This window comes from Pinus tabuliformis, chromosome 8, assembly GCF_031772625.1.
Source record: "Pinus tabuliformis cultivar Carrire ecotype Pingquan chromosome 8, CPIR1, whole genome shotgun sequence".
NCBI lineage: Eukaryota > Viridiplantae > Streptophyta > Pinopsida > Pinales > Pinaceae > Pinus > Pinus tabuliformis.
Window position 1 is genome coordinate 1,370,818,109 of NC_142294.1, and position 144,179 is coordinate 1,370,962,287.

Sequence of the window (144,179 nt, forward strand, 5' to 3'; positions counted from 1 at the left end):
TAATGGTTTGGAACCTTGTTGTTGTATGGCCTTAACCCTAAAGAATGTTGGATGGTGGGGTTCTTTGTTACTTGAGAGAGAGAGAGAGATGTTATTTATGGCCCACTTCGATTTTTTTTCATCATTAATATTTTTTTATTAAATTCCATGATTCAACCATGTTGTGAACTCTATATTAAGCATTGAAGGAATTACATGTTTTTCTCATATTGGGAAGTAGAATGCACCTATCATTCGAGTAAGTTTTTTTTTTTTTTAAGTAATTGAAAGTAAAAAAAAAATTACTCGAATGATAGGTGCATTCTACTTCCCAATATGAGAAAAACATGTAATTCCTTCAATGCTTAATATAGAGTTCACAACATGGTTGAATCGTGGAATTTAATAAAAAATTATTAATGATGAAAAAAAATCAAAGTGGGCCATAAATAACATCTCTCTCTCTCTCACAAGTAACAAAGAACCCCACCATCCAACATTCTTTAGGGTTAAGGCCATACAACAACAAGGTTCCAAACCATTACAACAACATACTTGATATGAGCTCAAAAGGTTACGTGCAAAGATTGAACCTGGGTGGGGAGGATAACAATCGTTACTCCCAAAAACTCTAGACAAACACAATCATGTCACCTCAGGTATTTGGGAGGAATAATTGTTATCCTTCCCACCCAGGGTAAATTCCTGCAAGTGACAAATGAGATTCAGTGTAACGAATTTGAGCCTTGTTGTTGGGTTTAAGCAGTATTTAAGGACCAAATCTTGTATATTTCTCATATGGAATGTAAAGATATTTCTCATGGAATGTGTGTGTGTGTGTTTGTGTGTGTGTGTGTGAATTACATATATCTTTCATACTAGAAAACACACCATTGTATACCATTAAACATGTTTCGTTATCCTTCTAGATTGATAATGATATTTTGTAGTGTGGAATCCACTTAGTACTATGGTAGTTAAAGCTTATGTTAACCTTTTGAAGGCATAACTTTCTCATCTATACTCCCTTTTGAGACTTCTTTAACTTATTGGAAAGACTATTACAAGGTATTCAATGTTAGATTTAATGACTCAAAATTGTTGAAATTTGGGCAACTTCAAGATGAATTTCCCTAAAGGGAAACCCTCTTGCCCCCAATGAAGCCTATGCATCCCAAAGAAGATTTCAAATTATATAAAGGAAATATTACATATTTGAAGCAAGTTCAAATTTCATGTTTTCCTCCAATAAAATTAAAAGTCAGCCTCACAAAAAGGAAACCCCATTGATTTATATAAATTAATTCTTGAAGAATAATGCACATATCAATGAATGATTGTATGGTTCATATACTTTATCCGAGGCTTGTGTATTTTATTGTATAGTTTTCATATCACAGTGTGGCACATAGGTTCTATTCCAAGGTTCGATTTCTCTACAGAGGCCCGTGTCATAGTGCCTCACTTTTCGATTAAGAACCATATTTATATATCTGTGGCATTGCTTGACTCTATGTCATTTCTCTATGTCTCGGTAGTTCAGGTATATTTTGTGTGGTCCATGTATATATATATATATAGTGGCTCACTATGACCGAAGCAATATATAAAGTGGCTCATTATGACCAAAGCGATACAACAGTGACTCCATACAAGGATCATTCTATGGTTCATTATATATATATATATATATATATATATATGTATACACACACACACACATATACATATACATATATATATGTATATGTACATATAGATATACATGTATACATATACATATATATACATATACATATGTATGCATATATATATATATATAGATATATATATATATATATATAGATATATATATATATATATATATATATATATATATATATATATATATATATATATATATATATATATATATATATATATGGGTTGTTATATTAAAATGTGGTAGACAACATTTCTTATGGGAGATATGTATGGTAATATATATTAGTGATAGTCATCCTATTGTATGGCCATAATAATAGGAATCTTGAATGGTACAAATTGTGTGGCAATGCCCTAGTATTATAGTGAATGTTAACATGGAAGTAACCTAATCTTGAATTGGAATCCCGATAATAACCCTAATATAACAGTAACCCCAAACATATGCCAATATACTTTTGACAGTAATATTGACAAGATGTAGTGATCTACACATATGGTAGAGACCTCATGATATGACAGTAACCTTTATATATGTTATGGCTAATGTTATTGACTTGACATTAAATCTGAACTATAGTTGGTTGTTACCTAATGTGACAGTAATCTTGTCCTTATAATACATATGATATAGCGACCTGGCTCCATGATGATTGTGACCATGCTTATGATACAATGATGACAGTGCTCCTATGACAATAATGGCAGTGTTGTTATGATAGTAATGACAGTGCTTCTATGATATATGTGGCAAAGTCTCTAAAGCTGATGTGATATTGTGATATGATACTAACTTTGTTGGATATGTTTCAGTCAGTTCACAAACGAAGTTGTGAACTGACTCGGATTGGCCCTAGGAGGCCCATTGTATTTGATGATGATGTCTCATGATTTATTACTTTGTATCTCATCTTCACTTTTTATGAATATCTAAGAGAAGAATAATTGGGTTAGGTTCCCCCCCTTGTGGGGTTTTTCCCTGGTCTCTGACCTAAATTCTGGTGTCTCTATTTGTGCATGATTTTCTTTTGTTGTTCTTTTATATTATGCTACATTGTTGATCTTTATTGTTCTCTCTACATAATTTCCATTAATGATATGATATGAGGTGAATGATATATGGAAAAGGATACCATAAACCAAAGTTTTGTGTTCCTTTAAGATATTTGAAAATCCTTTTGACTGCCTGAAGGTGTGATTCCTTTGGATTTACTTGGAATCTTCCAACTATTCCTACTGCATGCATGATGTCAGGTCGGGTAACTGTTAGATAAAGCAGACTGCCAATCATAGATCTATAAGTTGGTTGATGTACTGCTGCTGATTCATCATTTGAGCTGAGACTGCATCCTGTTACCATTGGGGTACATACAGGTTTAGAATCTTCCATGTCGTACCTTTTCAAGATCTGTTTGAGATATTTGGTTTGTGAAAGAAAAATACCATCTTTATTTTGTTGAACTTGTAGACCAAGAAAATAGGTAAGTTCACCAAGTAAGGACATTTCAAATTCTTGCTGCATTACTGAAGCAAAATTCTGACTCATGGATTCTTCATTATTACCAAAAATGATATCATCAACATAAACAACAATTATTAGCAATTTATCAGTGTCAATCTTTGTATATAGATTGCTATCTACTAACCCTTTTGAAAAAACCTGTTGGTGTAGATATTTGTCAAGGCAGTAATACTAGGCCCTTGGAGCCTGTTTTAGACCATAGAGAGCCTTTTTGAGTCTGCATACAAGTTTTGCATCATTTCCAAGAATGAATCCTTCTGGTTGTTCAATATAGACTTCTTCTTCTAAATCTCCATTAAGGAAGGCAGATTTTACATCCATTTGGTATACTTTGAATTTCTGAAAGCTAGAAAGAGCAAGAAACATCCTTATGGCTTCAAGTCTAGCAACAGGTGAAAAAGTTTCTTCAAAATATATACCTTTTTGTTGAGCATACCCTTTACAAACAAGTCTGGCCTTGTTTCTAATAACTTCTCCATTTTCATTCAGCTTGTTTTTGAATATCCATTTAGTTCCTATAATATTTTTATCATGAGGTCTAGGAACTAATTCCCAAGTATTATTCTTTTCAATTTGCTCAAGTTCTTCATTCATGTCCTTGACCCAACATTCATCTTTGCATGCTTCATTTACATTTTGAGGCTCGGTGGAGGATAGTAATGCTAAATAGCTTGAGGTTTCTGTAATAGTTCTTCTTGTTTGTACGCCTGCCTCTTTTTCCCCTAAAATTTGAGTTTCTGGATGATTTTTCTGAACATACCTGGACGGAGACTTTTCTTCTACCATTATCTCTTATTCTAGTGCTTCATTGGTTTCTTCTTCAAAATCATTGTGATTTGATGTGGGAAAATAATCCCCATCTTCTTCATTGTCATAATCTTCGGTTTTTATCTGTTTTGGATTTTTGCATGCTTCATCAACTACAACATCAATACTTTCAACAATTTTCCCAAGTCTTTTATTATAACATTTATATCCTTTACTTCGGGAAGAGTAACCAAGAAGAATACCTTCATTTGCTCTGGGCTCAAACTTACCAAGTTTTTCATCAATCCTTTTGATATAACATTTTCTTCCAAAAACTTTAAAGTATTTTACAGTAGGAGTCTTACCATACCAAAGTTCATGTGGAGTTTGAGTGTTGTTTACCCGAACATTTGCTTGGTTGAGAATAGTTACGGTGGCGAATGCAACTTCACCCCAGAAGGTTGCAGGAGTTCCAGATTCATCTAGCATAGCTCAAGCCATTTGTTGAACAGTTATGTTCATTCTTTCTACCACTCCATTTTGCCAAGGAGTCCTTGCGGTGGAGAACTACCTTTTTATTCCATGTTGTTCACAAAATTCAAAGAATTCAGCCGAGGTAAATTCCCCTCCTCGATCAGATCTGAGGCATTTGATTTCGCGATATGATTCATTTTCAACCAAAGCTTTGAAGGCTTTGAACTTTTCAAATGCTTCATCTTTATGCTTTAGAAGACCTATCTAACACATTTTGGAAAAATCATCAATGAACAAAATAAAGTATTCTTCTCCACGAGGTGACTTTTTCCTTGATGGTCCACTTAAATCAGTATGGACAAGTTCAAGAGGCTTACTAGCTGACCCTTCTTTTTCAATAAAGTGAGATCTGGTTTGCTTACCAAATTGACATGGTTTGCATATTGTATTTTCAGGGATGCTGATATCTAGAAGATCATGAACAGCCTGGAAGCTGCATGCTTTTCTTATTTGAGAAAAGCTTAGATGTCCCAATCTTCTATGCCACAGCCAGTTTTCATCATTTTTGCTTAGATAGCACTGTTGTTGTCCTCCCTTGAGTATGTATAAGTTGTTTGGAGTTCTCGTACCTTTGATCATGGTTTCTCCTGTATCAAGCTCACGGATAACACATCCGTTTGATCGAAACACCACTTCATTTGCTTGATCACACATTTGATTGACACTCAACATGTTATGCTTTAGACCGTCTACATACATAACATTCCCAGCTTTAACCTTTTCTTTCAAGAAAACAGAGCCTTTACCTTTTATGACAACATGAATGTTATTTCCAAATGAGACATTCTTTTCCTTTTCTAAGGCATTATATGAGTGAAGTTTTTCTTTGTCACATGTCATGTGTTTTGAGCATCCATTGTTGATGTACCATTGGTTTTCTTGTTCTTTTTCATACAAGGCTATACCACATCTTTCTGTTTGAGGTTATTTCCTTCTCCATATCTTGGGATTTAATGGAGTTTGCTCCTTTTGAGATGTTTGCCAAAATTTGCTCCTGCATTCAAATTCTTCATGGCCAAAGTTGTTACAGATTGAGCATTTTATTTCATTTTCAAGAAGAGAAAAATTACTATAGGAATTTTTCTTGATCCCTATCACATTCCTCTGAATTCATGCTTCTCTAGTCATGATGGTTTTGTAAGCAACACATTGAGTAGATTTTTGTCCAAAATTAGGACATGAGAAACATTGTCCATTAAAGAAGTTCCTGCGATTATCAAATCTATTGACCTGGTGATTGTAGTTTCTATTGATATTCATCTTTGGAGCAAATTGAGTATGATTTACATGAGGTTGGTTGTGGCTTCTGTTCATCCTTGAAGCAAATTGAGTTTGATTTACTTGGTGATCTGCTTTATGCCTTCACTGACGATTGTCATACTGTTCATTGTTCTTTGCTGCATCAAGATAGCTTTTAGTGGAGGTTGACAACTTTTATGATTGAGATGCTTCTTCAGTATATCCAAGACCTATCTTTATCAGAGGAGAACGCTGCACTTTGATAATTTCATTTAAGATTTCTGATCCTTTAGTAAATCTAAGATTGAGAGATTTCATTTTCTTAAGATCCTTTCTTAGACCCACAATTTCACATTTTAGTTTTTCATTGTGTTTTTCTTTTTCAACAAGTTGGTATGTCAAGGTATCTATAATCATATTCTTTTCTTCTAAATAGAGTTTAGATATTTCTTCATGAAGGTCACATTCTTCTAAAGCATCCCAAAAATTATCATTGTCATAAGCCATTAGAAGTCTATAGTCATTACTATTTTCATCTTCATCACTATTTGATAAACCATCATTATCTTCATGAGTATAGTAACTCTTTTTATTTACAACTTGTTTTCTATTCAATTTTGCATATTCCTTCCCTTTTTCATATTTATCTTTATGAGGACATTTGGCAGCATAATGATCAACTCTACCACAGGCAAAGCATTCTAAGGGTAGTTTACCTCTAAATCTTTCGGAACCCCGTTGAAGCTTCTTAACAAAGTTTACTTCATCTTCTTCTTCTGAAATATGTCCTGATTCATTGAGTTCTTCCTTTCCTTTTGCTGAGGCTTTAAATGTGGCTTCTCTCATATCCGATGGACCTCCTTTTCTCATCTCAAAGGCAGTTAAGGTTCCGTGAAGCTGTGTCATAGTGATAGTGTGCAGATCCTATTTTTCTTCTATGGTAGACACTTTTTGTTCAAATTTAGCAGACAAGGATATTAAAACTTTGTCAACTAAGGTAAATTCCTTTATATCTTCACCCATATTATTCATACAATTGACAACCTCATCTATGCGTAAGAAGTAACTAGCTACACTGTCATCACTGTGCATCTTAAGAGTTTCATATTGAATTATGAGAGTTTGAAGTTTAGCAGGTTTTACTTGAGAGTCTCCTACGTAGCTCAAAACGATTTTGTCCCATATTTCTTTGGCTGATTTGAGCTACATAACTTTGACAAACTCTAATTGGACAGACTTCCCAATAATGTATTGACAGCCCTGGCATTGGTTTCATATTGCTTTTTACCTGCCATATCTGTAGGAATTGTTGTTGGAAATGTATATCCTCCTTCCACAATTTCCCAGACATCTGTTCCAAGTGATTGTAGATAAGTTGTGGTTCTTATTTTCCAATAAACAAAATTTCTCCCATCAAAGATTGGCGGTCTGATGGATCTCACGCTTTCTTGATTACTCATGATGATGGATCTCCCTTTAAGCGATCAAGCTTCTTCTGAAGAACCTGCTTTGATACCAATTGTTGGAAAGAATACTGAGAGGGGGGGTGAATCAATATTATTAAATCAATAATTTTATTTCCCAAACAGATTTGTATAGGTTACTTCAGCTAAGTGAACTATTGCGTACACGCGACTGTACTTGAAGCAACCATCGTATATGCAGAGAACCTATGATTTAGCCAATTTATCATGCATTAAACTTTAACCAGTATATCAAAGATTTATTAGACAGTGCAGTAAAAGCAGAATAAAGCATCACACATAAGCAACACACATGAACACCAAGATATAAGGTGGAAACCCAATGTGGGTAAAAACCACCTGTTGATGTCGTCTCTGTCTTCTTTTAATAATAAGAAAATCTGTTTACAATCTTGTACTGGTGCAAACTCATACCAGTACACAGGCTTCTACCTGCAAAAGGTTACAACCTTCTCTCGTTCTCCAACTTCTACTGGAAGGGAGCTACAACCCCCTAACTCTTGTACTAGTCGATATGTTTACTAGTACGTAGGCAATGACCTACAAAAGGCTATGACCATCTTTCTTCCTCCAAGGACCACGTTTCATAAATTTTCAGACTGGATCCATCAACAACATCATAACTGCAATTCAATCATCAAATACATATGCATCAACCAATCACTGAAACTTAATCATCACTTTCTAAATCAACCACAACTGAATTAATCAATCACTTTGACAACCCATCGTCAAATCACAATCAATCTAATCATTCAAAATATTGTTACGAAAATACAGTAACCAAAACCCAAACTAGAACCCAGAACTCTGCAACAACAAACAAAAACAACTGAAACATACTTTATAAGGTATATGCTACTTTCATGTGTCGATCTTGCGTGTATACGCGCTTTTATCAAAGCCAACCAATGTACACATCTGCAAATATCGATTCATAATTCTGCAGCTATTTCGAATCTCAGTTATACCCAGATCATAATATTTACAGAATAACACATGCGTCAGTATTCAGATCTAGACTATACATGATCAAACCACATAATGATAATTCATTTCAAGCCTTAAGGTCCCGATCCATCATTAGATCTTATACTTCATCAACCGCTATGGTTCATCCTTGGTTCAGATCAAGCACAACACCATAAGCCAATAACCTGCTTACTATATCTCACACTTCATCAGATATTCGATACTTGCACCCTTGGCCTAATGATCTTCTCCTCCTTATATAGTTTTAGGCCTTTCTCAATACCATGGACCAAAACCACTTAGGACTAATACCTTGGACCAAATACCTAGGGTCAATACCTTAGACCAAATACCTTGGATCAAAATACCTTGGACCAAATACCTCGGACCAAAAACTTAGTTTTCCAAGACATACACGCTTTTCCTTCTATGAAAGTGCGTGTGTAAATATACGCTACTTGTGTTTAGTGAACCTGCATGTATACGCAACTTGGTCAAGGTGAACCTGCATATACCTCTCTTTCTTCATTGTTTGTAGTCTGATCTGTAATTCTTTATTGTTGACACGCTGTATTGTGATCTTTTATCTGAGTGAGTTGCCATCAAGGACAACACTTGTACCATAATGCCAACAGTTTTGAGTTTGAATTCACTAGCCTCTTAAGACATAACATCTGCATATGCTTATCAAAACTTAGTCATAAATAAGTTTAAATCCTCGTGTACAATTAGATTGGTTTCTTTGAATTTAAATTAGATATCCTAGCACATATAGTGCTCGTATACTTCGCAAGTTTACGGAACCCCGGGTTTAATAATTAATGACAAGTAATTTAAGAATCAATTAAATTACCCAACACCTATGTACAATGGGGAAGTACATGCTGAGAAGTTGGATAATTGGGTTCATCAACTTGATGTCTATTGTAGGATTCAACAAATTGATGATGATTCCACTAAAATTCAGCTTGCTTCTCTAAGGTTTGAAAGTGCAACACTCATTTGGTGAGAGGCCAAAACTCAAGAGGATCTCAAGAAAAGTGGTAAGATTATTTCCTCTTGGAATGATTTTGTAGCTACACTAAGAAGACAATTTTATCCATTAGAATACATGTAGAAGCAATAATGGACTAACAAAATTTTAGACAAGCAAAAGGTATGAGTGTTCAAAGGTATACCCAAGGGTTTAGAAGAAGAGTTCTCATTTTGGGTGTAGATTTATCCTCTTGAGACACTCTCCTTAAATACATAGGTGGTTTACATAGTTACTTAAGGCATATAATTCTTATGTTTAACCCTACAAAGCTAGATGGAGTTTGTGTATAGGAAACACATTTAGATGCAAGAGGGAACAATGTTTTTGAAGAGACTAGCGAGAAGCCATTTAAGTCTGGAGACAAAGGAAAGGGGAAGTTCAAAGGCAAGGATAAAAATAATGCTTCAATTAAGAAATAGGGAGAAAAAATCACATGTAAACATTGATCAAAAGAAGGCCATGATGAAGACCGTTGTTGGAAACTTCATCCTGAGTTGAGACTTAAAAAGTTTAAGAACAAGGAGAAAGAAAAGACTATTGCAACAACTCAACAAGATCTAGGATTTGATTCCGGAGATGAGACCAAAATCACAGCCATGGGATTGAAAGGTAAGGATTATATTGCAAGTACTGGATCTTCTAGCAAGCCCATTGAAACTCAAAATTAAAAAGAAAGAATTGAGCGTTTCTATATTAGGGTCATAACAAAACATAACAAAGTAGATACTTTGTTTGATAGTGGATCACAAGCAAACCTTATTTCAATAGACGTTGCCAAGAAACTAAATTTGGAAACCATTCTTCATCTTAAACCTTATCCTTTGGGTTGGGTATGTGACAATGCCAAATTGCAAGTGACAAGAAAATGCATACTTAAGTTCGCCATCACTGCAAATTTTATTGATGAGGTAGAACTTGATGTAGTACCACTTGACATATGCATGATTGTTTTGGGAAGCCCGTGCTTATATGATGGGGAAACCATCTTTCATTTCCATGAGAACAAGTATCAGTTGTTTAAAAATGGGATTGAGTATATTGTTAGAGCACATCGCAAGAAGTTGAATTTGTCTCTTTTGAATGTTGGACAAATGAAGAGACTCATAAATGCTAGTCAGAATTTTGCATTGTTAATGATCAAACACAAAGATATTGAGGAACCTGAAGCTTTCCAAGGATGTGATATAAAACTCAAATATGATTTAGTTGAGGTTGTTAACACATGTGATAAGATGTTTTAGGAGTCTGACATGTTGCCTCCTAAAAGAGGAAAACAACCTGAAGTTCAATTGCAGCAGGATGCATCACTTTTGAACATTGGTATGAACAAGATGCCAATGTTAGAGAGTGAAAGGATCAAGAAGTAGATGCAAGAGCTACTTGACAAAGGGGACATTAGGTCTAGTATATCTCCTTGTGGGTCTCCTAATGTTTTGGATTTGAAGAAGGATGGTAAATGGTGATGGCGCTCACGGTGTGTGGATTTTGGAGCTTTGAACAAATTCACGATGGTACAAGAAAATTTGGTGAAGAGTTAAGCCAACTACACGGCTAGACATAATAAGCATCATGTTGACCACATTTTTCACGTTGGAGATGAAGTTTGGCTTTACATTAGCAAGGAGAGGCTTCAAGGAGAAGGTAAAAAAATAAAACCAATAAGATATGGACCTTTTAAGATTTTAGAAAAGATTGGTAATAATGCCTTCTGGTTGGATTTGCCTCCATATATGCAAGTTTATGCAATTGTTAATGTTGAGAACTTGAGATTATATGAGCCTCCTTTGATTGAAGATCAAGGAGAGAATGTTTAGATTCCTTCAATAGAAGATTTCTCTCCTGAATATCTTGAAGAATTGCAGCAAGATATTATCCTTGATAGAAAAATAAGAACTTCAAGAAGAGGGAACGTGGAGTACCTCCATTTGGGGTCAAGAGAACAAATCCAAGCAAGGCCAAATGGATTGAGATTAGAAGGGCGAGGGAATTGTACCCTCATCTCTCTTTTGATTGAAAATAGTCTTTTGGAGGTCCAAAAGCTTCTAGTGGGGAGGAGTGATCCAAGGGATCAGTAAAGTGCTAAAAAATCAAGGTGTTCAAAAGTGTTAGAAACCGACGACAAAACATAGATCTCGTCGCCCTGAATCCAAAACAACTTGAATCGCTCAAAACTTATATCGTATGCTCCAAATATTGTGTTCTGATCATTTTCCTAAACAGGTAAAATTTTGTAGGTTGAAGTGCAGGACCGCTGACTGGGTAGGTTGACTAGGCAATCTGACTGTGTTTCTTGGGGCAATGGCAGGCTGCCAAGTGGCCTCACTGGATTGGTTTGAATTGATAGTTTATGATTGGTTGATTGAATGTTTTGTTGGCCCAATCACAAGCTTCCATGTGGCACCCTAGGGTTGATTAAAATTTTGTTATGGCCCAAATTGGCCTCCATGGAGATTGAACATGAGCCCTGAGGCAAGATAGTACAACTCTCTACCATTGCGCTACGGATGTTACTTAACCATTATGGAAGCCAAGTTGTATTTAAAGTTTCGTTGTTATTCGTTTGGGGAACAGGGTCAAGGCTAAGCCCTGGCCCTCAGTCACCTTACACCCATGTTGGGTCCCTATAATACTAGTGATTACCCCATTACTATTGTAGTTATGCCCCTTATTTATATTGTTGTGCCCCTATTACCCCCATATTTTTATTTCTGTGCCCCATAGAATCCCTCTATTGTTATTTTTGTGGCTTTATATTATTATTGTTAGGTCGGCTGGATTATATTGTGACTCCTTAGACTCCTATATATAGAAAGGAGGTTTTGTCATTTGAATCATCCAAGAATTGTTCATTTATGTAATGTAAAGGAGGTTGCCCCTCGAAGAGGCTGAATTCTAAGGCGTTGATCTATATTTTCTATCTTTTCTTGAGCTGGTTTCATAACATTTGGTATCAGAGCTTTGGATTCTAGGGTTTCGCTGCTCCAAACAGGTCAGCGTGGCATTTTCGCTATAAATTTATTTATTTATTTATTTATTTATTTTTTTTTTTTTGTGACGTTTCAGAAGTCGCAAAAAAAACCCATTTGAGAAGAAATCGCGTTGAACCTTGGGTCCAAATTTCAGAGCTTTTCGTGCGATATTTGCGGAGATATGATCTGAGGAAGTTGGTCTTTTTGCAGACTCCTGAATTACATTCAAAACAGGTGACCTGGGGAAAATCGTCATAACTTTCTCTCTGGGAATCAGATTGAAATTTCGTAAGAAGGTACAAAAAGAGGACGGACTGTAGTTTCTTGTATATCTTTTTCAGAACCAAAGATCGAAAATTGTACACGTGGCACTTCATACAAGTTCTCTCTTCTGGAAAGGTCTATAATCAGGTCATCTTGGGAGATTGTGCATAACTCTTTCTTGGAGAATCCAATTTGGATCAGACTGGTGGCATTGGAAAGAGGACACAGAGAGCTACTACAGGTCACAAATTCAGAACTAGATGATTGGAAAGTACAGAGATACATCAGAGGCAATATCGAGCTCCTAAAAGTGAAAAAAGGTGTGTAGATTTTTTTAAATTTTTGCTTAAGCTTGGTTTGAAAATTTATTTTGAAGGAATTCAAAGGGCATAGTAGAGCATTATTATCGGTAACTGATGCCCTGAGGAAAGAAAATGCAAACACCTAGTAAGGAACCTGAAAGCTCTAGCATGACTCATGAAGAAGAGGAAGAAATGCTACATGATATATCAAAATTACAAGAACAAGTGCAACAAATGTCACGCTCACAAAAGTTAACAGAAGCTAAGATAAATGGCGTGGAAGCTAAGATGAATGGCATGGAAGCTAAGATGGACAATTTGAAAATAGATTTGAACACAAATTTGAAGACAGGCATGGCAAATTTGAAGACAGATTTGACAAATTTTATACAAGAAATACCTACTAATGGTGAAAAGGTAGTAAAGGAAACTCATGATGAGAACAAAAGAAATGTTAATCATGATTCCATAGACGCTAATGTTGGATCGAAGAATCACCATATTCCAAAAATCGATATGAGGAAGTTTGATGGCAAGGATCCCGCCACATGGATATTACAGATGGAGCAATTCTTCGATCTCAATAATGTGCAAAACGCACAAAAGGTACGTATGGCAACTGTATATTTGGAACCAAATCAGTTTGTATGGTATCAATGGCTTTGTTCTCGTAAACAATTTATCACTTGGGAAATTTTTACGGAAGAATTGATAGCACATTATGAGGATACAAAAAGCAACACTTTTTTTAGCCAATTGATAAGTCTCAAACAAAAGGGTTCAATAATGGAGCACATTGAGGAGTTCCAAAAATTGAACATAAGGGTAAAAGATATTCCAGAGGAGCATAGGATTGATGTGTTCATAGGGTCTTTAAAGGATAATATCCAACATGATGTTCGCCTTTGGGAACCTGATTCATTAGAGAAGGCATTCAGGTTAGCAAGAAAAATGGAAAGCAAAATTATGGCAACTAGGAAGCATACCACTCACAACTATAAAGACGGAAGTGTTGTTGCCCCTAGTCTTCCACAACCTACAAGGTTGACACCACAACAATTGGAAGAAAAAAGAGCAAAAGGGCTTTGTTACAATTGTGATAGCAAATACACAAAAGGTCATAAGTGTGCTGAGAAGAAATTATTCTACATAGATTGTGAAGAGGAAGAAGAAAAGGAGCAAGAAAGGTCAAAAGAAGAGGATATACTCCAGGAACAAAGCCTAGATGAAGAAAAAATAAATCCGACCATATCTTGTAATGCATTGGCGGGAATTACCACTCCTCAAACCATCAAGATAGAAGGACAAATCAAGAAGAAAAAGGTAATAGTGTTGATTGATTCAGGAAGCACCCACAATTTTATTCATTGTAGGGTAGCAAAAGAATTGAATTGCTTCCTATATCCAGCACCAGAGTGTCAAGTGATGATTGCAAATGGAGGAACAATAAATTGCTCTGGAAAGTGCCATAATATCAAGCTATCCATGGGAGAATATGTATTGACTAGCCCAATGCTTTCCATTCCAATGGGAGGTGCTGATGTTGTACTAGGAGTCCAATGGCTACAATCCTTGGGTACAATAGCTTTTAATTTTCAAGAACTTTTCATCAAATTTTCTACGGAAGGAAAGGAAGTTGAATTAAGGGGTATTGCAGGGAAACCAGGAAAGATAATCAGCTCTAATGGCATGACAAAGCTTCTAAAAAAGGAGCAAAGAGGTGTAATTGCACAATTATGTTCGCTAGATGTTTCCACATTGGAATCATCTATTTCTCCAGATCTCCAAAAAGTCCTGGACAATCATTCCAAGGTATTTGAGACTCCCAAAGGTCTCCCACCTATGCGTGATCATGATCATGCTATTCATCTGATTCCAGGAAGTGTTCCTCCAAACATCAGGCCGTACAGATATCCCTATGTCCAAAAAAGTGAAATTGAACGTATGGTTGCAGAAATGCTAGAGGCTGGTATAATTCAACCGAGTCAAAGTTCTTTCTTAGCTCCAGTAGTATTGGTGCACAAGAAGGATGGATCATGGCGCATGTGTCCGGATTATAGGGAGCTCAACAAGCTCACTATTAAAGATAAGTTCCCCATTCCTGTCATTGATGAATTACTGGATGAATTGCATGGATCAATTTACTTCACCAAGTTGGATCTTCGTTCGGGATATCATCAAATCAGAATGAAGATTGAAGACATTCCGAAAACGACATTTAGAACTCATGAGGGTCATTATGAATTTTTGGTCATGCCTTTTGGCCTTACCAATGCACCTTCAACATTTCAAGGTTTGATGAATTCAATTTTCAAACCATTCCTTAGAAAATTTGTGTTAGTATTTTTTGATGATATACTAATCTACAACAAGTCTTGGAAGGATCATGTTGAACATGTTGACAGGGTGCTACAACTATTGGAGGAGAAACAATTATATGCAAAAAGATCCAAATGTTTCTTTGGAGTCCAGGAGGTGGAATATTTGGGTCATATTGTATCTCATGAAGGAGTTAAGGTAGACCCTAGCAAAATTAAAGCCATTAAGGAATGGAAAATCCCCACATCCATAAAGCATCTGCGAGGATTTCTTGGGTTGACAGGGTATTATCGCAAGTTTGTTAAGAATTATGGGAGAATAGCAGCACCTCTAACAACATTATTGAAGAAAGATTCATTTTCATGGACTCCGGAAGCAACAAAGGCCTTTGAACATCTTAAAGAGGCAATGTGCCAAGCACCGGTCTTAGCTACACCGGACTTCACAAAAACCTTTATTGTGGAATGTGATGCTTCAGGAAATGGAATTGGTGTTGTTCTAATGCAAGATGAAAGACCCATTGCTTTTGAAAGTCGTCCAATCAAGGGAAAGTTTTTAAGCAAAGCTATTTATGAGAAGGAAATGTTGGCAATACTCCATGCACTTAAGAAATGGCGACCCTACCTAATGGGAAGACACTTCAAGGTAAAAACGGATCATGATAGCCTTAAATACTTTTTAGAACAAAGATTATCCTCTGAAGAGCAACAAAAGTGGGTCACAAAGATGTTGGGTTATGACTTTGAAATCATCTACAAAAAAGGGAAGCAAAATGTGGTGGCAGATGCACTCTCAAGAAAGGATGAGGATGTGGAAGCATTGTTGTGTGCCATTTCTATTATCCAACCAGATTGGATAAACGAAGCAAGGGAGGAATGGAAGAATGACGAAGAAGTGTGGGCACTTATTCGAAAGCTACAACAAGATTCCAGTACTTCTGATACATTTAGCTGGAAAAATGATTCGTTATGGTACAAAGATCGCTTATACCTCTGTAAGAATTCCCAGCTAAAACAAAAGATTCTTATGGAATTGCACACTTCTCCCTTAGGAGGGCACTCAGGATTTTTAAAAACTTACCACAGGGTTAAGAAGGAATTTTTTTGGGATGGCCTTAAATCAGATATTCAAAAGTTTGTGGCGGAATGTTTGGTTTGCCAACAAAATAAAGTTGAAACAATTAAGACACCGGGTCTATTACAACCTTTATCCATTCCAAGCCAACGTTGGGAGGAGGTTTCAATGGATTTTATCACAGGTTTACCCAAGTCTGAGGGAAAGAGTGTCATCATGGTGGTAGTTGACAGACTTACCAAGTATGCACACTTTTGTGCATTATCACATCCATTTAAAGCCAGTACAGTTTCTACTGCATTTATGGAAACAGTTCAAAAGCTACATGGAAACCCAAAGATTATTGTAAGTGACAGAGATCCCATTTTCACTGGAAATTTTTGGACAAAATTATTTTCTTGTCTTGGTACTCAGTTAGCTCATAGCTCATCTTATCATCCTCAATCTGATGGGCAAACTGAGATAGTAAACAAATGTTTGGAAGGATATCTTCGTTGCTTTGTATCTGATAAACAGACACAATGGGTCAAATGGTTGCCTCTGGCTGAATGGTGGTATAACACTTCCTTCCATACAGCAACAAAAATGACCCCATTTATGGCACTTTATGGGTATCAACCACCATCCATCACATCATATTTAAGAGAAAATTCTAAGGTTCAGGCAGTGGAACATCACATCGAACATCAACAACAAGTCCTCCAACTCTTAAAGGATAACCTCGTGTTGGCACAAAATAGAATGAAACAACAGGCAGATCAACATCGCAGTGAAAGAAGTTTTGATGTAGGTGATTGGGTATTCCTACGGCTACAACCATATAAGCAAATGTCCCTAAAGCAAGCTAAGAAGGATAATAAATTATCACCAAAGTATTATGGTCCGTACAAGGTGTTGCAAAAGATTGGTACTATGGCATACAAATTGGAGCTTCCTGCAGCTTCTCGATTGCACCCAGTTTTCCATGTTTCATGTTTAAAGAAGGTTATAGGCGACAAGCTCCCAATTCAAACAATATTGCCAGAACTTGACGAGGAAGGAAAAATTATATTGGAACCGGAAGCAGTCACAGAAACAAGAACTCGACAGCTACGAAATCGATCAATTTCAGAGTATCTTATCAAGTGGAAGAACTTATCCGCTGAAGATTCCACATGGGAGGATGAGAATTTTATGCAGAAGTATCCAGAACTACTCAAGCGTTGAGGACAACACTTTTTTGAAGGAGAGGGGCATGTTGGGTCCCTATAATACTAGTGATTACCCCATTACTATTGTAGTTATACCCCTTATTTATATTGTTGTGCCCCTATTACCCCCATATTGTTATTTCTGTGCCCCATAGAATCCCTCTATTGTTATTTTTGTGGCTTTATATTATTATTGTTAGGTCGGCTGGATTATATTGTGACTCCTTAGACTCCTATATATAGAAAGGAGGTTTTGTCATTTGAATCATCCAAGAATTGTTCATTTATGTAATGTAAAGGAGGTTGCCCCCTCGAAGAGGCTGAATTCTAAGGCGTTGATCTATCTTTTCTATTTTTTCTTGAGCTAGTTTCATAACATCAAAAGTGTTAGAAACCGACGACAAAACATAGATCTTGTCGCCCTGAATCCAAAGCAACTTGAATCGCTCAAAACTTATATCGTATGCTCCAAATATTGTGTTCTGATCGTTTTCCTAAACAGGTAAAATTTTGTAGGTTGAAGTGCAGGACCGCTGACTGGGTAGGTTGACTAGGCAATCTGACTGTGTTTCTTGGGGCAATGGCAGGCTGCCAAGTGGCCTCACCGGATTGGTTTGAATTGTTAGTTTATGATTGGTTGATTGAATGTTTTGTTGGCCCAATCACAAGCTGCCATGTGGCACCCTAGGGTTGATTAAAATTTTGTTATGGCCCAAATTGGCCTCCATGGAGATTGAACATGAGCCCTGAGGCAAGATAGTACAACTCTCTACCGTTGCGCTACAGATGTTACTTAACCATTATGGAAGCCAAGTTGTATTTAAAGTTTCGTTGTTATTCGTTTGGGGAACAGGGTCAGGGCTAAGCCCTGGCCCTCAGTCACCTTACACCCATGAGATCGCAGGCGGAAAGGAGTTGAGGGCTCAGGCTTAGCCTCGGCCCAAGGTTTTAGAACCCTCATATAACCACAATGTAGTGCAGAGGGAAATGGTGTAACGAAGGGTGCCTATGGGTAAGGCCCTAGGGAGGGCACATGCATTGCCACAAGACCTAGCTTGACTGATTGAAGCACTTGCGGCAAGGGGCTAAAGGTGTAACCCAGGCCCAAGTCATATGGGGTTGATGGAACCACGGGTGCGTGAACAGATAAGGTGCTCGATAGCCAGGTGTGGAGTTCGGGGGGGGGGGGGGGAGGGGGGGCAGCCCCAGGTTATGTGGAACCATAAAACCAACGATATGGGGTACGTGGGGCCTATGTCGACGGGGGCGAGCAATCATCCCCAGCCCCCGGGTGTATGGCCCATGTGGCCCAAATTTTCCACCCATAGGGGTCATTGGGCTTTTAAAGCGTTCAACAATTTGCACCCGAAATGACGTGAATCTCATCAGCACTAGGCCAAAATGTCACTTGGCGGTTCCTGGAAAGGCAGAATTCGTAGAACAGTTAGCAGGGAAGTCCATTTTGTAGAGTAGTTAGTAGCAAAACTTCTCTAGAGCATAACTTTCTTAGTTTTTGGCCAAATTGAGCCCAACAAGAGCCCAACTTGGGGTTTTTGACTGTTCTGGAGCCATTGGAGACATTATTTTTATATTCTAAGCATTGTAAATCCATGAAATCATAGATTTGAGCACTTAATGAAAGAGGCCCAACATTGGAAGCTGGACTAGGAGATGTAGCCTAAGAGGGGTGAACTCCTTTATCATTTTGTTGTCTTGTGTTGTTGTGTATGATATATTTGTCTTTGTTTTTATGCTGCAAACTGAGTTTAAAAACCATTAATTTATGTACTTTTGCAAATTGATCCATTGCCTAAAAGACATAAAAAATTACTTGCAAATTTTCAATAAACCTTCAAATTTGTAATACAGATAAATAGATTAGATTGTATTTCATGGTACTTCAAGGCTTGTCTCTCTTTGACTCTTTTTAAGCTTCTTGCATCGGTGCTGCTACACATACTCACTCCCCGAATGCAAAAGGAAAAGGGTTGAGCAACTGTAAATGGGTTGACAATTCGAATAAGTAGTTACACTGACCATCGTGGAGGATGCAACAATCCCAATACAACCTCATGGAGTACGGGTGGCTACAAGCTAAATTCGATCACCCATTTAAGGCCAACGAGATTGCCAGTGCTGTAAAGCATCTATTTTAGAATCCTCTAAAGAGGAGAAACATGCAACAACTGATAATGGGAACATGCGCTATGACATTCGTTTTGGCAGTGGAAGCACAAGGGTTTATAGTGGCTATTGTGGAGAATGCCTGTAGTGGAGGTCCTCACAAGGATTTTGATGGCTGATAATGAGAACACACAATCCAATGTTCATTTTGGTAGTGGAGGCACAGGGGTTTGTAGTGGATATTGTGGAGAACACTGACAGTGGAGGCCCTAACAAGGGTTTTGATGGTAGTTGCATAGATAAGATTTTGAGCGGGTCCTGAACAAAGACTATAAAAAATGTGTGTACCTAAGTGGTGTTTTATTGTAAGAGGGTTGCAATAAGGCCTTCAATATGTTATCCCATCGTTTACTTAAAAAATGAATTTTAAATTATATATATCTACTTTGTATTACATTTTACATTGACAATCAACTTGCTACAACCAAAATAACCAATTAATTTACTTCAATGAAAATAATTAAAGAATTTCCAAATAAATTAATTCTTTAAACTTCCTACAATAAAAACAATAATAATTAAAAACAATAATTTTCTAATAAATTAGTTCTTTACAAATTCCTTAAACCAACCTTCTTTCTCTCACAAAGCTCTATTTGGTCACAAGTTAACATCACCACTTCCAAACGTATGCTTACTAAGGAAGGCATCCACATGGGAGATTTGACCTTTTAAAATCTAACTATTTGGTCACAAGTTAACATTACCAACATTACCGCTTCTCGAGATACAGCAGGGTCATTCCAACAACACAACAGGGTAACCAAAAAAACATTACTGCCATCAACTAGACGGTTAAGTTTGCATCCTGCTAGAGACTTTTGTCTTAAAATTACCTTGTTGCGTTGAGGTTTTCTATCTTTTTGGATTCCAAATGCTAATAAATCATATTTCACTGCGTCGGATGTTATTTGTGCGCGCGAGATATGGTAAAATTTCTTTCACTGGTGTCGATTAGTCTGGATACTATCTGCTCCTTTTCGAGGTACAGGAGGACATGTGGGCACTCCGAACATCTCGAGCACTCGTCTTAACGGCCACGAAAATCCTGTTTCAGTCTTCAATTCCACTTGTAGATCGTCTTTTCCTTCTTTAGGTATGTACAGGTTATTTATTTGACTCGGGTTTATGCACAGATTTTTCATGTTGGTTGAATTTTTTCCGCAGTCTTCTTCCGGATCTATAAACTTTTTATCTAGGTTTCAACTCAATTCTTCAAATGGGCCGTGTCAGTCTGTTGTTTAATGCATAATTGGTTAGTTTTTAATGAGGATTTGCTTTAGTTCTTCAATGGGGATTGATATCTTTATATAGCTTCGAGGTAAATTAGGACATCTGCAATTGTTTTTCAATTTCCTGATTCAAATGTTTGATGGGATTCACAGGACGGCAACAATTCATCAGTGCTTACCGTGATTTTAGTGAAACCTATACTCCCATTATGAGATTTAGATACCCAAAAAATTCACTGCTTGCCAATTCTTATCTTCTATAACCAAGCTGCCCTGTAATCCCTCTTTCGGTGTTGATATTTTTTCATAAGAGACTCCCCACAGATCATTCAAAATGTCAGAAAGTGACACAATTCCCCTGCACCAGGGATCTTCACAGTCAGACATAGACGAGATTGAGAACCTCATATATGTGAGCGTGCAACCTGCAAGACTACCACCATCATCTGCCCCTGTGCTTCCTGCAAGGCCTCCCAGCCCTCCCAGAGCATCTATCCCCGTCTCTTCTTCGCCCTTTCCGCCGCCCAAGGTCACGCCGGTATCGACTGGTGCTTCATCGAATGCTGGTTCAAACATTGCGGCTGCTGCATTTGGTTCGACTTCAACTACATTGACAGAGCCTGTTTGGGAAACAGTTAAAAGAGATCTGATGAGAATAGTCAGCAATCTGAAGCTAGTTGTCTTCCCTAATCCCTATCGTGAAGATCCGGGCAAAGCGTTGCGGGATTGGGATCTTTGGGGACCCTTTTTCTTCATCATCTTCCTGGGCCTTGCTCTCTCCTGGTCCGCAACTATTGATAAAGTTAGTGAACCATTCTTTTAATCCCATTCCTTCTTTGTTTTCTTTTACTGCTTCCAAAATTTGTATAGAGGGACAAATGTGGCTGAATTTGATATTAGTTTACAGTTATATATCAAGTGCTTATATGTTTTTGATTATAGGATTTGGACATTTCGTTGCTTGTCCATGATAGATCAATATGATCCGATCAAATTATGTGTTTACATGTAACAGTAATTGCATTCATCAGATTCCTGTAGCTTAACTGAAATTTGTTTATGATATTGAGCACAAGCTTGCCATTTTTCTTAGTTGACATGAAAAATAAAATTTAAATGCTTAATGTGTCTTATATCTATTTTTTCCTCTCATGTAATGCATTTCCCAGGGAAACCCACTGGGCACTTGCCCTCATTCTGAGGATGGTCCCACGGTAAACTGAATTATGTAGAAGCTTGAAACTTTGCCATGTTACTTACAGGAACAAGACTTGGGTGGGGAGGATAATATTCCATCACACAACCACTTGGGCTAGGCCCAGTTGACAATTTTGCCTATATCTATTGTAATGAAAGTACTGCATTTTGGGTGCAGTTGTTTTGCAACTGGGAAAATCACATGTAAGAATTGTGCAATCAGGATTAATGCTAAGGATCCTAATCTACAATTTGAATGGACATGAGAAAACATGTAGTATAGTGATGCAGTGGCATGCTTTCTATTCTTTATAATAATATAAAAACAGGCTGGCTTTTAAAAGCTATCATTAGAGACGATTTAAGACAAGAATAAAAAATTATGTTTAGAAAGTGGCCTTTTGGGTGTGCTATTTGTAGTGGATAGTAGATAAAAACGGATCAAAAATCCCTAGTTACTAGCCAGATTAATACCCTTGCATTCCATCTCCTCGAATCATCCTGGAACTAAAATGGAATTATATTGTATAAATCGAAAACTTTTGTTAAAGAACAGAGGAAAATATAGGAAAGAAAAGAACGAAAGTTTTGAGGACCTTATTGTGTAAACGAGTTTTGATGGCACACTCGTAACAATTATGATCTAAATGCATGTTCTTTTATATGTAATTTGAGTTTTAATCCTAAAAGACGTTCTTCGTTAATTTTCTTTGCCTATTACAGTTATTTGGGATTGCAAATTTAGGTTTGTTGCAATGCTTAATTGCTGTAGAAATTACAGGTCGCAAGAAGGTGGTTGTGGTTACAATGATGACACATTTACTTATGGGAAGAAAATGGTGCCTGTTTGCTGCTCTATGAAGAGAAATTACAGGTCGCAAGAGGGTGGTTGTGGTTACAATGATGACACATTTACTTATGGGAAGAAAATGGTGCCTGTTTGCTGCTCTGTGAAGAGAAATTACCTTTGATTGAGGAAGAAGATCAAGGAACATATCATTGATACCTTTCATAAACATCACAAAATATGGAATCACCAAACTCTCTCATAACACTAAATACCTAATTTGCTTTGATCAAACCAAAATATTGGCTTCTAACCTTCGATACTATCAGCCACCAAAAGTGGGGAACCTATAGGAGAAATTTTTTTCCTCATTTGACAGCCAATTGACTAACCCCCTATGATGGCCCACAGATAGCTTTACATCAAAGCTCGCCACTTATGCCTTGGTTAATGCTCTCTCCCATCTGACATGCTTCTTAAGGAAGGAGGGTCATCTATTAGAAGTACATTAACCATTCTTGTAATCATGTGCTTTCATTTAATGTTTTGGGGCATACTAATATGGATCGCATGCCAAGTTGGAGGATTGATTGCTCTTGATTGTACCCTAGTTCCCATGTTTCACTTGGGAGGTTATCCTTTTCCCCTAGTCCAGCATGACCTCCCCCGAGGTCCTTCCTTTAGGAGGGGCACTGATTGAAGTAGCTTGCCCAAGGTAATTCGTACACACCACATTCCATGTTTCCTTTATTATCCACATCCATTTTTTGGGTTGATTGTCATTTTCATTGGGATTGACATCTTTTATCCTTATCTTTGAGTTAGGGCTCGAAAATTTGCCCTAAGACGTTGATGCAATTGAAAGAATGATAAAAGAATATAAAGCCACAACTAAAGAAAAGAAAATGGCTGGGACTAAGTAAGCAAGTGGGCAAATGCGTAGCATGAGTTCTACCCCCCCTCATTAGCCATCACCTAATTCCCCAACATTCCATGCTACATCTAAAAGGAACTCTTGAATGTCCCAACCCCGATGAGCGATACGTTGCTAAAATTTCAAGGGGTATTGGAAAGCGAGCTTGGTTTTCTAAGCTATGCACCAAAGAAAGATAAATTTTTAAGGTAAATGGTGCAACAGAGGGGTGCAAAAAACAAGTCGAGGAAAGGGGTAACCCATACCTCAATGATTGTTCCTTCTGCTCACTATAACACTTGGAGATGTTGAACCCTCTCTAGCTGGAACTATGGCTATGACCATCTTCCTTTAAGTCTTGCCCACTTCATTACCATCATTATCATATTTATGGATTGATGGGTCTATTTGTGACATGTCCTTCCCCTTCGGCGCTAGAAGCACATAATAGTTCTAGAGGTATAACCATCCATAACACGAGTGTGGTAACTTGCCTACAAATCCTGAGCTAGAAAGACGTTGGAAGGCAAGGTTTGTGAACACTATTTTTGGTGCCCCTAACATTGAATATGGCTCACAATAAATACTTTAATGGTTTTTGTGCTTGATGATGTTGATCTCGCTTGATCTTAAGGGTATGTTTTAGGTGGCTCATCCTTAAGGAAACAAAAATCCTTTGAAGGAAGACTATACACATATCCAACACCTTTCAAAAGACATTTTTCCCATTGTTGAGAGTAGACATGACCTTGTAGCCCCAATGTTGCCCTCAGGAGATGGACATTGAGCCTTGATGAGACTCCACATGATTGTTTTCCCCTTGCTACACCTCCATATGTTAAAACATTGTACGAAGAAGCCAACATGCTGGCTTGTTTGAGATGTACCTGGGTTGCCCGCACGCCGGCCTTGATCTTGTTTGTTGGATGTTGCCTTGTTCTAGAGCTCAAATGAGGTGGTTATCACTGAGATGACTTGGGAGGCCTGCCGCCTAGTACATCATGCCCATGTGCCAACACTTGCCTCAAAGCTTGCCATGTCACCCCCATGTGCGCTAGAAGGGTGACAAAGGCCTTCTTGGAGATGATGTCATGGTGGAAGAGGAGTTGTTTGCAGAGCATTTATTCCCACATACGTGGGCTATTTTGGTGAATTTATCATATTTTGAAGCTATTTTAAGGTCAACTTATGACCTTTGGGCCTAGTTGAATGCTCAAGTAAACTTTTTAGGGCTTTTACTTGTAAATTAATGAAAATTGACTTGGTCACTCTCATATAATTAGAGGGGAGTTACTTTCATTTTGAATCATCACACGACACAACACTTCTCTCTCTTTTTAAGACGCGTGCTGCGTTAGCTCTCTTGTTCTGTTCTCTTGGGTGCAATGTGATCTTGGTGGAGCAAATTGTCTTGGGAGGGATACTTTTGCACGAGGAGACTTGTTTTGGATTGATGACGCTGTTTTTGATTGAATGGTGTAAGTTTATTATTGATTTTCTTCTATTTTGTATGCAAATTTATGAAATTAGGGTTTCTTTGTACCATATTAAAAAGTCAATATCTTTCATGAAATCTTGTTTGTTTATGCTTTGCAAAATTAGTTTTTCAATAATCGATCAAGGAAACTTTGTTCATGCATCCCTTGACTAAATCTCCACTTAGAGAAAGTTGCTAGGGTTTTTAAGAGAGGCATTTTTGTCCTCCACTCACCTCATCCAGGTTCCTCTATCAGACCTTGCTGTCATTGACTCTGTTGCCCAATCGAGAGGAGGCACTAGACTAACTTGTGGTGGTCATTTTAAATACTACTTTTTCTCTTAAGTTTATGGTAACTACGGTTAGGGTTAGCTTAAATTTTCTTTTGATAGTGATTTAGTCCATTTGTTGTTTCGCTATTGAAAGATATTGCATTGAATAAATATAAAAAGCAAAATCTAGCATTAATTGCATGTTTGTATCCCGAGATTAGGGCTGATGTCTTGATTTTGATTGCTGTCATATGTATTTTCAGCTATTAAAATCCATTGTTTACTTAACCCTAGCTTTCATAGCTTTGGCTTCTTTGTTGATCTTATCACCTATAGGCTTTTTCCTAACGCTGCTATATGCCATTTGGTGCCCTAAATCTGCATACCATACAAACTCTAACTTATAACAGCCTTCTTAATTACAAAGGTCTTAGAAAAGTGTACTTGAATTCTAGGCAACTCTTATATCAACCTTTCAAGGTTTGGCCAATACCTTTTCCCTTAATTATTAGATTTAACATCACCATTGAGCCCTTGTTAGTTGAATTTTTTGTTGGTGATCTCGGTAGGGAAACCCCCCTTGTGGGGATAATATCCACCACTAAACAGTTGGGGAGAAGCCATTGAGGTGACAATGGTGGTTGATCTTTTGTTGCCATAAGACCTAGGTTGCCTAGTGAGAATTTGCACCAGGCCTATTAGATTTTGTGGTAACAAGTGCTTTTGTCCCATCATTAGAGAAGCCCTAGTAATAGATAAACATCCCAATAGTTTTAATTGGGAGGATGGCTATAACGCTGAGCTAATCCTGGAAACGTCTAATCCATCATCTTCATTAATAAATTTCTTCCTTGCTTCTTATTTCTCTGCTTTTAGTTCTATCCTCATTAATATTCAACCTTTAAAACCTTAATCTTCCTATTTAATACCTAATTTCTCTTTTCTTTTCTTATGGTTTAATGCTTTAATTTATATCTATTCTCCACCTTTTAGTTTCTTGTGTTAATCTCCAACATTTGATGAAATTTGAATTTTTACTATTTATATTTATTTCTTATCGCGTTCTTCATTATATATTCTTTTCTTTTTCAAAGAAAAAAAATCCTAGTATTGATATTTCAAGAAGAAATCAAATACACATAAGTTGGCCTCTCGGTCCTAAAACCAATCACCCTAGATTATAAGAAACTACTTCTATGTGCAAACCTGCCTTACAATTCACCTTTTAACAACCCTTCTGAGTGATGAAAACATTCCAACAAAATGACTAAGACAAGCTGAAACCTTCGTGGATCATTCTATAGGTAGTATACAAGACTAATACAAAAGAAACAATCATTTTTTCCATCAAAAACGAACTTTATGTACTTCACCTGAGGAGAGTTATCTTCAAACTCTTTTTCAATTAGCGGACCCTCTTGAACAATCAAAGTTTCCTTTGAAAGAGTATCTGCTCTATGGTTGAATTTCCTGTAAACATGAAGAAAGTAAATTTCTTCAAAATCACGTCTCAATACCTTAGCTTTGTTCATAATAGTCCTCAAGACCAGAATAGTGATATTGCTCTTTGTTAATTTTAGATAACAATGGTATGTTCTATGCTTAAGAGCAATTTTACTTCAATTTTATTACTAGCCCAATATCAATATCCAGATTAGCAATCACATCAACATGATATTAAAATGCAGATAGAACATAAATAATAACAGTAGAAGACAAGCAAGACAAAGGGACACAAGATATGGTGCCAACCAGGGACAAACCCCAATGTGGGGAAACCCTTTGATCAATTCTTCTTATTATTCTTCAAAAGTTCAACAGAGAGAGAGAGAGTACAATATGCAATATTCACTTGCCCAATCACAGTGAAATCTGTCCCAACAAACAACAACTACAGAAAGCCCTAACCAGAAAGTCAATGCTGGTCAATAGGGCAAAATTTGACCTCCAAAACAGCTCAGTCAAACTTGGTCAACTTGGCCTCCAACAACAAATCAAATCAGCCCAAAAACAATCTGAAAATATCCAGTCAAACTTGGTCAACAAAAGTCAACGCTGTAGTCAAACCCTTTTGCAGTCAACGCTGGTCAAACATTACAATTTGCTTCATTTTCTGTGCCCAGAAATGCGGCCTGCCTAAACAAAGATAACCCTCACAAGACCGCAGTCAAACAGGTCAACGTAGGAACAAAACTGCCCTTCTTCGCATGTGTGGAGAGCTGCCTCAGAAATCCGTACCCAATCAATGAAGGAGAGAGAGATATGTGAGTGAGTGAAGTGTCTAAATGAGGAGGAGGCACCTTGTATTTATATGCAAACGTTGAGGATGAATAGACGTGATTGTTGGGCTTTTGAGCCTACATTAGTTTGCTGACCAACCTTGACAATTTGTCCATAAACAAAATAAATTCATAATTCCATTTGTACATGTCAAAATGAGATGATCTTTAGATCAATCCTACACCTCTCGGAGAGAGGAATCCAATAAAAATATCAGCTGCCTCATATGAGCTGTCCAAGGTGAAGTTTGGCCCTAGTTGCCAAATTTAACACTTCTGCGATTCAACCAGTCAATTACGACCTCCCATCTCACAGACACCAAACACCCCAACTGGTCTATTGGTTAGATGCGACTTGTGGAGACTCTTTATGTATGTTTGCAAATCCTAAGATATGGAAACTTAGACACAACCCATCAAACAATGGACTGTAGATGCAAGACCTCAGATGTGGATCCTCCCATATTGCATTCCTTGGACGCCCTCCCATCTTGTAGACCTCAGATGTCTCAATTGTCTATTGGTTTGTGTTCCTTGGACGACCTCCCATCTCATAGACCTCAGACACCTCAATTATCTACTGGTTAGAATCATGCTTCTATATGAAACAATGCTTTCTTGGTATCCCAAAGTACACCTAGACCTTTCCAAAGAATAAGTTTGCAACTTCTTTCCCACTAATGGTCTTTTTATAGGGCATTAGAACACACATCTTGCCCAATTTGTCAACTACCATGAATAGGTAGTCATGTCCCTTTTTGGTTGTTGGTAAACCTCCCATAGAGTCCATGGAAATGCTTTCCCAAGGATGAGTGGGTATAGGTAAAGGATGGTATAGACCTCATTTCCTGTTACTAGGCTTTGCTAGTACAACAAAGCATGCATCCTCTTATGAATCTAGCTACTTGCTCTTGCATCTTGGGCCAATACACATACCTCTGCAAGTTGTCCACTATCTTCCTTACATTAAAATGCCCTGCACCCTTAGAGTTGTGAGCCTCTCTAACTAGTTGCAATTGCTCACCTTGAACATCTTTGTTTTGTGCTAATCATACCTAGCCTTATATTTTTCTTGTGACTTCTGCAGTGTCTCTTGTGCCTGTTTATGGATTTGCCTAATCTTTTCTGCAAATATTTTTGCCCTTAAGGCATCCCTTGCAAATCCTCCCTCACTCCCCTTACTACCCATATGCAATATTCAAAGGTGAAGGTGGCACATATTCAAAACAAGTTTCAAATGGGGACTTACCAATAGAAATGTGGATTGCTTGGTTACAAGAGTGTTGTATATATACCATATTCTCATCCCAAGTCTCTGGATGCTTTTGATTGTATCCCCTCAAAAGCTATGCCAAAGTCCTATTGACCACTTTTGTCTGCTCATCTATATGTGGATGGAATGGTGTAGACTTCTTTAGCTTTGTGTCCATCTCCTACAATTTAGTCCAAGATTCACTGAGCAATCTTGTGTCCCTGTCTAAAACAATGCCCCTTGGTATCCCAAAGTGCACCTAGACTTGTCCAAAGAACAAGTTCTCTGCTTCTTTCCCACTGATGGTCTTTTTACAAGGCATTAGAACACACATCTTGCCAAACCTGTCAACTACCATGAATAGGTAGTCCTGCCCCTTTCTGGTTGTTGGTAAACCTCCCACAAAGTCCATGGAAATGCTTTCCCAAGGATGAGTGGGTATAGGTAAAGGATGGTATAGACTCTGTTTCATGTTGCTAGGCTTGCTGGTACAACAAAGCATGCATCCTCTTATGAATCTAACTACTTTCTTTTGCATCTTGGGCCAATACACAGACCTTTGCAAGTTGGCCACTATCTTCCTTACATTAAAATATCCTGCAACCTTGGAGGTGTGAGCCTCTCTTACCAGTTGCAAGTGCTGACCTTTAGGAACACATAAACTTACCTAGCCTGTAGAGTAACTTGTCCTAGAGATGGTACTCAACAATGTTGTCACCATCTTGCGCATGACTCTAGCTCTGCCATTGCTTAAACACCTCCTTGAAGTCCTCATCCTCTGAATATGCCTCTTTGTATGCATCATGGGTGAATGGCTCCATATGTATTAGAGATCCCAAAGTTGTGATCTTTGATGTGGGTGGCCTTGAAAGCATGTTGGTTAACCTGTTTGTGCTATCACTAAATGAAATGGCTGTAAAAACCCATCCATTTGTAATGCTTGTTTTGATATCGCTTACTCTGTGCTGGTAGGTACTATAGTGGCTGGTGATTTGTGTGTATTATTGTCTCCTTTTCCATCGAATAACGTTTCCACTTCTTCACTTCTTGCACCAGGGTGTAGAGCTCCTTGTCGTATGTAGGGTAGTTAAGAACTGACCCATAAAATACTTTAGAATTGTAGCATACATGACTTCCTCCCTACATCAAGACAATTCCCACAACATACCCACTCGCATCTGTCTCCACTTCGAAGGGTTGTTGCAAGTTCAATAATGCCAAAACTAGTGCTTGATTGATATTTTTAATTAGCTCCTCAAAGGCCCTCTACTGGCCCTTTCCCCACTGAAAACCCTTGCCACTTGCTGTTATGGCGTGGAGTGGTGCTGCTACCGTTGAAAACAAGGCTATGAATTTCCTTAGGTATTGTGCTGCCCCAATGAACCTCCTAACCTCTTAAAAATTAGTAGGAACCAACCACTCCATGATGGGTTCCATCTTGGCAGGATCTATTTTTAGCTCTCCTCCACTTATCACATACCCTATATACACCAAAGATTGTTGGGCAAACTCGCATTTCTTGAGATTTGCTAGCAATTGGTGCTTCTTTAATGTCTTCAACACTTGCATCAAATGTGAGATGTGCTTCTCCCACATAACACCACATACTAGTATATCATCTAAATAGACCAGCAAATGAATCTATAAAAGGAAGAAATATATCATTCATTAGCCCCTCATAAATATAGTTGGTGCATTGCATAGGCCAAATGGCATGACTAACCACTCATACAAACCTTGCTTGGTTTTGAAGGCAATCTTCAAGGTATCTTCTCTTTGACTCAAACTTGCTGATATCCAAACTTTAAGTCCAAGTTGGTGAAGTATTTTGCTTGCTGCAACTAATGCAACATATCATCTATTTTGGGAAGGGGGTATTGTTCTTGGGCATAATTTTGTTCAACGCCCTGTAATCTGTACACATTTGCCAAGTCCCATCCTTCTTTGGCACAATGACGATGGGTGACCCACATGGTGATGTACTCGGTCGAATGACACCTTGTTCCAATAGTTGCTGCAACTGTTTCTTCATCTCACTTGCTTTTGTAACAGTGTGCATGTACATCACTATGTTTGGCAATTGGGAGTTCGACAAAGCTGGATCTTCACTATAGTTGCTATCCTTGATAAGGTGGTATTGGTTGACTCTCCATATGAAGATTGCATCCTGCTTGTACATATAGGAACTTCTAAACACCACTCAACATACATTAAGGGGAACTACATCTAGTACTATTTCATAAAAAAAAATCAACACTGATAACAAATCTCATTTTGCTGTTTTGTTACCTTTATTTCTGTATCTTTATTTACCCATCCCAATGGATATGGACTTGGATGATCACGAACTTCCAATCCCAATTTATTGACCAACTCTATTGCAATGATATTTGCTTGTGATCCTGAGTCGAATAGAGCATCAATCTTGGTCTTTTTAACCTGTATCTTTATATGGAAGAGCCTAGTCTTTTTGTTCTCTTCTTGTTTCAGAAGGCTACTTAGGTTCACTTCTTTTTGCATTGATGTACAAATGATCTTCTCATCCATGTATGCATTGCTTTCAACCTGGTTGCTTGAACTAATGGCCATGAGATTCTTCTTCTTATTATCTTAAATTTTGTTCTTTGGGTTAAGCTTTGGATGCAACTTCCAACACTTCTGCTTTGTATGAATGTTAATGTTATAGTGGCTGTAGTGGTTGCAGTGTTGTTTTGATCTTTGCACTGGTGTGTTGTGGCCACCATCATTTTATCTTTCCCCATTTCTACTTCTTCTTCCCCTCCTTAGAAGCGTCCTGGTGCTCCTTTTGTTTTGATCCACCTGATTTCCCTTTCTTCTGGCGTATGTTCTTTAGGTATTATGCTTGTACACAAGCTTCCTCCATTGATCTGGGCTTGTACATAATTACTTGCTTCCATAGATGGCTATGTAGACCCCCCAAATACTTGAGGAGTACACTTGGGTTCTTTGGAGAGATACCCAACATTATGTTCATCTTTCAAATTTTTGTGATGTACTTCTGTACACTCTGGCCCTTGCTTCTACCAAAAGTAGTGCCATCGGATCCACTAGTTCTCTGCATATTCGATAGGGTGAAATTGTGACTTTATGAGGGTTTTAAAGTCCTCCTACTTAGTCACTGGAGGATCTCTCTCCAACCTCAAGGTTTTCATGTGGATTTCCCACCAGGATAGGGCATGGCCCTCTAATTTCAGCCATGCAAATGGAATCTTTTGTTCTTACTGTATATGATGAACATTGAAATAAACTTCTGATTTTTACAACCAGTGATTTAGCTTTAGTGCATAGATTTCACCTTGATACAACTTGATATCGACTTTTGGTTCCATTTTGAACAAGGATTGTGAATGGGTTACAACATTCGAACTTAGGTTGATCCGTTTTGGGTTCTTTCTTTGGCTTCTCAGTTGCTTTCCAATCTCTTGATCTCCCCTTTGATTGGACCTTTGTGTTAGAATCCCCATCTTCTCCGAATAGGCCGAGCTTATTGCTCAAGGTTGCCATGAGGAGATTCATGTTACAGTTTAAATTTTTCTACTTGTGTTTCCAACCGTGAAAACCTATCCTCTGCAAGATCAAAAGGGTTATCCACAGATTCCTTGACTGTGGCTGGTGTTTTATGACTTTCGACTTAGCCATTCTAGATCGCCTGCAGATCTCCACAATATACCCAAAGAAACTTGTTTTGAAACCAATATGATTTGTAAATTGCCATTGATATTCCATTGGACAATTCGTCACAATAAATTTGATAAATTATACTTAAAATTCTAAAATCTACACAAAGAGGGTTTATTTCTTTTAAGATTTTTGGATTTGTGAATTATTGTTTATTGCATATGTATGGAAATTTGTTAGGTCCCTTTAATACTAGTGATTACCCCATTACTATTGTATTTGTATTCCTTATTAATATTGTTGTGCCCCTATTGTTCCCATATTGTTATTACTGTGCCCCATAGAATCTCTCTATTGTTATTTTTGTGCCTTTATATTATTATTGTTAGGTCGGCTGGGTTATATTGTGACTCTTTAGACTCCTATATATAGAAAGGAGGTTTTGTCACTTGAATCATCCAAGAATTGTTCTTTTGTGTAATGTAAAGGAGGTTGCCCCCTCGAAGAGTCTGAATTCTAAGGCGTTCAACTATCTTTTGTATCTTTTTGTGAGTTGGTTTCATAACAAAATTATAATTATACGGAAAATAGAGAACAACGAAATAAAAACTTACAAACCATGATTGACACAAAATATCTTGGGAAACCATTTTGAGAGAAAAACCAATTGGAAGGTGAGGCCGCTTTTCTCTTTTTCTTTGAATAGAAAATGGATGCAAGCACAAGGAAGAAGGGCTGTTGCCCGTGGGCTACTACATTGCGCAACTCTTTTTTTGTGTGCTCTCTCCCTAACCCTCTCACCTACTCTACTTGTTTATTGAACAAGATGCACTCGAAAAGAATGTAACCTCTTTTCCTTCTAGTGGTCTGGTTATAACACCATCCGATAGCCTACTAGTGGTTAGGTTTGACTCCTCCAACTCTTAAATAGAGTTACAATATTGACTTTCTTAGAGTCTTCTTCATCATGATCATGTGGCTAACCCGTTTTCCATGAGTAATGGGGGTTGACTTGGCATTCTCTTGAATTATGGTGGTGAAAACAAGAAGGTCAAATTCTGAGTGGCATAAATTTTGCATACAAACTTCGACTGAGGTGATTCTTGCACCGTTAGAAAGGTCTTTGTGTGTAGAATAAGAGAGAAAAGTGCGACGCTAAAGTTGCAAAGTTTTACCCCCCAAAAATGTTAATTTTTCGGGATAAATAGATCTCTGCTGTAGATAATTGCATTTATAAATATTTTCAACATTTTCACATCACAGTCACCCCATAACAACATATCATCATTAGCAATTATGTAGAAAGAATAATAAACGTCAAAAATGCAGCAAAACAGTGAGGAACAACAAAAGAAAAGCATACACAATAAAGACACCATGATTTATGTCAGAGACTAGCCTCCAGGGAAAAACCCCACAAGGGGGAAAACCCAACCAAATTCTTCTTCTTATATATTCATCAAATGTTCAACAAATATACAATGTACAAAATATCATGAGGCATATGTCTTTCAATATCCAATACATTAGTCCTTTTAGGACAATCCAACAACAGGCACATCACTCTGTCATAAGACATCACGAACTTCACTGTAACTGTCATAAAGATTCTGCCATCACTGTGATATCATCATCATAGAGATGTACTATACATCAGTGTCATATCATTATCAATAATCACTACTACCATTTATCACTTTCGTAGGAATGACTATCACATGTCACTGTCATGTAAATCATGACAGTGACATATAACTGTTTCGTTCTCATATTGATCACTATCCAGGGTTATTGTCCATACATCACTGTAATGTCATATCAAATGTCACTATCATAGTCATTCATCAACAAGGTCATTTTTACTACCACTGTCATTCATCAAGGTCACTATCATGACATTCATCAACGCCAGAACCAAGACATTCAACAAGGTTACTGTTATATCCTTGCCTTATAACAAGGTCTCTGCCATATTGTTATCATACAACAAGATCATAGTCATATCATGGTACTGCCATGACAAGGTCAAGGTCTTACATCAAGGTTATAACCATACCTCAAGGTTACTGCCATATATATATATTGTCATACCAAGATCACTGATGTATAAATCATTGTCTCACATCAAGTTGCTAGCCACAGAGATACAGTTGTGAACCTAAGAGACATACTTGTGAGCCATAGAAATGCTACAAGGATAAGTATGAATGACAAGAGAATTGCAAGCCATAGAGAAATAAAGCGAGCCACAAATATTTAACACAAGCCTCAAAGAGATAAGTGCTAGTCACTGTCATTTTATTTGAACCTAAGAGCATATTGATGCCACCACAGAGTATAGCGTTGCCTTTGTAATGTCACTATGTGAGTCTTAGAGTCATTGCGAGCCACAACGATGTAATGTCATTGTAATGTGATACTGTGATGTTATGTCAATGCCATTGTGATGATGTCGAGCCTTAGAGCGATGCTACTACAAATCAAAGCCACAATACAAAAAACAATGCTACAGAGATCGAGCCATAAAACAAAAGCGATGCCATTGTGTAGCGATGCCACTGTAGTGATGCCAAATACATTTCCATGGAAGTTATGCCAAATAGGATGCCGCAGGGCATATGCCAAATAGGATGCCGCAAAGGTTATGCCAAATATGGTGCCTCAGAGGTTATGCCAAATATGATGCCACAAAGGTTATGCCAAATATGATGTTGCATAGGTTATGCCAAGTACGATGCCGCAGAGGTTATGATGCATGCCATAGAGATTAGATAGGAGTCACAATAAAAAATTGAGCCACAGATAGTTGAGCGAGTCTCCATAAAGAATGTGAAACGCAACACGTGAGTCATGTGGTGAACCGAATCTCATGTTTTCGAGAGAAGTATTGATATCTTTTTATAGCCTTCTTCAAGAACGAATGGGTCACAATAGAAGTCAAGCTGATTTGTCATATCCGAAGGGAAAAACCATAAATTCAAATTTTGCTCATAATAATATATCTGTCCTTAATGATTTCTTTGCCCAAATTTTGTGCCATATTAAATAATATTATTTCTTTCTTCCAATTGAATTTGGGCTTCCTTTTGGAGTAGAGGGGGATTCGTACCATAACTATCCCAATTTTCAACAAAAAGTGCCATTTAATGCCTCAAAGTGCTCTTGGATGGTTTTAGACCCCAATCTGCTAAACTAAGTCTTGCCTGTAAAAGTGGTCTTGTGAGTTGATTCCTCCACTTTTCCCTCTCTAATAGCATTGAGATGGATGATAAGCAATATGATGATCCAATCCGAATCAAGACCTTGATCCTTGGTCTTCATGAAGAAGATCCACGTTTTCTTGGAGTATTCATCAATGAATGTGATAGTACTGTGCTCCCAACATTGATCCTACTGACATTGGTCCACATACATATGAATGGATAAGATCCAAGATCCCCTTGGACTTGCTCTTGCTGCTTGGAAAAAAAACCTTTGCATTATTGCCAAGTGCACACCCTCTGCATATGCCCTGCTATTTAATGCTACAATCTAGGAGACTAGTGAAAATCTCCCTTAGGATCGGCAACATCCTGTAGTGTAGGTGTCCCATCCTCCCGTGCCATAACTCGCACAGATTTTCAATATCATGTACCAATTGCTAAACATGTTTTCCCTTCAATCTATAGAAGTTTCTCTCTCTAACATCAATGGTCACTATAGTGTCTACGCTAGATTTTCTTGGCTTGACAAGAACATGCCCATCTTGAAAATAGACTACATAGCCCTTGTCCTCCATCATTGATATTGGGAGCAAGTTTTTCTTCAGTCCTGATACATATAACGTGTCCTTTACTTCCAATCGACCTTTGCACTCGAGTTGGAACTTGGTGGTTCCAATGCCCTTCACTACATACTTGGCATCATTATCAAGCTCCACAGACAAATCTAAGTCACTCTTTGTCAGACTGCTAAATAGCTTTTGTGCCTCTTTCATATGGCATGATGCACCACAATTTAGGTGACAATCACTTCTTCTGATGGTATTGGTGCATAAATAGGAGATATATGAGAAGTCCTTTTCAAACTTCACCGCAAACTCATCAATCTCTATTGTCATTGCTATTTGTTGCGGCTTCCCCTTCCCCTTCTTCCTCTGTGAATGTTGTGATGCATAATGCCTATTCTAGTGGCATGCAAAGCATTTTACTTTGCTCAAATCATTCTTTTTTCCTTCATGTGAACTGTCACCGGTACCCTCTCCTTTGACCTTCGGTGCTTGAGTAGCAAGGGCTAGGTTGTCAACATCACCCTTTTGTTGTCTCTTGATAGAGATTCCTCTCAAATCTCTTCTTGAATGAAATCATCCCACTGTCTGTCCCAATCAGGAAGTTTCTCTCGTGTAACAATGCCCTTGATGGAAGGAGCCCATGGCTTTGTGAAGCCATTTAGGGCTATCCTCACCATCTCTGCATGTGTCACAACCTCCCCAAATGCAACCAACTCATCATGGACTTGTGTGATTTTGGTGAGATAGGTGGTTACTGTATCTGATTTGGTCATCTTGGTGTTCTTAAGCTTCTCTCTCAACACAATATTCCTGTTGATGTTGTGACTTTGGTATAGCTTAGTTAAAGAATCTCCCATTTCCCTTGTTGTATTCTTCTTGGATAAGTCAGGAATCACATGATTCTTCTCCACATCCAAGATAATTTTTTTGGCTTTCATGTCCTTCTGATTGTGGTTGACTAGATCTACATCATCTATATGTAGAGTGATTTTGGTGTTGGCAAACTCCCATATGCCATTTTCCATGAGAATCAATGAAAGTCTCACCTTCAAACTTGTCCTTTAACCCCCCAACTTGTCCTTAAACCTTAAACTAGTTGTGACCCTCCCCCAAATCAGAAACCCAAAGGAAAACCTGTTATTGGAAAACTAAAAATCTGTTGTAACTGTGCATTATGCTATGCCTCGCAACACCTTTTGCTGCTTGTGCTAACTACGAGTCTAGTACATGACGTTGTCTTGGCTACTGACTTATTGCTCATGGTAGCCTTTGGCTTTGTCCTTCATGACTTGTGTCTTCCCACCCTATTGTTTGTCGTTGTCGACCTGTCTTTGGCCTCAATGACACTACCTATTGGCAGCTAGCTCTCGTGCTTTGCTACTTGACCTGTCTTCTTTGTACTAACAGACCCCTAACCCCAAACTTGTCGACTACAACTCCTGTGACTTGTCACATTTCAACTAGATCATGATGGCATTTATGTCTCCCACTATGGTTGTAGTCCTCATACTGTTGGCTACATCGTGCCTCGACCTATGATGTCTTTCCACACTCTTCGTTGAAAGATCTGTTTGCTATTGCTAGTAGCTATCTCCTTGCCCCATGACCTTGACACCTCTTGCTATACTAATGGTTTCTTCGACGGTGGCTCGTCCGTTGTTGAACACGTCATGTTACCGACTCACATCCTTGGTGGCTAGTTGACCCATCTACACTCTATCGCATTATGCGGCCTATTTTCCCTATGTGACAGTTGCTCCCTGCTTTTGATGAACTTTGTTGCTTCAAACCTCCTGATGGTTAGTGGGTCTATCTCATGCATAACCAGACTAGCAGCTGGCCTCTACTAGTTATTGACTACAATGCTTACCGACGGTTGGTTTGATAGCTCTTGCCGCTGTTGGCCACACACAACCACATCTATATGTTAGTATCCTATAGTCATAGTAGTTAGAAAACAAGTTTTGTCTTTCAAATTATTTGGCAAATGTGTAAAAGGTTAGGCTTTGATCTTCTAGAGATCAAGCTATTGGTTTTATTATAGAATAAAGTTTCATTATTGAATGTAATTGTGTCAAAGTGTGTGAAGGGTCATGAAAATAGTCATTGATATCTTGAGAGGTTGAGTTAAGTGGGTCTAGGGTCATGTTTCATCAAAAGATCATGAGTGAGGTCATGTTGTCATGCCTTATCATCATTGGCACAAATTTGTAGGGTCCCTTGGGTAAGTTAGAATGTCAAATCTCAATCAACCATGACATCACTCTGGTACAACAGTTAGGAGGACAACATTGCGCTTCTGACAAGTGTTGCGCATTCATCATTCAAGTTCAAAATTGTAATCATCGCCCATCAAATTCGCATGCAACCACCTTGGGAGTTCAAATGCATGGTTAGTCTTCAGAAATACCTCAGAGCCCTTTCATTTCTCCATCAGAAGCTTGCTATATGGTGATTGGAGTTCGCTATGCAAAGGAGGCAGGGGAAGCACTACGCTTGCAGACAGGTGTTGCGCTCACACACAGGCACTGCTTTTTTTCAAATCGGTGGCCAAATTGTTTATCCAGGTGCAATTTCTTCATTTTATTGAAGCCTTTTGTTCTGCATGTTATTGAGATTACTCCCATATGCTGAGGAAATGCATTGAAACCCTCTAAATCTCTAAATTTCTAGCTCGCTGCGTTTCCTAGAAAATTCACTGCATTTTCCCTCTGCGCTTTGTTTTTATGTTTTTACCCTCCTCAAACGCCCAAAATCTTGTCTGCCACCTTGATATTGAAGTTTGCCATGTCATTCAAGTGATTTAAAGCTTCTTACTTGGTCATTGTTTTCCTCAGAGGTCAAGAAACATCTTCTTCCTTCATGCGCTGCGCTTCTGGCACTGCGCCTGTGTTTCTAATTCTGTCATTGAGACCAAGCAGACACTAGTTGTTGTTTTAAGTTTTGAGAGGTGATTTGTGTTGATTGAGTGTGTTTTATAGAGTTTTTCATCTTCAATTGTCACAAAACCCTAATTTATAGCTCCATTTCATCACTACCATCCAATTTGCTGAACTAGATAAGTCTACACTGAGATTGTATTCAAGAAACCCTAGAGCATACCTCTGTTGTGAAAAATCATGTCAACCCCAGACAGAAAGAGACATAAGGGAGGTGTCATTGTCAGGTTTGAACCCCAAGACCTCACATTGATCAATTCAGACCCAACAATCAAAGTTGCCTTTGAGCAAGTTGGATGTATTAGATTCTGTGAAAAAATTCAGGGATACAATGTACAACTCACTAAGGAGTTTGCTATGAATTTTAATGGGTTGGAGGTTAAGATTGGAGAGCTCACCTTTCTAGTTTCAGATGTCACAATATCAACTGCAACAGAGATTCCCCTTCAGGGAGAGCAGTGGTTCAAGGGCATGCCTCTTGACATTGCCAACTATAAAGATTTTCTAAAGCTTGAGTATAGAGATAAAGGGTATGGATCCATTGTCCCTAAGGAGTATTTACTTGAGCACCACAACAAGCTTTTGCAAGCAATTCAGAGATATTTTACCTGTGAGGGTAGGTTTGGGAGGATATATCAGTACCATTTTAGACTTTTGATGCATTTTACAAGGAAGAGCCCCTTGAATCTTCCCTTCTATCTGTTCAGGAGTCTTAGCAAGATGGCAGACAAAGTGCAGGGAAAACAAAGCCAAGTGGAACCTAGCCTTTTCCACTTCTCTTTAACTAAATTGCTGGTGTTGGAGGAACTAAATAAGAGAAATCAATCATGGCAGTCATTTGTAGATTCTTCAAACTTGGTAGCTGACTTACCAACCAATTCTTTGAGCAAGAAGGAGACACCATCATCAGTGGTTAAAGATATACAATCACCATCTAGAAGTTTTGTGAAAAGGCCCTTAGTTGCAGTTCATTCATCAGAGAAGAAGAAAGGTAAGAAGTTGCATTTTTCTCCTAAAGCAGTGGATGTCCCCAAAAAGCCCCTCACTAGATCTGTTGCAAAAAGGTTGCCCTTGGAGCAGACATTTGAAGCCTTGGAAACTATACAAGAAGATGATGTTCCTAATGACAAAGACAAGGAAATTGCACAATTACAAGAGCAGCTAAAGAAGGCACATATGGTTATTGCATAGTTGCAGCAGGACAACAGGGAATTGAAGAAGGTAGCTCTAGAAAGGACAGCTAAGCTTAATGAGGAAGAACCAGTGACAAAGGCTACACCATCTGTCACCAAATCCAAAGGCAAGGAGAAGATAGTGGGAGAGGACATTCAAAAGGTATAGGCACCAACAACTAGATGTTGAAACGTGTAACTAGGTTCGGTCTTCATAATGACATGTAATTGTGACTTTTGTAAATGATGTAGTGAAGAAAATAAAATTATTTTTGTAAGCCTTGCTTCGTGGGTTTCATGAGCAAGTAATTTTATTTTAGATGGCTCCCATTGAGAGCCTTAGGATTGGTCATTAAAAGTCAGAGTTTATGTCATGTATGAACTATGAAGAACCCTTCTTGGGGATATAACAATATATGAATCTATGAAAATGTCTAGAACCCCTCCAACGACAAGCACTAGTTTTGCTCTTGAAGTCGGCCTCAAAATAGAAAGGAAACTCATGTCGGCTACCCTTATATGGAGACATGTCTATTCAAAATGTCAAGTCGAATTATTTATGGACAAACCACTATAAATACGTAGGCAGACTCTTCGCATTTCAACAGTGAAAAATTCGGATCTGTCTTTGAGATTTTCGGATGATATCCACAGTCAAAATTTCACATACCTCTCTGTGGTTTCAGATGGATAACAACAGAATGAATTTCGGAAGTATCTCTCTGAGATTTTGGGTGAATAAGACAGAGAGAAGTTCAGATATATAGTACAGAAGCAAGTTCGAATGGAGTAGTGACGAAGGGACAACAAGGACCTTTTCTCCTGGGCTAATTATATACACAAAAGTTTGGATTAGTTCTGAGATGCGAAGAAGAGAAACACAATTCTGTTAGGAGACTTCAGATTACCCTTTGCAATTCAGATCAATATTATAGTGACAAGCATGTCACAAAAGGAACTCAGATAGGTCTTGCTGCCACAGTAAAAGACATCAATGTTGTTCCAAAAGGTCTCAGTGCTAACTCAGAGAAGAAGTCTCGGTGCCATCATAGAAGTAAGGTCTCTGACAACAAGGAGGTCTCATCAGTTAAAGGAGATCTCAATGTACAGACAAAGATAAGATCTCGATGGTAGCTATGTCTTGGTGCTAAGAAGGTCGAAGCAGAAATGGAGTCAAGAAGAAGAAAAGAGCAGAACTAGTGGCTTGGTCTTGGAGTGGCTAAATAGGTCAAGGGTCTTGGTCTTGGTATTCGTCAATTGGAATCTCTATAAGAAGAATTTGTGCAGGTTTTCCTCTCAAAGAGTGAGAGGTTTTGGCCTTGGCTGATAGCCTACATTCTGTGTCTCTTGTCTATTTATGTTCATGCATTGGTTACTATTTGATGAAGAACACTAATAATCTAAGAAGAAGAAGATCCTAATCTAAAGAAGTAAAATGCATTCACAAGCAATCACTAATAGAAGAGAAATCATCTAATACTAATGCCCTAGATTTCTCAACACTAGAGTCACTAGATCTTCGGATAGAAAATTGCAGATTCAGGAAGAGAAGACAGTGAAAGAAGATAAGAAAACATAGATGTAGGGGCAACATACTTTCAACAGGTTGAGGATGCAATTGAAGAAGGCCCACAGTGAGATTGTTGAGCTCAAGGAGCAGGATGAAATGGCTAGGAAAAAGATGAGTGACCTTTTGGACATGTATCAGCCAACAATGGAAAATGCTAAATATATGCTGAAGAGGTCTCTCCCACTACATAGGCAACTAAAAAACATATGTAGGCAGAACCTTTCCATGAGGAAGGAGTTGAGAGCTACCAAGCAATAGTTGAAGGAGATATAGGAGAAGGATAGAGGTAAGTTGGACCTGTTGGTTGAAGCAACCAAAGTTTGAATGCTGGAACAGTTAAAACAAAGTAGTTTTGATTTTTTTGGTTTTTTTTTACCCAAGTATGCTTGCTAAATGGGGTTGGGGTCAGGAGGTCATATTTTGCACAAAGTCTTTCTTGCAAATACAGTTAGTCAGAATTTGCAAGTGACTCTCCAAAAAAAGCAGCTCACACAATAGTTTTGTATCGTTGCCAAGCATTAGGGTTAGGGTTTTTGATGTAAAAGTGGAAGTTTTGTCATTTTTGGTGAAAGGGGGCTTGAATGGGATTTGAAACCTTATCAACATTATGTCAGCATCATCACCAAGAGGTGCATCTTGTTTAGAGACTTCACTGTTGGTTAAAACCATGAAGAACAGGTTGCGCCGTGCTTTCTCATTGGCGCCGTGCTTTTGCTGAAGGCGAAATTTTGAGAGTTGGGAGCTTTGTGTGATGAAAGTAAGTTTCTAAGGAGTAAGATGATGATGTTCAGGCCTTTTCAAACTTGCAAAAGTCATAAAGCAACTCAGGGAGTGATCAGAGATACTTCAACCATGGAGCGCTGTGCTTTTCTATTGAATTAGGAGGTTGCACAACGTCGACACTGTGCTTCCACACAATCATCTTTTTGACTGAGATTTTCATGCCAAAACTTTATGTAATTTGTTTTTATGCTCATGGTAAATGTTATGAGGCATCTAAGACTTATAAGCTCGAATTAGACTTAGTATTTAATGTAAATATGCTTGAAAAAGCTTTGGTCAAACAATTCCTATTTTTCTGAAAAAACAGTTCTATTTTCATTGCATTAGGTAGAAACAAAAATCCTATTAGGGAATTTGGTTCCTAGAGGTGGGAACTGATTTGTTTTCATCTATTTATGATGTAATTGTAATTGAGCAAAGGGTTGGTCAGGTTTGAGAAGGAAGAGTTGGTCAGGTTTGAGAAGGAAGAACATGTGTGCGTATTGTAGTTTCATGATTTTCTAGTGAATGAAAGGACAAAGGCCAAATTTTACAGGGATTGCTCGGTTAGTTGCTTTGGAGATGTGCTTCTTGGTTTTGTAAGTTATCTTCTGTTATCAATCATGCTTTGAAATGTGCCTTCTTGTTTAGTTGAACAAAGATTTGTCTCATAATTTGCTTCAAAAAGCGCTCTATTTCAGTCTGCTAAACATTTATGTTTTCTACTAAAATGAGATTTAGAATTCATCCTTTTTTTTGATGCTCTATATGTCATTTTCCATTTATCTTCTACTCAGACTCGTACAATGGATTTGACTAAAGACTCCAAAAAGACTACCTACCCTGCCCTTGTAGAAGATTCCTCTTTCTCTTCATCCTTTCATTGGAAAAGAATCAACTTTATTGACCGTATTGCCTAATGGATCTATCTTCTTTCTGACCAACAAGCCTTTAAAATTTATACCCCACTGAGCACCATACATAGCCTAAGATCTAAGTAACTGAAGATTAGACATAGAGAGTCCTCTCTGAAGATGGAAGGGCTAGATTCCAACTTTCCAAGTGGTTTGTGGTTACCTCTGAGTTTCTCTTTTCAACTTAGGGAAATTACGAAGTGCTAACACTATATATATATATATTTTCTTAATTAATTTTTGTGAGCCCACGTCACTTTGTTGTTGCGATGTGTGACATACGGTTTGCATCTATGTATTTCTGCCTTGTATGATCGTCGACTGGACTTGGTTGCTGCGATTCTTGTATGAACCTGGCACCTGTGCACAACTTTGAGATCATTTTTCAGAGTTTAAGTTCTGATATTATGTTAAATTCTAAACCTAACACTTGGCAATTTATTAACCTAGCAGATTATCTCAAATATATTGAATAAAAGCACGACTAAGATCTTAACATAAAAGAAAATATTCAGTGGAAGCAAATAAAGTTAACCAATCTCACACATGCACAAAACTTTTTCCCAATCAACAATTCTTTATTAAAATAATATTAGAATCTACTCAGGGTCCCTTCCTAGGAAAATGGCCCACCAAGGAAAATGCATGCAACAATAACTAGGATTTGATTAAGCTAATCAAATCCTTCTTAGCTAATTTGGATCTCCCTTGCTACTACTTGCACTTTCCTCTAACCTAACACACTTGAATGGAAGTCCTTTTCCACTCAATCACTGAGATCTACTCTCAAGTCTTGTGCCCGCTCATTACTGTGTCTTTTTATCCCTTAGCCTAACACTTTTTTTAAAAGCTTGAGTTATGACCAAATCCCTAACCCTAAGATTGATGGTATCTCACCTCACTTGAGATCAACGGTTGAGATTCATCTAATTTGCTAATGCAAAGAACCTTTGCATTTCATTAGATTAAACTCACTTTTGTCTTTAAAAAAGAAATTACTTTAATTACTAAAGTAATTGCTAAGTGTGTATTAGGCGACTTTTGCACGCCCAGACACTTAGACTTGTGCAAAAGTACGTGCCCGAGCTACAAACATCAACAGTGAATCCAACCTTTTAGAGTGTCATAAATTATAATAATTATAATTGTTTAGTTGAAGTTCTAACTTCTTGTGCTCCTTTGAGTGTAATTTTTCAAATGCACTCCAATCGCACTCACATCCTAAAGTGTTACAAGTTTGGCTGGGGATTGGAATGGTGAAGTTTCGTAAAAGTGGCGGTTTTGCACCATAATTTGGCCACCATAATTACACTACATTTTATTACAATTGAAAGTTGGAGGTAAAGAAAACATAATTTAACTTTCAAATAGAACACATAATTAGAATTCCAAATTGTTATGGTTTAATGGCATTAGTTGTTTCTTGGAGAACATTGGGAAAGCCAAATAGTCTGCTAACATCTAGATACATCTCCATCTTGTAATTGATTGTTCTTTGACATTGGCATTAGGTACCGTTCTTTGGAGACAAGGAAGGAACACTCCCATAACCTCACCATTGAAATTAAAGTTACATGAGTAAGCCTAGGCAGGGTTGAGGAGAAGTGTTGCAACATGAATGGGACGATGGAGCATCCCGATCCATTGAATATCAATCCAATTTTAGATCTTTATGTATTTTTCATACCTAAGGGTAGCCTTGCACACATAAAAAGATCATATAGTTTCTTTGACCTTATCCATGGTGTCATATTGGTAACCCATTTGGGGCCAATCCCCATTAACCAAGTGGATAACCTTTTCCAAAGGTTTACTAATTATGCATACTTCTTGCACCCCTTCCTAAATGGAATAGTTGTACACTCCTTTAGTGATTAATCTCCTATTTTGTCTTGTGCTAATTGCACATTTGTGGCACTCATCACAAACAAACATCTATGTCAAGTCAAAAAGACATTTGAGCATAGATTGAAGAGAAATGAAGCCTTTGGTAAAATGCGTGATTGTAGGACACAACAAATTCTAGTTTATTGCGATTTTTTTCATGAGGTTAATAAAAAAAATGCATGGTTATATATGAATTTTGTGATGCTTTTAGCGTAATCAATGACCACCTTTGATGAAGGATATTTTTCCTCTATCCTTTGGCATCAAATTGATATTATGGGTAGCACATGGAATGGGGTACCTCTCCATTAATAACTTGTTAGCAGTCAAATAATTAGTTACATTATTTGTTATTATTTGCACAACATGTTGCAAGCCAATCTCAGCCAATCTCTTGGATAAATTCATATAACAATGTCGCATCTTTAACATTCATTGATGATTCAATGGATTTAATAAACATTGTATCCCTAAGACAATGTACCAAGAAATTACTAAGGGTCCTACACTTTCCATTTGCCGAACCATCAGAGATCATTGTGCATCCAATGTCGTCCCATGATTTCTTTAGGTCCTCCATTCTAGTGTTGATGCCATTTTTTTCCGCTTGAAGAGTTGGTCCTTGCAACTCTTCATAGGTAGGTCAGTTATACCTTGGGCCAATAATAGTGATAGCATCACACATTAACATGAAAAATGGATTGGTCTTTGTAATGCTCAAAGGTATGTTGCTACAGAAATGACACCGCCTCACAACCCTGCTTGCTTCTTGTTTCTCCATTTTTTAACCATTGCATGGATGGAGGGTTGCGTCCCATCTTTGGTTCTTGGAACAAAGAAAGGTGAGGTCCTAATGGAAGGTCCATGAATCTCACTGCCTTGAGTCCTGAATATCCTTGTGATTCTTGAGGATCTAGCCATTTTGTCAGTAACAAGTTCAACTTTGGTAGTGGATGCCTCTTCCCTCTTTTTATCCTTTTCAACTTTGGTAGCAATTGGCATAATCTTTGGGGTTGATTCAATACAAATTCCAACCTTATGCCTTTTGAGTTTAGCAAAGTGATACTTCAACGTTTAACCAATCTTGTTGTGGGTTGCTCTCATAGTTTACAAGACAACCTTTGTTGGTTTGTCCCATCTTTAGGTTCGTCATACTGCAAAAATGGGTCCAAAGGATTCGACATATTGGCAAGGCAAAGGGAAATGAAACAAATTAATATTAAACACCGTTGAGGAAAAAGAAGACAAAAACAACACTAGCTTGTTGGTGAAAAAATAGGCCTACAAATTGTTCTATGAGCCATGGAAAATGGTAATAATAGGCAAGCAACATGCACTTTGAAAATCCTACAAAAATCTAGAAAAGCTAGTCAAGTGGGTGGAATTTGAAAAATACCTTGGATTTGAAAATACAAAAATTATAGGTAGATAGGAATTGATCCTTGCTTCAGTAATTTTTTTTTTGATGACAATGATTGCAATGTGTTATGAATAAAATTCATAACAAGTAAATAAATAAAATAAATGTAAATATTAAATAATCAAAAATTGATTATGTTAAATAGTCATTAAGTGAAAAGTTATGTCTAAAAGACATTCCTAATCATGAAAGGTCACCTGCTTAGGTATAAAAGCAGGGCATCATTGTAACATTCATATCACTGATACATTTTTATATATAATAAATTATTATTACAAAATACCTCTCGTGTATTTTCACATTCAAGTCAACAAGCTATCAGTTTTTATGCTTTAGTGGTATCAGAGCCATGGCACACAATATAATCATGTGGGTCTTTGAACGTTGTTCGCCGCACAATGTGCCATTACGTTCACATCCTAAATGCGTTGAACAATTTAGTAAAATTCAAGAAGCATTTCAGTGTTTAGAAAAATCATTTGCAGAAGTTAAAGCATGTCGAAAGGAAATTGATAATAAGGAAGATACTAGCGACAGTGAAGAAACAAAAAAAAAGATCAAGATGATGATCCAGATGAAGTTGATGTTGAAAGTGAAGGAGAAGGGGAGCACTCTAATTCTAATCAATCTGAAATGACCACATTACAATCATTTGAAAATTCCAATTTACCTACAAGTAGTTGCAACACTCACACTACCTATGACGGCTGTAACAATCACAATTCCACATAGAATAAAAATGAAAGAAAAAAACCAGTACTTGACTATGACTCTAAGATGGACGAGGATCCCTCACCAAATGAACGTGAAGACGAAGCCAACACTATATTAAATACAGAATCTTCTTGAAGTCACACAATCTTGATGCTAAATGTCAAAAGAGCGATGTATGAAAGGCAAGATAAAGAGTCAGCTCTGTCAAATGAGAATGCAAGGAATGCTAAGGCTTTGCAGAATGTTGAAGAAGAGCGGGATAGAATGGTCAGAGAAGCACATAATTGTGCCATCGAGGCACAAAATAAGACAAGAAAGTTAAACCCATCTGTGTCATTCGGTGAGCATCGCAGAACATCCATTCATAGTCCTTACAGAAAAAAAGAAATGGAACTGGAAGGAGGATGGACGACTGAAACCTCTCACCTGCAACAGGATGGTGATGCGACTGAACCAGTCTCACCTGTTAGAGAAGAAAATGCAGGCAACACAGATTCAGCCTCTGCTGATGGAGCTTTTATTATCCAACAAGAAGAGGGAGAAGGAAGAAGTCCCAGTATTGAACTTGTGGTTATATTGATACAGAAAACTATTGGAGAGGATCGGTTCTAGCAAATAGTGCCTCTGGGAGATTAATGGTATAGATGTGTGATCCATTATCAGGATTTTCCTACCACCTATGCAATCCTTACACTCAAACATCAATCAAATTCATCCCCATGCCATCCATAGAAAGAGTTTTTTCCAAAGTAATTGTGGAAGGTGAGGAAGCCATTAACGATAATAAAAATGGACTTGAAATCTTCAATGTGGTGGCCTTGCAGTTGGTTGCTGGTCGAATAACATGTATGGTTCAATTATATGATTCTTCTGTAAAATCATGGAGCTCTGTGGCACATGTTCCACAGAATCTCGATGCAAGGTATTAGATGATTTTCTCCAACGGTTACTTTTACTGTTTGGCTATCGAACGTCTAGTTGTTAGGGCACCTTGGATATTGATTTTCAGAATCCAAGATGGAGGAGAACTGAGAATGTGGGCATAACAAACGCCTGAGATTTTCTTGGACAATGACAGAAAAATGTTCAATTTCGTCACTTGTGGTTTGCATCTTCTAATGGTGTTGGTCGAGATCGAGGCGGATGGGTTGGTTATTATTTGGAAATTTAATAAAAACTTCTCAAACTCTTCGTGGCATTGGAAAGAGATAGTCCGGCTGCCTGCATCTCATAGGCTACAACTGAACAACCTCAAGTGCGAAGAAGTGGACTGTGTTTGTTTCATATCAGTGCATGGAACAGATGTAGTGAAGGGTTCTTCACACACGTCAGGGGTTTTTGAGGTCATGTTTGCGCACACGTTACAAGGGTTGCTATCCGCAGTCAAACGTCACACCCTTCCATCTTGTACCTTCCCATCTCCAATTACTATTTCCATCTTTCTTTCTGTTTTCCCTTCGACTGTCACTGTTGGATTCATTGCCACAATTATCTCGACTCTGTGGAAGATATCTCAACGCTATATAATACGTTATAAAACAGAGTTTAAAATAAATGTTCTATGGAAGATAGCTCAATGCTATATAACAGTAATGAGGATATGCGTGCTCAACTTCTTCGCTGTTTCCTCTGACAAACCATGTAACGCACCATCGTGCCCTCTCACTGTCGATAGTTGGACCACTGTAATTCCTCGTTGTGTGTCGGTCAAAGTCCAACAGGTTCGGCGTCAATTCGATGGGAGCATTGTGTATAATGATAGTCGATATATATATATATATATATATATATATATATATATATATATATATATATATATATAGATATATGAACTGCATCATACACCGTGGCCTTTATTATTTCGTGGTCAATATAGGTAATACAACGAAAAACGTAAACAATGTGTACAACGTGGTGGGCTACGTGGGCTCGGTATATATATAAAAATGGATACGCTGTGGGTGGGCTACGTATATACAACAAATCAACACCTATACATCGTTATCAGTTAATTAGTTGATTTATAATTTAATTAATTAAGGTATATATATGAAAAATTAAATATTATTATTTAAAAAAAATATTAAAAAAATGAGTTATTAAAAAAAATTGAGTTATTAAAATAAAATAAAAAATTGGAGTTATTAAAAAAGAAAAAAAAGTTATTAAAAAAAATAAAATTCCAAGGGAATATTAATGATGACCTATGAGACGAGAGGATGACCAGATTATACAAATCAACACGACAGACACTAAGTGAAGAAAATCCAGAGCATTAAAGCTTTGAGGACAAAGCTTCTGAAAGAAGGGGCTATGTTATGAATATAATTCATAACAAGTAAATAAATAAAATAAATGTAAATATTAAATAATAAAAAATTGACTATGTTAAATAGTCATTAAGTTAAGTGAAAAGGCATGTCTAAAAGACATGCTTAATCATGAACGGTCACCTGCTTAGGTATAAAAGTAGGGCATCATTGTAACATTCATATCAATTATATGGCTTGGCCCTTCTAAGATTGGTTGTTGATGATGGTAAATGCTTTCTTGCTCGTTTTCAACCACTGCAAAGACAAAAGAGCAAAATACCCCAAAATCGTCAGTTTAAGATGGTCAAAATCACCCTTGGCGTTTTTTTCCCATTGTGGCGTAGTATTTTGGCAATTTTTGCAGATTTTTTTAAACATTGCGATTTCTGATTTTTTAAAATTCACATGATTTTTTTAGGTTAATTTTTTGTTTTGGGGTTGGCGTCATGAAGAATTATGATATGGGTGTTTTTTCATTGATTTTTTCATCTAAGCAGGGCACTTTCCTCTACGAGGGGTTATGGGCCCACTATCAAATTTGACTAGGTTAGTCTTTTAGCCACAACATGTGTGTGTGTGTGTGTAATAAAAAAACAAAAAAAAACTTAGTAATATATTAAATGTAAACATGGCCTTAGCCATGATCACAAGTGCATTACTAATGCTTATGAATAGGGTATGACCACATGTACATATTAAACCAATATTTCCAACTCCTCTTAATATGAACACGAGGCCATATAAAGAATATGTAATCTCCTTTGGACACAATATCTCCCACACTAGTATGGTTCCACATGTTGGTGAAGATGATTTTTGGCAAGGTATAGTGAAGTCAGTGTTGGTAAAATGGGCTGTTGAAACTGGCCAAGGGTAGAGCATCCAAAAGAAGGCAACATCATAAAGAGAGATCCATTGTGACAAGTTTATCATTTGAAGGTACAAAGAGTGGTTGGAGCTATCTTTAAATGACATACTTTCAACAAAGATCGATGTGAAAAGTAGAGATCCACTGTAATAGATTGAGACCCATTTGTGGAAGAATCTATAAGAAGTAAGATAAAGGATCTTGTGGACTTGTGAGTAGAAGCTTCATCAAAGAAGTTGACTAAGCATGTAGCTCCCCCATGTGACCAAGTGGTAATAGGTCCACAAAACTCACTGTGAACTAAGTGTTGAGATGTAGCATTGCAATAAGCAGAAGTATCCACTATAAGACCAACAATTATATAGGAACTGTTACTCATCCATATGGGTAAACCCTAGGAGAAAAAAATCCTATTGTTTCATCTCGCAAGCCAGTAGCCCAATCAAGATTCACAGACGACTAGCCTTAGATGCCTCTCATTTGCTCTTCGATCAATGCTATCTTTCATCTAGCCTGCTCATTCAATGAAGGTGGATTATCTATTATGAGATACATCAACCATAATTGTATTCAAGTGCTTGCTTTCATTTAATGTTTAAGGGCATTTTAGCATGGATCATAGGTTGAATTGGATAATAGACTGCTTTTGGTTGTAGACTTGTTTCCATGCATCAGGTGGTTATCACTTGCCCTTATTCCAGTGTGACCTTCCTTGAGGCGTTTCTTTCATTGTCTAGGAGGGACACAAATAGGAGGCTTTGATTGATGTTGCATGTACATTGTAATCCATACTTGACACTTTCCATCTTCCCCATGTATCCACAACCCATCTTCGGGTTGACTGCTATTTGACATTAATATTTGTTTGTTGTTTTCCTAATCCTTGATTAGGGGCTTGGAAACTTTGCCCAAAGAGGTTGATGCAACGAAAAAAAAGGAAAGAGCATGAACCATATGTTAAAACGTAAAAGATTAGCAGGGATAAATGGAAGTGTGTGGACAAAATCCTAACCTGAGCTTTACCCCCCTCATTAGCCCTTGTCTAGTTCTTAGCTAAAGCATGATCTAGTGTTCCATGGAGACATGTCCTCCAGGGTGGGATGCACGCACCCCAGGTTTCCCATGCACTAGGTGTTCAATTTTGTAGATATGGTTGGTATTTATAATCAATATTTTAGCCCTTGATGTATATGTAATAACAAATATACGACATGTTCTTCATGTCTGTTTCAAAAGAAAAATTTTGAATTTTCAAATTTGAATTTTTGTCTCCAAATAAGGTCAATTTGGGACTCCTTCAAGTTAGGTTAGCGCTAGGCAAAGAGACACCCATCCGGTTGGCCAGATCTCTATGTATACTCCACTTGACCTCCTCATTCAAGCACAATTTAATCCCACACATAATAAGATATCTTCAGGGCATCCTAGCAAATGAGAAGAAGGACGAAGAAGTATGAAATCATCTAAAGCATCTCTCTCTATCTCTTTGACTTTGCATGTGTTGTTTCTCTCTTCTCCTGCAACTTTGCACGTGTGAAGTTTGGGCAGATTCTAGGTAGCAGGTCTGAAATTCTGGGAAATAGGATTGAGTTTTTAGGTAGTTTTTGGGAGGCTGATTTTCGGCGTAAGCAGATCAAGCAGGGCCAAGTTTGTTGAGTTGAGTAGAGACTTGACAAGAGGGCAATTTGACCAGGTTTGACCATTGTATTGTTGGTCAGTTTGACCATCATATTGACTAGAAGAATTATGTTCATCTGTTGTTGAATTGAAGAATTTATCTAAGGAAAAGGTTGTTGGATTTTTCACTTAAGTGGGTTTTGCTAGGGTAAATCTTGTGTTGTCTTTGTGTATTGTGGTCTCTATTGTCCTTGTGTATTTATGGTTGAATTTCTGAAGTGTAATTGCTTAATGATGAACTAGAAGTGCTAAAAGAATATCTACATCATTCGAAATTAGTGCTTGTATCTATTGCACTTGAAAAATCAACATGGTATCAGAGCTTTGGTGAAGGAAAGGGCATTGTGATCACCCTTGAAGAAGCCTACTTTTGCAATCTAATTGTTTATTTATAACCATGGGTTCCTCTATGAAGTTAGAGAACAAGTTGGAAGGAGCTACAAATTTCAGGGCTTGGAAGACAAGGATTGACCTCATTCTTGCAAAGAATGATGTTTTGGATATTGTGAAGGGCAATGTTACTGAACCTTCAGATAATGAAGGGAAAGCAAAATACAAGAAGGATGACATCATTGCCATGAGTATTATTGTGGATTCTATCAAAGATCATTTGATTCCATATTTATCAAATCTTGACACCTCAAAGATGTATGATGCCCTAGTTGGATTATATACCATCAATAACATTGGTCAAGCAATGAGTTTAAAGAATGAGCTTCGTGATGTTAAAATGACAAGAAATGATATTGTGGCCTCATATTTCATGAGTATCTCTCAACTAAGAGATCAACTTCAAGCAATTGATGAAATCATTTATGATAAAGAACTTGTGACTACAACACTTAATGGTTTGCCTGACTCATGGGACTCGTTTGCATCTAGTATTTGTGGTAGAGAAAAGATTCCAAGTTTTGAAGAACTATGGACCTCATGTACTCAAGAAGAATCTAGACTTATATCAAAAGGAAGGATTCAGAGATCTGAAGAAGGTGACTCTCAAGCATTTGTAGCACAATCCAAGAAGGCTGGAGGAAGAAAGAAGTTTGGCTTCCAAAGAAGAAATGAAGGTAGAAGACCTGCTCCTCAAGGGAAGAAAAATATGTTGAAGATTCAATGTTATCATTGTAACAAATTTGGTCATTATAGAAGCCAATGTCCTGAAAGATCGAATGATAGAAAGAGAAAGGGAAAGCATCATGCTACCACAACAAACATTGATGAACATCCAAAGAAACCCAAGAATGAAAATCCAGGTGACAAATATTTCTTCTATTTCTTTGCTCTTACAGGTTCTGTTGCAGATAACAATGACATGTGGTTGGTAGATAGTGGTGCCTCAAGACATATGACAAGAGATTGTGACAATCTCTCAAGTATGATGGAAAATAGATCATCACAAAAGGTAGAGCTTGGAGATAACAACAATTATGCAGTCAAAGGCGTTGGGACAACATCCATTGAGTTGGAATTAGGTGAAAATGTTCATCTTAGCAACATACTATATGTACTAGGTTTGAAAAAGAATTTGGTTTCTATTTCATGTTTGGAAGATAAAGGATCTAGAGTAGCATTTGTTGATGGTCAAGTCCTTGTATGGCCCAAGGGCTCAAGTATAAACTCTGCTAGAGTAATTGGAGTTCGTGAAGGAAGGTTGTATAGACTCTTGAAACAACCAACTCAAGCATTAGTGCATAATGATATCAATCCATGTGAACTATGGCATAGAAGATATGCTCACCTTCATTATAGAGCTTTGCCAACTTTAAATCAGATGGTTTCAGGTGTTCTAGAATTGTAGATGGAGCATGAAGGAGTATGTAAAGGTTGTGCACTTGGGAAGAATGTCAAGAAGTATTTTCCAAGCAGTGACAGTAGGTCCAAGGAAATCTTGGATCTAGTTCATTCTGATGTGTGCAGTCCAATGTCAGTGAAATCTCTAGGAGGCTCTCTGTACTATGTAACTTTTATTGATGAATTCTCTCGCAAGACATGGATTTACTTCATGAAGACCAAGGATGAAGTCTTCAATAAATTTCAAGAATTCAAGGTTGAAGTAGAGAACTTGATAGGAAAGAAAATCAAGATTCTGAGATTAGATAATGGAGGAGAATACACTTCCAAGGAACTCATTGCCTTTTGTAAAGAAGCTGGGATTAAGAGGGAGTTGATAATCCCTTACAATCCACAACAAAATGGAGTTGTTGAAAGAAAGAACAGGTCCATTGAAGAATCTGTTAAGGCAATGATGCATGATCAAGACTTGCCCATGTTCTTATGGGGAGAAGCATCCATGACAATAGTCTATATTCAAAATAGAAGTCCTCATCGAATCTTGGAAGATAAGACTCCTAAAGAAGCATTCACCAAACAAAAACCAAAGGTTGGACATTTGAGAATCTTTGGTTGTCCAGTTTACATACATGTACCCAAAGATAAGAGGAAGAAACTAGAGCCTTTAAGAAAGAAAGGAATATTTGTTGGATACAACGAGTCATCAAAGGCCTATAGAATTTATGTTCCAAGACAATGACAGGTTGAAGTCAGCAAGGACGTTACCTTTGATGAGAATGTTGCCTATTGGAAGTCTAAAGAAGCTCCCATGGACTTTGATGATGATGAAGAACATGAAGCTCCAAAGGAAGAGGTTCTGGTCCTTCAAATTCTACAAACATCCCGTAGATCATCAAGAAGAGCCAGAAGGGCCTAGTGAACCAATGGATCCAGTTGTTGTTCTTGAAATCAAGAAGAGGCCAGCTTGGCTTAGATCTACCTTGCAAGAAGCAGAAGGACATGCAACTCCACGTGGCACCTTCAAGGAAAGCAAGAGACCTAAGAAGTATTCTAGATATGCAACATTGATGACTAATCTCATTGATTTTGAACCTTCCAACTATGAGGAGGTAGTCAACTAACGAAGGATGATATGATGGAATAATATCAATTTATTATGAAGAATGATGTATGGGAGATTTTGCCAAGTCTTGAAGGAAAGTCAATGGTGACCTCCAAATGGATATACAAGACTAAGCATGCAGTGGATGGCAATATTGACAAATAAAATCCGAGATTTGTGGCTAGAGGATTCTCCCAAAAAGAGGGAGAGGATTATGATGAGACTTTTGCTCCAATTGCCAGGTACATTACTATTAGATCTATTATTTCTATTGCTTCTTCTATGGGTTGGAATTTACATCAAATGGATGTAAAGATTGCTTTCCTCAATGGTGTGATTGAGGAATAAGTGTACATAGAACAACCCCAAGGCTTCGAGGTTCATGGGAAGGAGACCCATGTTGCAAGTTGAAGAAAGCCTTGTATGGACTTAAGCAGGCACCTAGAGCCTGGTATTCTCGAATTGATGGCTACCTGACAAGACTTGGTTTCTCCAAAAGTGATGCTGATCCAAACCTATATATCAAGGTTGAGAAAAATGAACTTGTGATTTTATTGTTGTATGTTGATGACTTATTTCTGACAAGTGTAGAGCATCTCATTATTCAGTGTAAGAGGGAGTTGGCCTTTGAATTTGATATGAAGGATCTTGGCTTGATGCATTACTATTTGGGACTAGAAGTATGGCAGAAGCTTGGTGAAATATTCCTTGGTCAAGGAAAGTATATTATCAAGATCCTTTAGAAGTTTGGAATGATGGACTGTAAATCTATGACAACTCCCATGGTGACTAATCTAAGGAAGTTGAGAGACTCTGAGTTAGATTTGGTAGATCCATTTGTTGAAATTTGTAACTAGGTTCGGTCTTCATAATGTCTCATGTGATCATGATTTTATGTATTTGATATAAACAGGAAAAGAAAATTTATTATTATTATTTCTAGCATGGGTTTATTGCTCTAGGTCAAATTGTTTTTAGGTCAAACACCTATTATGTGCTTCTAGGGCTTTGTCATAGAATCAAAGAAGTCAGAGTCATTGTAATATGTAAAAGATCCTATTGGGCATTTTGTATCAAGTAAAAATAATTTATTTGAGTCATAAATTGTGTCAAAGTCCCTCGAAGATCAAGTTGGCCTGCAAGAGGACAAGTTAGCCTCATGATGACAGTTCGAGCTCCAGGGAAAGTGTATATATAAGATGGAACTTGACCTCACTTGAAGATCCTACTCACTCAAGTTCGATCACAAGTACAAGAAGGAGAAAAAGATGGACAAGTGAAGGAGAGAGGAACTACAGGAGGGAAAAACGTAATTTGTGTCAATTCCCTCACATGTGCGAAAGAATTAGGGCATCATCTTGTTGCAGCAAGACTGAATTACAGGAGCCGGAGTTTGGTGTGAAGAAAATAATTTTTGAAGCCAAAATTCTAAGGAGAAAGAAGCACCCTAAGCAAAGGAGAGAGAATGCGTAGTTCTACCCTAAAAACACTCACACATGTGAAATTGTAGAGATTGTAGGAGGGCCGAATAATGCATACCTGAAGTAGAAGCTGAAAATCTAAAGCGAGGCTGAAATCTGAAGTTTTGAAGTAAATTGACTTGGGTTGACTTTGTGAAGGACAAGTTCATTAAGGAGAAGTTTGACTCATTCTTTGAGGGGTCTTGGTTTAGAGTCTAAGTGTCTTGGAATTTGTCATTTGAAAATTCTATAAGAAGAGACGAATTCTTGTGGGTTTTCCTCTCGAGGGAGAGGTTTTGGCCCTGGCCAGCAGCCTATATCTTGTGTCCTCTTGTTCTATTGATCTTCATAGTTTGGTAGATGTTTGATTATACAAACACTATAATAATCAAGTAAAGAAGAAGCTAAATACAAGTACATCAAGTTTAAGTAAAAGAACATTACAAGCAGTTATCAAGAATGGAGAAATCACCCTAATCTAGCTGCCATAGATTTCTCAACATGGTATTAGAACTAAGGTGACAAGAAGGAGGCAACTTGAAATTGAAGAAGGATACACAAAGGCAAAAACACAAGAATAAGAGCACCAAGGAAGAATAATCAACACATCACAAAGACTCTATCATCTTGAAGGAAGAACTCTTGGAAGAAGTAGACGACCTCAAGGACCCTACCTCCGTTCAAGGAAAGGACTCTACACAATTGAATTATTCTTGGAAGCCTCCACATTCTGCATCCAAAGGTAGCAAGAAGAGCACTTCAACATCACCAAAGAAATTAAAGAGATCTCCCTCTTATTGAAGAAATGATCTCATCTCAAACATCTTTGAAGGAAGAGCAACATCTCTCCCTTATTGAAACAGAAACATTGTCATTCTTGAAGAAGGAAGATCATCATCAAGGAAGCATCTAGTGGAAGACACCATCAAGGAGGTATCTTCATTTGAAAAGTAAGTACTTTATATTTTATGTCTCAATCTACAAACCAAATGACTTCTTTCTGCAAGGAGAACAATAAACTTGTTGGGACATCGAACTACCTTGCATGGAAGAAGAGAATAGATTTAATTCTCATGGAAAATGAAGTTATTGAATATGTCAAGGCTCAATCACCAAACCTCCACAAGAGAAATCTCAAGCACTATCAAAATATATGAAAGGATAAGTAAGGGCTCAAAGAATCCTCATTGAATCAATCAAGGATTCTCTCATCCCTTATGTAGCAAAGTTGAAGACATCAAAAGAAATCTATGACAAGTTAGTGGAGTTGTTTTCTGTAAGCACTGCAAGGGAAACCATATTGTTAGGAATTGAATTATAAGATGAAAGTATCAAGAGAAGAAGGGGTAGCTTCATATCTCATGGAGGTATCTGAAATTAGAGATCACTACAAGAACTTGGAGAAACTATGTCCGATCCAAAGATGATCACTCTTGTACTTAATGCATTTCCAGATGAATGGGGCAACTTTATATCCAACATCTATGGAAAGAAGGAAGCCACTCCATTCAGTGATCTGTGGTCATTATGTAAGATTGAAGAAACCAACTTAAAGACAAAGTATGATGTTGGATCAAATGAGCAAACGCAAGCATATGCAGCTATGACAAGAAAAGGGAAGTTTGGAAAGTTTGAGCCTCGTAAGAAATTTCAAAAGAAAATTGACATGTCTAAAATTCAGTGCTATGAATGTAATGAATATGGCCACTTCAAAAGGAATTGTCTTAAACTCAAGAAGGGCAACAAGAAAAGGAAAGAAAGAAGTGAAGCCCATGTGACCGAAGAAGTAGAAGAGTCAGAAGAAAAGAAGTCAAAGAAGGAAGAAGTAAAAGAATTCTACTATTGAAATTCTCTCACACATTCTGTTTATTTTCAGTATATAGAAGTTAGCAAGTCATGGTAGGAAGCATTACAATCATGATAAGATGCAGTATAGAAGCATTGTGATGACATCATATTAGAAGCATGGAAGGATAGTCGAAGTAGCAATTTGTATGGTTGAAGCAAGTCATCTAGCAAATAAGAAGATAAGTGTTTGTCACACCTCATAATCATTAGAAAGAAGCATTTGCAGAATAAGGATCATCAAGATCCTCCATTGGAATCATTGTTAGAAGGTTCACTTTGTTAGAAAATCGGAAAGGCAGAAAGATTTTCTTATGTTGATAATTACTTGTGATATCTTTATGTTCTTATTAACTTTCTTATGTTCTTCTTTATCTTTGTTTCATCAAGAAATCATCAAACCAAAACACGAATATCAACGATGCCAGATGTAGGCACTCTGCCAGGGCTAAAACCCCTTTATAGGGGAAAAGCTAGTCAAACTCTTCCACTATCAAAATCAAGTTGAGTTAGACCAAGAACCTAGACCAAAAGAACTTACTCCTCCACCAGGTCAACCTTCCAATATGATTCAACAAACTTCAGTAGTGTCTTCTTGTCCAACAACTTCAGCCCAACGACAACCCAAAATTTCAGCCCCAACAAATCTAGGATTTCGGCCCAGCTACAATCCAGAACTTAAACATCAACAACTTCAAAATTTCGGCGCTTCTAGCAACTTAGCAACTTCACACATGTGAGAGAGAGAGAGAATTTTGACTTCTTGTGCTTGATAAAGATGTCCTTATCCTTCACTAGCCTTTTCCATTATCTTCCTTGAATTTCACACTTTTTACAACGCCCAACAATTGCAGATCGAATTTGATGAGTGGGTGCTCCAAATGAGGTTGAGTTGCTGCCTTTATATAGGAGATTCTGCCCCTCAATTAGGTCGACTTGTCCAGTTTGAGGCCGACTTGGTCGAGTAGGCCTAAAAGACCTAATTTACAGACAAATAATTTTATTTCTTGATAGATGAAGCCCAACAACGGTCTTTTACATTATGACTTGGATAAGGACACTTGACATAAACCCTAGAAGCCTACAATGAAGGCTTTGACCTATAAACAATTGACCAAAGCATCAAACCCATGATTTAATAAGTCAATTTCTATAATAATAAAATTACTTTTTCTTTCTTTTGACAAATACATTACATCATGACTCAAATACGATTATGAAGACTGACACTAGTTACATTCTTGAACACTCCCTCTTAACTAGGGAGGTAATCATACTTAAATATATGCAAAGATACATATAAGATCTCAAAATGATATGTTCTATGAAGAGTCACAATACACTCAATGCTATAGATTAGATACCTGACCAGGGTACTCTAATCTGGTGGGACTAAGATGGACTCAAGCTTTAGCCAATCTAGGTACCATTAGGCTTTTAAGCTCTACCACCAACCCAGGGATCTAGATACGTATCAAAGGTCAAAGCTCCATGACCAACGCCACCCTCCCTACTTTGGGATCTAGACATCAACACATAGGCCAACCGGATGTCCTCCCAAGCATCTTGCCATAAGACGCTTCATCTCTCATAATCAACTAAATCAGATATATCCATCAATCCAATTATCCAAGCATGCTTCAAACTTTCAATCTTTTATGAAGAGATCATGCACAATCACAACCCCAATCAGCAATAAACGTTTAAATACATATTCAAGTAAACATAAGTCTTTGGTGTCCGCAATCATTGAGATGCTGCTTATCATCTTCAAGTTATCCAAATACATCTTGTTGGAACTTTTTTCTTTCACTTCTTCAACAACACCAAATATAGCCTCAGTACTTCTGAAGTCTTTTGTTTGCAACTTCATGAGTCACGAACATTCATCTATAGTACTTTCATTCATTCAGTTTTATTCTTACTTCGGGGTCTTCATTATGATTGTCATAATATGTCGTCCCTCTCAACTGGAGAGATATACCCTTTCTTATATCCAAGCTCCCTCTCAACTTAGGGAGATCAATGTTTTCATAATATCGTTCAAGGATTTATTTCTTTCTTATGGCATCAATATTGTAAGACCCTAAATTACAAGAGATATATCCAAAGTTTGTAATTTACTCAGAGAGTTACTATTCCCATAATATGAAACTTATCTTAACAAATATACCAGAATTCAAAATTTTGCCCTAAATTTATCATTAATTAGATAATGAATTTGAAAATAAAATGTAGAAGAATACCTGGAAATTAGTTTGAAGATGTTTCTTGTTTGATGTTTCTCAATTTGCTCCCTTTACCAAAAGACCAAAACCACCCAACCAAACTAAGCACAACTTCAGTACTCAACTCCAAAGTACTTCAAATTCGAGGCACTCTCGCCCCCGTGCCCAAAATTTCAAGAACAATTGAGCTTAGACTTCTTTCTATCAGTGGCATGGAATTTCCTCCTTTATGTAATTTTTCTTCTCTGTAATTCTTCCTCTCTGTTCTTTCTCCCCTTCACTCCATCTTTGTGTGCTTGGATAAATAACCATTTTATAACCATTTTCTATAACCATCTTTGTGTGCTTGGATAAAAATGGTTAGATGGTTTTCTTTTAAAGGTTTTCTCGAGTTTAACCTTTAATTCATTTAATTAAATTATAACATTTAAACAAAATGAATCTTAATACATAACTTTAATTTATAATTTTAGATTAAATGAATAGTTGTCCATATAGATATGTCAAGTTCTTGATATATAAAATGAATATTTATATTTAAAAATGAATATTTGTACATATTTACCTTAAGGGGATTGAAAGTGTTAATTTTATTTAATAACTTTATAATTATGAAATATTTAATATGTATCTTTGAGAGTCAAATTTTAGGTAATACTTCCCTTAAATAATTTATGTATTTGAATAATTATTTAACAAGTATACTAGTGCAAGGCATGCAATGTATGCATATGTAACTATCATATGCATACATCGTATACATGCTAATACCCTTTTGCCTATAAACTGAAATGGGTCATTACAAAGGTGATCTTTATCACCTTCCTTCATTATGCTTACCAATATTGTCAAGTCTTCTTCACAAACTAACATTTTCAACATCTTGAAGATTATGTACCTGCAAAACTTTAATAGCAAGTACAACCAAAAACAAATATATAGAAGCATGAAGTTAACTATAATATGTTTATCATGTCATTACAATGGAAGCATCAAAACATTTAAACTTTAGGCATCAAATATGTAAACGTAGTTAGGTTTATAATCAATAAGAGACACATCTTTATATATAATAGACTTAAACTTCTTGCTAGGGATTTTGTCATAAACCCTAGACTCCCTCGAGACATAAAGCCTTAGATATCAACAATTCAATAACAATCCAATCATAGTACTATACATCTAAGGTTTCAACAATATGCTTTTATAATTCCATGTTAGACTCTTCTAGGGTTTGTTGTAAACCCTAGATTTTATTATCAAAGCTAAACAATATTATCATGTCCTAGAATATCAATCTCTACTAGGGTTTTGTTACAAACCTTAGATTTCACAAACTAAAACATGAGCGTCATCAATTAAGTTAGCATACTTGCATATACATATCTAGGCTGCATTTCATATTGATATCTAATAGGTAAACCCAAGACACAAACATTAATACGTCAAAGTTAGATATACAACAATTTTGATCAGTCTAGGTTTTGATCAAACAGATGAATATACACCTAGGGTTTCATTCTTAGGATCTTACTATAAAGGTTTTGTTCACGAACCCTAAATTGCCAAACCCTAAAAATATAGGGTTTCATTATATAACCTAAACAATAACAACAAACCCTAGAGGACTAGGGTTTTTATCATGATATTATCAAACCCCTAAACTTCAAAAGAATAGGATTTCTAGACTTTATCGACAACCCCTACTAGCAAGTTAGAATTCGAAGCCCTTAAATCTTTAAATAATAACCCCGACGTTGTTGTCGTTAAAGTGGATAAAGGAGGTGGCGTGATTCGAGATAGAGATGATTGCTAGAGGAATGCTGGATCCTTTGTGCAATAGTGGGAGCTATAGAAAACTCAATAAGAACTCTATTAAAAATGTTTCTAAAACTGTTGCCATGGCTATTAAATTCAATAATTTTGTGAGCTCCATAAGTCACAGGCTTAGAGAAAGTAACCCTCTCACCCCGAGGATCTACGGGCTTCATAAGATTCACAAGGAAGGGCCCCCCGTAGACCTATTATCAATACCATAGGTGGGCCTACATATCTCCATGCTAAATATTTCACTTGGAGGCTTAAACTTTTGGTTAGTAAGTCTAGCTCTTTTGTTAAGTATTTTTTCTCTTTTGTGAATGAGTTGAAAGAGGTGAAATTTGAGCCCGGCGATTTTATGGTTAGTTTTGATATTGTTTCTCTTTACACTAAAATCCCTATTAAGGAGGCTATTGATGTTATCAATCGCATAACAGATCCTGACACTGCCAAGCTTGTAGAGATTTGCCTTACCTCAACCTTCTTTAGTTTCGAAGGCGAATTCTATGAGCAAACATGTGGGGTAGCGATGGGTTCTCCCCTCTTCCCAGTGGTTGCAAACCTTTTTATGGAAGATCTCAAATCTAGACTTTAGCTTCAGCTCAATTGAAGCCGAAAGTTTGGAAACGATTTATGGAGGATACCTTCATCTTGTGGCCCCATGGTCAGGAGAAATTAGATTCTTTTTTCCAGCATCTCAACAATCAATCCAATTCCATCCAATTTACCATGGAATCTGAGGTTAATGGAAGCTTACCCTTCCTTGATGTGCTTATCTCCAAGAAAGATGATGGTTTTTTCTCCCACCAGGTCTTTCGAAAGCAAACCCACATGGAATAGTATCTTCATGCAAAATCTCATCACTTTCTAGCCCATAAACTTGGTGTTCTCAACACTCTAGCTACTAGGGCTTTAAGGGTTTCTGATGAAGACCATCTAATTGATGAGAAAACCCATCTCATGAATGTTTTTAAGAAGAATGGTTATAAAAAGTCCCAAGGTATCCATGCCTTTTTAAAAGCTAGCCAGGGACCTAAGACTAAGAAAAAGCCAATTGAGGTGGCCTCTAGTATTCAACTTCCCTTTATCCAAGGGACTACTAACAAGATTGCTAGGATTCTGAGGAAACAAAAGGTAGTCTCCACCTTTAGACCTTTAAAAACCATTCGTGGCTCTTTAAGATCCGTTAAAGACCCTGTGGATCCCAAAAACATGAAGGGTGTTTATTTGATTCCATGTTCTTGTGGAACCCCCTACATTGGAGAGACTGGTCATTCCATTTCTCAGAGAATTCAAGAGCACGTAGTGGACCTTAGACACTGTAGGACTCGATCCTTTGCTTTAGCGAAACATGCTAAATTGTCGAAACACCATATTTGTTTAGAGGATTCTAAGGTCCTCGCTAGAGTTGATCATTTCCATCACCATAAATTAAGAGAAGCCATCGAAATTGAGAAGAGAATTAGTACTCTTAATAGGGACGATGGATGGAAGTTAAGCAGTTTGTGGGTCCCTTCCCTTTTTTCCTAAGCCCCTTGGGTTTTTCCCCCCTTCGTTGTTTCCTCTTCGGTCCCTGTTTCTGTATGTTTTTTTTTTCAGTGAACTCCTTTCTTTTATTTGATTTGATTTTAGTTTATAATTTGAATTTTGTTATTGAAACTATCGATTTTATTAATATTAGTAATGTATTGTTTAATAATATTGAAGTATATATATTAATCAAACGTTATTAATATTAATATATTTTTTGGTCTTAATATATAGAGATATAGATATTTGATTCTTATTGTAATATAATAAAAGTTATGGTGAAGTATTAATTAATATCAAAGTCATATAAATATTTTTAGATAAATAAATAAAATATTATAAATAAATAAAATAAAATAAATTTATAAATTGCTTATTTCATTTGATCCCTTACTGTTTCATTTTATTTTATATTATTTTTCTTTTTGACTGTTCAATAGTTGCCGTTGCATCTCTGATATAAATTGGTGATCTGTTGATCTTGCTCTCCAACCTTGTCTTGATGATGAACCTTGATAGAGGTTCGAAACATGTCGACCCTATGATTTCTATGTGATTTCTCCAGAAGATCTTTGCTTAAACCCCCAAGTAGATTAGGGTTTCATTAATCAATATTGGCATACCATTAGCAATAAGAGGCTAGGCTTTTATAGTGAACCCTAAGGGTTGTTAGGGTTTCACAAGAATGATAGAATAATGAGGGTAGATTTAATCTAATTATTAATCACCCTAACAAGAATCTTTGTGATTCAAAACCCTAGACATAACGATGTTAGTATTGTAAAGCAAATTTCAAATGAGAATGAACATGCCTTATGGGGAGAACATTGTAACAAAATTTGTAGTTTAACACATACTTTGACTTGTTCTTTAACAAACCTTGTATGATATCAATACTTGAAGGGCTTCCTTTGTGTACTCTGCAATGTTTCCTACCAAGGAAAACATAAAAGGTTATTAGCATATAATACAAACGAATCTTGATATGAGTGGGAAACTAAACATAAAAGAGGAGACAATGGTGACGGCTCCCTCTTAATCCAATCCTTTTAAGGGATTCCTACAACTTATCGAAAGAATTATAAAGTGTTCTAACAAGATATGTTAGACCTCAAACTTTAGCAATCAAAGGATATGCGAGGGATAGTATTCCTTAAGAGTCTTTGGCAAATAGATCTTTGATTTCAGATTCTTCAGTTTTATTTCTCTTAGGTGGTGCAACATTTACATGTTCTCTTTCTCTCTTCTTATTCCTTGGATCACATCTGATCATCATTAGAAAGAAGCATTTGCAGAATAAGGATCATCAAGATCCTCCATTGGAATCTTTGTTAGAAGGTTCACCTTGTTAGAAAATCGGAAAGGCATAATTACTTGTGATATCTTTGTGTTTTTATTAACTTTCTTATGTTATTCTTTTATCTTTGTTTCATCAAGCAATCATCAAAACAACCCACGAAGATCAATGACACTAGATGTAGGCACTCTACCAGGGCCAAAACCCCTCAATAGGGGAAAACCCAGTCAAACGCTTCCACTAGCAAAATCAAGTTGAGATAGACCAAGACCCTAGACCAAAATACCTTTCTCCTCCACCAATCAACCCTCCAGTATGATTCAACAAATTTCAGTAGTCTCTTCTTGTCCAGGAGCTTCAGCCCAACAACAACCCATAAGTTTGGCCCAACTACAATCCAGAACTTTGCCCCGAACAACTTTAGAATTTCGATCCTTCCAACAACTTAACATCTTCACATGTGTGTGTGTGTGTGAGAGAGAGAGAGAGAGAGAGAGAGAGAGAGAGAGAGAATTTCGACTTCTTGTGCTTGATAGAGACCTCCTTCTTCGCTAGCCTTTTCCACCTTCTTCCTTGAATTTTGCACTTTTTACTGCCCCCAACAACTGTAGATCGAACTTGATGAGTGAGTGCTCCAAATGAGGTCGAGTTGTTGCCTTTATATAGGAGATTTTGCCCCTCAATTAGGCCGACTTGTCCAGTTTGAGGCCGACTTGGTGGAGGAGGCCTAGAAGACCTAATTTACATAAAAATAAATTTCTTTCTTGACAGATGAAGTCCAAGAAGGGGCTTTTACATTATGACATGGATAAGGACACTTGACATAAACCCTAGAAGCCTATAATGGAGGCTTTGACCAATGTGGAAAAAGTCGAAGTCGGGATTAAATTGGCAAGGGTCCAAAAGTTGAAAAACTCGTTAAAGTCGGGAGTTTTTTGAAAAAGTCGGCAAAATTAAAAAAACACAAAAATATTCATTTATTTTTATTTCTTTTAACATCTAGAGTATCCACAGTCCATTAGGGCTTGTAGTCTGCAACATCAGATCTGCAATCTAACCAATGAGAAATAGACAAGAACAAACATATAGCTTACTTGTGGAAGTAGCCCATCTAGATCACCCCTTTCTGCATTTTTTGTCCTTGACACCTAGCAGGTCCTTTGCCTCATTTGCCATCAATTGCTTACTAAGTATTTGCTGCTCCAAAATACACAATATACTCAGCCCTAACCAGATCTACTTCTCAAGTGGGTTTGACTACCAAATCACTGTACAATCAACATCAAAGTATATCATCAACTCACAATGGTTTGGCCCTTCCAAGATACTGAATACTAGTTGTCCAAAACCCTTATTGTTCAGCCTCCTCACAACAAATTTGCCTCGTCAAATTCATTGTATAACAGCTCTAACAGTAGTGGCAACTCATAGTAATTTTGCTTATAAAATCACTATATGATAGCCCTTAAACACCACTGTAATATCCCACATTTAGCAGAGATGGTTGACTTTTTCAGCCGACTCTCGATAAAATTGGGCATGTAATGAATAAATCGCGATTTTTTTGTTTCTGAAAAAGTTTGCAAAAAATCGGAGGATTAAATCGTTTTGTTGAAAAAATCACAATTTTAGGATTTAACCCCGATTTTTTGCAGACTTTTTCCACATTGGCTTTGACCTATAAACAATTGACCAAAGCATGAAACCCATACTTTAATAAGTCAATTCCTAGAATAATAAAATTTCTTTTTCTTTCTTTTGACAAATACATTACATCATAATTCAAATACAATTATGATGACTGACACTAGTTACATTCTTCAACACACCTCTACTTAGAAGAAGCAAGTGTGACATAGATAGTCCACATTCCACCTAGTGTGGAATCCACTGTTTAGAAGGGTGTTGTGGCGCTACATGGAAACCCCAAATTTTGAGCACCGAGGCACGACATGGAAACCCAAATTTCCCAGGCTTCGATGCCTTTTCCGTTGCGACGTGGAATCCATTGTTTAGAAGGATAAAGGTATGATGACAAAGAAGTGCAACATGTCAAGTTAGTTGAAGCATTGTTCATCTTAAAGCAAGGAAAGGGAAGCTGCTGAAGGAAGCCTAGATGATCACATGAAGGAAGAGGCATGTATATATTTGTTAACTTTGATAGATGGATAAACTCATGTCATCATAGTTGCAGTAGAATGGTTAGAATGCTCTATCTCATGAGCATGATTGAAGAAGAATGGACTCTTCCTTATGGATGACACATGAAGGCATAAATACAAAATGCCGAACTCTTCTACATGATGACAAGATAGAATCAACATTACATGAACTCATGAAGAATATGAGGTAGTGGACAACCTTTGTTCCAATAATGAAGGAACTATGTATTGAGATCCCGAGGAAGCAATATATGATAAAGCTGGAAGAAGAGTTTGTAAAGATGTATCTATAGTCATTTGAGATAAGATGAGTAATCAACATTTGATAACAGTTAGAAGGATTAGCTATGAAATCTCCATGGAGAAGGTATGAAGACCCTGATATGTACGATGATGAAGGGAAACGATGGTAGTAAATGTCTTGGAGATGGATTTGTACAATATGAAGGATGTTGATAGTGCAAAAGCTGATATTATGACGAAAGGCCATCATGAAGAGGTAACCTCAATTTGATGTTCATTTTTTATTTTTGAAAGCAAGCCTCTGGTTGGGTTGAACATGGTTACCAAAAGAAGGTTATAGAAATACACCTACAACTAGTAAACATAAATTTGGATGGAAATCTATAGAAGGAACATGACTTGGAAAAGGTAGCAATATGAAGGATAGCTAGATGATAATGAAGAAGTTCACTTTCCGATGAAGAGAAGGATGACATGACTATTGGTTCAACACTATGTTTCGCTGAAGGGAAGAGATGAAGAAGATGGCCGAAGCCCTATGAAGAAACCATGAAGAAGAAGTTGAAGTTCATCCATGACATGATGATGTAGAAAGGAGGAGCCCTACAAGCAACTGAAAGTACCATGATCTCCACCGAAGAACAAATAGCTGCTATTGGAAACAAGTCCCTCGTTAAGAGGGAGCTTGGGTATTTTATAGGAATGAGTAGATCATCCCTATTTGAGGGGGAGAGATGGACACATCATTCTTGTCTTCACTTTATGAAGAAAGAATGGAGGATTGGGTAAGCATTTGAGATTGATACCGATACCTTTTGAGGATGAGGTAGGGAATCCAATAGGTATGAGTAGTCAAAGAGGAAAATTCCTTGAGGATGTGTTAATCCAAGATGGGAATGGTCTTAAAAAAATATACCTTGTGAACTTCTGGATGGGGTATGTGCGTTGAGAGACACTAATGAAGGTGTCTATAAATCATTTGTCTCCCCAACATTGTGCTCTAATCTGGTGGAGAGATAGAGCTGTTAGTTAAGGCCTTGCTATATGACAATGCTGGTTGATATGATGAGATGCACTGATATAAGATGAAAAGATAGCTTATGAGATGGCTTACAAATCCGACTCTTCTTATGAGAATTCTTTAGTATGAGAATGTCCATGTACCTTGTATGTATTATGAATACCTCCCTAGTTAAGAGGGAGTGTTGAAATTTGTAACTATGTTTGGTCTTCATAATGTCTTATGTAATCATGATTTTATGTATTTGATGTAAAGAGAAAAAGAAAATTTATTATTATTATTCCTATCATGGGTTTCATGCTCTAGGTCAAATTGTTTTAGGTCAAGCACCCATTGTGTGCTTTTAGGGCTTTGTCATAAAATCAAAGATTCAAAGAGTCATTGTAATATGTAAAAGACCCTATTAGGCATTTTGTATCTAGTCAAAATAATTTATTTGAGTCATAAATTGTGTCAAAGTCTGTCCAAGATCAAGTCGGCTTCATGATGATAGTTCGAGCTCCAAGGAGAGTGTATATATAAGATGGAACTCAACCTCATTTGAAGATATCACTCAATTAAGTTTGATCACAAGGACAAGAAAGAGAAAGAGAAGGACAAGTGAAGGAGAGAAGAACTCAAGGAGGAAAAAACCAAAATTTGTCAATCTGAAATTTGTGTCAATTCTCTCATAGGCGTGAAATAATTAGGGAATCATCTTGTTGCAGTAAGACCGAATTGCAGGAGCCGAAGTTTGGTGTCAAGAAGATAATTTTTGAAGCCGAAATTTTCAAGAGAAAGAAGCACCCTAAGCGAAGGAGAGAGAAGGCCTAGTTTTGCCCTAAAAACACTCACAAGTGCGAAATTGTAAAGATTACAGGAGGGAAAATGCAAACCTGAAGTAGAAGTCGAAAATTTGAAGTGAGGCTGGAATCTAAAGTTTTGAAGCAGTTTGACTTGGGTTGAATTTGTGAAGGACAAGTTTATCAAGGAGAAGTTTGAGTTGGTCTTGGTCCAGAGTCTAAGTTTCTTGGAATTCGTCATTTGAAGATTCTATAAGAAGAGAAGAATTCTTGTGGGTTTTCCTCTCAAGGGAGAGGTTTTGGCCCTAGCTAGCAACCTATATCTTGTGTCCTCTTGTTCTGTTGATCTTCATAGTTTGGTAGCTGTTTGATGATAAGCACACTATAATAATCTAGTAAAGAAGAAGCTAAATACAAGTACATCAAGTGTAGGTAAAAGAACATCACAAACAATTATCAAGTATGGAGAAATTGCCCTAATCTAGCTGCCATAGATTTCTCAATACCATCCATGTACCAGAAGTTGATTGGCTCTTTGAAGTATTTGGTTAATACCAAGTTGGACATTTGCTTTGCAATGAACACTTTGAGCTAGTTCCAGGTGGAACCAAGACATGATCATTGGATTGCAACAAAGCATGTATTGAGATATCATGTGGTACAACTAAATATGGTTTGAGATATATCTCAAACGATGATATACAATGCAGGGATATATAGATTCTAATTGGGTAGGGAGTGCAGAAGACATAAACAATTTATTCGGAGGTTGCTTCAGTTTGGGCTTTGCTATGATTTCTTGGATGAGTAGGAAGCAAACATCTGTTGCACTCAACACTGTCAAGGCCGAGTATATTGCAGTCAGTTTAGTGAGTTGTGAAGTAGTGTGGCTTCGAAAGTTACTCGCAAGACTATTTGATTAGGTGTTGGAACCGACCGTGATATTTTGTGACAATCAAAGCTATGTGAAGCTTTCAAATAATCCAGTTTTCCACAACAGGTTAAAGCACATCGAGATAAAGTACCACTTCATTTGTTGCATGGTGCAGAAGGGAGCAATGGTGCTCTAATACATCTCTCTACTGATGAGCGGATAACTTATATTTTCACAAAGTCTCTGTCCAGTGCGAAGTTTGTATACTTCAGGGACAAGCTTGGACTTGTTGAGAATGCCTCCCTCAGTGAGAGGGAGTGTTGATGTGATAGCATCAAGGACAAACATTCTCCCTAGGTCAAGTATGTTGACCAGGATTAGGGAGAATGGTCTGATAGAGGACAATCATTCTTCCTGAGTCAAGTATGTTGACCAGGATTAGGAAGAATGGTCCTAGAGGCCCAAAATTACTCAACCATAGAGTTGAGTAGGTGCCTTTCAACATCAAGCTCAAATTACTCTCCAGATAGGTTGAGTGAGCTCATTTAACATCATGGCCTAGAGTGAGGCCTTTGGATTTGGGACCAGGATTACTCATTTAGTGTGTCCCTAGGGTTTCACCATGAGTCAAAGAGATTGACCAGGATGATGGTGAACCAGGACTAGTTTGTATACCATGGGTCAGAGGCGCCGACCAGAATCATGGTGACTAGTTGATGCTAATGATGTACCATGAGTTAGAGATGCTAACCAAAATTATGGTACCTAGTTGATGCTGTAGATTTTACCATAGGTCAAAGTTGTTAACCATGATTATGATAATCAAATGACACTGGTGCTAATGATGAATTGTTATAACCTTTTCTTAGAAAATTTTGTTAATAAGAGAACATCTAGATAGTCATTATGAATACCTCCCTAGCTAAGAGGGAGTGTTTAATTTTGTAGCTATGGTCGGTCTTCATAATTAATATTTTAGCCCTTGATATATATGTAATAACAAATATAATCCATGGTCTTCATGCTGGTTTTAAAAGAAAAATTTTGAATTTTCAAATTTGAATTTTTGGATCGAAATAAGGTCAATTCAACACCGCTTCAAGTCAAGTCGGCCCCAGGCAGAGAGACACCCATTTGACCAACCAGATCTATATATATACTCCACTCGACTTCCTCATTCAAGCACAATTTGATCTCACACACATGAAGATATCTTATGGGCATCTAAGTGAAGGAGAATAAGGATAAGAAGGACGAAATCATCTAAAGCATCTCTCTCTATCTCTTTGACTTCACATGTGTGGTTTCTCTCTCCTCCTGCAGCTTCGCACATGTGAATTATGGGTAGTAGTTTCTGGGCAGTAGGGCTGAGTTTGTTGGGCTGATTGGAGACTTGACAAGAGGGAAGTTTGACCAGGTTTGACCATTGTATTGTTGGTCAGTTTGACCATCATATTTGACTAGAAGAATTAGGTGTATCTCTTGTTGAATTGAAGAATTTCTCTAAGGAAAAGGTTGTTGGGTTTTCCCCCAAGTGGGTTTTCCCAGGGTAAATCTTGTGTTATCTTTGTGCATTGTGATCTCTACTGTCCTTGTGCATTTATGGTTGAATTTCTGAAGTGTAATTGCTTAATGATAAACTGGAAGTGCTAAAAGAATATCTACATCATTAGAAGTAATTATCAATTTTTAAAAATTAGTGCTTGTATCTATTGCACTTGAAAAATCAACACCAAGGACGGGGGGACGCGTGGGGAATTATTTCCCCACATCCCCCTTTTGGGGAAACTCGAGGAGATGCAAGAGGAAATATTTCCTCAACACAGGGGGGATGCGTTTCCCCAAAAGGGGTGCTTATGGGCGCCCCCCCTAGAAAGGGCTAGGCATCTCATTTTAATTTTTCTTAAAAACAATAATTTATGAGTATGAAAGCCTAATATTCAACCCTAGGGCCCTACTAATGCCATGTAATTAATGGTAACTTACTAATGCTATGTAATTAATGGTAATGTTAATGTCTTAAAGTAAAAGTGACATTCTCCTTTATCTTTCATTTTCATCGTTTTACTTCAATTTTTAGCATTACCATTAAATGACTCGGGATGTTTGAGAGTGGCTTCGACCTCGTTAGATTTCATATGTAGAAAGTAGATTTTTAGATCGCACTCAAAATTTAGTAGACCTAACAATTTTTGAGATTTCAGGATTGGGGGGATTACAATGTTTCTAGTGGATTCTGTCATGTATGAGGGTCTGGAACTAGCATTTAATCAAGAGCACCAAACTCTCTATGTGCCTCAATGTTGGTGGCATTGATTATTGAACTCCTCTGTTATGACCCTAGTTAAATTGCACCTATCACTCAAACAAAATCCAAACTTGAGATGTTAAGATTTTCTAATCTTATTTTAGTGCTTAGAGGATGATATTGATGATGAGGACCCCCGTATATGCAGTGATTTTGATGATATGTAGGCATTTGTTATAGCATGAATTTTTTGGACTATAGAGGCCATCTAGAGCCTCTTTGTTGATGTATTTTTGGTTCAAATATGAATTGCACTCGGTGCTATTTTGGTTATATCCATCCTTGCTATATATATATATGAGAAACTGTGCATAATTGTGTATAATGGTTTGTATTGATATGGATGTACATGAATATTTATGCATTTTTTTCAACATTTGGATATTTATATATTTTTTGGTTGACCCTTTTTTTGGTTCGACTTTTTTCCAGTTCCTAGTTTTGGGGTCAACCAATTTGATCACTGGTCTGGTTTGATAACATTGGTTTGTTGTCCATTTTTCATTTGTTGTAGCATGATTTTTTTGGACTATAGAGGCCATCTAGAGCCTCTTTGTTGATGTATTTTTGGTTCAAATATGAATTGCACACTGTGCTATTTTGGTTATATGTATCCTTGCTATATATATATATATATATATAAGAAACGTTGCATATTTTTGTATAATGGTTTGAACTTTGGATTCATATGGATGTACATGGATATTTATGTATTTTTTCAACATTTGGATATTTATGTATTTTTTAGTTGACCAATTTTTTGGTTCAATTTTTTTTTCTAGTTCCTAGTTTTGGGGTCAGCCGATTCGATCACTGGTTTGGTTTGATAACATTGGTTCGTTGTTCGTTCATTTTTAGTTTTAACTTTTGGGTCTTGACTCTAGATACTGATGACTTTAGACCAAGTCTTTAACTCATCACTTTTTATTATTTTTGAGTTTGAGTAATTTCAATTTACTATTCCAATTTTCGGACTTTAGTATCTACTATTTTGCTCAATACTAATCAAATTCCAGAATAACGAATGTTGAATTTAAATCAATATATACAATATTTTACTATTTTTCCTGAGGAAATATCTGGGCAGATCCACCTGAAGGGACATCCCATCAACTTATTAGCAAAGCCTAACCCCGAAGGTGTCAAGGTGAATTGACCCCATGACCTCCCATTAGCAAGGTGCTTTAGCAACGGGAACTCGACCAATTGAGCTAACCCTCAAGGCTATACAATATTTTAGTATTTCTATTTGATTGAATCATTTTTGATGGATGAATCAATTATTACATTATTGAATTTGAATTTGAATCATGTTTATATATATACCCCGATGTCCTCCCATCCTCCCTGAATTTCCTCACAATTTGGGGGTGCTCCCACATGTCCCTCTTGTGTGTCTCTTTGTTCTCATGTCCCCTTGTCCTGAAAACTTGGTGGAACATTGATGATCTATTTAAATGAAAAGAACTTTGAAATATCCCAACCCTAATGGGTAAGGAAAATGCTTCAGCGTGAAGGGGTTAATGATGAATCAATGGAAGCTTGTAATCCAAGCAATATATGAAAATTAATGATTAAAAAGGTGAACTAGAGGGGTGGTAAAAATAGGCCAAGGAAAGGGCTAACTCAGGTCCCACGATTGCTCCCTCTTCACATCATAATGCTCAAAGATGTTGTGAATTTCATAGTTAGTAGAGGATAATGGCATCACCCATGAAATAAACCCCTTGTCATGTCATTAACCACTTAGACCTACTGATTGATGGGTTGCCTTGGAACTGTTCCTCCCCTTTGGGATTGGAAGCCTTGTGATAACCCTCCCATACTTAAGCAAGGTAACTTGTTTACAAATCATAGCTAGAAAGACATTTGAGGATGATGCTTGTGTGAAGTACTTTCATGCCTTTTACATTAAATATGAGCCACTTTGATACCACTATGGTTCCTGCACCTATAATGTTGAGCTCACTTGATTCTAAGTATGTGTTAGATTTTTGCTTTATGGTACAACTGTCATCCCTTAAGGGATTGTATAATGCTTCAACAACACTTCGTAGAGGACATTTATCCCCACTTCATGAATGCACTAAACACTTTGATAGAGGGCGTTGCACACTTTTAGTGGAACGTTGACCTTTGGATGCTTGAGCACAATGGATGTTCCTCTCAACTTCATCTAGGACCTTGGATGCTGCACTCTTGAGCCAAGATGTTGTCTTGAGAGTAGATGTGCCCTAGAGATGATAGGATGCCTCGAGACTGACATTGCACCTCCTTGATGGATGTAGCCTTGTTTTTGAGGATTTATGATGATGATGATGACATGAGACACCTTTGCCAATGCTGGCACATTGTTCTGCACAATTATGTCATACTCTAGCACTATGACATCTCCTTCATGATGCTTGGATTGATAACATGGGTATATTTGAGGGTGACATGTTGGTGAGGGACCCTTGCTTGATGATTGGACATCCTTTTGATGAGATGTGACCTTTGGGATGAGATACACCCATTGGGGTCCATCCATTGCACCTTTGACAAAGAGAGATTTGGAGGGTGACATCACCCTCGAAAGATTTTAGCTCACACATGTGGGCTAATTGAGTCTAATTTTTATGTTTAACATTGATTTGGCTATATTTGGTGGTCGGTGTGTGACATGTCCAACTTGTAATCATAATTAAATATTATTTTAGGGCTTTTAGACTAAATCAAGAGAAACTTGACTTGGTTGCCTTTATATAAATATAGGGAGGTCGAATTCTGTTTGGATGATTGTCACACATTGGGAGATCAATTCACACTACTTGTCTATCTCCCTTGTGCACTATGGACCGCTAGTGCAGCAAACTTCTTGGGGAAGATAATTTGTTGGATGGTTATCTCTTGTGGATGGTTATGGGTGATTCTATGATGGTATGTGCTAAATTATTGTATATATTTTCTTCCATCTTGCAATTGTTCAAGGACTAGGGTTTAATGAAATTTTTATCAAAGTGTTCTTGATGTTTTACTGCTGTAACATCTCCCCGAACAAGATTTTCATCAAGTTTATTTTGAGAAACCTAGGTGTAGCTTCCTCTATTTTTAATTTCCTAAGAAGATAGAAGGATGCTAAGGCTCAAGGAATTGAGAAACACAAGTTTGTATTTCTCTCTCCTTGAATTGCTTCCACCCATTCTATTCCATAGATTTATTTTCTCCTAGACTCCATTAGTCCTTGATTGAAAAAGGCACTAGTCTTATATCTTGTTGCAAGCCTATAAATAAACAAAACAAAACCCTAAATTTTAACATTTTATGTTTTCTAGGGCTAATTAAGACTAGGTTACATCATAATCATCAATTTCAGCTTTATTTGCCTCGGACCTTACTGTCCTAGGGTTAGGAATTGCATGCATTCATTTGGAAAAGTAAAAGTATATTTTTTCAGCCACAAATGAGGGTTGATGTCTAGGGTTTCTGTTGCTGTTATATATATTTTCATCCATTGAAAATTGCTGTAATTTATTTCCTTGTTTACTCATTGATTAGCCATAATTTTAGATTCTGTGCTTGTTTTCTTATTGCTGTTATAAAATATTTGCATGCTATAAACCATTGATTAAAACCCTATTTGGTTAACAACAAAGTGTAATTTCTTGTTTGCATGTGTATGGGAACTTATTTGAGCCTCTATTGGCTTAACAAAGCTCTCCAGATTTAGCAGCAGGGACCTCTGAACTTCTCTCTTGAAATTATACTTTAAATCATCTGAAACCCTAACCATTGAACACTTGTCCTTGGGTGAATCTTGTAGTAGAACCCTTAGGGGGTATTTAGCCTAAGACCATTTGGGTTACTTAATCCCTAAAATCTGCTGGGAAGCCTCCCTTGTGGAGATTGTATTCAACCATAGAAGGTGACAATGGTAGCTCTCCCATTGTTGCTTTCAATCTAGATTGCTTAGTGAGGCTTTGCACTAAGGTGCTAGATTTTGTAGTAATAGGAATAAAAAAGATGCCTCCAAATGTGGTGGACTTAATACCAACACATCCTGAAATTGGTGAGGCCCAATATACAAAGTCCGCACCATATGTGCATCTTAAGAAGAATTCTCAGTAAGTAGCAGAGGAAACAATCCAAGTGGTGCATGATTAGAAACTCTACCAAAGATAGCATTTGTATTGGAAGGCTCATATAAACAATACACTAGAATATTGTTTGAGGTGTCTTCAAGTTTTGAGGAAGCTCAAGCTTGAGGGGAGCAGTCCTTAGCGACATAAATAGATGAAGCCACGGGGAGCATCCTTGCTATTGATTGCAAAGGGGGAGAGAATGCAAACAGGGGAGCAACTGACAAGAAATATGAAGAGAATGCAGACAGGGGTGCACTAACAAAGGGGGAGATTGCTGAAAATGGTTGTTATTGTTGTCAAAGGCTGTCCAAATGAAAGAGGAATTACAGTAGTCAAATAGCATATTCCAAGACCTTTCCAACAGTATATACCACTTCTTCTCTTCCCATAGGAATGAGGAGATATGAAATATTTTGTCAAGACGACCCAACCAAAGTACAAGCAGGCTCCATTTGGATACTCTATCTTTGAAGGCATTTTTACTCCAATTCCCTAGCTCAAGTGGGAGCATATGATATATGGTTGGAAAGCTCATTCCGAGACCTTTCCAACAATATATTGCACGACTTCTTACTCCTCACGATTGAGGAGAAATGAATTTGTCAATGTAATCATTTATATACCATGTTGCTACTTAAAGTCGACCTCAAACTATCATTGATAAATTACCTAAGAGACAGGTCGACCACCAAAAACACCTATAAATAAAGTACACGCGTGGCTAGTTTTAGCATCAGTCGGCTCTGCAGTTGTAGTGCATGGTCTACAGTGGTTAATAGGAGAAAATTAGTCTGTGGTCTGAGGCAGATAAGGCTTGTGGTGGATAGATTAAGCCCTACGGTCATAAAGGAGGTTTGGCTGTGTTAAAGCCTGCGTCAAAGGTGTGTTCTCTGCTGTTGTTAGCAAATAACCTTTGCGATTTGTTGGACTATTGACTGTGAACTGCTGTAGAATTTTTGTGGGTATACTCCACGGTGTTTTTGTTTCTTGGAGGAGGCCAAATCCCTGTAAAGGGCTGGCTGGTAAGACTTGGTTGAACAAAACATTGAACTATTCGAGTTCTAGCTCGTCTATACCAAATATGTTACAGATTTTTGATGGTTGAGTTTTGAGGATGGTATGAACATATTTTAGTGCAGACTTGTTGTATGCAAGGAAGATGAATTGTTGTGCCTAACAGATCTATGTTTTACACCTGTTTTTTTGGAGTAGGCAAAGGCCTAAGGACTTGCAGGTAATCTTTAGACCGAATCTCTACTGGCAGAATCGTCACAGACTGAACCTCTGTTGAGAAATCTGGCAACCAACTGTGGAGAGGCAGGAGGGCCTGTGTTGCATATGTTGCAAGGTTTGAGGCTAAGTTACTAGGATTCAGATACAGATACAGATTCGGATACAGATCCGGATCCGCTTGATTTTTGGAAAGACATTATATAACAGGCTACGAAAATTTTATTCATACTGATCATAAAATGTATATGAAGGTCACAAGAACAAGAGACACAAGATGTAGGCACTTAGCTAGGGCAAAACCCCTCCAAGGGGAAAACCCAGTCCAACTCTTCCACTAGTAGATTCAAATCAAGATGAGACAATCCAAGACTCTTTAGACCTTAGACAAAGAACTCCTCCAATCACCAAGTCAGCCCGTTCTCCTTTTAGATGACCATGCCAAAGTGTCCAAGTGTCAACTTCCCAGTTGCGGCTTCAATCCAGAATTTCGGCTCCCAACTACAGATTTTCGGCCCTAGATATAGCTCAAAAACTTCGCAGGTGTGAGAGAGATGACAATGACAATGACCCTATTGACTCATGACAAAAACAAAAGCCCAAGAAGGGTCTAATAAAAATGACAATGACTCTATTGACTCATGACTAAACCTAGAAGCCTTCAATGGAGGCTTTGGCCTTAAAATCATTGACCCAAGCATGAAACCCATGCTTTAATAAATCAATTTCTTTAACAATAAATTTTTTCTTTTGACAAATACAATTATGAAGACAGACACTAGTTACATTCTTCAACACACCTTTCAAGATGGGATTTGGGTTTGTTGCAAGCTGAGTTTGCCTATAATGTGAGACCAGGCATTGGTAACTCCACGAATGATACATTCTATTAGGAAAATCATTAATATATACAAGGAGAGGGAGACTATTGGAATTCATATTCCAATGTCTCTTCATATTCTTATTTTTATATTTACAATATTTCCCAATCCCTAAAGATTAGGTGTCAACATTCCCCCCCTTAATCTGAAGGGATGTTGGTGAGTCCAAGCATCATTCTGAATCTTTCAAACTTTTCTCTTCCAAGCGCTTTGGTGAAGATGTTTGCAATCTGCTCATTTGTGGAACAATGGCATAGGTGAATAGTCTTGGCCTCAACATGATGTTGAATCAAATGATACTTTGTATTGATATGCTTGGTTCGATCATGGAACTTTGGATTCTTGGCCAATTTTATTGCAAAAATATTGTTAATCAAAAGAGTAGAATGCACTTGTTTCTCCTGCAAATCTTCAAGAATTTTCCTAAGCCACACAATTTCCTTTGTTACTTCTGCCATTGCCACATATTCTGCTTATGTTATGGAATTCGTTGGAATTGACTATTTGCGTGACCTCCAGGAGACAACTACTGATCCAAGACTCATAACATAACCTGAAGTAGATACTCCATTTTCTTTATCTCCATCAAAATCTGAATCAGAGTATCCAATCAAACTAAAGTCATCCACCTGTGTATACTTGAGCCCAAAGTCTTGAGTTCCCTTCAAGTACCTTAAAACTCTTTTTGCAGCCAATTAATGACCCTCACAAGGCTTTTGCATAAATTTGGAAAGGATTACATCAACAAATGAAATGACCGGTCTAGTAGTAGTAGTTAGGTAGTTAAGACTTCGTACAAGTTGTCTGTGCTTAGTTGCATCCTCAAATTCATTTCCTTCTTTGGATGTAAGTTTTAAATGTTGTTCCATTGGAGTGGTCAAAGGATTGCACTCAGCCATGCCAAATTTGTTGAACAAATTTCCAATGTACTTTTTTTGAGAGAGGGATATAAACTTTGGTTGTTGGCTTACTTCAATACCCAAATAGTAGTGAACATATCTTAAATTTGTCACCTCAAAACCTCTCCTCAATTCTTTCTTTATGGATGCAATGTAGTTTTCATTGTTCCTTGTCATTAGTAGATCATCTACATACACCACAAGATATACAATAGTTTTGCCAACTATTTTGATAAATAAATTTGCATCATAAAGATCATAGTGTTATAGTGGACAAATTGCTATTGCGGACAAGAGTGATCTCCCTAGATTCGAAGATAAATCTAGAAACAATCAAACAAGTAACTGCAAACTTTTCTTAGTTTATAACTAAAATGTAATGTATGAAAATGTGCAAGAACCTCTTACCTTTCTACGAAATGCTTGTAGATGTCCTTTGATGCTTTCAAAAGCCCTTCCTTGCTACTTCAAAAGAAGATTTGCATAAACAGAACCAAACAAGGAATAAAAGCATAACATAGATAAAGATTAAAACACAAAGTGAATGGTAATTGCAACATAACATTAATCCAATATTCAATTATAAACTATACAAAAGATCAAGGAGCTTTGTAATGAGCATCATAACAAGTGCAAATAGGAAAAAAACAACTTGTATTAATCTTGAATAAGGAGAGATTAAACCTTAGACTTGATGTGGCAAACCTCCTCCCAATGGTCTCCAATCCTCCCTTTAGGTGACACGCTTCCAACCCTAATTCGAAAACATAAGTTTACATTCCAAAGACTTGCTTTACACTCTCGTCTGTGCTAAATGTATAGGCTAATCAAAGGAGGTTTGAGATCCTCTTTTCAAGGGATGAGATCCATAAAGAGAGGGATTAGGGTTCCACAAAGAGAGGGAGTTTGATTCATGAACCAAGGGATGAGGCGCAAGTATGTAGGGGCTCGAGGCCTTTTGGTTGAGAAATATTTCCCCAATAAGGCTTGTAGAAATTGCTTTTTATTTTTTCCCACGTTAAGATATTTGTGTAGTTTTTAGTGGAAGACAGAGCGCAGGATTGCGCAGGTCACAATGGTCAAAACTGCGCTTACACAGGCAATGGCTAGGAAAACTGTGCAAGTGCTTGAGAATAGGTTTTTAAGCAATGTAATCCAGGATTCTTGGTATCTTTGGGATTGTTTTGCTTCCAAGATTGTAGGGAAATGCTTTGGAACACTTCATTGGATAACAAGAGATCTGGATTGGCAATCATTTGCCTAATGGTGACAAAATGACGTGTAAGAAATTGCCCCCTAATGTGCAAAGTCAGAAAATATGTTTGAGGACTGAAGCACTTTATCATGCCAAAGTTTGGATTAGAGACCACTTGGTTGGAGCCCCAAGACAAACAATCAAGGATTACAATACAATATTTTCATATAATCATCATTGAGGTAGGCATTCCCATACTTAGAGTACAAGTATTTCAAAGAATCGATTTGGAAATGTACGAAGATCCTTGTCAATAGTAGACACAATATGGATGCAGCCATCAAATATGGATCTATGTTTACAATCATGAACATTTAAAACTCACACAACCTTGATGGATGAAACTAGATCCAGGGTCTTGGTCTCCATCTCTATCGATCCAAAGTATGAATATAACCATGCAAGTGAATGTCTCGAAGTTGAACATGGTAGAAACCATCTGATTACTGATCAATAATGTAAACCGTTAACAATTGCAAGAGAAACCACCAATAATGACAATGGTTCTCAAGGTACCCCAACACAATCTATGAAGTGTGATTGAATGTCTTGAAGTTGAACACTCATAGAATCATTCGACTGAGGGCCAATGATGAGAACTTGTCGTCGAAGGCGAGAAACTTGCCATTAAGGCATTTAGGCTCCAAGGTAATTGAAACAGAAAACTCTGATACGCAGAATATATATGAATAAGTACTTTATTAAAATGATGAATTACTGATGATGAATGTTTACAATGGGTTGCCTGGCTTATATACCGCCATGGCACCCTTTGGGAAAGGGCATGATCTTATGATCGTGCCCTTTCATCTAACTAAACCTAAATTAAACAATAAACCTAAAATTAACTAATTTTTTACATAACATTGCCTTCCTCTCGAAAGAATGCTTTGTCCTCAAAGCATGCGCAACAACGGATATTGTTGACAAAATGCTTCATTCTCCCAAGAAGCGTCTTCTTCGGTAAGTCCTTCCACTTGATTATATATTCCAAGATGATCAAGGTCCCACACTTTAAAAGGTCTTGGATTAATCTCTCTATTTCCGTTTTTTGGTGATGTGAATATCAGTATGGCTTGATGTTGACGGGGTCTGATTTTGCCTTGACTTCTATTGTATGCTCAATTTCCCTATTAGGCGGCATCTTCATAGGTAGGTCTTGAAATACTTTTTCATGCTTCCGAATCAGATCTTGTATCTCTGGTGACTCTTCTCGACTCAGCTTCATCATCTGAGATGATGATACAACTTGATTTTCTGGTGCTTGGAATCCGTGTAGCTTGTACTTTTGACCTCCCCATTTGAATTTTATAAATTGTACTTGATGGTTGGCGGCATAAGTGCCTAAAGTTCGTAGCCATTGGATACCTAGGACTACATCTACTCCTCCTAATGGTACCGTGAGAAATGGAGACTCTAGATTAAAGTCTTGAATCTGCAAATTGACCTTATGGCATTTCCCTACCTTTTCAATGTTCTTACCATTAGCTATCATCACTTTCATGTTTGGTAAGGGAAATGAAAAGATATTGAGTCTCTTTGCCACGATTGCATCTAAAAAATTGTGTGTGCTTCCAGAGTCGATGAGAACCACTACGTTGTTCTTCTTTATGTGTCCTTTTAACTTTAAAGTCTGAGGTTGTGATATACCTGTCCTAGTTGATAATGACACTTGTGGACTACTTCCATCATCTAGTTCTGGTGAGAATTATGGGGCGTCTTCTGTGTCTTCTATGTCATAATCCTCACTGTTTGAATCATTGGTTGCTTCACAATTATATAGGTTCTTTGGTTCTTTTCCTTTAGCACATCTATGTTTGGGGTCCCACTTCTCACCACAACGCTTACATTTACCCTCTTTTATTCTTTGCATTTCCACATTAGATTTTTCATCTTCACGACGATGTGGTGGAACATATCTTGTATTATTTGAGTCCACATACTGGGGTATCCTTCGTCTTGCATAAGCTTTTTTCGCTTTTGACCAAAATATTGGTTCGGATTTCTTTTCGGTTGTTTTTGCTTTTCGTCTTGCTACTTCTATAGATGTAATGTCATGCATCTCAAGTTCTGCTTGTAAATGGGTTTTGAGTCTCGAGATGTATGACTGAATTAGACGAGATTCTGATAACCCAGGTACTCGTGTTACTAAGGTCTCCCATTCTTGAGTGTATTCATCCACACTTCCTTTTTGTCCTAATTTGATGAGTTTTGAAAAGAATTCTTCTTCCACCACATATACCAGTTATATGCTTCTCCTTCCATTTTCATGGATGCATGCCTGAGCTTTTCGTCATCGTCATTGATGTCATATATCTCAAAGTATTCTTCTGCTTTATTTATCCATGCAACATTGTTTTTTTCGTTTCCATCGAATTTAGGCATCTCGACTTTTGCCTTTCGCTGGTATGTTGCCACTGGTTGAGCGAAAAAGGGTGTTGATTGGTAAAGTTATCCCAGAGTTGCTTGTTTGTAAAGGCTACGTTACTTGCTTCTTGGTGGGGTGTCGCTATTTTTCTTGGGGATTCAACCTTTTCATAAGAATCTGTTGACTTTGTTGAATCTGATGAGAGGTGTTCTTGATTCTCTTCACTTTCTTTTAATAGCTCTTCAGGTGTACAATTCGACCTTTTACACAGAAGTCTCAACATTGTTAAGGCATCTCTGATGTTTACTTTTGTTTGGACATGTTGACTTTCCATCTTTATCTCTATTCGATTTGTCGTATCTTGAAGATTTTTGATTTTTTCCGCTTGCTCCCCAAGCTTGATCTCGAATTCATTTAGTCTTTTATTGACCTCATCGTGGTTGCTATTTATCTTATGCTCTGCATCCAACAATTTTTTTTGGAAATCCGCCATTGTCATTGTCAACATTGAGCGGGTTTGCGGGGGCGTGTATTTATTTGCCAGTTAAAATATTTTTCCTCCTTTTTTTTTGTTAAATTAGCTAAAATAAATTTTATACATATACATTTTAATTAATTAAAAATAAATTTAATTAATTAAATTAACTTATATATATAACTTTTAATTAATTAAAATAAATTTAATTAATTAAAACTTACATATATATATATATATATATGTAAGTTTTATATATATATATATAAAACTTACAACTAAATTAAAGTTATATGTTATATAATTTATAATATATATTATATATAACTTATATATATCATATATATTATATAATATATATTATATATGTGTTTTATATGGACGTATTACTCTATAATTATTTTAATGATTGAATGGATAGTCACGTAATGGACAGTCACGTCCAAACGAAAATGTCACGTTTCGGTCAGTCGGGGCAAGGATAATAATGCAGAAAAGGAAATGGGAACCTCAGTGCTGTCACCGCAGAAAAAAGAACGCTGGAATTTCAGTGTTTATCATCGCAGGTTAAGTTGACTAATAATTTTTTTTTTTAATTAATTAAGCTATATCAAAAAGTGATTAATATCATATAACTATATGACTTATGCTATAAACCTTATATAGTTATATACCCAACGTAATCCAATCGTGACGTTAAATGATGTATCCCTCAGACGGTTGAATAATACACCACGTCAAAGAACATTGCAGCAGTGTTGACCGAGGCAAGATATTGATCGAAGATAATTGGCACTGTGCGGAAGTGTGTTAACAACGATGGTGTGGATTGTCGGAAGGGAACAACAGACTGAGAGTCCGGGTACACAACAATTGGGTGCAAAAGACGTTGGTCGGGACAGGGATGGAACGAGACAGGGTGTGTTGACAGTGGTGGAGCGATGGATTACAATGGAAATGGATTACGCAGCAACGGATTGGGTGCAGACACGTCGGCGGGGATAGGGATGGACGAGACCTAGAGGTGTGTTGACAACGGCAAAGCGATGGATTACAGACAAGTGAAAATGCAGCAGACTGCACAGTGGAAAACACAATGCGATGAGACAATGGGATGCACAGTGGGAGTAACTATGTGCGGAAAAGTAGTGAGGCTTTCCAGAGGCCCTAGGTGCTCTGATACCAAATGAAACAGAAAACTCTGATACGCAGAATATATATGAATAAATACTTTATTAAAATGATGAATTACCGATGATGAATGTTTACAATGGTTTGCCTGGCTTATATACTGCCATGGCACCCTTTGGGAAAGGGCATGATCTTATGATCGTGCCCTTTCGTCTAACTAAACCTAAAATTAACAATAAACCTAAAATTAACTAATTTTTTACATAATAGTAATAAAGGAGGTTTCTAGGTCAACTTCCTAGATAATGAGTTGAAGTCGATAGGAAGCAACCCGTCGCAGGAGGGCCTATGACATGAAACTCATGTCAAGTTTTGAAGAACAAATTTGGAGTGATTCAGGATTGACTTAGGGATGACCGACGTGATTGAAGGCTATGAATTACAAGGTAATTTTGACTGAGGTTAAACTTCTCTTGAACATATTGGCGACATGACATTTCGACTTGGCAACATTTGACTCAAAAATAAAACCAAAAACCAGTTTGAAGACTTTCAATGAGGTATGATTAATTGAGAGGCAAATGGATTTCCCAACCCAGACAAAAAAGGTGACAGAGTGTCATGTTCAAGAGCGACATACTGCCTTTTTACAATACAAGAATAAATGTTTCTTTCCCAATTTTCCCCCACCATTACTGGCAAGTACCTCTTTATTTTTATGCAAGCTTGAGGAGGATAACATATGCTTGTCCTATAAGCTCATCCTTCGGATGAGTCCTTCGAAGTATTTTAACGAACCCTAGGAAGGAGTGGTTCAGTCTCATCATGATTGACGAGTCTTGCACTATTTACATTTTACGAGTGCAGTGAAGGGGTGACTCGATGTTGTTTTCATCTTTAAAAAGTTTGAAAAGACACAAAAAGGAAACTCATGCAATTGTTTCAACGTAAAGTTTTAACGAGCCCAGAGAAAGTGAAGCTTAGTGTTTTTCATATTTAGGGAGTCCGGTGAAAAACATAAGAAAACTCCGAAATGTCTTTTTTCGTCAATTTAGTCTGTCAAGCCCGAAAAAGGGTAAAATAATGCAGGAGAGAACTCTTTTGACCATGATTAGTCAAAGTATACCTTTTTTGTAAAATTATCATCAAAATTATTGTAATTGCTCAAAAATAGTAAAAAACATTAAAATATTTTGAAATTTAAAAGCTATAGGCAAAAAATATTATTTTAATAAGCCTATTTTGCTTATAAAAAGTAAAAAAAGTAAAAATTCTTTACCATTTAAGAGCTCTTGAGAGTGCATTTTCACCCAAATCTTCAACAATAGATTGTGATTAGACAGGTGGAGCATTTCAAGTGTCATATTCTCCAGGTAAGAGATCATTCTTTGCTCTTGACATTCATGGTTTTTATTTTGCGTTTTCATGGTAATTTTTAAGTTTTTGGGTGTGTTAAAAAATTTAGGGTGCGCTCACGGGCTTGCGCAGTTGCTCTTCTTTAGGGGTGCGCAAGCCTGACTTTTCTAATATTAGGAAAGTTTGGCTTGTGCAGTGCATTTGTAATGGATCTACGCAAATGCGCACTGTCTTTAAAAGAGGACCGCACATCCAAAATTAATAAAAAATGTTCAATTCTTTTGCAATTTCTTTCAATGTTTGTCTTCTAACCATTTTCTTCATTGATTAGAGGTCTTTGGTGTGTGAAAATGGAATGGGGAGAGAGAGAGAATATGAAGCCCAAGATGTTGAAGCATTGAATGATCTGACAACAATGCAAGCACTGAGAAATTGTGGCTTACTTAAATATTTCATGATTCCAGGAATGAAGGCCCAAGTAGATTTGTTGACATGGTTAGTGAGGGCTTGGAATGTCCAAGACCAGTGCTTTCAAATTGGTGATCAGAGAATAACCATTGATGCCGAAGACATCTATTTCGTAACAGGGCTCCCTAGTATGGTCGCCAATGTGTTAGGGCAAACAAATCACTCTTGCGGACAAGAGCGATTTCCCTAGATTCAAAGTCAAATCTAGAAACAAACAGACAAGTAGCCACAAGCATTCCTTAGTCTATAACTGAAATATGATGTATGAAATGTGCAAGAATCTCTTACTTCTATACAAAATGCTTGTAGATATCCCTTGATGCTTTCAAAATCCTTTCCTTGCTACTTCAAAAGAAGATTTGCATGAACATAACCAAACAAGGAACAAAAGCATAACATAGCTAAAGATTGAAACACAAAGTGAATGGAAATCACAACATAGCATATATCATAACATTAATCCAATACTCAATTATAAACTATGCAAAAGATCAAGGAGCTTTGCAATGAGCATCATAACAATTCCAAATAGGAAAGAAACAACTGCTTGTATTAATCTTGAATAAGAAGGAGCAATACAACCTTAGCCTTAATGATGCAAGCCTCCTCCCAATAGTCTCCAATTCTTCCCTCAATGATAAGCTTCTAGCCCCAATCCAACAACATAAATTTATGTTCCAAAAAAGTTCTCTATACCCTTAGCATAATGATTTAATTCTAGGCACATGCCCCCCAAGCTTCATTTCATTCCTCAAAGTAGACTATTGGTTACTAATAGGCAGATGAAATGAAGGTTCATTCATGAGATTAAGTGAATGACTCGACTCAACATTTACGAGATCTAGTTAAAGACTCAAATCAATTAGAGGGGAATTTATTTCATTTTTTTAGGAGCTTGACATAGGAAAAGAACTATGCTCATATCACCTTGTTTCATTTTTTAAAGAGCTTGACACAAGAAAAAGAACTATGCTCATGGGTGCTATTTCATTTTTTAACGAGGTTGACACAGTAAAAGAACCATCCTCGTAGGGACCTTCATCATGGCTTCCAATTGGAAGGAACACATGCCAAGGGACACATCTCGATTCTCGATCATGACTTCCAAGAGGTCTTCATCAGAAAGAAGAATAGTTCTCTAGAAGAAACACATGTCAAGGGACTTAATAGGGATAAGAAAATTGGGTTCAAATGTCCCCATTGAAGGTTTCACCATGTCACCTACCAGATCTAAATCAAAAGAAGATGAGCATATAGTGAGAGGCTCATTTCTATCGGTAAGTGAATGCATGGGACTAGTTGCCACATAATTAACCCGTGGTGGGGTAGATACCACTTCCATATAAGGAACATTCAAGGATGTTAGATGGTTGGTAGTTGAATCAATACCAACGAATGAAAGCTGGTCAATAGTCACAATGTTTCCATTGTGAGGGAAAGACATCACTCAAAAGAGTGTGGACACGACAACTTTCATGGCATAGACATAGTCTCACCCAAGGAGCAAATTGAAATCCAAGGGGCCTTGGACTACCATAACATTAATACAAACAATTTTCCCTCTTAGAGTAATGGGTAACTTATGAAAGATCCCTAAAGGTTCACTGATGTTTCTATTAAAAGCCAAAAGATTCTGTGTAACAGACACAAGCTGAGGGGAACCCAAAGCTTGCCAAGTGGTTGAGGATAAAATACTAATAGAAGCACCTTCATCTACATTTGTGCGACACACATTCTTATTGTAAGCCTTCACAATGATTGGAAAGGGGTGGAAGAAGGGAGACGGGGCTCTGTTAGTTTATTCCAATCAAAGGAAATGACCTCAGTAGTTGGAGGGGGTTTCATAGAAACAGGTGAAATGCCCCCTTGTGCGATGGAATTTGAAGTAACAAGAAGAACCTGAGTGGTATTAACTTCACTCTCTAAAGGGAGAGTGGGATTGACCGAAGATGGAATCGATTCGACCACTTGATCAACCAATGGTTCATTAACTTGAGTGATATGTGTTTCACTCTCCAATGGAAGAGTGGAATTGACTGTACTTGGAATTAGATCAATTACTTCGTCAACTGGCAGTAGTTTGGGTGTAATGAACGAGGTTCATATACTCAGAGGAATGCTCTGATACCAATGTAATGAACAAAATTCATATACTCATATATTAAATACTCCAGAAGACTTGGAATATGAAGATCTCCATTGAAGATACAAGAATATATATTAAAATGTATGAATGAGAATGATGTTACAAATGAGAGTGAGGGTTTGCTTATATACCCTAGGCAGGTGTCCCTTTATGAATGGTCATGTCCTTAGGGACATACCTCTTCATTAACTAATTAATCATTATTTATGATGTGTTATTATTATTTATATTTACATTATTTATATCTATATTTTATTCATAACATTGCTTTTCTCTTCAAAAAGCTTTGCCCTTAAAGCTTATTGCTGACAAGGCGTGTCATCTGTTTCTTTGTCTTTTAAACTATTTGCATCTTTTGATATTCTTTGAGTTGTCATCTTCGTTGATACAAGACGATATGATCCTTTGAGTGATAAATAAAATTGTTGAACCGAGAAGGGATCAATCATCAAACCATCCTAAATTAATCTTCTGTGAAATTTAGCAATTATTTGATAGCTAGGACAATTTGTTATCGTCAGTCTTGATTGTGCCAACATCATTATTTTTCAGAATATGAGTTTGTTGTTTCTGTTTTGAGTGACATAGATATGAAGATTGATTGGAATGTTTGTTCTTGTGGTTCAAGTGTCGATAAGGAATACTGGTGATTTGATTTTCTCTTATCACGTGTTTGGAAATTTCCTAATTCACTCTAGATGTCGATGTTGAGTTGGTTACTGAATGATCACTTGGAATTTCCATCATTTGAACTACAACATCTGAATATGCTTTTCCTTCAATTGGTTTGTTCTCTTTTTGCTTTGTGATATTGACTGGATCGGTATTCATTCCCTTATCTTCAATTTGGACAGTTACATTTGACGACTTGGATACATCTTTTGTGATGAGTTCTTTTAATTTATTTTTCAATGATTGCTTATCATTTTTAAGTTTCTTAATTTGAGTGTGTAATTTCTTGCTATGGTCCTTGAGATGAGTAATTTCTTCGTTTTTGTCAGCGGTGATTTTGTCAGCTTCTCTTTGCATATTTTGTATCACTTTTTTATTTTCTTGAAGAATCTTTTGAGATTTCTTGTATGTGTTCTTGCGTCATTAAATCTGGCTTCAAAGTAACGTCCTGTAGCATTATTTTTCTTTTTGTGAGAAAATGTCAAACTTCTTTTTTGTATTTAGGATAAAGGATCCTAGTGTTTCCATCCGGGGTGATCCTAGAATAATATCACCTTGATCATTCCATAGGGATTGAGCAAAGAATCTACCTCTAGATCCGGGGGGGGGGGGGGAGATCTTGCAACATTGGTTGCAACATATTTCCCCTCAGCTGAAATTTCTCCTCAATAAGAAAAGTTCATGAGCTTGGTATGTTGATGCATGTCTTAGATGACTCCATTCTGGAGTAGGCATTATGACTCCTCACATGCATGTCGATAGAACACTCCATCTTGGAGTAGTCAATGTGACAACTGGGCCTTTTACCCTGGCCAAATCAGCATGGCTTGGCCAAAGTCGTTTATAGGTCCTCATTTAAGTGTATCAATCTCCCCTGGTCAAATCATCATGACCCAACCAAGTCCGTTTTGCTTCTCAAGAGAGGATATGCCCTAGGACTATTCACCCCTGGCCAAATCAGCATGGCCTGGCCATGTCCTTCCGGCTTCTCAGGGGAATTTCATCTATCTCCTCTAGTCAAATCAACATGACCCAACCAAGTCCTTTTGGATTCTCAGGAGAAGATCTGTCTAATCATGCAATTTCCTTGGGCCATTCACCCCTGGTCAAATGAGTCAGCCAAGTCCTCCTGGCTTCTCAGGTAAATGTATCCATCTCTCCTGGTCAAATCAGCATGAACCGGCCATGTCCTTCTGGCTTCTTAAGAAATGGTCTACCCGATCTTGCAAAGACATCAACACTCCCTCTCAATGAGGGAGTGATTTTGCATCACTCCAGGCTTGTTTATGAAGTATACAAACTTCGCTATAGATAGAGGCTTGGTGAAAATGTTTGCAATCTGCTCATCTGTGGATATATACTTGAGCTTCACTGCTCCCTTTTACACCATGCCTTGGATTAAGTGTCCTAATCAAAGAGTCCTCCAAGAAGCTTCTGAAGCCACACTGCTTCACAACTTGTGACACTGGCTACAATACAGTCCGCCTTTGTTGTACTGAGTGCGACAAAAGTTTTCTTCCTGCTAAACCAGTAAATCATAGCTGATTCCAAGCTGAAGCAACATCCTGAGGTGCTCTTTTTGTCCTCTGCACTCTTGGCCCAATTTGAATCAGTATATCTCTGCAACCTCACTTCAGCACCTGAGACATATCTGAAACCATATCCAACTGTACCATGCAGGTACCTCAACACATGCTTTGCTACATGCCTTGGCTCAACCATTATCTTGCTAGCTTCCTTCATTGGATCCATCACCACAAATGCTTTCTGGTCACCCTGATTGGGTGCTCCCTCTGACACTTGAAGCAGATCCTCCTGTGGCAATCTTGGCTGCCACCTCTGCCACTGCTGCTCCCTCTGTCACTGAAGTGTATCTAGCTGTCAGGCATGATCCCCTCATAGAAGGCATACTTCTCCTAGATACCTCCCGTCTTTGAGCATCTAGTTTGACAATCTCAACCTATGACATCCTCTTGGAAGGATGCTCCTTCTATTCTTCCTGACTGTCTACTCCTTGGAAGCTCTTCCAGTCATCTGGCACGGTCTTGGACATCCTGACAATCTATACAACTTGCTTCTCAAACACCAATAGCTCTTGCTGAGTCTATGCTTGAGCCATTAAGACATACAATAACCTAACCATCTGGTGACTAGAGGAAAAATCTCCTTGTAGTTCTCTTCCTCTTGCTGGGAGAACCTCCTTGCCATAAAATTTGCTTTGTACTTCCTGATGTTGCCATCTGCTGCATGAATCATTGCCTTGGAGGCCTTTACGATGTACCTGCAAAATCAGGAGGCCATGGAAGAAAAATCATAAGCAAGCAAAAAATACAAGGACAAGAAGCTGACAAAAATAATAATAATAATAATAATCAAGGGAGAAAAATATGAAGTACTTATCTTTTGATTAAGGAAGAAACTGCTGAGGATTGTCAACCCCCTTTTTGACAAACCTGTGACTTCTTCTGAGGTGGATGCTCAACATCATCAGCATCAACATTGACTGCTGATGCATGCTGCTTTCTCTTCCTTTTCTTCTTAGGACATTGGGAGGCATAGTGTCCAAAATTATGGCAAATGAAGTACTTGACCTTTGACATATCCTTCTTTTTCTCCTCCTGGGGTACCAATGCCTAGGCTGGTTGTCATAATTATCTGTATAGTCCTCCCTCTTAGTCCAATAGGTGAGAGAATCTTGAAGCACGACTGTCCACCAACCAAATCAGTATTTGTAATGGAATCTGAAAGAGTGGAATCTCAGCTCCCTCTGAGTCTAGAATAACTTCCTTCTCAAGATTTGTAACACAATCCAACCTATCTTCCATTCTGAGACTTGGCACTATTTGGTAAGAGATAAAAACAACCAGTCAAGTTGCTGAACACTTGTCTCTTAGGCTGACTTCAATGGCTGCTCTTTCAACAAATCTCTGATACCATGTTTAATTTTCTTATAAGATGCACAACAAAAAACAATATTCTGATCTGATAATTACTACTTAATGATCTTCAGTCAATTTATTTGATGCCACTGATATCATTGATCAATTATACATAGAAAATATCAACAGTAAATGCAGCAGAAATGGTAGAGATCAAAGAAAGACAACCATGCACAATAGAGACAATATTTTTACCCTTGGAAACCGACCCTTGGGAGAAAATCGAACAACTTTTCTTTACAAGAATTTTTTCTTCAACAGGGTTTACAAACCAATTTGTCTAGAAATTTGTGCCAGAATTCAAGTCAAAAATACCAGTCGAACCTTCAGCGTGCAAGATCTTTGGCCTATCCTCTTTAGGATCTGCGACAGGCCCTGCAACCTGCAGCTTGTGGAAAGAGGCCATACCTTGGCTTCTTTATAACCACAAAAAAGACTTTGAACAATGCTCCTTTGCTGTGGTTTCCTACCTCAAGACTGCAGCTCCTTTTGCTGTCCTCTCTCAAGAGAAATTTTCTTTCATTGCTCTTCATTGGTGTGTTGAAAGTGAAATGCCACATCATCTATATATACTAGTCGAATAGGGGTAAAATTACCCAAGGGAGACACCCTTTCATTTGACTAGGCCGACTTGTCTTCTTGGGCTGACTTGATGCTCCAAAAACTAAATTTTATTTTTGATTTTTTCCAGGCTGATGGGAATACGTCCTGATGCTATAAAAATCAACACAACTTTGAATATAATGGACTCGAAGTCAATGCTTGCCTAGTTATGTGAGGCTACCTTTGATATTTGGGCTGATCAGAGAAAGAAGAAACCCATGTCTATTTTTTTTCATGAGGAACATGCTTATAATTCTTTCCTGGTTTGATTTTTGATAATTGGACTTGCAATAGGAATATTTTGCTATAGATATCTTTTAGATGATACCAACTTTCTTTATAGCAAAGGTTTGTGGATGCACCCTTCCTCTTGATATTCTAGAGGACTCAATCAGTTTTGCATTTTAGGTTTTTTGGATTAAGTACCTGGACCCATATTTTTGATATATTGCCTGTATGATTCTAATTTAAATGTGATCTTTGATGAAGTTTCTATTCACAGGTCTATATGATTTGTCCCACAAAATATAGATGATTCTTCCACAGATGAGTCTCAACCTTATAAAATGGGATCTCTTTTCTCCACTTTATGATGCTGACCTCTTTTGGATATAGTACATTTGTCCACTTCAGTCTCAGGGACAACTAGTGCCACTCTTTGTACCTTCAATATACCTACATGTTTTAGTGGACCTTTTTCTATGCCTCTGCTAGAGCCCACCTTTAGTAGCAGTTGGAACTGTGTTGGTATGGGTGATGTGGTGTTTAAGGGAGATTATATTTTACTATATGGCTCATGTTTTGTGTTAATGGGGGAAGCTGTGATATAATGCCTTCTCGCCAAGGCGTGCTGTACATATTAAGGAGGGTGAATAGGACTGACTCGATTTTGAACTGGGTCATAAACCCCTTCATTTCTATATCTTGGTCAAGGCCAACTTATATTTGAGTTGGGTATTCATACACCCAATCACAGATGCGTTACGGTGAGATATATTCAAGATGGGTATCCATAAATCCACTCTCTATTGCATTCTGGGTATCTATAAAGCCACGTAGTGTTAAAACTCTCTAGTTGTATTCAAGTTGGGTAGTCAGGCACACACTCATTTTTGTATATTGATCATGATCGTTTCTTTTGAGTTGGGTATCAGTAACCCACTCACAATTGTGTTTCATCATTCTTCTTTACGTCTCTTCTTTATTGAAGGATTGTGGCAGGGAAGGGGGGTGTTGGTGTTGAGAATGGTGTAATATTCATGTGGCTACGATGGCCCATCTTATACCATTAATGTATATGATTAAGGCCAACTTATGTTCATTTACTGTAACACTAAATCATGGTTAAGGATGACCTATTCAATCTCATGTGAGCCCATAACCTTTCTTGGGAGGGGCATCATATACTATTTGTGAGCATTTGCTCTCTCTAAAAGCTTTGAAGCCTATGGGCACCATATGCTATTTGTGAGAAAAATCACACAAAATTGCGAACAGAGAATGCAGGTATATTACTGAAGTCACCTTTTGACTCAGGTACTCTATATTTAATTGTTGTATTAATGACTTAGAGTACATGCAAGTCACTTTAGGGCTTATGCATTTAGGATTTATGTCATCTTATTGTTATAAAGAGATGGTTGCTTTCTTTATGTTGTAATAATGAATTATTCTCTATTTCAGTTCTCTTTGTGTTTTTGGTTTTCGTAATATGGTATTAGAGCCAGGGTGAGAGGAAGTCGAAGCAAAGCAAGAGAAGGGCCTAGGGACTGCCAATTTTAGTGACAGACTCCGAGGGACTTTGTTCAGTACACACCAATAAGTCGAAGGGGTTTTGGACTAGCCAAAGCTAAATATGTTTTTGTCTGGTTTACAAGATGAGAATAATTCTTTAAATCTAGGTTCAGATTTTGAGAGAGAAAACTAGTTCTATTTTGTTTTAAAGCCACATTTCGAATTTTTTCTGGGTTAAATTGAAGATTAAAATTGAAACAGAGAGGTAGCAACACTGATTTACAGGGTTATATGCGTTTGTTTTGGGCTGCCATTTTTTCCAGTCGTACCATTGAACTGATAGATCATACAATTGTATGGAAAGATTTGTTCCACTATATGGATCGTACAGAATCCATATTGTAGAAAAAATAGTTCTTTTAAATCAGCTTCAAATCTTTACAAGGCTTTTTGTAATTTATGCTTTCCGGGTGAATTTTTGCATTTTTTAGTGTTTCTGCAATTTTAGAGGGAAATTTCTCTATTTCAGCAGTTGCTTACTAAGTAGAATTGTGGCAGATCTATGCACTTTTCTGCTGTATTTTTGGAAATTTCTTTGTTTTTGATAGAAATTTCATTGACCAAGGGCATGCTCAGTAGTTTGGGACAAAACTCTAGGTTTTCTGGGCATATTTCCAACAGATTTGGTTGGAATCTGATTGTTTTTCAGCAGCATTTGGCGGCTAGAGCAGTGGGTGGATAGGTATTTTTATTTTTATTTTTCTTTTAGATCTACAGTTTGAAGGAGAATAGTACAGATTTTGTGTAGTTTAGTCTCTATTTCAGTACTTTTGTCTACAAGATTATTTGATAAAATGTCTAGTTTTTCTAATATCATGTTGGAGGGTAACCAATAAATTTTTGGGAAAAATTATCGTACCTGAAAACAATGTGTGTTAGCTATTTTTGAGTACAGATGTTTGGATCAGCTTGTGTTGGGAATGAAACTCGACATGACACTCAAATGGGCCCTACAAATCAATTCCTCAAAATTTTCATCCAGAAGTATCAACATGGATAATAAATTATATAATGATCCATTTTGGATTAGTGGTTGCTTGAATGCATTGGTTCTTCACATCCAAATTTTTGAATCACTTGCTTTTACAAGCATAACTTGGTAGCCTCTAGGAATCTGGAGTGTTAGCTGATTTACTAACAAATTTGGCTAGTGACATGTACTAAGTTAAGCAACTCTGTTTCACCAAGTGCAAAAGAAGAGAATATAATTACCCAAGTCATAATAAACATGGTTGAATAATATAAACTCTAGCCTCACACAAGAGTTGTATTATTGTCTTCCATCCATGGATGATGTCGTTTGTACATAACACATGCTAAAAGAAGAGGGGTTCATGTCTAGTTAAGTTTCATCTTGTGTGTTTATTTGTTTCCAACAATACTACCAACCTACGTACTCCTGAAACTATATTTCTAGCCAATATTAGACTCCCTACTGGTTTTTTTTTGGTATCTATGGGAATCAGCAACTGGGTTGGGTTTGTAGTCGCGTGGCATAGGGTTGATACTAACCACTATCATTATAACTTCTAGGTCCTTATGTACACCCCTTTCGCAGACATGGGTTAATCGGGGGAATACGAACTTCAGATCTCATAGTTTACATAATACTTCATAGCACAGCCATTGCCAATTGAATTGCTCCCCCAATGCTTATAAAATTGAAGGACATGGGGTTGAGATTTGATCCACTCGTGTGCATGGGTCATGAGATCATTTAATATAACCTCTTTGGGTGCAACCACATGTTTGACCACTATTTCAAGCTGCCCCCATGGCTTTAGGGTAAGTGTTAGGTCCCTATAATACTAGTGATTAACCCATTACTATTGTAGTTGTATCCCTTATTAACATTGTGGTGCCCCTATTGTCCCCATATTGTTATTGCTGTGCCCCATAGAATCCCTCTATTGTTATTTTTGTGGCTTTATATTATTATTGTTAGGTCAGCTGGGTTATATTGTGACTCCTTAGACTCCTATATTTATAAAGGAGGTTTTGTCATTTGAATCATGAAAGAATCATTCATTTGTGTAATGTAGAGGAGGTTGCCCCCTTGAAGAGGATGAATTCTAAGGCGCTGATCTATCTTTTCTATTTTTTTGTGAGTTGGTTTCATAACCTCGTGTTGGCGTAGAATAGAATGAAACAACAGGTAGATCAACATCGCAGCGAAAGAAGTTTTGATGTAGGTGATTGGGTATTCCTACGGCCACAACCATATAAACAAATGTCCCTCAAGAAAGCTAAGAAGGATAATGAATTATCACCAAAGTATTATGGTCCATACAAGGTGTTGCAAAAGATTGGTACTATGGCATACAAATTGGAGCTTCCTGCAGCTTCTCAAGTGCACCCAGTTTTCCATGTTTCATGTTTAAAGAAGGTTATAGGCGACAAGCTCCCAGTTCAAACAATATTTCCAGAACTTGACGAGGAAGGAAAAATTATATTGGAACCGGAAGCAGTCACAGAAACAAGAACTTGACAGCTACGAAATCGATCAATTTCGGAGTATCTCATCCAGTGGAAGAACTTATCCGCTGAAAATTCCACTTGGGAGGATGATAATTTTATACAGAAGCATCCAGAACTACTCAAGCGTTGAGGACAACACTTCTTTGAAGGAGAGGGGCATGTTAGGTCCCTATAATACTAGTGATTAACCCAATACTATTGTAGTTGTATCCCTTATTAACATTGTGGTGCCCCTATTGTCCCCATATTGTTATTGCTGTGCCCAATAAAATCCCTCTATTGTTATTTTTGTGGCTTTATATTATTATTGTTAGGTCCGCTGGGTTATATTGTGTCTCCTTGGACTCTTATATATAGAAAGGAGGTTTTGTCATTTGAATCATGAAAGAATCATTCATTTGTGTAATGTAAAGGAGGTTGCCCCCTCGAAGAGGCTGAATTCTAAGGCGTTGATCTATCTTTTCTATCTTTTTGTGAGCTGGTTTCATAATAGTAAGTCCTCATGGGAATTGAACCTTGACCAATGATGAAAAACTCCTTGCTTTGCCCCATTGGATCCAACCCCTTTGGCCGGACTCCCTACTGTTGTCTCTAGAGGTGTGAGTGAATTTCTCTAGTTATGCAGTGGTTCAATTCTTCTGTGCAATGACTTCTCTTGTAGTAACTTGATAAAGAATACTTTCTCTGTGCATATATATTTTTCCAAATAGAAATAAAAACATCATGAAATTATTGGTTCCCATGACTTCAGGTTAGGTCCTCATGGGAATTGAACCTTGACCAACAATGAAAAACTCCTTGCTTTGCACCTTTGGATCAAACCCCTTTGGGCAGACTCCCTACTGTTGTATCTAGAGGTGTGAATGAACTTCTCAGTTATGCAGTGGTTCAATGCTTTTGTGCAATGGCTTCTCTTTTAGTAACTTGATAAAGAATACTCTCTGTGCATATATATTTTTCTAAATAGAAATAAAAACATTATGAAATTATTGGTTATATATAATGAAGCTTACTTTGCACTTTCCCGAAATCACAAAAATATTATTCCTCGTTCAACTCATCCATTAAAATTCCAGAATTAGGTGATTTTTCATGAAAACCTGTCCTGCATGAATCTATGGTATGATTTGGATATGCATTTGATGATATATTTGTTATCCTAAACAACACGAAAGTGCAAAATTGTCAAGGGCACATAGCGTGATTGTGAGGTAGAGAAGACAAATGGGAATAGCGTGATTGTGAGGTAGAGAAGACAAATGGGAAATCTCCACTATTTTGTTTGGATGTGTCAGTACAATGATCTATTACAGAACATAAGGGGGGAATATGAGAGATACCTTCTACTATCTGATTGTTATAATTGCTGTTTAAGGAGTCTTGGTACCAAGAAGCTGACATAAAGAGGGGAGAAAAATCTTCAAACATTGAGAGTAGATCTGTGAAAAGTCTGTAATGGCAGAAATGATTAAGGGAGTGCTAGAGGCTAACCCCATATGAGGTCAATGGAAGGAATAACGGAAGGGTTGAGGTGCATTTAGTCCTGCAGTTACCTATGTCTCTTCTTTGCAACCTGCTTGCCGAGTGCATATGTTCCCACCGTAGGATTCTAAAATGAGGTATGAGTGTTATTATTTTTTGAAACGTTAGAGGAGTTGCAAAGTTTCTGAATAAGACTTGAAATCCTTGAATGCATGCGGCATGCCTCAGCTTGAGTCGCCAATGGGTCATCCTGACAGTTGGGAAGTATTGAGCAACTTTTTGTGACCAGTAGGTAGGAATTTGTAGCTTAGGTCTTTGCATTGTGAATGTCAGTTGTGCTTATGCTGAATTTGCACACAAGACCCTCTCCATTATTACCAGACTTAAAATATTTAAAATGTGGTTTAGTTGGTTTAATGCTTAAACCAGCTATCGGAACTAATGTTAAAACTTTTTGACGGAGCATGTGAGCAGTAGTCATATATATTCACAAAATGAGGATGTAAAGTGTATAAGTCAGAGTTGGGGTGGATGATCTACCATCTAATGAAAAATAGTCAGTAATTTGTTACAAGGGTTCCAGGGTATTTCTGGATTATGGTTATGTAGATGTTTAGATCAGTTATTACGTTGATTGGTACTTTCCGTACTGATCTTTCTTGAAATTATCTATGAAGTTGATATTGGATGTATGTAAATGCTACTGTCTTCTAACAAGGATGCTTTGTTTAGGGAACATGAATTGACAACTAAAGATTGTTTGCTTCTTTTTGCTATTGCAGTCTAAGGTTTTTGCTGTTGCCTTTGCTGTTCTTGCTGCTGGAGCAGTCGTGTTAACTCTAAATGTCCTCCTGTTGGTATGACAATTCCTGCCCCATTGTTCATAGTATTTGATACTAGTTTATTAGATGAAACAAGAAGAAAAAGGAAATATAATTGTACACTTGTGCTTTCTGGTGTTTCAGAATGTAGCTTGGTGGTGTCCTGAATGTTGAGAAATTAATGATTTTTCTGATGTGTATTGACAATTACAGGGGGGACACATCATTTTCTTTCAGAGCCTTAGTCTTCTGGGATACTGTCTTTTTCCCCTTGATGTTGGAGCTCTTGTTTGTATGCTGAAAAGTAATGTAATAATTAAGATCATTGTAGTTCTGATTACCTTGGCTTGGAGCTCTTGGGCTGCTTATCCATTCATGAGTGCTGCCGTTGGACCAAGTAGGAAAGGACTTGCTCTTTATCCTGTTTTCCTTTTATACATTTCTGTTGGCTTCCTAATATTTGCCATAAATTAGGGAGAGTTGGAAAATGGAATTTCTTTGGAATTCTGGATAAGCAATAGTTTTTCCGTTTGGAAGATTTCATAGAAGTTATTTGGGAAAAAGATTCCACCAAAGGATTTCTCAATATGACGTACCAAGAAATGATATTTGGATTGACTTCGAAGGCTTGATATATGCCTTGGATATTTTGAGTTCTGCTTCAACAACCGATGTGTTGAAGAGTGATTTTAAACATCATTGGAATTTCTGCCTGGGTCTGAATTGTGCTGATAGGTCGTGTATACAGTTGTAATCTGTCCATAGAATGCACGTCTTAACTAGAAGAATAATTTATTTTTGATTGTCAGGTGACCTAGTATTTTTCTTTAACATAGTTGTCTATTGAATTTTGTCACAAACAACAATAATATGAAGTACAGTACTTCTAATTTGAAAACGAGGTTGGTTATCTATAGGATCCCCCAGTTTTTGAATTTGTATATAGTTTCTTTATACATCTTATTATTGTCATGTTGTTATATCATGATGCTAGTAGTGATCTATTGAAATCAATGCAAGCCAACGTGTGGCAACATGCATTTGATATGTTAGTTTTGAGAATTTAATGATCCAGCAATGCAGGTTGGAGTATGTGGGACAGGATCCTACTGACAAGCATTTCTTTTCTTGCGTTCACATATATTGGGGGTTTTAGTTTCTAGAAAATGTTACCAATTTTTGGTGACAGTGTAGTTTTTACATGTGGCTTAATTGCACCGTATTAGATATCATTGTTTGATGTCATTTGTTATAGCTGCCTTTTATACATGAGGTTCATCTTCACGGCAAATTGATTTGATAAAAAAAGTTTGACAAACCCAAGGAACCATGATGTCCATTGTATGAGCACTTGGGTTCCAATAACATATGAGGGGGTATTACAACTCTGTTATAGATGGAAAAATCAAGTTTTGCGTTGCCCAAGTCAATGAAGGCTTATAAGTTCAGTTGAGCGTTTTTTCTTCCATTGAAAAATCTACTAACTATTAAATTGATTGGCTAGAATTTCTTTACATTCTTAAATCTATCTTTCCTATTAGCATCTTTATTAAATTCACTATACGCTTCCAAATTAAGAACACAATCCATCCTAATGCTGCTAAAACACATGAAACACTATCAAAGTTGTTATTGTTGCTTGTGAACCACTATCTGAAATACAATAGCAATCGAAGTTGTTATTGTTGGTGCACTCTCTGTACTATATAGTTGGCTTAATAGTAAATTTGAAGATATCATAGAATTTTCATTACAATATTTGTTGCAAGGGCTGTTCTATTTTTTAACTACAATAATCTTTGAAAAAACAATCACTATTTTTGATGTTTATGAGGAAAAAATCAAAGTAAACATTTGATTAGTCTTGTAAGGACTAAGTACTCTGGATCTTGGTAATGTTTTGCTGGTTCTCATTCAAAAATGAAGAAACTTAAAAACTCTGAGTCTTTTTTTTGTAAATCAACATTCTATTCATTCATCAGAAAATAAGTACATCGGTAGCAAAATGCAGGTAGTCTCACCCTGACTAGGTTTGTTGACTACCACGAGCAGCATATGACAGAGAAATAGAAAGGAAACTAAGGACACCGTCCACAACCTAGGAGGCCAGAAGCACTAGAAAACACATAAAACTAGGAGAACACCTGTAACCATGCTAGTCGTCTGACGTAATTGAAGTTGGGTTGTCTGGGGTTGTTCCAGGAGGAGGCAGAGGGCGGAAAGAGCATTGGACATGTTCTTCGAAGTGAGCCATCCAAGACTCCAGCTTCTCCAACGTATCCGTTGGCAAGCACCATACCACCAAAACTTGTTCTCAGACATGGCACTGAAAGTAGTGCATTTTGTTCAGAGTAGCAATGAGTTCTGCGTGTTCTTCCCGACGGATCTAGTGCGCTGTTTCCAACCGCTCCAACATTGATTGAATTAGATCTTTTGCAATTTTCCTAACAACATTGATGAACTTCCCTTAGACCTTGCACCACATGCCTTGCTTTACCTCGTTGATCCGTGCCACCATGTCTCTTCACCCCACTTCGCCGCTAAGGATGCGGAGTGCGATCACCATGCCCGACCATCGAGCCACCTCGACCTCGACAACCGTGGACTCCAGACGTTGTCCGCCTCAAGCAACCAATTGTCTTGCCGCCTTGGCCATCCCTAATTTTCTCCCCTTCCATAACCATCGCCTGTAATTGAGGCCCCTGACCCCCTTGTCTAGTCGAGCTGGGCTTCGCTGGGGTGGAGGATTGTCAAAGACAAGGAATTGGATGCATTCTTGCAGAACCAGAGCCGGTCTGAGGAGGCCTAGCAAAGCAACTGACGGGGGTGCAGACTGCAACGACAACCCCCCAAGTTCGCCCTTCCCTTGTCGACGAGGCTCCACACAACCAGACCCACAAAAACTTGCCAACAGGATGGAGCTGAGCACACTCTCCACCACCCTCGTGCTGTTGTTGGACAACAACAAGCCAACCTACCCATAAGCCTTTGCCACCACAATCTATGACGCAAAGACCGCCAAAGTTTAGAAAATCCCGGAGAGGAGATGTGTAGGGGGGAAAATCAATTGGCATGCGAACATAGAAGAGTCCTCCCACATGCACCAAAACCACTGTATAACCGAAAACTCTAGAGGCCACGCTCCGTTCACGCACGAAGGTGCTGAATGCCACACACCAAAGAAGAAAACTGCTACAACACAGACCCAAAAACCAGGGAGGGAGGGAGTGCCAGCGGCGGGGTCGTCACCTTCCCGACACAATAGACCTTTGCCGTTTCCTACTCTTGCTCACAAAATAACCATAACACACAATGAGCCAAGACCAAGCCCAAATACATCCACCACTTGCCATACACCACTGTCGAACGTCTTCTTTTGATCGGGTTGAGGCCATTTGAGATTTCCCACGGATCACCTTAACTCCTCTCATATGCAGGTTAATGTGAGGCGATGGGGCGCCCTATCCTCGAACCTGTAGCCAAGTGGTGACTTTCATCGCCCACGTGTTTCCTTGTGCGTCTGGTTCATCACCCCCATCGGGGAAGCCTCTTCTATTGTCACGATTCTTCATTGTTCCATCGGGTGAACATTTTTTGAATGAGGGGGCCAGTCCTAGAGGAGTTCCTGACCTTGGTGTTTACTTCCCCAATTGGCAAATTTGTCCGCCGCTTTGTTACCTTCACGATACACATGCTCTGTGATTATAGAGAAGAGAGTCTAGAATGTATATGCTCACCTATCAGTTCCAACCTCCAGCTCTTTATAACTTTATCTAGTGGGAATTCGTTATGAGCTTTTTCAGCATGGCAACAACAATATGAGAATCTCATGTGACCTATAGGTTTGTCACCCTTAAATCTGCAACAATGTGTAGCCCTTTTATTAGTGCCAAAGATTTTACCACATTGTTTGTGGCGCTGCCACATGACGCTACAAAAATCTTCATCGTATGCCCAGTGTCATTGTGAATTATCCCTCCGAGACCTACCGGTCTTGGGTTGCCTTTTTAGGCAGTGTCAAAGTTGAATTTGAAGAACCCTGTTGGGGGGCAGACGAAGGTGTTGGATTAGTTCTCCCTCATTGGTGGGCGTTTAGCGGGCCCGGGGTTAAAAGAATTCCGGTTAAGAGAAAGAGTTGCTAGAATATCACGTTCCTTACCTTCCGCTTTCCAGTCTTCCTGTGACCAGCGAGAAATTGAAAGAGTCTCTTTGATATTTCGTAATACAGTCTCTCCACACCTGCTCAGTTTGGATGGTTTCTGAGTGGAAAACTGCCTTGTTTCTTGCTTTCCATAGGTTCCAAAGGACAAATCCTTGTGAGAGACACCATGCTATGTTGATAATGGGATTTTTAAAAAGTGTCCATCTCCACGCCTCTAGCGATTCTTTCAAGCTTTTCGCTGACCGATCAAGTGCCCCAAACAAGGAGGCAAGATGACCCCAAATCTCCATTGCCTTGGGGCAGGAGTTTAGGAGGTGATCATTTGTTTCTTCCTTATTGCAGCAGAGAGGGCACCGGGACGAGCCACAAAACCTTTTTTGTTGATTTTGTCCCAAGTGAGGAGTTTTCCCTACCCAATTAGCCATAGAAAAAATAGAACTTCTGGCCATAATTTGGAGTACCAAATTCGTTTCCGCAAGGGGTCCGGATTCAAATCTCCCACAGAAGATAAAATCGAATAAGCTTCTTTGAGAGAGAACATACCCTTTGAGAGGTGCCCCCACCACAACTTATCAGTTTCCCCATTGTTAAGAATGGGGCGTCGACAGAGGATTAGATTTAGGGCTTCCCAATCCAGAGGTGGATCATGGGTTGGGCAATGTGTTGCGGTTTTCCACTCTCGTCATTTCGACCCTGGATTAGTGTCCTGCCATAAGTCCTTGACTTTCTCAGCTCCCAACTGAGCAGTGAAAGCTTGAATATCTTTGAAGGTGTTGTCGTGGGTTAGTCTAGGGTGTTGCATCCAAGCTCCTCCCAAAATCTAGCCTTACATCTGTTCTTGATTTCCCAAAACTCGTGGTCTCATATTAAGTCTCGGTGTTCCTTTGGCTGATTCCAAATGGAGGAACCATTCGGTAGGTTGTGATGGTTCTTCAGAGGGTCCTGCTAGCCATCAACACTATATTTGAATGTCCAAAGATATTTCCATATCTCTTGCCTTCCCTGCAACCATCGTCACCATACTTTAGCAGTAAGGGCATGTGACAATAGTTCAGGAACTTTTAGCCCCACGCCGCCATTGGTCTTTGGTTTGCATAATTTATCCCAGGCCACAAGAGCCCATTTATGACCCATTTGCGGCGTAGACCAAAGAAATTTTCAAAATTTGGCTGTAAGTTCCTTGTAAATGCTTTTAGAGGTCGGAAGGACCGAGAGCTGGTATAGTGGGATGGCGTGCAAAACCACCTTCAAAAGAGCTAGTCGATTGCCTGAATTTAGGATCCATAAAGTCCAGCTGGAAAGTCTCCTATCAATGTGGTTTAGCATTTCTTTCCAGTGAGCAGTCTTTGGGGAGTTAGATACCAAAGGTACTCCAAGGTATGTATTGGGGAGTGCTCCAATTCTGAATCCTGGTGTCCAGGCTAGATTGCTTTGCACCCTAGGATGTGTATTAAAGAAGAAGATCTTTGATTTATTGCCATTAATTTGTGCGCTTGATGCTTGCTGGAATAGCTCCAAGATGGACCCAAATTGCCGAGCCTCTTTCAAGGTCGGTTTCCCATATAGCATGTTGTCATCTACAAATTGTTGGTGGGTGATTGGGGGGTGGGGGGGCTCTTAGGAGAGTTTTAGGTTCTGGAGATTATAAGATCCCAGCGTTGCCTTAATAAGTCGGCCAAGACCTTCAATTGCTATTATGAAGAGAAAGGGAGATATGGGGTCCCCTTGATGAAGCCCCCTGGATCCCTGGAAGGTGTGGGAGGGCGCTCCATTAACAAGAATTGAATGAAATGGGGTCATGATCATGGATTTAACCCAACTAATAAAGGGAGGAGAGAAATCGAAAGTATCAAGGATGGACAACAAATAATCCCAATTTAGACGATCATAAGCTTTGGAGGGATCAAGTTTTATAAGCATACCTGATGATTTGGATGAGGATAGGGAGTGGACAACCTCATGGGCCACCAATTTACCATCCATTATTTGTCGCCCTTCCACAAAGGCTGCCTGTTTAGGCCCAATAATTTCATGCAGTAGGGGTTTTAGCCTCCGGACTAGAATCACTGAAATGATCTTGTAAATGACATTGCACATAACAATTGGTTAGAACCCGCAAGGGTCAAGTGCCGCACCTTTCTTGGGGATGAGCATGAGAAAGTTGCATTTAGACTTGACTAGATTCATTAGGAGCGGCGAGAATCTTCCACTAACTCATGGATTTCAACGCCCAAAAAGTTCCATCATGCTTTGAAGAATTCAGTAGTAAAGCCGTCTGGACCAGGGGCTTTGTTTGTTGGGAGGGCTCGTACCACCTCTTCCACCTCTACATAGGAGATATCTTGCATGAGGGCCTCGTTTTGATTGTCCAAGATTAAATTTGGAATACATTGTCGGATTCGAGACATGGACCCACTATTGTCCCCAACAGGTTCTATGAATAGAGTTTGGAAGTGGGCGATCAACTCTTCTGAGATCTCTTCATGTTGTACTAGCCTCTTGTTATTTGAGCTGTTGAGGGAGAAGATTTGGTTAAACTGTCTATGTTTCAACATAGAACTGTGAATTTTTTTGTGTTACAGACCCCCTCTTTGAGCCATTGGACTCACGATTTTTGTCTCCACAAGGTTTCTTCCTGCGTTTGTCATTGCTCCAAATGAGTTAGAACTTGGCCCTCTTGAGCAATGAGGGTTTCGGTCCTCCCTTCTAAGATGATTTGCTATTGGATTGATTTCATATCTTTCTCGAGCCACCGCTTTTCTCGATGGATATTGCCAGGATCAGATCGGTTCCATTCTTTGATTCTCCCTTTTAATTCCTTCAACTTTAATTGGAAAGTTTCCATTGGGTTATGATCAGTCAACCGAATGGCTTTCCACCATTCTTCTAGCTTAGCAACGAAGTCTGGGTTTGTGAGAGATTTTTCAGCGAAAATCACATGGAGTACCATTTGTCGACGCGTTTCGAACTAACTAGTGTGGTTCATCGTCAGGACAAGTTGAAGAAACAGATCCAGCTTAGCATGCTAAATAGTCTGAGCGGAGCCTCCAACAACTAACTAGACCAACGGCTAGTTTGACATTAGGACCAGGGTTAAAATTATTATATTAGTTTAATTAGTAAGATTTAGGACCAATATCTATAAAAATAAATAAAATATTATCGAGGGTATTCAAGAAATATTATTAAAAATATAAGTTAGTTAGAATTTAGATAAATAAATGACCTTATAATATATGAAAAAATTAAATGCCTAAATAAAAATATATAAAGCAATATATAAAGCAATTATATTTAAAAGTATTATTAAAAATTAAAAGTTAATTAATAATTAAAAGGAAAATTAGGAACATAATATAATAAAGAATATCAAAAGCTGTTACGTTAGTTAGAAAAAAATAATTAGATTAGAATTTAAATGGAAAATTAGTTATATAAAGGACCTTAAGGTAATAAAAAAAATATATAAAATTAATTGAAAAGAGAGCTAATTTCTAAGTATTATCAAATTTAAAAGCTAATTGGTAAAAAGTGATAATAAACTAATAAATAAACAAAATAAAAATAAAAATAAAAGGGAAAATTAATAAAATAAAATAAATAATATTAAATAAATAAAAATCATTTAAAATAAATAAATAAATAAATAAATAAATATAAATAAAAACAAATAACATAAAATAATAAATAAATAAATAAATATAAATAATAAATAAATAAGTAAAAATAAAAATAATAATAATTAAAAATAAAGATAAAAGAAAAAACTTAAAGAGGAGGGTGGAAAAACGACTAGGACGAGAGTGCAGGGACCCAACACCTACTGACTTTCCAGCCATCCTCTCTATTGAGATTGCTTGGTCTCTTTTCAATCTCAAGCGCTTCCCTAAATTTTCGATGATGGAAATGTGAGACCTTAGCAATAACACTAGCCTCTTCAATACAGACATGATGATTGGTTTTCTCAGCATGTTCAGCTAAAGCGGAAGACTTAGCTCTCCTATGCCTAAGATCCGCTGCATGCTTGCTAATCCTTTGATTAATGGAGCGACCAGTCTCCTTAATATAGGGGGTCCCACAGGAACAAGGGATCAGATAAACGCCCTTCATATCATTAGGGTCGATCGGATCCTTCACTGATCTGAGGGACATACCAATGGTGTTCAGGGGCCTAAAGGTCACAGGGATACTATGCTTCCTGAGAATCCTTCCAATTCTGTCGATGGTCCCCTGAACATACGGAAGATGGACACCAGGAATTCGCTCTTTCGGTTCTCTTTTAGACCGAGAATTCTAAGGTTTGGTTTGTCGAGCCAGAAAGATTCAAAACGGAAGGGGTGGTTACGCAGTGCCATACGCAAGTCAATCTCTAAGTAGATGGACCAATGGTCCTATCCCAGGCACGAAAGGATCGACGCTTGAAGGAACATATCCTGTTGAAGGATATTATTAGAAATGAGAAAATGATCTAGTGATGATGTGATCTGTGACTTACCTCCCTGTCTATTATTCGAGGTGAAGGAGCCATTTTTGAAGTCGATGTCTTTTATGCCCATGTCTTGGATAGTCTCCTGGAAGGAAATGGAGATCAGATCCAGCTGCCTCATTCCTCCTTTTTGCTCACCCATATGCTTAGTCAGGTTGAAGTCCCTGACCAGGATCCAGTTAGTGTCCCCCAAAAGCTCCTTTAGGTGCTACAAACTTTGGAGAAAACCCACCTTCGTCCCTGGTAGTGTAGGGCCATAAACCCCCATTAGACAAACTTTGTTAGGGGAGCCTATGCATTCAAATTGGCCTGAAAGGGTGTTTGGGTAGGCGATCCAACTTCCAAAGGAGATGGATTGGGGATCCTAGAGGATGCCCAAGCCTCCTACACTACCCCTTGCATCCAGTGCCATACATTCTACCAAAGGCCAACTCCTACTGGTTATATCTTTAAGCTTTTCCTGTGTCACTTTAGTTTTTTGAAGTAATATGATGTTCGGTTTCTCAATTTGGATCCGTTCCTTTAGATACCTCAACTTACCCTTTGAGTTGAGGTCTCTTATGTTCCATGATACCAACTTCATTGGGGGATGGGAGAGGGGTAGTGAGAGAGCGTTGGTAATATTCTGTCAATACATTGGCTTGCCCAAAGTTAACTAAGATTGCCCCAGCTCCCTGGATCACTTCGCTAGTGGGTTGTTTGCCTTTCTTCCTAGAGCCTGAGTTAGATTCCGCCCGCCTTCACTAGGCTGCAAGTCCATCACTAACAACAATGGAAGTGGAAACGGGTTCTAAAAACCCCAAGAATAAACAACCGAGTAAACGCAAAGGCCCAGAAGGACAATCTACAGACAAAGAAACCCAACAAGTTCTTTCCCACGTCTGCCACACACTAGAACACGATGTGAAGATGGAACGACTCAACTCCGATGGGAGGGTTATGGTCGCATTCTTGCGACACTGGGCCAAAGATGGATCAACTGACATTCATAGTGAAAAGGTCAATATGAATATTGCCCATTAAGACGATCACTATGAATATTCTGCACACCTAGTGGGTCGTCTCCCTTTCTTCCTAGAGCCCGAGTAATATTTTAATATTACTTAAGATAAAATATAATATTACATTTTTTTGTTTGAGGTAATGTGAGTATTGAGATGACTCGCATGTTTAACCCGTGGTTTTAGTAATTGCGATCCAAGGGCATTTAAGCAATAAAAATTACCCCATAATGGTCTGGGCCAAACGATTCCTTGGCATGACTTCAAACGAGTGACCTTTTCACTATGAAGTGCCTTAACATACACCCTCTCACCATCATAGTGGACAATATTAATAGTATTATATTATATTATGTTACATTATATTATGGTATATATTATATAAATGAGAGTTATATTTCGATTTATGAAAATATAAATGATAGTTATGTTTGAAATATAAAATTATGTTACTTATTATAGATATTGAAATATTTTATTTATGGTTAATTAAAATATTTTTATGTTATTAAAATATTTGTCTTAAATATTACATGTTAACTAAACATAAAATGAATTAGACATAATGTAATATCAATAATATTATTTTTACATGTCTTTTCTCAACTACATATTAAGTAATGAAGGAATTACATATTTCCTCGGAGTGAAAAGTAAATTAGGTTTTTTACTTTCAATTATTTTATCTCTATATAAATATTTTTATTTTATTAATATAATTTTGTCTTAAATATTATATGTTAACTAAATATAAAATGAATAAGACATCATGTAATATCAATCATATTATTTTTACATGTATTTTCTCAACTACATATTAAGTAATGAAGGAATTACATATTTCCTAGTAGTGAAAAGTAAATTAGTTTTTTAACTTTAAATTATTTTATCTCTATACAAATTTGATTAAAATTAAGATCAGAATTGAAGATTTTATTTATGGGTGACATTTGTTTTCTTGTTACTATTTTTTAATTTGTTAACGTAAGTATTATTTATTATTTTTAAAGGTAATGTTACATGACAATGTCTCCCTCATACATGGTATGCATAGAGGTGCTATACAACAAAGTATGAGGGAGATGTTGGTACATTTGAAAATAATAAAATAATAATTACAACAACAAATTAAAAGTTAGTAATAAAAAAATCAACCATCCATAAAATACTTCAATTTCCACTTTAATTTTACATCCAATTTATATAGAAATAATGTAATAGAAAGTAAAAAATAAATAAATCATTCTCTAACATTAACTTGATATGTAATTCATTCCCTCCTTAATACGGAGTCATGTAAAAATAATTTAATTAATATTATTTGATGAAAAAATAATATAATTGATATTACTGATATTTAATTCATTTTAAATTTAGTTGGTTTAAAATACAATTTACTCATAGTAAAAAATATATTTTATACTTAGCCATGATTAAAATATTTCATTTCCATATTAAATAACATAACTTTATATAAAGTTTAAATAAAGGGAAACAAACCGATTTAAATTATCTAGAGTTAAATAATTTGGCTATCAAAGTTAAGATCGATGTAGGTTGGCTATATATATGTGTGTGTGTTTATTTTGAAATATGATTTATAATATAATATAATATAACATTATATTATAATATGTTACCAATCATATTATATAAATGAGAATCATATTAGAAAAAAATGCTACTATTAATATTAAAATATATAAAATATTATTATAATTTATTTTAGTTTAATTATATCTAGATATGTAGTATTTTTAATTATATAGATAGATGTTTATTTTGGAATATGTCTTGAATATAATATAATATTAGACTATTATAGTAAACTGATTTAAATTATCTAGAGTTAAATAATTTGGCTATCGAAGTTAAGATCGATGTAGGTTGGCTATATATATGTGTGTTTATTTTGAAATATGATTTATAATATTATGATATAACATTATATTATAATATATTACCAATCATATTATATAAATGAGAATTATATTAGAAAAAATGCTACTATAAATATTAAAATATATAAAATATTATTATAATTCATTTTAGTTTAATTATATCTAGATATGTAGTATTTTTAATTATATAGATAGATGTTTATTTTGGAATATGTCTTAAATATAATATAATATTAGACTATTATAGTATATGTAAGGTACTTACAATTTAAACTTTAATTCTTTTTCCTATGATTGGCATGGTAACATAAACATTGAAAATCCATGTTACCTCCAATGTGACGTAGTAATGTATTTTTCCACGAGGTTAAAGTATTTTGCTGTGAACATTCTTAATGCTTGTTATGTTTGTCTGAATGATCATTAACATGTGTTGACAAGCCTAAAAACCATATTCGAATATGGAACACATTTTGGAGTAGTAAAGATGAAAGGCTTATGAAAATTCACAAGCACAAGAGCCATTGCATTCTGAACCAAATTAGTGCGCAAGGGTGTCTGATCATTGAATATTGAAGAAGTTATTTCTTTTTGATAGATATAGGACAACTATTGTATGGAGAGACTTTTACTATGCCATTTTTGTTTACCCAAAAGGCACTCCAACATATGTAAAGTATTGTCAAGAAAAAATTCCGACTACTCTCCCCTTGAGACAATGTCACTTTGACATAGACCAAGTTATTCACTGCTTCCTTGAGAAACTCCCCCAAAGCCCATGATGACTCCATTTTTTCATTGTAGTCACAAGTTTCTCCTTCCTTTTCCATATGTTAGCTGGCTACCTTATGTTGTCCGCATTTTCTTTTTGCTCATTGTCTGGTCTGCTTGGTGTTAATTTTGTTTTATGTATGTAAATATTTAGTTTATATAGCAACTTGTAGCCTTTGGCCATATGGCCAATATTTCTAGACAAATAACATTTTATATGGCCAAGAAATTAAACAAATAGAGTCAATTCTACTTTCCTTACATACATTTTGGATTCAATAGCTCTATGTCCAAATTCGTTGCACATATAATAGTAACCATTCAAATGATTTGTGTACATGGTGGATGAATGTATTATCTATTTGCTTGCTTGAGGAAGCCTTTTTATTTGTTCAAATGAGCAAAAAATCTCTTTTGAGATCTTCCAACTTTGCTCAATTTATCACCAAGAAGAAATGAAATTTTCGCAAATGACCATTTCTTCATCTCATTCTTTGGATCTTGATGTTGCTTTTGTTTTTGTTTCATTCTTTAAAAATCATGTTGTAGTTGGATTCTTCTTCTGAATGTATTTTTAGGGTTGCTTCATTATCCTTTATGACTATCTTTTCTGCATTCTTTATGAATACAACCTCCTCTTTTAACTACTTACACAACTTGTTCTTTTCATCTAAAATTCTTCTAGCTGAAATAATCTTACTCTAGTCTTTCACACTATACCTCTCTCTCCTTTAGCGGATTGTTCATCAACTTTTCTAGTCTTCTTAGCTGTTCAAGTTGGGTCTTCAGACTAACAATTTTCTCCATGAATTATTGTTCTCTCTATCACATATTTGTAACAATTTGTTATGGTCCATGTTTTCATTCCTCAGTCTTTCTATTTTAACCAAGACTAATTCAACTTGAATTGTTTTTCAACTAAATTTCCTTCATGACAATTAATTGCATTTATAGTAGCAGAACAAGTCTCATTTGATTGAAGACTTTCCTCTTGACAAAACTATTCCTTTTTTGTTTTTCTTCTCCTTTTCGAGAGTGCTGCTACCACTATTACAAAATGGTTAATTAATTACTAAAAACAAGACTAAGATTTGCATATAAATGACCATTTTAAAGTTGATGACTAATAGTGGATAATTTACAAAATCTTATAATGCGATCAACTTTTAGTCGTATTTAGCTTAGCCATTAATTGGTTGTCTCAATTTTATCGTCTAGTTGTATATTTATTCATAAATTTTGTCATTGGTTTAGTCATTAATTGTCTCAATTAATGACCAAATACACAACAAAACATATTACTATATGATAGTGACCCAAGAAAATGAATTAATGATAAAAGAAATATGACTAAAATGTTGGTCTCATTATAAGACACTGTAAATTAGCTACTAATAGTCACATATATGCAAAATTTGGTCATTTTTTGAAACTAATTAATGAGAAAAAAATGACTAAATTTTAGTCGTGTTATCATATATTGTAAATTAGCTATTAATAGTTGTATATATGAAAAATTTGGTCGTCATTTTTAATCACAAATTTATCTTTTACAATAGTCATTTATCTTTTTTGATAGTTTCATATTCATTATATCAACGAATGATTTAGTAATTTATACTCATTTCATTTACTTTCATTAATAATATTATAATGACTAATTTAGTCGTTGTATATTCATTTTATTTGTGTTCATCATTAATCGATATAAACTACTAATTTAGTAGCTTTAGTTTGAGTTTATGTGTTCATTATTAATCAACATAAATTAATTAGTATGATTTTGCGACTAAATTAAAAAAAATGCCATATAATGTGTACATTCATTTGATATGAAAACACTAAGTTGTATATGTTAATTACAATACTAAATAATATCAAGTACAAATATAAATAATTTCAACCACATAAATTATATTATATGAAATGTCAAGTATTACAATATCCGTTTCCAAGTTAATATTGGTTGAACTACAATTTACACATGAAACATTATTTCATCACTTCAAAACATTATCGTTGTGTTTCTAGGGCATTGCAGGTGAATTCACCAACTCTAAAGACTTAACCATCAATCTGTATGTTTGTGTCTCATGAAAGATGTTGGCTTTAAAGGTATCACTAGACCAGTTCTCTTCTCTCTCTCTTTCTGCATTTGTCGCTCTAGTGTTATTGTTCTTCTCTTTCTTCAAATCATGCGTCTTATCAGCAATACTGAGTTCCTCTTCTAAAAATTAAAGAAGATACAATTCAGAGTATAAAACATGAAATATGATGAACACTAGAATATAAACTAAAGTAGACTATAAAACATTTATACGACATATACCTCAACATCAATAATGTCAATCTTTTTTTTCCCTAGAAAAGAAAGAAACTTGAACAAGATTTCTTCAGTTGGGAAATAATGGCCATTATGTGGCTAGATGACCTGTATAAACAAAAAAAATAAAATTTCACCATAAAAAGGAACACCTTAGGAACTTAGTACTCAACTTTTAGGAAAAGCTTAGGCACAATCATGCCAATTATATTACATGCTAAAAAGCTCAAACTAAAAATAACTTGTAAAAACAAATGGAAAGAACAAGACAACATATAATAAACAAGAGCCACGTGGTGGAAATGTCACTGCTTTTTCTTTTTTTTTTCACATTGCCACCACCTGGCTCTTGTTATAATAAATTTAATAAAAGACAAAAACAATTAATATCATATCTTAGAAGAATAAAATATGAAGTAAGCAATTTAATTCATTAAATAAAAAAATAAGTAACTTGAAAAAAATTTGGTTCTACATAGATAATTTTAATAAAAATATTATTTTAAAAACTGTATAACAATTTCTTAGTATTAATATATTGAAAAAATATATGTAGGGGTAAGAGTGGAAAAATGAGAAAATGAAGGAACATGCATAAACATTTAAACTATTTCAATTAGTAAAAGGGAACATAAGTAGAAAGGCTAGGAGAGATAAAATATTTTGAGGACAATTAAAGGAAAAACGACTAAGCCAATGTCTACATGTTAAGCCAAACAATAGGTGAGTGAAAGAATAACTAAGAAACTAAACTAAATAAACCATGGGAGAAAATGCTTGCTCATAGTAGTTGTTTCCAAATAACTCTTACACCATAAATAACGATACTACATTCAAACAAGTGGTATTGATTGGCAGGAGAGAACCTCTCTCTTGTCATCCGAGACCATGAAATCAAATCTCTTGTTTTTCATTTGAGGTGACATTTTGTAATTCCCCGTGTAATAAGAATAAGACAATTCAATAGTCATGGATCCTCAATATTACGTGCCATGGATGAGGTTAGCCAACACCTGAAACAAGCATTTAACTAAGTACCTTGAAATGAAATTGTTGCATGTGATCCCCAACACTTACTGATAGTAAGTGTGGTTGATGATACATAATACCAGTGGGGCATAATTCCGCGTTCTATACATTAATAAATGTTGGAGTTATGGCATTGTGGGTCTTTCCACTAATCCTTGGGAAAGCACCCCGTGTGGGGAAGTTCAAATAAAATATAATATTGTAGTTTTTTGTTCGAGGTAATGTGAGTTCTGAGATGACTGACATGCTTAACCTACGGTTTCGTAATTGTGATCCAAGGGAATTTAAGCCGTCAAAATCACCCCATAATGGTTTGGGCCATACCATTTCTTAGCATAACTTTGAACGAGTGACCTTTTCACTATAAAGTGCCTTAACGCACACCTTCTCACTGTCCTAGTGGACAATATTAATAGTATTATATTATATTATGTTACATTATATTATGGTATAAATCATATTATATAAATGAGAGTTATATTTCGATTTAATGATAGTTATATTTGAAAAATAAAATTATGTTACTTATTATAGATATTAAAATATTTTATTTATGGTTAATTAATTATTTTTTTGTTTGTTTTTTTTTTTTTTTTTTTCTTTTTAATGTTATTAATATATTTTTGTCTTAAATATTACATGTCAACTAAACATAAAATGAATTAGACATCATGTAATATCAATAATATTATTTTTACATGTCTTTTCTCAACTACATATTCAGTAATGAAGGAGTTACATATTTCCTCGTAGTGAAAAGTAATTTTTTTTTTTTACTTTCAATTATTTTATCTCTATATTAATATTTTTATTTTATTAATATAATATTTGTTTTAAATATTACATGTTAACTAAACATAAAATGAATTAGACATCATGTAATATCAATCATATTAGTTTTACATGTATTTTCTCAACTATATATACATACACACAATCGCGTATTGGATTTTCTATTCAAAAAAGAGCAGGGAGCTAGGTACCAATACAAAGTTTTTTTGGAGCCATCCAAGCTGAGAGGTAGGCCAACATAGAGGCACCATCCCAGTGAACCGAGCTCCTAAGATCAAAATCTCCTAGTTTTCCTATTGTTGAATATTTGTAGATTGTTACAAACTGCTATAAAAATAATTGAAATTTACAATTCATAGCAACTGATTACAGGATGAAACTTATGTTGCTGTAACTGGAATAAGAAGAAAACTGCAAAAATTTCCTATTTTTGATTAATAGAGGGCCATCTTTTGGCTTGTTATTGCTGCCTTGATACCCATAAGATAAGTTTTCTCCAGTCTGGATGGTTAAGATGTCTTTCAGAAATGTGACCGAGTTTTCAAGGTGTGCACATTTGTTAGTTAGAGCTTCAATTTGAGAGTTCTGACTTTCCAATCTTCCCATTAGATATGAATGATCTGATTTTGTTTGGCGCTTAAGTTCTTGGAATGTCTCTGTCAGCTGATCAACAATATACTTGTTTGTCCTGCAACAAACACACCTATCATTCTTTGAAGCCTGATCCAAAGGGTCCATGATCCCAGAGTCCTTGAAGTTGGCCTTTGAGATAGAAAATGCATCGAATATGATAAGAGATGTGTGGATTTTAAAGGAGGTTTATCCATAATGAGAGGTGATAGTGATTTGATAGCGAGGAGGGAAGGATGGCTATGGGATTGGAAGGAAAAATATATCTTTTTTTATTTTAACTTCTCCTGGGGAGGAAATACAACCTTATTTGCATGAGAGTATGTATTTTTATTATTTTCCCTTAAGATGTGCATAAAAGTGACTTGTCCCAAATATTTTAAATGATGTCTGATCCTGGTTGTAAGTTGGGACAATGATTGTGCTTATTGATCATTGCTTGGATGAGGATGGAGGAATCCCCCAAGATAATTGGATTCATAAGATTTATTTGTTTTAATATTTTTTCTCCAAAAAAGAGTTCATAAGCCTCTACCTTGTTGTTGAAGTCTTTTCCAATCCCCATTCAAAAGTAATGGGATTATGCATGTCTTGATCAATAAGGATGACTCCTACCCCTACAAACCTCGGAATTGACTTTGATGCGCCATTAAAGAAAATGCATGGCTTGATTAGAGAATTTATCCATTGAATGAATTCCTCCTCTTTTAGTCGAAATTTCTAGTTCTTATTGACTTATTTTCTTTTAGAAATGGTTGGCATATTTGGCATGATGTTTGTGAAACGAATCCATATTATTTCTTCACGCTGAAGTTGGTTGAGATCTGTTATTTTTGCTTCTTTTGCTGATAAAAATTCTGTGACTAGCGCCCAAGATTTTGAGAGAACCTTGCCTACTTCGAGCTTCTAGTTCTAGAATATTTGTTTGTTTCTTGCCAGCCATATTTTCCAACAAAGGAATGAGGGAAGGCTTGTTGAATTTATTTTGATGGTGTTTTAATTTTTGAGAGAATAAGGATACTCTTTTTTCCATGATACATAAAACTCAGAGAAGGGTTGTGTTAGATTCACTTCTAATTCAAATGGTTTTACAAGCTGGCTCCAACATTCAGTTGCAAAAGTATAGTCAAGGAAAATATGTTGTATGCTTTCTTCTGCCATGAGCCACATGGGTCATCGAGAGGGCCCTAATAATCCTTTTTTCCTTAGATTATTAGCTGTGAGGATTTTCCCTTTCAAAAGAGTCTAAACGAACATTTTAATTTCTGGGGGGATTTCAATTTTCCAAATCAATTTCCAAGGAGGTCATTCTTGATTCCCTTGCTGTTCTTGGAGTTTTAAGTAGCCTAATTTCACTGTGTAGTCTCCCCCAGAGGGGTCCCATATGAAAGAATCATGAGTTTCTTGATTGATTGGGGCTGCTCCTTTGAGAAGAGAGATGAAGGAGTCCCATTGTTGCTTGAGGTTTTGAGGTAAATCAATTTTCCTCCATTCTTTCCAAGTGCTGTCATGTTGATCCCATTGTGAAATCGAATCCAAAGTATGAAATCCTTTTGAGGTTAAACATCTTTTGAATATTTGGATTTTTGGATGGGTGGAGAGAGGCTACTTTCCCATTATAATTTCTTCCCATATACTAATCTCTTTACCATTTCTCGACAATATAGATGTATTCTCCTTTATGAAAGGAAGAACGTTTCTGATTATATTCCACATTTGGGTGCAAGGCCTAGTCAGAGTTTTCCTTGTGAGAAAAGAAAAAATGAGAGTGGCTAAGATATTTGGCTTCCAGTACCTACTTCCACCAACAATTGTCCCCAGTAATGAATCTCTAGGCTATTTTATCTCTTAGGGAAAAGTTCATCAATCCCGAAAGTCTAATTGAGACTCCTCCTTTCTTCTATGGTGAATTTACCTGTTCCCATTTTATGAGAATAAATTTTTTGATTTCTAATTTCCTTCCCTGCCAGAGGAAGCTCCTTATGAATAGTTTGATTTGCTTGTTTATATTTTCTAGAGCTAAAATTGTTGTAAATTGGTAGATGGGAAGAGTTGACAGAATGAACTTGATTAGAGTTATTCTTCCAGCTAAATTAAGCCAAATCATTCCCCAAGTTTGTATTTTTTTTTCATTTAATCAATGTATTTGTTCCACAATTCTTCTTTCAGATTTTATTTTGTTACTGGTAGTCCCAAATATAAAAAGTGGTTCCATTTGGCCTGAAGGGGGATCTCAATAATTTGTGACATTCTTTGGAGGGTGAGGGGAGGAACATTCCAACCATAAATTCTACTCTTTTTATTATTGATTAGACATTCTGATACTTCCCTAAATCTGTCCAGAACTTTTTTGAATCTTCGAGCCACTATACAAGAGACTCCTCCCATTAAAAGAGTATCATCTGCCAAAAGGGAATGATTTATACTTTTGATTCCAGAACTAGGTTATAGGCTTGTTAGGGTGGGGTTTCTTCTACAATTCTCAAGATTTCTGCTCAACGAGTCAGCCATTATTATGTAGAGGAAGGGGGACAAGGGGCAGCCTTGTCTCAAACCCTAAGAGCTTTGAAAGTACTCACTCAGTTTTCCATTAATGAGAGGAGTTATCCATGGACCAAAAATGCATGCATTGATTATTTCTATCAACTCATTATAGATGCCAAATGGTTTGAGAACAACTGATAATGAAGACAACACTATCGAAAGCATTAGCCATGTCAAGTTTTAGAATGAAGCCCTGCTCATTTCTTGCAAGACTCGAATGCATGTTTCTTGGACGATCATGATATTGTCCACAATCTGTCTGTTGGGAACAAACCCACCTTGATTTTCTGAAATTAAGTTGGGTAGGAGAGGTTTTGTGCGGTTGGCAAGGATTTTGGTGATGATTTTATATGATGCGTTGCACAATGATATAGGTCGAAATTGTTTGAAAGATGAGGGTTTGACTTATTTTGGGACGAGAGATAGAAATATTGAATTTGTGAAACCTCCCAGCATCTTTTTTCGGAAAACATTTCTAATAATTCTAATGATGTATTTTTTGATGATGCTCCAGTTGAAGCGATAGAAAGATATTGAAAACCCATATGGACCAGGAGCTTTGCCAGGCTGAAGGCTCCAAGGGCTGCTTGTATTTCTTGTTCTTCAACCTCTTTCAAATTTTATAAATTTGCTTCTTCATTTATCCTTTTTGGGATATGATTAGTGAAGCTCTCGAATTATCTAATTAATGGATCAACTGTTAATAAGTTTTTAAAGTGGATGTGTGCTTCTTTGTGCCTCTTGCCCTTTGATATTTTGATCTCCTTCAACTTTTATCGTATCTATTTGGTTTATGATTCTTCTCATCTTTGTTGTATTGTGGAAGAATGAAGTATTCTTGTCCCCAACTTGAATCCAAAGATTTCTAGACTTAAGCCTCCATTATTCTTCCTCTTTCCTATTACTTCTATAGATTTCCCAATACAATTCTTTTTCCTTTAGTTGGTTCTCTTTTGTGTCCTCCATGTATTGTATTTTTTCCTGCACTACTTCCATTTCTTTTTGAAATTCGTTCTTTCTTTTCTGTGGTTCCCTGTGATTGTTCTTTGCGTAATATTTTGGACCATTTTTCACTGGTTTTAATTTAGTTTCCCATACATAAATTGGCAAGACAATGGCCTTTTGTGACCATGCTACTTCTATAATTTGTTTCACTTATTCATTGTTGTTCCAAGAGGGACAATATCGAAATGGGAGGGGGCCGAAATTTTCGATCGTCCCAAATCTAATTGCCACTGGCTTATGATCAGAGGCTGCATAGGGAATAATTTTTGAACATACTGAACTGAAGTTTGCTATAATACTGTCTTGGATTAAGATTCTGTCAAGTCTCTCTTTAATATTTCATTTCCCGATCCTTTTATTATTCCATGTGTATTTCCCGTTCCTTGGAGGAATGCCCATTAGACTGTGAAATTCCATAATACTTTCATGGCCATCTCGAGATGTATCAACATGAAAAGTGCCTCCAAATTTCTCCTCAGTGCTCAAAAACAAGTTGAGTTCACCTCTTATTATTATGCTTTTGTTTTGGTTTTGAAGTAGATTTTCTTTGAGGGAATTCCAACGTGTCTCCTTGTCTCTGTAATGGTTTGGAGCATAAATATTGTAAAGGCAAAATTGAAAATCCGAAGTTCTATTTTTCAATTCTATTTTGATCAAGTGTTGGTCTATTTGCTTGTTCAGTAGTTCCCATATGTCCTTTCCCCATATTGTATAAATCCCCCCCGAAGCCCTAGTTTCTTGGAGGACTGCATAATTCCTTATTTTTTGTATTATTTTTCTCGTTTATTGTTCAATAATTTTGGCCTCTCGGATCATGAATATATCAGGGTTTTTCCACTATTAAGAGGTATTTTGCTGCTTAAATTTCGAAGGATGTCCCATTCCTCTACAATTCCACGAGACCAGATTAATTACTTGCTTTGGTTTGATGTAGAGGGACCTTTCCCTCGATTAGGATGATGGGTTTTTTCCTTGTTTCCTGTACTTTTTTCGAGGAAATATTCCATACGTTGTTGAGTACCTATTTCCATTTCCTTAGTAGCTGCTTCATCTCTGATTTCCTTGTTGGTCTTTCTTCCTTATTTTTTCTGGTTATCTGAAGAGAGCGGAGAGTCTCTGGACTAATTTCTTGTGATGATTATATCAAAAGGAGGGGGAGGGTTGAGGGGAAAGGTGGTGGGGGAGGAGTGGGAGAAGATAGAGAGGGAGGGGGGGCTAAAGGGAGAGGGGATGAAGAAGGAATAACATTATTAGCTCGAGGAGGATCGAGAGAGGAGTCGAGGGGTCTAAAGGGGTTGGAGTAAAGGAGGGGATTAGAAGATATGGGTTGATGAGATGGGGGATTTCTCAAAGGAGGAGGAGCATATGAGGATGGGGCTTTCTGAGAAGAGAGTTTGTTTGTTGTATTTTTTTTCAATTGGTTCCCATTTTGTTTCCTGCACTTCTACTTCTTTAGATTCTTTCTTTTTTGGAAATCTATTAGAAAAATGATCGTATTAGTGACATACCTTGGATTTAGATGGGATTTTCTCATAGTCTAGTTGCTGAATATGCATCCAACTATCCACCTTGATCCTTTTTGCTTCCGAGAGTCATTTTCCTAGATTGAATTTGATGCCTATTCTTGCAAAACATGCATATTCTCCTTTGGTTCGCTTATGCCTATGTATTTTCCCACTACATTTCCTATTTATTTTACTGACTCATATCCCCAACAATGTAGAGGGAGGTGTGGAAGGCACACACAAATTGGAATAGCACTTGGGATATCCAGTTCGAGATCAAAATATGATGTCCATCTGTTTAAATAAGTCCTCTTGTATCCATGAAATAGGGCCTGTTCCTGAAGATAAGATCTCTATCCTCTTTAGTTTCAAAATGAAAAGTGAAGTATCCTCTGCCATAGAAGCGAATGGAGATTTTCCCATGGGTTGAATGTGACGAGCTCCTTTTAACCCATTTTTGTACTAATTTTAGAGAAGGCCACAGGTTTGTGAACTGTCCCACCAATCCTCTTTCTGATAAAGAGAGCGTTGCTCTACGTGATAAAGAAGGAGGTAAAATGATTTCTGGAATGTCCTTGAGTTTCTTGACGAACTTAGAGACATAGGGGCTAGATCAAGGAGGTCCTAGTGAAGAGATCAAACTTGCAAAGGCTATTGCAAACTCTTCTGGAGTATGCCAAACTGGAGTTAACGATTCTGGAGGAGGCTCTGGAATGGCCATGGGGCAGCAGAGGGCCAAGGATACGAGAAGGAGGGTCAAGCACATGTAGAACTTAACAGAGCATCATGTGATGCTTGCTAGGGAAAAACGGGAGTGATAAGAAGATTTTCTCAACTACATATTAAGTAATGAAGCAATGGTATATTTCCTTGTAGTGAAAAGTAAATTAGTTTTCTCATTTTCAATCATTTTATCGCTATATAAAATTGAATAAAATTAAGATCAAAATTGAAGATTTTATTTATGGATGACATTTATTTGTTTTCTTGTTACTCTTTTTTAATTTGTTAATGTAAGTATTATTTTATTATTTTTAAATGTAATGTTACATGACAATGACTCCCTCATACATGCTATGCATAGGGGTTCCATACAACCACGTATGAGGGATATGTTGTTACATTTAAAAATTATAAAATAATAAACACAACAACAAATTAAAAAAAAAACCATAAAGGAGAGAGAACTGCGTGTAAAGAGGAGAACCGTGTGCAGTAGAGATAACACGAAGAATTGTGTGGAGAAATAAGGAGGAGCATTGTGTTTAAAAGGAGGAGAGATAGGAGAGCGCAAAATCGATATGTCCTCTACACTGAGCAAAAAATTTCTCCATTAAATCCCATAAATTGCGTAGTGATCAGGTAAGAGTAGATCTCGGGGGATGGCATTAGGGTTTTTAGGCCGGGAACATCTGCGGTCAAGCTCAGCAGATGCAGTACAGTTCAAGCTTCTCCCACCATAACGGACTCGCTTCTGCCACACAGCCCGTAACCCACCTCAGCTTCTCTGACAGGCACGATCATGTGCGAAATTTTTCTTGTTGAACGGTTTGTTTTTTAGCTAAGTTGTATTATTCCCACCATTATCGCCGTTACAGTTATAGCTACGGGAGCCCCATCACCCCTGCAGGTAGCTGGCGCAAATCGGTTGTGACAGTTATGGAAGAATTAATAGATTATTCGGCGGATCCGTTGGAGGATGTTCCTATTTGGACACAACCACATTCTTCTCCGGCTGGTTTTTTTTCCTTTGACAACGAACTTTCCGAAGCCGTCGACGCTTTTCCCTCCATATACGGCAGTAAGGTCTCCTTTGTAACCCTCCCGGAAGATGCCTCGTCTCTATCAGACCTCATCTCCTAGCCCTTACCGCCTTCCTCGCTTAGTTTCATGGACCTCCGTCCAAACCCTAGCAATCAAACCCTCTCGGAGGTCCTGGTTTCGAATCCGCCATTAACTGATTCATGCAACCTTTGGTGGACCACCTCTTGGCTTCAAAAACCCCTGTGTCCGCCCCAATCGCTCCGATGACCTCTTCCGCTCCTCCAATGGGTAACCTCACAGGAATTTCCCCCATTTCTGGCATTTTCACCTCTATGTCATTGACGGCTCCACCTGGATCTAGGGTTCCCCCACACTCTACGGCAGTGCAATAGCACACTGAAGCATAGCACATGAAGCAGAGAGAACAAGGGCATCTAGGAAGAAGAAGTGCCTCAAGATAAAAGTCTGTGAGGTCTTCCTCAAACTGATTGAGGACACGCAACTGCTCGACTCCATGGATACAGCTAAGAAGGTTTTAGTGGGTCGATTCCGAGGCAGACATTACAATGTAGAGAGGCTACAACAATGGGCATCTGAGGTTTGGGGCCATCACCTGAACGACCCTCCTTTCGTACAGACCTTTGTAAAAGGTTGGTTTGCTCTACATTTTGACAGGTTGGAACACACCAATTGGGTGCTCTCCACGATATGGCATATTGATCAGGCGCTGGTTCTTCTGTGAAGATGGACTCCCCTGTTTGATCCAGAATAAGAACGGGTGGATGCTGGCCCCCTTTGGGTCCGCTTCCCTGGTTTACCGTTACATTTCTAGACGGAGGATGTTTTTAGGTGCATTGGAAATACACTAGGTACCTTCTTAACATTTGATAAATCCTACCAGACCACTGGGCGTATGGCATACGCAAGGATATTGGTGCATATGGATACTACAAATGGTTTGCTGGAGCATATCAACATTCAGTGGAGGAATTCCACCGGGAGATAGACTCTTGACTATGAGGGAGTCCCTTTCAGGTGTAGGAGATGCCACAAAGTTGGGAATTTATTCAAGGACTGCCCTCTCAATGGGAAAGCAAACAGGAAGGCACCTGGAAAGGAACCACCGGTTCAGGCATCGCCGAAGCATGGGGAACAACCCCAACATGTTGATTCAGAAGTCCAGGCGGAACCTTCAGCCAAGGAAGCGGCCCCCTCACAGCCTATCCCGAAAAAGCAAGGCAGACCTCCACATAGACCACCTTCTCCTCCACACACTAGATCCAAGGTGGCTGCCGGGGATGCAGACACTTCGGGTAAGCACATTTCCACATATGTTTCCTCACATTTAAGCTCTTATATTCTTGATTTTATTATTTCATCCCCTGGCATTGGTTTGGGATCAACTACCCTCCCCTCATCCTCTATCCCTTTGTCCTGCCCTCTTGGTTCCCCTCTTTCCTCTTTCTCCCCCACCCCTCCCACCCTTTCTGCATCACTTTTTCTTCCTCCACCTGCATCTGTCTCTGGTCTCCTCTCCACTAGGTATCTAACCTGATCTAAGACTAAGTGTCAGGCATCAGACCACGTCAGGCTCGACCTCGTCCCCTCCCCTCTTCCGCTTAAGATCTCGCGTGGTCGACCTTCCTCTCTTACAAAAGCACAAAGCCTGGCTGGAGATGAGATTGCATCCGGCAGACAAGCTACCATCCTTGGGGTACTTAGAGAAAGAGACGCCCCCATAGTGCCCCCCCCATGAAGATTGTCTCATTTAACTCTAGAGGGCTAGCTAGGCTTGATAAAAATTTAGCACTTCGCCGGTTACTTGTGGCCAACCCTTTAGATATCATATTCTTGCAGGAAACTCTTGGACTTGCTGATGCCATATCTCACACTCTTGGAGAAATGCTACCTGGATGGGCGTTACTTGTCTTGATGCCCATGGCAGATCTGGGGATATAGCAATGGGATACAATTCCCGCTCCATAAAACTACTCAACTGTTGGGGACGATTTGGGCACATCGGAGCAGATATACACTCAATAGATCTGGGTATGGATTTTCAAATCTTAAACATTTATGGACCATGTCACCACAGGCCCGATTTCTGGGACAAATTACTAGGATCTGACATTTTACAAATGGACAATATCATTTTGGGTGGAGATCTTAACTTCTCAATCGGCCACTCTGAATCCTGGGGTCATCGAGCACAAAGAGATCCTCTTTCGGAATACTTTGAAACTACTTTGGAATCCCACCATCTGATAGACATCCCCTCTGCAAAGATCCAAGCAACCTGGAGGAACAATAGGACAGGGGATGATAGCCTGGCTCGCAGACTAGATCGTTTTCTGGTCAAGGAGAATTTATTGGAATATGGCTACAATATCAGACAATGGGTGGGATCAGGAGGTATCTCCGATCACCTACCAATATACATGGAAATAGATGGGGGTTGGGCTAAACCCAAAGGTCCATATAAATTCTGCTCAACTTGGCTGAAGGAAGCCTCTTACATTCGTATGGTCACAGAATTTTGGATGTCCAACCCACCTGGGGCTGGGGGGAACATTATAAACAGTTTTGTGCACAATCTCTCGGAGCTGAAGAAGCTGTCCAAAATTTGGGCACACAATAAAAGAATCTTGGATGATCAATCCCTGAGGCAGATCGAAGCTGACATAGCAGCATTTGAAAATAATCATGGGGGGATATACAGATCAAATGAACACAAGGATAGGATCTCCTCACTTTACACAGCTAGAGGAAAAATTCTTAAGGACCGTGAAGAATTTTGGAGATTGAGAAGTAGGGCGATTTGGATGCAGGAAGGGGATGATAATACTAAGTTCTATCACAAATATGCCAATGGGAGGAAGGATATTAACACAATCTGGCAGCTAAAGGATGATCATGGCCATTCTGTTAACACCTTCCCGCATCTGGCATCACTGAAAACCTCATATTTCAAAAAAATCTATAGTACACGTCAGAAGTAAACCTGGCTGAAATTATTCAAGTAGCACAACTCTTCCCATGATTTGTGGATCAAGAGGAGCAAAGGGAACTGACAAAGGAAGTCTCTCTGGGAGAGCTGAAAGCCACTCTCAAGTGGTTCAAAAAAGACAGAAGCCCTGGGCCAGATGGATAGACAATTGAGTTCTTCCTGGATTTCTTTGAGACTCTTGGCGCAAACCTCCTAAAAGTCATAGAGGATACTAGGATAATGGCAAGCTGGCTGCTTCGCTCACCTCTACTTTTATTGCACTCATCCCCAAATCAGATAACCCGACCTCATATGATGAATATAGGCCTATTTCACTGTGTAACTGCATATACAAGATCATAGCTAAGATTATTGCAAATTGGATGAGGCCCATACTTTCCAAGCATATTTCACCTGGACAATTTTCCTTCCTACAAGACAGTCAAATTCATGAGGTAGTGGGAATTGCACAGGAGGTATTATACACTTTGCTTATCAAGAAATTTAAAGGTATGATCCTTAAAGTTGACCTCTCAAAGGCTTTTGACAGAGTAAGTTGGTTATATATTAGAATGTTGTTAACTCATCTGGGATTCCCATTCATGTTTATTAAATGGATCATGAGCTACATTACTAACATACCCTTCAGTGTCCTAGTTAATGGAAGCACATCTCCCTTCTTTTATTCAGAAAGAGGTCTTCGACAGGGCTTCCCACTGTCACCATTACTCTTTCTCCTAGTCATGGAAGGACTCAATAGACTTATCAAAGAAGAACACAGAAGGGGTAGACTACAGGGAATTAAAATCACTGAAGACTGTATTCTCACACATCTACTTTTTGTGGATGATGTCTTGATTTTTCTAAATGGAGGCATTAGGGATTTGTCAATCATGAAAGCTACTTTCTCATTATTTCAAGTGGCTACAGGGATGACTATCAATGATTCAAAATCTACTCTGACAGCGGCAGGATGCACACAACATGAGACCCATTTTGCATTGCAAAGATTTCGTTTTACCCCCTTGAGACTGGAGGAGGGTCTAAAATAAATGGGATACAAGCTAAAACCCTTGGGTTATAGAATTGTTGACTGGACTTGGCTCATTGCTAAAATGGAGAAGAGACTTAACACCTAGTACTTCAAATATCTTTCCAGGGCTGGCAGACTTACGCTCATAAAAAGCGTTCTGGAGGCCACTCCAGTCTACTGGATGTCATTGGCTTGGATCCCCAGAGGCATCCTAGCTAGGATACAAGCTCTTTATTGCAGAATACTTTGCAAGGGCAGTCAATTGGGAAATATTTTTGCCTGGGTAAAATGGGATGCTCTAAATCTACCAAAAACATGGTGGGAGGGGGGGCGGGGGGGTGGGGCTGGGGCATTAAGAAGCTAGAGGAATTCTCCTCCGCTCTGGCTGCAAAACTTGGATGGAAACTCATTACATCATCTAGTCTTTGGAATAAGGTGACTGTCTCTAAATACATTGCCCCGTTACAGATTATGGACTGGATTAGAAGGCTTCAAATACTCACTACATGGATATCGATCATATGGAAGGCTGTGATTAAAGCACTGAATCCTATCAGAGATGGTCTTACCTGGAAAGTTCAATCAGGTTCGACAGTAAGGGTGGGAATTGACCCTTGGATTGGCTGTGGGAATATGCATAGGCTACTAAATGATCTCATAATCATCTTCATGCAGCAAACATATCCCATCTAAACCATATTACGGATGTTGACCATACTACCTTCCTCCAACAAGCTTGGAAATTGGACCATAGGCTGAACATTCCACATCAATGGATTCAGTATTGGAACGACTATATTTGGGCTCTTACTAAAGCTCACATCTAAATAACCAAGGGAGAAGATGAGATTTTCTGGGCTTTCTCCAAATCTGGGAGATATACTCCTAAGGAAGGATATCTTGTTCTAACCGAAGACCGCAGACTGCATGCACCCGAAGCTTGGTGGAAAAGTATCTAGAATCTCAAAGCCCCACCAAGAAGTAGGCTTCTCATGTGGACCATTCTAAGAAAAAAAATACCCACGAGAGACAACCTCCTCAAGCGACCACCACATGACACATTTTAGTGTTGTCTCTGCAAATGCTGCAATGAATCTGTCTCACAATTATTTTTGGATTATTCTGTGACAAAGAATCTCTGGAATACTATTTTACCTTCGGCTACTCCTCACAATACTTGGGAGGGCACATTTATCCTTGAGGCATGGACGAACTGGTGCACCTCTGCCTCCCCTACCAGGCTACATAATATCCCTCTTCTTGTCTGTTGGGCCCTTTGGATTGCCCGGAACAGACTCACCTTCCGGAATGACTCCCCTCACTGGCCCTCCATTTCTGCCCGCATGCTGGCTAATTACTCCCTCATCCCCGAAGATGCACCACCCCCTCGACCATGCAACATTATACCTGAGACGATTGATTATCAAAGGCCGTGGGCTTACTTTGAGGGCCCTGCACAGGAGAATGGGTGTGGCAGGGGCTCTATCCTTCATATTAATGCACATCACTCATACAGTATTATTATGGGATTCGGTAGAGGCACAAATAACTATGCCGAATTATTTGCAACAAAATTCCTCATTCAATTTGCATTGGAGAAAAATTGTAGAGATCTACAAATATTTTGGGATTCAAAAGTTGTTTTTGATTGGCTAAATAAATCTTCTAGATGAATGCTTATACTTTGAGTCATATTCTGGACGAGGCACTGAGATTGATTACATCATTTGACTCTTTTACATGCCATCATATTTACTGAGAGCGGAACATAGCTGCTGACAGGCTATCCAAAGAGGCTGCGAACAGGGATCCACACAACTGGTCCCAGGAACAACGTGATGGTGCACATTACCAATTTTACCATCGGCCATTTATGGATATCGCTATATAAATTTAAATTTCTGTTGATCTCACAGGAAGAACAAACTTCATATATATGTCATCTGTAAATATTCATAGTTTCTTTTTTGACATTTTATCTACACTCACAAAGTGCCAGATTAATATATAGAACTCCTATTCAGTATATTTACAGCCATTGATACCTCCCTGCGTGGACACAAGGTATCAATGTTTTGATCACATATGTCCCTGAACATAATTTTGTTGAAGATAGGAAGTGCCTCTCTATTTGAATATGCTTAAATGCATTTAAAAAATATAATTTCCTTTTAATAGAAATTACGATTTTTCCTACGGGAAAAAAAACAACAAATTAAAAAGTTAGTAATGAAAAAAAATCAACCATACATAAAATACTTCAATTTCCACCTTAATTTTGACATCCACTTTATATAAAAATAATGTAATAGAAAGTAAAGAAAAAAACAATTCTTTTTTAATATTAGCATGCTATGTAATTCATTCCCTACTTAATATGGAGTCATGTAAAAGTAATTTAATTAATATTATTTGATGAAAAAAATAATATAATTGATATTACTGGATATTTAATTCATTTTATGTCTAGTTGGTTTAAAATAAAAATTTATTCACAGTAAAAATATATTTTATAGTGAGCCATAATTAAAATATTTCATTTCCATATTAAATAACATAACTTTATATAAAGTTTAAATAAAGGGAAACAAAGATTTAAATTATATAGAGTTAAATAATTTGACTATCGAAGTTACGATGGATGTAGGTTGGCTATATAAATAAAAGTTTTCTTTGAAATATGATTTACAATATAACATTATATTATAATATGTTACAAATCATATTATATAAATGAGAATTATATTAGAAAAAATGCCAATATTAAAATTAAAATATATAAAATAATATTATAATTCATTTTAGTTTAATTATATCTAGATATGTAGTATTTTCAACATATAGATAGATGTTTATTTTGGAATATGTCTTAAAATATAATATAATACTAGAATATTATATTATATGTAATGTACTTACAATTTACACATTAATTCTTTTTCCTATGATAGGCATGATAATATAAACATTGAAAATCCCTGTTACCTTTAACATGATGTAGTAAAGTCTTTTTCCACGAGGTTAAACTATTTTGCCGTGACGTTTCTTAATGGTTGTTGTGTCTGTTTGAGTAATCATTGAATATATAATAACATATGCTTACAAGCCCAAAAATCATATTTGAATATAGGACACATTTTTGAGTAGTAAAGATGGAGGGCTTATGAAACGTCACAAGCACAAGAGCCATTGCATTCTGAAGTAGATTAATGCGCAAGGGTGTTTGATCATTGAATAATGAAAAATTTCTTTCTATTTGATAAATATAGGACAACTGATGTACAAAGAGACTTTACTATTCCATTTTTTTTCCAAAAGGCACTCCAACATATGTAATGTATTGCCAATAAATTTTTGAGACTACTCTCCCCTTGAGGTGGCACCGCTTTAACATAGACCAAGTTATTCACTGCTTCCTTGAGAAACTCCCCCAAAGCCCATTATGAATCCATTTTTTTCATTGTAGTCACAAATTTCTTCTTCTTCCTTTTCATACATTAGTTGGATGCTGTATGTTGTTATCTGCATTTCCTTTTGGCTCATTGTTTGGTCTGTTTGGAGTTACTTCTGTTTTATGTATAGAAATATTTACTGTATATAAAACCTTGTAGTCTTTGGCCATATGGCCAATATTTCTACACAAATAACATGTTATATGGCCAAGAAATGAAACAAATAGTATGTTATTTCCTAAGTCAGTTCTACTTTTCCTTACATACATTTTTCACTCAATAGCTTTATGTCCAAATTCATTGCACATATAATATCAACCATAGAAATGATTTGTGTACCTGGTGAATGAATGTATTCTCTATTTTCTTGCTTGAGGGCACCTTCTTATTTTTTCAAGGGAGAAAAGAATCTCCTATGAGATCTTCCAACTTTTCTCAATTTATCTCCAAGAGGAAATGAACTTTTTACAAATTACCATTTCTTCATCTCATTCTTTGGATCTTGATGTTGCTTCTTATTTTTGTTTCCTTCTTTAAACATCATGTTGTAGTTGACTTATTCTTCTATATTTATTTTTAGGGTTTATTCATTATCCTTTATGGCTATATTTTCTACATCCTTTACGAATACAACCTCCTCTTTCAACTACTTACACAACATGTTCTTTTCATCTAAATTTTTTCTAGCTAAAATAATCTCAGGATCTAATATTTCACACTATACGTCTCTCTCCTTTAGCTGTCTATTCATCAAGTTTTCTATTCTCCTTAGCTATTCAAGTTGGGTCTTAAGACTAACAATTTTCTCCTTGAATTCATGTTCTCTCTCATCACATATTTGTAACAGTTTCTTATGGTCCCTACTTTCATTCCTCAGTCTTTCTATTTCAAGTAAGACTAATTCAAGCTTGAATTGTTCTTCAACTAAATTTCCTTCATGACAATTAAATGCATTTATAGTAGCAGAACAACTCTCATTTGATTGAAGATTTTCCTCTTAACAATTTTTTCTTCCTTTTGTTTTTCTCCCCCTTTTCGAGAGTGCTCCTACCACTAATACAAAATGGCTAATTAATTACTAAAAACAAGACTAAAATTTGCATATAAACGACCATTTTAAAGTTAATGACCAATAGTGGTTAGTTTGTAATATCTTATAATGTGACCAACTTTTAGTCGTATTTAGCTTAGCCATTAATTGGTTGTCTCATTAATGATTGTATATTCATTTTATTTGTGTTCATCATTAATCAATATAAACTACTAATTTAGAAGCTTTAGTTTGATTTTATGTGTTCATTATTAATCAACATAAATTAATTAGTATGATTTTGCGACTAAATTAAGAAAAAATGCCATATAGTGTGTATGTTCATATGATATGAAAACGAAAAGTTAGATATGTTAATTACAATACTAAATAATATCAAGTACAACTATAAATAATTTCAACCACATAAATTATATTATATGAAATGTCAAGTATGACAATATTTGTTTCCAACTTAATATTGGTTGAACTACAATTTACACATGAAACATTGTTTCATCACTTCAAAACATTATCATTGTGTTTCCAGGGCATTGTAGGTGAATTCACCAACTCTAAATACTTGACCATCAATATGTATGTGTGTGTGTCATGAAAGATATTGACTTTAAAGGTATCATTAGACTAGTTCTCTTCTCTCTCTCTTTCTGCATTTGTCACTCTAGTGTTATTGTTCTCCTCTTTCTTCAAATCCTGCTTCTTATTAGCAATATTGAGTTCCTCTTCTGAAAATGAAAGAAGATACAATTCAAAGTATAAAACATGAACTATGATGAACACTAGAATATAAACTAGAGTAGACTATAAAATATTTATACGACATATACTTCAACATCAACAATGTCAATCTCCTTTTTCCTTAGAAAAGCAAGAAAATTGAACAAGTTTTCTTCAGTTGGGAAATAATGGCCATTATGTGGCTAGATGAACTATATAAACAAAGAAAATAAAATTTCGCCATAAAAAAGAACACCTTAGGAACTTAGTACTCAACCTTCAGGAAAAGCTTAGGCACAATCATGCCAATTATGTTACATGATAAAAAGCTCAAACTAACAATAACTTGTGAAAACAAATGGAAAGAAAAAGACAACATATAATAAACAAGAGCCATGTGGTGGAAATGTCACTGCTTTTTATTTTTTTCACATCGCCACCACCTGGCTCTTGTTATAATAAATTTAATAAAAGACAAAAACAATTAATATAATATCTTAGAAGAATAAAATATGAAGTAAGCAATTTAATTAATTAAATAAAAAGATAATTTACTTGAAAATAATTTGGTTCTACATAGATAGTTTTAATAAAATTTTATTTTAAAATTTGTATAACAATTTCTTATTATTAATATATTGAAAAAATATATGTTGGGGTAAGAATGGAAAATTGAGAAAATGAAGGAACATTCATAAACATTTAAACTATTTCAATTAGTTAAAAGGAACATAAGTAGAAATTATAAGAGAGATAAAACCTTTTGAGGAGGAGAATTAAAGAAAAACGACTAAGCCAATGTCTATACGCTAAGCCAAACTATAGGTGAGTGAAAGAATAACTAATAAACTAAACTAAATAAACCATGGGAGAAAATACTTGCTCATAGTCGTTGTTTCCAAATAAGTCTTACACCATAAATAACGATATTGCATTCAAACAAGTGGTATTGATTGGCATGAGAGAACCTCTCTCTTGTCATCTGAGACCATGAAATCAAATCTCTCTTGTTTTTCATCTGAGGTGACATTTTATAATTCCCCGTGCAATAAGAATAAGACAATTCAATAGTCATGGATCCTCAAATATTACATGCCATGGATGAGGTTAGCCAACACCTGAAACACGCATTTAACCAAGTACCTTGAAATGAAATTGTTGTGTGTGACTCCCAACACTTTTTGATAGTAAGTGTGGTTGATGATAAATAATACTGGTGGGGCATAATTCCGTCTTTCGTACATTAATAAATGTTGGGGTTATGGCATTGTGGGCCTTTCCACTAATCCTCGGGAAAGCACCCCATGTGGGGAAGTTCAAATAAAATATAATATTGTAGTTTTTTGTTCGAGGTAATGTGAGTTTTGAGATGACTGGCATGCTTAACCCGCGGTTTTATTAATTGCGATCCAAGGGAATTTAAGCCGTCAAAATCACCCCATAATGGTCTGGGCCACACCATTTCTTATCATGACTTCAAACGAGTGACCTTTTCACTATAAAGTGCCTTAACGTACACCTTCTCACCGTCCTAGTGGACAATATTAATAGTATTATATTATATTATGTTACATTATATTATGGTATAAATCGTATTATATAAATGAGAGTTATATTTGGATTTATGAAAATATAAATGATAGTTATATTTGAAATATAAAATTATGTTATTTATTATAGATATTGAAATATTTTATTTATGGTTAATTAAAATATTTTTATGTTATTAATATATTTTTGGCTTAAATATTACATGTCAACTAAACATAAAATGAATTAGACATCATGTAATATCAATAATATTATTTTTACATGTCTTTTCTCAACTACATATTAAGTAATGAAGGAATTACATATTCTCGCAGTGAAAAGTAAATTAGTTTTTTTTTTTACTTTCAATTATTTTATCTCTATATTGATATTTTTATTTTATTAATATAATATATATTTTTTTAAATATTACATGTTAACTAAACATAAAATGAATTAGACATCATGTAGTATCAATCATATTATTTTTACATGTCTTTTCTCAACTATATATATATATATATATATATATATATATATATATATATAGATATATAGATATATATATATATATATATATATATATATATATATATATATATATATATATATATATATATATATATATTAACATAATCAGGTATTGGATTTTCTATTAAAAAAAGAGTAGGGAACTAGGTCCCAATGCAAAGCTTTTTTGGAGCCATCCAAGCTGAGAGGTAGGCTAACATAGAGGTACCATCCTAGTCAACTGAGATCCTAAGATCAAAATCTCCTAGTTTTCCTACTGTTGAATATTTGTAGATTGTTACAAACTGCTGCAAAAATAATTGAAATTTACAATTCATAGTAACTAATTATAGGATGAAACTTATATTGCTATAACTGGAACAAGAAGAAAATTGTAAACATTTCCTATTTTTGATTAACAAAGGGCTCGTCTTTTGGTTTTTAATTGGTGCCTTGATCCCCATAAGCTAAGTTTTCTCTAGTCCCGATGGTTAAGATGTATTTTAGAAATGTGACTGAGTTTTCAAAGTGTGCACATTTTTTAGTTAGAGCTTCAATTTGAGATTTATAACTTTCCAACCTTCCCATTAGATATGAATGATCTGATTTTGTCTGGCGCTTAAGTTCTCGGAATGTCTCTCTCAACTGATCGACCATATACTTTTTCGTCCTGCAATAGACACACCTATCATTCTTTAAAGCCTGATCCAGAGGGTCCATGATCCCAAATTCCTTGAAGTTGGCCTTTGCACTAAACTGGTTGAGGAAGAGAGGATAACTAGTCCTCTATCGAAAAATACTCAATGCCACAGTTAAGTGCAGAGAAATACGAATCTGAAGGGTGCAACTTGTCCACAGAGTCATCAGAATGAAGAGAGAGCCAGTAAGGCCATGAAAATATAGGGGATGAGAAGGAACGATGACAAGAGGCCTGGGAAAAACTAAGGGAGCTCTCAACAATTGGGAGATAAGGGAACATTGAGGAGGGTAGTCATGGAAGTATAGGGAGGGGTTGTGAGGCCAAGAGAGGCGAAGTGAGGGAGGATGAGGAGCAACAACAGGAGGATGAAATGAAAAGGAGAGGAAGAGATGCATCGAGTGGGAGAAGGACATGAGAAAGTCACAGGAAGGGAGAGGAAGTCTGCCAGACAAAGAGATTGAAGTTGGGCAGAGGGAACGATAAGGGGATATGTGAGAGAGAAAATGCATCAAATATGATAAGAGATGTCTGGATTTTAAAAGAGGTTTATCCATAATGAGAGGTGATAGTGATTTGATAGCGAGGAGGGAAGGATGGCTATGGGATTGGAAGGAAAAATATATCATTTTCAATTTTAACTTCCCCTGGGGAAGAACTACAACCTTATTTTCATGAGAGTCTGCATTTTTATTATTTCTCTTAAGATGTGCATAAAAGTGACTTGTCCCAAATATTTTAAATGATGTCTGATCCTGGTTGTAAGTTGGGGCAACGATGCATTTTTTGGATTGTGCTTATTGATCATTGCTTGGATGAGGATGGAGGAATCCCCCAAGATAATTGGATTCATAAGATTTATTTGTTTTAATATTTTTTCTCCAAAAAGGAGTTCATAAGCCTCTGTCTTATTATTGAAGTATTTTCCAATCCCCTTTCAAAATTAATGGGATTATGCCTGTCTTGATCAATAAGGATGCCTCCGGCCCCTACAAACCTCAGACTTGACTTTGATGCACCATTAAAGAAAATGCAAGGCCTGGTTAGAGCATTTATCCATTGAATGAATTCCTCCTCTTTTAGTCAAACTTTCTAGTTCTTGTTGACTTCTTTTCTTTTAGAAATGGTTGGCATATTTGGCCTGCTGTTTACGAAACTAATCCATATTATGTCTTCTTGCTGAAGTTGGTTGAGATTTATTGTTTTTTCTTCTTTTGCTCATAGAAATTCTGTGGCTAGCCCCCAAGATTTTGAGAGAACCTTGCCTACTTCGAGATTCTAGTTCTAGAATATTTGTTTGTTTCTTGCCAGCCATATTTTCCAGCAAAGGAATTGAGGGAAGGCTTGTTGAATTTCTTTTGATAGTGTTTTAATTTTTGAGAGGATAAGGATACTCTTTTTTCCATGATACATAAAACTCAGAGAAGGGTTGGGTTAGATTCACTTCTAATTCCAATGGTCTTACAAGTTGGCTCCAACATTCAGTTGCAAAAGTATAGTCAAGGAAAATATGTTGTATGCTTTCTTCTGCCATGAGCCACATGGGTCATCGAGAGGGCCATAATAATCCTTTTTCCCTTAGATTATTAGCTGTGAGGATTTTTCCATTTCAAAAGAGTCCAAACGAACATTTTAATTTCTGGGGGGCTTTCAATTTTCCAAATCAATTTCCAAGGAGGCCATTCTCGATTCCTTTGTTGTTCTTGGAGTTTTAAGTAGCTTAATTTCACTGTGTAGTCTCCTCCAGAGGGGTCCCATTTGAAATAATATTTAGTTTCTTGATTGATTGGGGCTGCTCCTTTGAGAAGAGAGATGAAGGAGTCCCATTGTTGTTTGAGGTTTTGAGGTAAATCAATTTTCCTCCATTCTTTCCAAGTGCTGTCCTGTTGATCCCATTGTGAAATTGAGTCTAAAGTACAAAATCCTTTTGATCTTAAAAATATTTTTTATATTTGGATTTTTGGATGCGTGGAAAGAGGCTGCTTTCCCATTATAATTTCTTCCCATATACTAATCTTTCTACCATTTCTCAACAATCTAGATGTATTCTCCTTTATGAAAGGAAAAACATTTTTTATTAGATTCCAAATTTGGGTGCAAGGCCTAGTCAGAGTTTTCCTTGTGATAAAAGAAAAACAAGAGTGGCTCAGATATTTGGCTTCCAGTACCTGCTTCCACCAACAATCATCCCCAGTAATGAATCTCCATGCTATTTTAGCTCTTAGGGAAAAGTTCATCAATCCCAAAAGGATAACTGACACTCCTCGTTTCTTGTATGGCGAAGTTACCTATTCCCATTTTATGAGACTGCATTTTTTGATTTCTAATTTCCCTCCCTGCCAGAGGAAGCTCCTTATGATTAGTTTGATTTGCTTGTTTATACTTTCCAAACCTAAAATTATTGCAAATTGGTAGATGGGAAGAGCTGACAGAATGGACTTGATTAGAGTTATTCTTCCCGCTAAATTAAGCCAAATCATTCCCCAAGTTTGTATTTTTTTTTTTCATTTTATCGATGTATTTGTTCTGCAATTATTCTTTCAGATTTTATTTTGTTACTGGTAGTCCCAAATATAGAAGGTGGTTCCATTTGGCCTAAAGGGGGATCTCAAGAATTTGTGACATTCTTTGGAGGGTGAGGGGAGGAGCATTCCAACCATAAATTATGCTCTTTTTACTATTGATTAGGCATTTTGATACTTCCATAAATCTGTCCAAAACTTTTTTGAATCTTTGAGCCACTATACAAGAGGCTCCTCCCATTAAAAGAGTATCATCTGCCAAAAGAGAATGATTTATACTTTTGATTCAAAAACTAGGTTATAGGCTTGTTAGGGTGCAATTTATTCTACAATGCTCAAGATTTCCGCTCAAAGAGTTAGCCATTATTATATAGAGGAAGGGGAACAAGGGGTAGCCTTGTCTCAAACCCTATAAGATTTGAAAGTACTCACTCAGTCTCCCATTAATGAGAGGAGCTATCCATGGACAAACAATGCATGCATTTATTATTTTTATCAACTTATTATAGAAGCCAAATGGTTTGAGAACAATTGACAATGAAGACAAATTGACACTATCGAAAGCATTAGCCATGTCAAGTTTTAGAATGAATCCATTCTCATTTCTTGTAGGACTTGAATGCATGCTTCTCGGATGATCATGATATTATCCACAATCTGTCTGTTGGGAATGAAACCACCTTGATTTTCTGAAATTAAGTTGGATAAGAGAGGTTTTATGTGGTTGGAAAGGATTTTGGTGATGATTTTACATGATGAGTTGCACAATGATATAGGCTGAATTCGTTTGAAAGATGAGGGTCTGGCTTATTTTGGGACGAGAGCTAGAAAGGTTGAATTTGTGAAACCTCCTAGCTTCTTTTTTCGGAAAACATTTCTAATAATTCTAGTGAGGTAGTTTTTGATGATGCTCCAGTTGAAGCGATAGAAAGCTATTGAAAACCCATGTGGACCAGGAGCTTTGTCAGGCTGAAGGCTCCACAGGGCTGCTTGTATTTCGTGTTCTTCAACCTCTTTCAAAAGTTCTAAATTTTCTTCTTCATTTATCCTTTTTCGGATATGCTTAGTGAAGATCTCGAATTATGGAATTAATGGATCAAATGTTAATAAGTTTTTAAAGTGGATGTGTGCTTCTTTCTTGAGTGCCTCTTGCCCTTTGATATCTCGATCTCCTTCAACCTTTATCGTATCTATTTGGTTTATAATTCTTCTCATCTTTGTTGTATTGTGGAAGAATGAAGTATTTTTGTCCCCAACTTGAATCCAAATGTTTCTAGACTTAAGCCTCCATTCTTCTTCCTCTTTCCTATCAGTTCTGTAGATTTCCCAATATAATTCTTTTTCCTTTAGTTGGTTCTCTTTTTTGTCCTCCATGGATTCTATTTTTTCCTGCACTGCTTCCATTTCTTTTTTGAATTTGTTCTTTCTTTTCTGTGGTTCCTTGTGATTATTCTTTGCCCAATCTTTGAGACCATTTTTCACTAATTTTAATTTAGTTTTCCATACATAAATTGGCAAGCCAATGACCTTTTGTTCCCATGCTACTGCTATAATTTGTTTCACTTATTCATTGTTGTTCCAAGAGGGACAATATCGAAATGGGAGGGGGAAATTTTTTTCGATTATCCCAAATCTGATTGCCACTGGCTTGTGATCAGAGGCTATAGAGGGAATAATTTTTGAACATACTAAGCTGAAGTTTTCTATAATACTATCTTGGATTGAGATTCTATCAAGTCTCTCTTTAATATTTCATTTCTTGATCCTTTTATTATTCCATGTGTATTTCCCGTTCCTTGGAGGAATGCCCATTAGATTGTGACATTCCATAATACTTTCATGGGCATATCGAGATGTATCAACATGAAAAGTGCCTCCAAATTTATCCTCAGTGTTCAAAACCAAGTTGAGTTCACCTCTTATTATTATGCTTTTGTTTTGGTTTTGAAGTAGATTTCCTTTGAGGGAATTCGAAGATGTCTCCTTGTCTCTGTAATGGTTTGAAGCATAAATATTGTAAAGGCAGAATTGAAAATCTGAAGTTCTATTTTTCAATTCTATTTTGATAAATTGTTGGTCTATTTGCTTGTTCTGCAGTTCCCATATGTCCTTTCTCCATATTGTATAAATTCCTCCTGAAGCCCCAGTTTCTTGGTAGACTACATAATTCCTTAGATTTTGTATTATTTTTCCCATTTATTGTTCAATAATTTTGGTCTCTTGGATCATGAATATATTATGGTTTTCCATTGTTAAGAGCTATTTTGTTGCATTAAATTTCAAAGGATGTCCCAGTCCCCTACAATTCCAGGAGACCAGATTGATTACTTGCTTTGGTTTGATGTAGAGGGACCTTTCCCTCGATTAGGATGATGGTTTTTTTCCTTGTTTCCTGTAGTTGGTTTGAGGAAATATTCCATAGGTTCTTGAGTGCCTATTTCCATTTCCTTAGTAGTTGCTTCATCCCTGATTTCCTTGTTGGTCTTTCTTCCTTGTTTTTTTTGGTTATTTGAAGAGAGCAAAGAGTCTCTGAACTGATTTCTTGTGATGATTATATCAAAAGGAGAGGGAGGGTTGAGGGGAAAGGTGGGTGGTGTGTGGGGGGGGGGGGGGGGGGGGGGGGGAGGGGGGGCTAAAGGGGGAGGGGATGAAGAAGGAATACCATCATCAGTAGGAGGAGGATCGAGAGAGGAGTCGAGGGGTGTAAAGGGGTTGGAGTCAAGGAGGGGATTAGAAGATAGGGGTTGCTGAAATGGGGGATTGATCAAAGGAGGTGGAGTAGATGAGGATGAGGCTTGCTGAGAAGAGAGTTTGTTTGTTGTCTTTTTTTTTTTAACTGGTTCCCATTTTGTCACTTCTACTTCTTCAGATTCTTTATTTTTTTGGAAATCTATTAGAAAAATGACCGTATTTGTGACATACCTTTTATTTAAATGGGATTTTCCTGTAGTCTAGTTGCTGAATATGCATCCAACTATCCACCTTGATTCTTATTTCTTCTGGAAGTCCTTTTCCTAGATCGAATTCGACGCATATTCTTGCACAAACATGCATATTCTCCTTTGGTTTGCTTCTGTCTATGTATTTTCCCACTACATTTCCTATGTATTTTACTGACTCATATCCCCATCAATTTAGAGGGAGGTGTGGAAGGCACACGCAAACTGGAACAACACTTGGGATATCCAGCTTGAGATTGAAATATGACGTCCATTTGTTTAAATAAGTCCTCTTGTATCCATGAAATAGGGCCTGTTCCTGAAGATAAGATCTCTATCCTCTTTAGTTTCAAAATGAAAAGTAAAGTATCCTCTGCCACAGAAGCGAATGGAGATTTTCCCATGGGTTGAATGTGACGAGTTCTTTTTAATCCATTTTTGCACTGATTTTAGAGAAAGCCACAAGCCTATGAACTGTCCCACCAATCCTCTTTCTAATAAAGAGAGCACTGCTCTATGGGACAAAGAAGTCAGTAAAAAAATTTCTGGAATGTCCTCGAGTTTCTTGACGAAGTTAGAGACATAGGTCTAGATCATGGAGGTCCTAGTGAAGAGATCAAACTTGCAAAGGCTGTTGCAGACTCTTCTGGAGGATGCCAAGCTGGAGTTAACGATTCTAGAGGAGGAACTCCTCATGGAGGAGGCTCCGGAGGGACCATGGCAGCGGTAGAAGGCCAAGGATGCAAGAAGGAGGGTCAAGCACATGCAAAACTTAACACAGTATCCTGTGATGCTTGCCAGGGAAAAAAGGGAGTGATAAGAAGATTTTCTCAACTACATATTAAGTAATGAAGGAATGATATATTTCCTTGTAGTGAAAAGTAAATTAGTTTTTTCATTTTCAATTATTTTATCTGTATATAAAATTGAATAAAATTAAGATCAAAATTGAAGATTTTATTTATGGATGACATTTATTTGTTTTCTTGTTACTATTTTTTAATTTGTTAATTAAGTATTATTTTATTATTTTTAAATGTAATGTTACATGACGATGTCTCCCTCATACATGCTATGCATAGGGGTGCTATACAACCATGTATGAGGGATATGTTGTTACATTTAAAAATAATAAAATAATAATTACAACAACAAATTAAAAAGTTAGTAATGAAAAAAAATCAACCATACATAAAATACTTCAATTTCCACCTTAATTTTACATCCACTTTATATAAAAATAATGTAATAGAAAGTAAAGAAAAAATAATTCTTTTTTAATATTAGCATGCTATGTAATTCATTCCCTACTTAATATGGAGTCATGTAAAAGTAATTTAATTAATATTATTTGATGAAAAAATAATATAATTGATATTACTGGATATTTAATTCATTTTATGTTTAGTTGGTTTAAAATAAAAAATTATGCAGAGTAAAAATATATTTTATAGTGAGCCATAATTAAAATATTTCAATTCCATATTAAATAACATAACTTTATATAAAGTTTAAAGAAAGGGAAACAATTGTCTTGAGGCTTCTGCAAATTGTATTTTGTGTAGAGTTTTTTTTCCTGGATTATCACATCCATAATTCATTGTATCGACATTTTGAGCCATCTACTGTGGCTCATCATCAGGATAGATCAGAAAGTGTGTAAGCTAGATCTCTGTAGAATGAATAAATAAAGGTGTGAGGTGGTGATGGAGTGAGAAATATGGTAGCCGACTGTCTTAGGTTAGGTTAATTTGTAATTATATTGGCTAGCCTTGATGAAAATGTGATTGTTCCTGGGGGTTCTGAGGGTGTGTTTGATGTTGGCGAATGTAGGAATGACGGAGGAATCCCTACAACATTTGAGAAAGGTGAGATCTGCTTTGTTCTTTGCAATTCGTGATCTTAGTTGTTCAAATATCCGAACTTCTTGTAATGTTTCCCTTTCATACGGGGTTGAAATTATTATCTTTCTCACTCCATCACCATCTCACACCTCTATTTATTCATTCTACAAAGATCTAGCTTACACACTTTCTGATCTACCTTGATGATGAGCCACAGTAGATGGCTCGAAACGTCGATACAAAGAATTATGGATGCGATAATCCCGGAAGAAAACTCTACACAAAAGGGAAACAAACTAATATAAATGATATAGAGTTAAATAGTTTAACTATCGAAGTTAAGATGGATGTAGGTTGGCTATATAAATAAGAGTTTGTTTTGAAATGTGATTTATAATATAATATAATATAACATTATATTATAATATATTACAAATCATATTATATAAATGAGAATTATATTAGAAAAAAATGCTAATATTAAAATTAAAATATACAAAATATTATTATAATTCATTTTAGTTTAATTATATCTAGATATGTAGTATTTTCAACATATAGATAGATGTTTATTTTGGAATATGTCTTAAAATATAATATAGTACTAGAATATTATATTATATGTAATGTACTTACAATTTTCACATTAATTATTTTTCCTATTATTGGCATGATAATATAAACATTAAAAATTCCTATGACCTTTAACATGATGTAGTAAAGTCTTTTGCCACGAGGTTAAAGTATTTTTCCGTGAAGTTTCTTAATGGTTGTTATGTTTGTTTGAATAATCATTTAATATAGAATAACATATGCTTACAAGTAACAAACCAT

At 36.9% G+C, this 144,179-nt stretch overlaps 2 protein-coding genes across 3 annotated transcripts; both read left to right on the top strand.

Moving 5' to 3' along the window:
- Nucleotides 1-20,250: 20,250 nt before the first annotated feature.
- Nucleotides 20,251-101,063, top strand: LOC149240600 (protein YIP4b-like). 2 transcript variants are annotated; one of them, XM_089373765.1, is made up of 4 exons: nt 20,251-20,615; nt 20,905-21,553; nt 100,113-100,187; nt 100,365-101,063. In XM_089373765.1, exons 2-4 carry the CDS (start codon nt 21,086-21,088, stop codon nt 100,623-100,625), a joined length of 804 nt encoding a protein of 267 aa, XP_089229891.1. In that variant the 5' UTR covers nt 20,251-20,615; nt 20,905-21,085; the 3' UTR covers nt 100,626-101,063. The 2 variants fall into 2 exon arrangements, with proteins under 2 accessions (XP_089229891.1, XP_089229892.1); XM_089373766.1 differs by lacking the exon at nt 20,251-20,615 and adding an exon at nt 20,634-20,774.
- Nucleotides 101,064-126,025: 24,962 nt separating this feature from the next.
- LOC149240601 (uncharacterized) lies at nt 126,026-127,063 on the top strand. Its single transcript, XM_089370231.1, has one exon. It carries the CDS (start codon nt 126,026-126,028, stop codon nt 127,061-127,063), a length of 1,038 nt encoding a protein of 345 aa, XP_089226357.1.
- The last annotated feature ends 17,116 nt before the right edge of the window (nt 127,064-144,179 follow it).

Excerpts from the sequence above, each read along its gene's own strand:
- LOC149240601 (XM_089370231.1), top strand. The coding sequence starts at position 126,026 with ATGGGATACAATTCCCGCTCCATAAAACTACTCAACTGTTGGGGACGA.
- LOC149240600 (XM_089373765.1), top strand. The coding sequence starts at position 21,086 with ATGTCAGAAAGTGACACAATTCCCCTGCACCAGGGATCTTCACAGTCA. Across the intron at positions 21,554-100,112 it reads GGTCCGCAACTATTGATAAA|TCTAAGGTTTTTGCTGTTGC; the intron begins GTTAGTGAACCA and ends TTGCTATTGCAG. Across the intron at positions 100,188-100,364 it reads CTCTAAATGTCCTCCTGTTG|GGGGGACACATCATTTTCTT; the intron begins GTATGACAATTC and ends TGACAATTACAG.